Source organism: Geotrypetes seraphini, chromosome 16 (assembly GCF_902459505.1).
Source record: "Geotrypetes seraphini chromosome 16, aGeoSer1.1, whole genome shotgun sequence".
NCBI lineage: Eukaryota > Metazoa > Chordata > Amphibia > Gymnophiona > Dermophiidae > Geotrypetes > Geotrypetes seraphini.
In genome coordinates, this window is record NC_047099.1 from 3924213 (window position 1) to 4055540 (window position 131328).

General features: G+C 42.4%; 7 protein-coding genes across 12 annotated transcripts; 5 read left to right on the forward strand and 2 right to left on the reverse strand.

Annotated features, from left to right (window-relative positions):
* Nucleotides 1–3102: 3102 nt before the first annotated feature.
* On the reverse strand, nt 3103–33948 carry LOC117350033 (C-type lectin domain family 2 member D-like). Of its 3 annotated transcripts, none has more exons than XM_033923923.1 (6): nt 33502–33948; nt 20921–20953; nt 18567–18671; nt 14751–14908; nt 9773–9876; nt 3103–3485 (listed from the first exon to the last, which is right to left on the reverse strand). In XM_033923923.1, the coding sequence occupies exons 1-6, from the start codon at nt 33581–33583 to the stop codon at nt 3368–3370; spliced, it is 600 nt and encodes a 199-aa protein (XP_033779814.1). In that variant the 5' UTR covers nt 33584–33948; the 3' UTR covers nt 3103–3367. The 3 variants fall into 3 exon arrangements, with proteins under 3 accessions (XP_033779814.1, XP_033779815.1, XP_033779813.1); XM_033923924.1 differs by lacking the exon at nt 33502–33948 and adding an exon at nt 25651–26038 and having other exon boundaries at nt 14751–14827; XM_033923922.1 differs by lacking the exon at nt 33502–33948 and adding an exon at nt 25651–26038.
* A 16506-nt stretch (nt 33949–50454) lies between these two features.
* LOC117350032 (killer cell lectin-like receptor subfamily B member 1B allele C) lies at nt 50455–71428 on the forward strand. 4 transcript variants are annotated; one of them, XM_033923918.1, is made up of 7 exons: nt 50455–50573; nt 59813–61476; nt 62302–62427; nt 62704–62772; nt 63866–64059; nt 67672–67784; nt 70746–71428. In XM_033923918.1, exons 2-7 carry the CDS (start codon nt 61374–61376, stop codon nt 70891–70893), a joined length of 753 nt encoding a protein of 250 aa, XP_033779809.1. In that variant the 5' UTR covers nt 50455–50573; nt 59813–61373; the 3' UTR covers nt 70894–71428. The 4 variants fall into 4 exon arrangements, with proteins under 4 accessions (XP_033779809.1, XP_033779808.1, XP_033779810.1 ...); XM_033923917.1 differs by lacking the exon at nt 50455–50573 and having other exon boundaries at nt 58184–61476; XM_033923919.1 differs by lacking the exon at nt 50455–50573 and having other exon boundaries at nt 58184–61476; nt 63905–64059.
* Nucleotides 71429–72223: 795 nt separating this feature from the next.
* On the reverse strand, nt 72224–73336 carry LOC117350365 (olfactory receptor 5F1-like). Its single transcript, XM_033924635.1, has one exon. It carries the CDS (start codon nt 73187–73189, stop codon nt 72224–72226), a length of 966 nt encoding a protein of 321 aa, XP_033780526.1. The 5' UTR covers nt 73190–73336.
* A 10031-nt stretch (nt 73337–83367) lies between these two features.
* LOC117350366 (olfactory receptor 1019-like) lies at nt 83368–86057 on the forward strand. The gene is made up of 2 exons (XM_033924636.1): nt 83368–83426; nt 85089–86057. Exons 1-2 carry the CDS (start codon nt 83406–83408, stop codon nt 86055–86057), a joined length of 990 nt encoding a protein of 329 aa, XP_033780527.1. The 5' UTR covers nt 83368–83405.
* A 9764-nt stretch (nt 86058–95821) lies between these two features.
* LOC117350367 (olfactory receptor 1019-like) lies at nt 95822–96769 on the forward strand. Its single transcript, XM_033924637.1, has one exon. It carries the CDS (start codon nt 95822–95824, stop codon nt 96767–96769), a length of 948 nt encoding a protein of 315 aa, XP_033780528.1.
* Nucleotides 96770–110108: 13339 nt separating this feature from the next.
* LOC117350368 (olfactory receptor 1G1-like) lies at nt 110109–111068 on the forward strand. The gene has a single exon (XM_033924638.1). The coding sequence runs from the start codon at nt 110109–110111 to the stop codon at nt 111066–111068; it is 960 nt and encodes a 319-aa protein (XP_033780529.1).
* A 10007-nt stretch (nt 111069–121075) lies between these two features.
* Nucleotides 121076–122071, forward strand: LOC117350371 (olfactory receptor 1009-like). Its single transcript, XM_033924641.1, has one exon. It carries the CDS (start codon nt 121076–121078, stop codon nt 122069–122071), a length of 996 nt encoding a protein of 331 aa, XP_033780532.1.
* Nucleotides 122072–131328: the final 9257 nt, after the last annotated feature.

Genomic DNA, 131328 nt, shown 5'->3' on the forward strand with positions numbered 1-131328 from the left:
TCAAACCAGCAAAACGTCCATCTTTGTGGTTCAAAAATGGCCCTGTTTTAGATATTTTTGTGCTCTGTGAATCCTTCAAACAATAAATATCTAAGGGAAAAATGCACAAATAAGCCATTGGGAAATCGGGGGTCCAGCAGTCTTACTAGAGCAGTGGAACAGCCTAGGAAGCCCTGCAGTGAACTTCCCATAAATGGTTCCAGGTACACATCACATCGTAGCCCCCAGTGTTATATGGCAAGCCCTCCAGAAATAGCAACAAATGTACCGTACCCAACTGTTTACACTAGAACCGCCCTTATGCCTGTAGTTGTGGCATGTGGGTTCAATAGGTATTTTGTGGTTTTTGGTGCACTCACATTTTCTACCATTAAGGGCCTTAACATGCAGAATAGCGCACCTCTTGAGCAGGTGGTAGTGCGTGTGCTAAAAACGCTAGCACACATTTGTAAAGAGTCCTAAGTGTTCTAGTCAGAGTGGGATATGGGCTTAGGTCTCCTGTACAGCCCACTACACTGACCAACAAGGTCAGCGGCATAGTAAGGGGGGGGAGACCGATCTTGACCCCTCCCCCCGCTCCTTCCCACCTCTTCCCTATTGCACATGCACCTTCACTTCCCTGCGCCTACCTGGAATTTTTAGGAAATTATGCAAAACAATTACTGAAATATGTTTAAGTGCTCCGATAATAGTTTTTATGTGTTCCCTTTGCATGGTGTACTTCCTTACAGCAGTTAAAAATGTGTTTTATAAACGCTTTCCCATATTCACGATGTTAGGAATTTTTATCTGCATTTTGGATTGAGCTGGGTGTTTAGAGAGTGACTATTTAATAGAATCTATGAGCTCCTTTTATCAAGCCGCGTTAATGGGGTTAGCGCGTCGGACATTTCATCACGCTAACCCCCGCGGCCGGCTAAAAAACTAATGCCTGCTCAATGCAGGCGTTAGCGGCTAGCGCGACAGGCGGTTTAATGCGCAGTATTACGCGCGTTAAACCCCTACCGCAGCTTGATAAAAGGACCCCTATGTGAGGTTGTATGATATCTTTGTAAAAGGTTAACATGTTTGCTTGTGCTATGATTATATATGTTTTATTGTGAGCTCTTTAGTCTAAGTATTGCCTTTTGTGCCTCAATTATCAATATATTTATTTACCTATATGAGAAAAGCATAAAAGAGACTTTGCAAATAACCAAGTTCTAGATATGACTATGTCCCTGATTGCACATCTCAGCAACTTCAAGTTCCCCAAATTTCTCAAAAATAACCCAGTTCCATTTTATACACATCCCCCAACCCTACCCCACTCCCAGTACCTCTCGATGGGGAAAGAGTGATGCCCGCTTGCCTCAGGCAGTGTCATTTTCAAAATGGCAGGGCCCTGCCCCACTTGGTGCATTCTGGGATACACTGGGCAGGGTCAGGTCTGCCATATAAGGGATGGTAGACCTGGTCCCACCCAGTGCCCCACCATTTTGAAAATTATGGTGGCCTGAGGTAAGAGTGGGAATTGCTCTTGCCCCAAGAGATACCAGTTTGGGGGGGTGCCACTAGACACCAGGGAAAGTTTGGATGGATGGGAGGGCTAGTCATGTTGGGGGGGGGCGCCATGGGTAATTTTTATATATCTTGGGGCAGGGGGGGTAGGTGGGAATGGGGGTGATTGATTTGGGGGTCACGATAGGTCAGACAAAATGCCAAAATGTCACCCTTTCTGACAGTGCCCGAGCCAGTTGTCACTCAGGCACTGACATGAAAGGTGACATTAATCAATAGCTGTCCATTACTGTTGCAATTTTAACGCAGCGGTAATTTGCACGCTAAATGATTATTGGGTTTTTTCTGGTAAACTGCAGTAGAACTGTTGCGTCTGCCCCCAACTGAGCACAAGATGAAATTTTCTCTCTTCAGGTCATTCTGAGAGGAGGCAAAATCAGGATCATGAATTTGCCTGAACTCATTTACAACTGCAGGTACTGGAGCTATTCCATCTGGGTCAACTGAAACAGATCAGTTCTGGTTCTCCACCATTATATGCATGCAAGCTGTGGCTCCATTTCCCCTAAGAGAATTCAGAACTACATTTCCCTGCATGCAACAGGATAAAACCAAGATTGGATCATTTTTGGTGAGCAGGTAAAGGTAAAAGCTTTAAAATTGACAATTTTGGCTCTTGTGTGCTAGCTTTGTGCTACATTTTCCGTGTAACTGATTGACTGTCAATTTGGGGGTAATAATTTTCTGGTATATTTTGTTGTTTGTTTTATATTCCAGTCAGTTAAAAGACTGTATTAAAGCAAAGGAAAAATTAAGACTGTTTATTTCTTTAATATGTTTTTGATTGTAGGCCCTGGTTTTTCTTATTTCTGGAAGAATGTGTAAAATAACATTTCCTTTACTGATTTATCCTTTTCCTTTATTTCTACTTTTTCTGATGTTAATTGATATTTTATGTATGCATTTTTGTAAGATGCCTAGTTAATAGGCTGGATATAAATTTTAAAAGAAATAAAGAAATAGTATAAAGCACAATAAAGTCTGGTGTTTGCATATACACATTTTGTCCTTTTTGGGATTCATCAGAGCAGCGTAACTCTAGAGTTACAAAGAAACATGATGGCAGATATCCAGTCTGCCCATCCACAGTAACGATTATCTTTTCCTCTCTCTAAGAGATCCCATGTGCCTATCTCAGGCTTTCTTGAATTCAGACACAGTCTCTGTTTCCACCACCTCTTCCAGAAGACCGTTCCACGCATCTACCACCCTTTCTGGAAAAAAAGTATTTCCTCAGATTACTCCGGAGCCTATCACCTCTTAACTTCATCCTATGCCTCTCATTGGAGAGTTTCCTTTCAAATGAAAGAGACTCAACTCATGCGCATTTACAATACGTAGATATTTAAACGCCTCCATCATATCTCCCCTCTCCTGCCCTTCCTTCAAAGTATACAGATTGAGATCTTTAAGTCTGTCCCCATATGTCTTATCACGAAGACCACACACCATTTTAGTAGCCTTCCTCTGGAACGACTCCATCCTTTTTATATCTTTTTGAAGGTGCGGCCTCCAGAATTGTACACAATATTCTAAATGAGGTCTCACCAGAGTCTTATAAAGGGACATCACTACCTCCTTTTTCCCACTGGCTATACCTCTCCTTATGCACCCTAGTATCCTTCTAACTTTCGCTGTCACTTTTTCAAGCTGTTTGGCCACCTTAAGAGCTTTCGCTTGTTGCTCTGTACCTGTGATGGAAAGCAGATTACAACTGTGAGAATCAGTATGGGGGCAGCACAGATGCCTGACAGAGAACTTAAGGTAGCTGCAGATGTGTGTCTGCAAAGCCTCTTCCATGCTCCTCCTAAAAAGGTGATCCCACTATCTTGCTACAGATCCATTTACGGCTTGTGGTACATCCAGCGCTCTTGCCAGCATCATGATTCAGGCACACACAATCTGAATCCTGCGAAATCTCAAACCTGCAACAAATGCAGAGAAAAATCATTGCAAGGAAGCATTAAACACAATTCAAAGACAAATAAATGAGATATGCTGTATACTCATCACTTGAAAAGGGAGTCTAAGATGGTTGAAACGTGAAAACATGAAAAAGGAAGGAGCTGTTTGACTTTTCTTCTCAGGGAAAAAATGGTTGCAGTTTTTAAGAATATAAAAATATGGGGGCATGGTCTAGCAAGGCATGTGAAAGGACGTGTTCGGGTGAGCTCCCGCAGGGCCTACTAGAATCTTACTGATTATTTTTACTTCAAGGTATCTATTTATGATACTAGTTGATATATAAGCAAGACATAGTCCAAAACACAATGAATCGATGCAGCTTTTGCGGCACTACAATCTGCTAAAAGGTCTAAGCCAGAACCACCCTCGCATGCAAAGTTGCACTCCACCAAGAATTCTGTGAATTCAGTGCTGGGGCATCGGAGATGATAAACGAATTTGCTAAAATCAAGGAAATGCTCCTTGCAAATCGCCAGGCGCTTCAGGATCTGCAGATGGGAGATGAATTGCAAACTGAGCAGATTCAATCCCTCTGCCAGAAAATGGAAAGTCTTGACTCCCAAACGTCGATGCTTGAGAGCAAGACCGTGCTTACTCATGTAAATATGAAAATGATTTCTCGTCTTCAGCGAGAGGTTGAAGATTTAGCCAACTGCAGCAGGAGAAACATCCTACACATTCTCGGAATCCCAGAAGCAGCTGAAGCAGATGACCTGATCAGATTCTGTGTTAAATTTATACCAGAGTCGCTTAATCTTCATTTTGATCCACCGATGAAAACTGAGTGGGTTCATCGCGTTCCTTCGAACCGACTGCGCAATGCCAAATAGCCACGACCCATGGTCCTCAAGTTGTTCCGCTATCAACAAGTGCTGGCAGGTTCACACCATCCTTATTCTTCCTGACCTGGCAAAATCTACAGCTTTTTGATGCAAGCAATTTTTGACTATGAAAGTACAAGTTTCATCTCCACCTTGAGGGTCTAAGAGATGTTTTTCATTTTCTCTATTTCTGCATACGCATGATGGCATAGGATGAACAGCTGATGTGGACAATATGTCTTTGGATCCTATCATTTACTATTTTTGATTTTGGACCATTTTCTTTATTGCTTAGTTGGTTTTCATGCAGATTCCGATACACTGAGGCAAGAGCAAGCTCTACAGGAAAGACGGACTGCACCTGAGCGCAGCAGGAACTAGACTCCTAGCAAACAACGTCAAGAGAGGAATAGAACAGGCTTTAAACTAAGAAGAAGGGGAAAGCCGACAGTTGACAAAGGGTCGACGATTCGGAAGACGGTATCCTGTGAAGATACCGAGGGGAAATATGGCTGGGAAGGAACAAGGGACAAACTGCAGGAGGCGACTAACCCAGAAGAAGTGGTTACAATGTCTGCAGAAAAAGAGAAGAAAATATGGACCCAAGCACAGGGAAAAGAAAGGAGGGCAGCAAAATACCAGGATCTAAAGTGCATATATGCTAATGCAAGGAGCCTAAGAAACAAAATGGGGGAACTAGAAGCCTTGGCCAACGCAGAAGACATCGACATCATTGGAATCTCTGAAACATGGTGGAATGAGGAAAGCAAATGGGATATAGCACTACCGGGATACAAGCTCTATCGCCAGGACAGAACAGGACAAAAAGGAGGTGGAATAGCCCTATACATAAAAGAAGGCATACAATCCACACAAATGGACACAGCAGAGACGGCCAGCAAGCCGGAATCTCTATGGGTTAAAATACCGGGAAGGAAAGGGCCTGAAATAAAGATGGGCCTATTTTATCGCCCACCAGGGCAAACCAGAGATATCGATGAGGAAATGGAAGCCGAGATGAAGCGTGAATGCAAAAGCGGCAACACGGTTATTATGGGAGACTTCAACTACCCTGGGATAGACTGGAGGCTTGGAAGCTCGAAATGCGCTAGGGAGACAAAATTCCTGGAAGCTACACAGGATTGTTTCATGGAACAGCTAGTTAGAGAACCGACGAGAGGAAATGCCACTCTGGATCTAATCCTAAATGGGTTAAGGGGACCTGCAAAGGAAGTAGAAGTAGTGGGACCGTTGGGAAACAGCGATCATAATATGATCAAGTTCAAGGTTGAGGTAGGAGTGTCAAAAGGCAAGAGATCCATTGCGACAACTTTTAACTTCAGGAAAGGAAACTACGAAGCAATGAGGGAATTGGTAAGGAAGAAACTTAGGAACACTTCCAAAACATGGCTAACGGTAAATCATGCCTGGTCCTTCTTCAGGGACATGGTGAGCGAGGCACAAAATCTGTATATCCCCAGATTCAGGAAGGGATGTAAAAAGAATCGAACAAAAGACCCGGCGTGGATAACCAAAACAGTGAAGGAAGCGATAGGCAATAAGAAAAAATCATTCAAGAAATGGAAAAAGGACAAAACTGAGGGGAACTGGAAAGAGCACAAGAATCATCAAAAAGAATGTCACCGTGAGGTTCGGAAAGCCAAAAGAGAGTATGAAGAGAGGCTAGCCAGGGAAGCAAGAAATTTCAAACCATTCTTCAGATATGTTAAAGGGAAGCAGCCGGCTAGAGAGGAAGTGGGACCGCTGGACGACGGAGACAGGAAGGGAGTGCTGAAGGAGGAGAAGGTAGTGGCAGAAAGGCTTAACATGTTCTTCTCGTCTGTATTTACAAACGAAAACACGTCCAACATACCGGAACCTGAGCAATTCTTCAACGGAAGTCAGGCAGAAAAATTAACATCCATAGAAGTGAGCCTTGAGGACGTTCGTAGGCAGATAGAAAAACTAAAAACTGACAAATCCCCGGGTCCGGATGGCATACATCCAAGGGTTCTGAAGGAATTAAAGGAGGAGATAGCGGAACTACTGCAGCAAATTTGCAACTTATCCCTGAAAACAGGAGAGATCCCGGAAGATTGGAAGATAGCCAACGTTACGCCCATCTTTAAAAAGGGATCAAGAGGTGACCCGGGAAACTACAGGCCGGTGAGCTTGACTTCGGTTCCGGGGAAAATGGCAGAAGCACTGATAAAAGAAAACATCGATCAACATTTTGAAAAACATGAACTTCTGATAACCAGCCAGCATGGTTTCTGCAAGGGAAGATCGTGCCTAACAAACTTATTGCACTTCTTCGAAGGGATCAACAAACGGATGGACAAAGGAGACCCCATAGACATCATATATCTAGATTTCCAAAAAGCCTTTGACAAGGTGCCCCATGAACGTCTACTCCGGAAACTGAAGAACCATGGGGTGGAAGGAGACGTACATAGATGGATCAGAAACTGGTTGGAGGGTAGAAAACATAGGGTAGGAGTGAAGGGTCACTACTCCGACTGGAGGAGTGTCACGAGTGGTGTCCCGCAGGGCTCGGTGCTCGGGCCGCTGCTATTTAATATCTACATAAATGATCTAGAAACAGGAACGAAGTGCGAGATAATAAAATTTGCAGACGACACCAAACTATTTAATGGAGCTCGGACTACAGAGGACTGCGAAAAGTTGCAAAGGGACTTGAACAAATTAGAAGAATGGGCGGCGAAATGGCAGATGAAGTTCAACATTGAAAAATGTAAAGTATTACATGTGGGGAGCAGAAACTCGAGGTACAACTATACAATGGGAGGGATGTTATTGAATAAGAGTACCCAGGAAAGGGACTTAGGGGTAATGGTGGACATGACAATGAAGCCGTCGGCACAGTGTGCAGCGGCCGCTAAGAGAGCGAATAGAATGCTTGGTATAATCAAAAAGGGTATTACAGCCAGAACGAAAGAAGTTATCCTGCCGTTGTATCGGGTGATGGTGCGCCCGCATTTGGAGTACTGCGTCCAATATTGGTCGCCGTATCTTAAGAAGGATATGGCGTTAGTCGAGAGGGTTCAAAGGAGAGCAACACGTCTGATAATAGGTATGGAAAACCTGACATATTCTGAGAGATTGGAGAAGCTGGGTCTCTTTTCCCTGGAGAAGAGGAGACTTAGAGGGGATATGATAGAGACTTACAAGATCATGAAAGGCATAGAGAGAGTAGAGAGGGACAGATTCTTCGAACTTTCGAAAAATAAGAGAACAAGAGGGCATTCGGAAAAGTTGAAAGGGGACAGATTCAAAACTAATGCTAGGAAGTTCTTCTTTACCCAACGTGTGGTGGACACCTGGAATGCGCTTCCAGAGGACGTTATAAGGCAGAGTACGGTACTGGGGTTCAAGAAAGGATTGGACAAATTCCTACTGGAAATGGGGATAGAGGGGTATAGATAGAAGATTAATGCACAGGTCCTGGACCTGTTGGGCCGTCGCGTGAGCGGACTGCTGGGCACGATGGACCTCGGGTCTGACCCAGCAGAGGCATTTCTTATGTTCTTATGTTATGTTCACTACAGTGCCCTGTGGGGGATCCCTGGATCTCTTATGTCTGCTTTACAACCCGCACAAGTTATCTTGTTTATGGTTTACCTTTTCCTTGTTGCAAACCAGGGTTTTTACAGTACTTGGATTTTTGTTTGTATTGATTTTCTATTTCCTAGACAGTGGTATCTCTCCTATATTCTGTCCATCTCTCATTTATATTTGATGTATGATAATGGCTAATGAGTTTCATTTCAATGTCCACAGCAGAAGGAATGCCCAGTCCATCCTGCCGGAACCCCCCCCCCCCCCCCCCCAGATATCCCCCAGCAGGAGGTGAAGGGACACGTATCATGTAACTTGTAGTTTTCCTTATGCTGTGTTTGAAGCTGTAAATCCAGACACTGTTTGCCTTCTTTGCTAAAATACTACAAGGCCATTTTATGTTTGAGAGATGTGTGTTATCTTGTTGTGAAGCGAATTCAATTGTTTTCATAGCTGTATTTGTAAGAAGCCTTAGATAACAAAAAGTGTCTGCAATGCAGAGCACCCTTTGGACTTCAGCCTTTAGATAGTAAGATGTTTGTTATTTCTTTAAAGTTTCATGTGACCTGTGTCCATATATGGTTTGTATTTACGTCACATGCTGACTACATTGACTCATGTAAAATGATATAAAAAGAGTTGCAGAACATTCAATAAACTGGACATGTTTGGGAGATTTCTTGTCTCTAAGATATTGTCCCCAGATGCATCTGTCTTGCTAATGACAGAGAGAGAGTGTGGGGCAGTAATTGGGACCTATTCTTTTCAGGAGGGATGCTCAGTCCCTCCCAAGTACTTTATTTAGTTGGACGGCTGGATGGATGCTTACTCCCTCCAGCCAGCAGGCCCACCTCCAATGAATGGTGGGCTTTCCTGGTGCATCGTGAGATGCCCTGGGGAGGGGACTAAGGCCCTGATTGGCCCAGGTGCTTAAGGTCCCTCCCTGGACTAACTGCAATCTTAGGCCTCTCGCAGTACATTCTGGGATGCACTGGGAGTGGCCTAACATTCCAATTGGTTAGATCCCTTAGGCCACTCCCAGTGCATCCCAGAATGCACTGCGAAAGATGCCTAAGATTCCAGTTGGCCCAGGTGGAGTAAGCATCCCTCAGGCCGGCCCATTCAATGATACTTTGGGAGGGTCGAGTGGGCTGGGGGGGGGGGGGGGTTCAGCAGGAGGGATTGGGCATCCCTCCTGCCAGGGATATCACAGGGTTGAGGGTTTCTGGGAGGAGGGACTGGGCATCTCTCCTGCCAAGGGATGTCTTGGGGTGGTGGCGGCAGGAATTGGGCACTCCTCCTGCCATGGACTTTCAGGGGTGGGGCAGCTTCAGGGGTTCCCGCAGGAGGGACTGGGCATCCCTCCTGCCGGTAGTCTTTGTGGGGGGTGGAGTGGTGGATGAGTTCCCTGCCGTGGCCGCTAATCTGATTGCGGCAGGGAGATTCCCTGCCACGATCAGATTAGCGGCTGTGTCTATCTGAAATGTAGACCAGTATTTTGCTAGCTACATTTCAGGTGCCTATTGTGGCCCTAGGGAGACGCCTAGGGCTGCTTAAGCTCGCCTAAGGCAACTTCTGGGCGAACCCATGCCCAGTCTTAGGTGAGCATAGGCAGCCCTACGTGTCTCTTTAGGCTCACAAAAACACCTACAAGTAGGCAACCCTCTTTGGTGCCTTTTTTTTTTTTAAACTTGTGTCCCGATTGGCTGGCTAGACAGAAGGATGCCTACCACCGCCTACAATCGGGATGCTGTTTATAGAATTTGCCCCTTTGTGCTTACAGCAAAGCCTGAGGATGAAAAGCACCTATGGACTTTATCCCATTGTCTGAGAACAGTTTGTCTTACGTGTCATTGAATTGTGTTCCATCTGTCCATTTCCATGGTTTCTCTTGCTCTCTTCTCAGACCTATCCAGTGATCACTGGGGCCTTTATAGCGAATCACGAAATCCTTAGGAAAATAAAATTGAGTTTAATTTCTTAGTAAACCACCTTTCAGTAATATACCAACGCTAGAGAGAGAAAGCACAGTTACTTACCGTAACAGATGTTATCCAGGGACAGCAGGCAGCATATTCTCACACATGGGTGACGTCGCCAACGGAGCCCCGGTACGGACCACTTCAAAAGTGCATCGCCACTTTAAGTCTTTAGAAAGTTTGCGATAGCCCGCACCGCGCATGCACGAGTGCCTTCCCACCCGACGTAGGCGCGTGGTCCCTCAGTTAAGATAAGCCAGCTCAGAAGCCAACCAGGGGAGGTGGGTGGGTTATGAAAATATCTGCCTGTTATGGTAAGCAACTGAGCTTTATCCCAGGACAAGCAGGCAGCATATTCTCACACATGGGTGACCTGCAAGCTAACCAGAATGGGATGGTGGGAGAGTTGGCCTTTGAGAAAATAAATTTTGCAATACTGACTGGCCAAAGTGTCCATCCCTTCTGGAGAAAGTTTCCAGACAATAATGAGAAGTGAAGGTATGAACTGAGGACCAGGTGGCAGCTTTACATATTTCCACAATAGGTGTAGAACTGAGGAAGGCTACAGAAGCTGCCATATCCTTATGAGCTGTGACACAACTCTCCAGGTGCAGACCAGTCTGAGAATAGCAGAATGATATACAGGCAGCAATCCAATTGGAAATCGTTCTCTTGGAAACAGGATGCCCCAAACTTGTTAGGATCAAATGAGATGAAGAGTTGAGGAGATGTTCTATAAGGCTTTGTCCTGTCAATGTAATAGGCCAAAGCACATTTAAAGTCCACAATGTGCAATGACGTTTCTCCTGCATGAGTATGAGGCTTAGGGAAAAAAAATTGGAAGAACAATTGACTGATTGAGATGAAACGCCATCACAACTTTCAGAAGAAACTTGGGATGGGTGCGCAGAACCACTTCATGAATCTGGAGACCAGAGGATGAGCAGTAAGAGGTTTTCCCTCAACTGGCATGTGAAAAGCTGTGATAGCACTGAGATGGACTGTGACAGACGTAGATTTAAGACCAGAGTCAGACAGATGAAGAAGGTAATCTAACACAAAGTCCACTGACAAGAAAGTTGGATCGTGATAATGACAAAGACACCAGGAAGAAAACCTAGTCCACTTTTGTTGATAACATTGTTGAGTGGCTGGTTTCCTGCAGGTGTCAATAATATGTCTAACAGAGTGAGAAAGATGTAATACAAGAGCTACCTCGACAGAACACTATCATTACAAGCAGGCAAATGGAACAAATGTTTAACCAACTTCATGTCAAACGCACTCTCGTAGCAAAAGTTTAGAAAGTCAATAAAAACCTATCTCTTTTACAAATTTCTCTGACCCCACCTCAACCAGATGTACTTTCAATACACTTTCAGATAAACCTGACTAAACTTAACAAGCCAATGTAAATTCGAAAGTTCGCTGTAATGTTGCTGTCTGTATACAATCTCTTCCCTTGAAAACCACTTAGAACTGTTTGTGGTATGGCGGTATATAAAAATAAAGTTATTATTATTAATAATAATTCAGAAGGATTCAGCCCGAGAGAAACCAAGCTGTCAAGTATAATGATTGCAGGTTGGGATGTAGAAGAGATCCTTGATTCTGAGTAAGCAGAGTAGGAAAACTTGGTAGAAGTATTGGCTCTCTGGTGCTGAGTTGAAGTAGAAGGAAGAACCAATGTTGCCTGGGCCACTGAGGAGCCATGAGAATCATGGTGGGCAACTCCCTTTTGAGTTTGAATAGTTTTCAACATGAGAGGAGTTGGAGGGAATGCATAGAGAAACAGTCCCGTCCAATCCAGCAGAAACACATCGGCTTCCAGACGGTGAGGGGAGTAAAGTTTGGAGCAAAACTGGGGCAACTTGTGATTGTGGGGAGCCGCAAATAAGTCCACTTGTGGAGTTCCCCATTGAGCAAAGATTGGATGAAGAACTGCAGAGTTAAGAGTCCATTCGTGAGGTTGAAGAATTCTGCTGAGGTTGTCTGCTAGGTAATTCTTCTCCCCTTGAATGTAGACAGCCTTCAAGAAAAGGTTGCGAGCAGTTGTCCAAAGCCATATTTTCTGGGCTTCCTGAAATAACAGGAGAGACCCTGTCCCTCCTTGCTTGTTTATGTAGTACATTTCTACCTGATTGTTTGTGCGACGGAGGATTTGAGGCCGCAAAAAATGTTGAAAAGTCTTGAGGGCATAATACATCGCTCTGACCTCTAGGAGATTGATGTGAAATTTCCATTCTTTGGTGGACCAATGACCTTGTGTCTGAAGACCGTCCATATGCGCTCCCCAAACATAAGGAGATGTATCCGTCGTGATTATCTTTTGATGAGGAGGTAAGTGAAAAAGGAGACCTCTGGAAAGATTGGAGGTCATCCACCATTGCAGCGACTGCAGAAGAGATAATGTTACATAGATATGCTGTGAAAGACGATCTTTCGCTTGAGACCACTGAGAAGCAAGGGCCCACTGAGGAGTGCGAAGATGTAACCCTGCTAGAGGCGTCACATGCACAGTGGAAGTTATGTGTCCTAGTAGAACCATCATGCGCCTGGCAGAGATAGTTTGAAGATTCAAGATCTGCTGACAGAGGCAATAGAGAGCCTGTAGACGATCTAGAGGGAGAAATGCTCTCATGAGAATTGTGTCTAGGACAGCCCCAATGAACTGAAGATGTTGAGATGGACTGAGGTGAGACTTGAGGAAACTAACTTCGAATCCCAAAATTTGGAGAAAGGATATGGTTTGAGATATTGCCAGAGCCACATCCTGAGCCAAAGAAGCTTTGATCAACCATCGTCCAGATAAGGAAAGATTTGAAGACAGTGAGATCGAAGCGATGCAGCCACCACTATAAGGTACTTCATGAAGACTCCGGCAGTAGGTGCCAGGCCAAAAGGAAGGACCTTGCACTGATAGTGACGCTGATTCACCTGAAAGTTTCCCGCAAAATGTCATGAAGTGGAAGTTTTAGTAGGTCCTTTGGCAGTTGTTCATATTCCAAAGCCTCCAAGAACTCTTTATCGCTGTCTGTATACAGTCTCTTCCTCTGTAAACCGCTTTGAACTGCTTGTGGTATTGCGGTATACAAAAATAAAGTTATTATTATTACTATGTTTAGAGTCTGCTTCAAGGGGAATAGAAAGCTCTGAGGACATATGACAAAGAAATTTTGAAAAAGAAGAGCGCTCAGAAAGAAACTCTCTACTTGAAGGAGAACGCTGAGGTGAAGGTAAATCTGAAGAATCTTCTTCATCTGATGAGAGTGGTTCCTGCTCCAAATCTCCAAATAAGTCTGAGTCCTGTACAGAGTGAGGGTGTCGAAGCCTCGAGATGTTTGGTCTTCTGAGAGGACTTGCGGTGCCGCACCGGAGTCACCTCCCTCGATGTCTGCGTCGAGGACGACTGGTGCCGTGGAGAAGGATCGATCGACTCTCATGTCGATGTTCTCCGCACTAGAGGAGCAGCAGATATAGGTGCAGTCAGTGTCGCTATCTGCTCAGACTGAACTGGCACCTGGATAGTCGGTGTCGACATGAACATAAGTTGGTTCGGCAACAACATGTGAAAATGCTCACCCAACTCCTCCTGAAGCAAATCGTCAATCTTTTGCTTAAGGGAGAGCACCGGTACCGCTGGCTTTTTCACTGGTACCACTAGTGCAGTGCTCCGGTCCGGTGATGAGGAAGCCGATGTTGAGACCGGGCGCTTACAGGACTTTTTCAAGGTCGGCATGACTTGGCTCAATGCCATTTTGACCTGAGTCTCAGATAGAGTAGGGGAAGGCTTCTTAGCTGGCTTACTCACTATGGAGGCATAGCGACACCGAACAGTCGTTGTTGTTGAAGAAGGCAGTTTTTCAAAGTCCTCTTCTGAAGCGATGAAGAACACGTACAGGTTTCTGGACGGTGCTCGGGCCCAAGACACTGGAGACACCAGTGATGCAGATCAGTCACAAACCCTTCTGCGGGCAGGACATTGACGGAAAGACCACCTCAGCTAAATTAAAAACGGTTGCCAAGGTGGTCAAACAGGCCCCACCGGGCCAAAACCTGCACGGGAGAAAAAAGAAAGATTTTTATCTTTTTTTGCTGAAAGCAAGGTAAATAAAAGAAAAGAAAAAATAAGACAAAAGTGACTAGAAAATCACAAACGTGAGAGCGGGAAGGCAAGAAAGTTTTCAACGGCAATTGAATTGCGTCTTCTTAGCTCCGCAGAAACTAAGGGACCACGTGCTTACGTCAGGTGGGAAGACACTCGCGCATGCACGGTGCGGGCTATCGCAAACTTTCTAAAGACTTAAAGTGGTGATGCACTTTTCAAGTGGTCTGAACCGGGGCTGTGTCGGTAACGTCACCCATGTGTGAGAATATGCTGCCTGCTTGTCCTGGGATAAACCATTGTCACTCAGAGCTTTTCTTCCCTGTGGGGTTTATTACCCTGTGATGCTGACAGGACTCCGATGTCAAGGCTCAGCTAAGCCTCCTCAAAGGATTGTGGAAGTAACATAAGAAACTATTTAGAGCTGAATGAGTGGCCTGTCTTACTCACTGCCTTCCTCTGGCCATGAAGATGATTCTCTGACAGAACACCAACTCCATTCCTACCTGGCTTCCATCAGGACATCATGACAGCCTCTCTTCTCTCATTTCACATAGCCTATCTCATTACTTCTGCCCTATCTGGTTCTCATCAGGGAGTCATCCAAAGAAGTTATGTACAGGCATTAACAGCAGCAATGATGAATGCTGAACACACGCTTCCTCTCCTCAAGAAATTCTCTATCGTCCTGAGCATAAATACATCTCCTTGCCAGGTTGGAGTGGGATCTGTCACACTTACCAGTTCCTGCTTGCTCTTGATGTGCGCAAGGGAGCTGTTTTGAGAGGTGCAAAATTCCTGGGCCTTGTCCCAATGTTCTGTTTCATCAGAAAAAAAATAACATTGCTTTTTATACCAGATCCAGCCATCTGCACAGGGATCAGGGCAGTGTCTAGAATCTAGGAATAAGAAAAGAATTTTAGTTTAGCATCACCATCCTTGTCTTGGGCATTTAGAAATGTCTCTTTCTATAGTATGAGGGAAAATCAGTGTGCAAGTTAATTAAACTAAGATTCGGCCTCCCCTTTCTGATTTGTTTAGTTATGCATTTAACTTATTACCTTCACGGATTTACATCTAGGAATGGGAAAAAAAACTAGTCTTAAGTTACTTATTTAAGACCAAATATAAATATCCACTCACAGTTAATTTGCACAAAGATTATAATTCAACGCATCAACTGAAATACTATTAACAGCATCAGTTCTCTACCTCAGGTACCTCACTGCATTCTCCTCAAAAAGCAAATAAACCAGGATTATTAAAACATCATCTGCTTTGAGATTCACTTGGGAATGGGATTTGATATACTGCGGCTAGGTTATCTTCGCAAAAAGCAAATTTGACCATGTTTCCCCGCTTCTGTCAAAACTTCACTGGCTTCCGGTGATTTCTAGGATTCACTTTAAATGTACCTGCCTAATTTTCAAGATCCTCCCCTAATCCCACTATCCAGGAATTCTTCGAGAACACAAACTCAAACTATCTTTCCCCTCATTAAAAGGCATCATGTATGCAGGTAAATTAGGGAAATCCCTTTTCTTCAAATTCACTGAGCTTTGGAACAACCTCCCTGCCCCGCTGCAGAACCTAGGCTCATTCCAGTTATTCCGAAAGCATCTGAAAACTTGGCTTTTCTCCGAAAAGTAAAGCTATCTATTTAAAATGTAAAGCTAGCTCTCCTCTTCATAACCTCTAATTCCTTATTATGTGCTTCCCTCATTGAATTTACCTGTAAACTGTGCCGAGCTCTATTTTTATGGAGATGATGCGGTATACAAAGTTAAGGTTTTGTTTAGTTTACTGCTTGGACAAGGTGTATTAAGTGGTTTACAATCAGGCACTCAAGCATTTTTCCCATCTGTCTTGGTGGCCTTACAGTCTATCTAATGTACCTGGGGACAGTGGAGGATTACACCCCCCCCCTCTACACACTGAGGAGTAGTGGCTCGTGGCCAGCAGGGGGTGATGGTTATGGGACGGTAATGGAATGGATGTCAGAACATGATTGTGCAGTATTTTTTGTGGAGTTTTTCTACAAAAGTGCCTGTTTGAATATTACTAAATTTATGAAGTAATATTCAACACACATACACATCCTATCATCGGAGCTTTTACCACAACGGCTGGCGATTAAAAAAAACCCCTAAAGCGGCTTGACAAAAGTGGGGAGTAAGTGATTTGCCCAGGGTCACAAGGAGCAGCATGGCATTTGAACCCACAACCTCAGGATACTGAGGCTATAGCTCCAACTACTCTCTACAGGAGACCTGCAGTGCTTCTCTCTTTCCCAGAGATGACAGTCTCTGGTATTTTTTTGCACAACCTCTAAGGCCTCCCCGTCTCCTGCTTAATTTTTATAATATGGTATTTTGCAAGTGTCCACTTTATACATTCCTGCACTTTTCAGAAAACCTTTATGCCAAATGCTGGACATTAGTTAGCAAGTATAATTTGAAATGGGCAAAAACAGCCCCCAAAATCTTTTTTTTTTCACTTCTGGAATTGACCATCAGTATGTACTCCCCACCCCCCCCCCCCACCCCCTCCTACTGAACAGTGAATGAGGATGTTACCCCAGGCCTTCCTTTGGGAAGAGAGCCTCATAGGTATTAGCTGGGAATTTGATTCATTTCTGGCCATAACATCACACCAATGAACTCCACCCAGAAGCCAGGGTATATTGTATATATGATTTCAGCTGTAGAGTTAAGTTTTCATTTTTTTAATGCTTGCACTATGAAAATATTACAATGTTTTAGTTGTGGGATTGTCTACAGCTGCCACTAGGTGGCAATGTTCTTCAATGTAACCTGCTCAAACTTCAGGCTCAGAGTCAGACTAGGACTTTTTCATTTTTGATTTACAAACTGGCCCTAAGTGCAGTAATATCCACCCAGTGGTGTAGTAAGGAGGGGGCAGATCGCAGCACCCTCCTCCTCTCCTTGCCATGTACGCACACTCCTTGCCTTCCCCTGTACCTTTGTTATTTCCCCAGTGAGAGGTTGCTGCCCGCGTCGGCTTCAGCGTTCTCTCTGACATCATTCCCAGGACATGCTGCTTACGCCGGAGAAGTTAAAAAAACATGGAGAAAGGGAAGGGGGGCGCGTGAGTGGCATGGGGAAGGGGTGCAGGGAAGAAGGCGGGGGAGGGACGCCACTTGGTGTCGCTCACCCATACTATGCCACTGTCTGCACCACAATCCACTTATAGAGGGACAGAAGGAGTTAATGGTTCATTCTCTATAAGAGGACAAATAAAACAGACATTCAAATATCTAGCAGACATCAGGGTAACATTTTCCGCAACAGGGAAGGGAGGTCACCAAGTGAAATTGAAAAAAAAGGAGGTTCAGGGAGAAAATCAGAAATACTTTGCTACTGAGGGTCACCTGGGATGGACTTCTAGATGAAGTAAAAAGAGCTGAAATGACGACCTTGGTGGTGGGGTGGGGGAAGAACCGTGACAAACAGAGTGGATGGAGCTTCTGATGTCTATTTTAGGTTCTTGAAATTATGGAGGCTGGTGAGGCCTTCTTTGCCATGTGTAACTGCATGATAGTATTCTCATTATCAATGTAAATTTGATGCCTTTTCATTCAATTTTCTCTACTGTTCTCCCACGGAAGCTCAGAACAGTTTACATGGATTTATTCAGGTACTGAAGCATTTTTTCCTGTCTGTCCCAGTGGGATCACAATCTATGTAATGTACCTGGGGCAATGGGAGGATTAAGTGACTTGCCCAAGGTCACAAGGAGCAGCTGTAGCTTTTACCACTGTACCACACTCTCCCCCAGTGGTGTACCAGGCATGAGTGAGCTTTCTGTGCTCCTGCCTGGTGCTGAGCTACTTGCTGAATGGCTCACAGGACTTGTGAGAACTCATGGCAGCCATTAAGGATCACCGTGCAGGAGCATGGAAAGCACACTCCTGTTCGGTACACCGCTGGACCACCAGGGATTCAAAAAGGTACTGGGGGAAGCGGAAGGAAGGCAAAAAAATTGTCAGAGTCAGGACCACCAGGTCATACGGCAGGCCCAGTGGAGGCCTATAAAGACACTGGGAGAGAGATGAGGCAGGGTACAAGACAAGGAGGTGGGACAGGGTGCAGAGTCTAGCAGGGCAGATGAAGATGAACCCCCCACCCTGGCTAATAATTGAGTGTACTTTTTTTCTTCTTCCTTTTTTGAGAGAAAAGGGGTACCTCGGCTTGTATTTGGGTCATCTTATATTCAAGTATATACGGTAATACCCAACTTAAATGAAAACTCTGAGCCACTGTCACATTTCTGAAATTCTGAGACAGCAGAAGGTAGAATCCTCTTAGTCTTCTGGTACAGACCCTCCTCCTAGCTCACCACATTCCCTATGAAGGGAGAATTTCAAAGCAGGACAGAAGTGTAATTGATGAGATCTGGCCTAAAATCCATTGTCCTGGGAATACGTTCTATCATTTCCCTTGTTACCCAGGGGGTAAATCCATTATCCAATTCTGTATTTCTACCCCTCCTGACACAAAGTGAAGAAGAGAAAATGTTCCAGTATGTTTGACCCACCTAAGACTTTTATAAGGATTACCAAAGATGAAATGAATAGCACCAGATTGAGTACAGCCAGAGTCACAGCCACATAAAACCCTCTGCGGTAGAAGTTTGATTTACCTGAAATATAGGAAGGAGGAAGAGAAAGTTTCACTGGCTGAAGAATCTCAATATATATATATATATACTTTGGAAAAAAAATGCAAGAAGGGACAATATAACAGAGAAGTTTGCAAATAAGGTGAGTCTCTTTCAGTTGAATGAGGAGGCATAGGATGAAGTAAGCTGAGGAAATACTTCTTCAAGGAAAGGGTAGTGAAATCATAGAATGGCCTCCCAGTGGAGGTAGTGGAGATGAAAACTATGTGAATTCAGGAAAGCTTGGGACAACTACAGAGGATCTCAGAGAGAAAGAAAGAGATAAAGAGATTAGTAGTTAGTGTGGATGGACAGACTGGATAAGTTGTATGGTCTGTCACATTTTCTAAGTTTCTAAGTACAGAGGATTTTTGAGAGAGATGTATAGTTGAAAGAATCTTAAAGTGAACCCTTTGCTACATGGGTAACCTATGGAATTGTTTGAACACTGGGGTTATGTGAGTCATTCTTGAGACACTAGTAAGTAGTGCTGCACGATTCGCGATTTGAATCGATTCACCGATTCACTTTGGGTGAATCGATTCGAATAGATTTGTTTTTGAAAAAAATTGAACTTACCGATTCATCGGCCCCCTTTGTAGAGACCCGTTCGGGCTTTCCCTCTGCCACCGGAGTCCTTGCTGCTGATGTAACTTCTGGTTTTGCAAAATTGGAAGTTACATCGAAGCAAGAAAGAGAGAGCTGGTGGGGAAGGAGGGAGAGATACTGGATAAAAGGGTAGTTGGAGAGATGGTGGATCTGGGGATGCCAGGGTCCATCGCTACAGCTATGGGAAAAGAGATGAAAAAAAGGAAAGATGCCAGACCTATGGGGGAGGGGAGGGAAATGGAAGGGGAGGGCAGAGATGGAAGATGGATGGTTAGCAAGGAGAAAGAAGAAAACGATAAATGGGCAAGAGACCCTGGCAAGCAAATTATCAAGTTTATCAAGTTTCAAGTTTATTTAACTCTTGATATATCGCCTATTTTGAATATTCTAAGCGATGTACATAATATAATAAAGCATAGAAACATTAATATAATTCATATTAATATCAGAAGATGTTTGTTGCAGAGCCTGGGGGACCAACATAATTTGAAAAATGACCAGACAACAAAAGGAAGAAAAAATAATTTTATTTTCTGTTTTGTGATTACAATGTGTCAGATTTGAAATTTGTATCTTGCCAAAGCTGGTATTAGACCACGAACATGAGCTAAACAGAGAGAGGAAAAGTCTTTTTTGTTTATTTTATTTACACCACAGTGCCAGTGTGGGTAAGAGAGGGCAAAGGGGGTGGACAGGCTATAAAATAAACCCACCAGGATGTTTGGAAAAAAACACCCAATTGGGCAGGAAAGCGAATCGAATCGAAATATTTTTTTTCCTGAATCAGGCAGCACTACTAGTAAGAAGTCAAGTCATTAATCTTCTTAGGTCCATCTGCTCAATTAAAAGTTCATCTCTGCAGCTGCTTCTGCTTAGTGAGAGATAACACTTGGCCTGAGCATGGGGAGGGTAATTTTCAAAGCTATTTCCTTAGATCAAACAGTACTCTACATGCAAATTCGGGAGTAAAGGGGGGGGGGTGATTCTATAAACTGGCCCCTCAAAGGGGCATGTTTACCACCAATTCTATAACACTTTCGGTGCCGACCTGGCATATATTGGAGTTATAGTATGCTATGGACGCCTGTGAAACTGCACAGGATTTCCTTGCAACACTAACTTGTGTTGATCTTGTGCCAATGATATGGGCACTAATTTGAATGCTAGTTTCTGGTGTTTATTCTACAAGTATTTTCTAGTTGAAAGGACGGGTCAAGTTGACTCATTTCTGAGAACTTGGTTTCCTGTTAAAGACTAACTTGGCAACATGATCTAAGTTTTCCTGTAAGGGTTGAACTATTGGACTTTTTACAATGAGTTTGTTCTATGGCGGGGAGGGAAAAGGGGTTTGGGGCTACACATTGTCTTGGATGAAACCTGAGTTTGAGTTTCTGTTGGTTTGTAGTTAATTATTTGTAACCCACCTTTACCCAGAGCAGAGAACAACTGAGCATACTTAATAAAAATATATCATACTGGTTTTCTGTTGGTTATTATGTGAAAAACCTCAATAAAAATTCACTGAACTTCAAATCATTATAGTAAATAATGTAATATGATAGCTCTAAGTATCAAAAAAGAAAAAAAAATAGTTTCTTACAGATAACTAGGAAGAAACTTACCAAGATAATATGGTCTTTCAGTGACTGAAGGATCTGAAGGAGAATTAAATAAACAGAGCATGTTAAGATTTTTCAGTAGAGAACAAAATACAACATTTAAGAGAGGCAATCACAGAACTAGAGTAAAGGCCCTTAAAAGTGAATCTAGGGCATTACAGTCTGTAAAACTAAAGTCAACACACTAACATGGAATAGCTGAATGCCATAAGCCAAAATAATTTCAGTGATCTTTAATACGATGCTAGAGGAAAACATTGATAATTCTAAGCAAATCACATTCACGAAAAGGATTATATAAAAACATAAACATTGCCATACTGAGAATGCTTGCTGAAGGTCTATCAAGCCCAGCATCCTGTTTCCAGCAGTGGTCAAACTATGTTCTCTTAGGCTTCCACGGCTGGCGTCATGATTGTAGCAGGTTTCCGGGTCTCGCTGCGTCTGAGTAGAAAGAACTGACGTTTCAGCCATCATGCTGTGGCTTTCTTCAGGGTATGCTGAGGTTTGTAGTGTGCCTTTATATATAGTGAGTTCATGGACCTGATTGAGAACAGGACAGTCTGTGGGTCAAGAAATTTGAATTTTGGCGGGAAAGTTTGTGGGCTGACCTGATTGAGAACAGGGAAGTCTGTTGGTCATGAATTTGAATTTTGGCGGGAAAGTTCATTGGAGGTCTAAGTTTGAATTTTGACGGGAAAGTTCTTTGGAAATCCAAGGTTTGAATGTTGGATATTGGCGGGAGCGTTCGGGACCCAATTTTTAATGTCTGGAGAGTCCCAGCCTCTTTTCTGACAGAATTTAAAAGTGGGACCTCAATTTCCAATATCAGCTCCCACAGATATCCAATCCTGCCCTGTGTCTTATATATATATATATATATATAAAGACACACTGCAAACCTCAGCATACCCTGAAGAAAGCCACAGCATGATGGCTGAAATGGTTCTTTCTATATAGACAAGGCAAGACCCAGAAACCTGCGACAATAATGGCCAACCTAGGTCACAAATATCTAACTAAATCCCAAGTAGTAAAACAGATTTTATGCTGCTTATCCTAGGAATAAGCAGTGGAATCCCCCAAGTCCATTTTAATAATGACTTATGGACTTCTCTTTTAGGCATAGGTGTTGGAGCAGGGTGGAGGAGGGGCTTGTAGGCTTGTACACGTTTTTTGGTGTTATTTGCTTACGTTTGTGGATTTGTTGATCCCTTTCTTTGTGTTGTCATTGACTATTCACAATAAGGGAAGGCCTTTAAGAATTGGGACAATATTTTGAGGTATAACTTCCTACAACCTTCTGTGTAGTGGCTGCTCACCTCCTGAACCTCATTGCCGTTGCCTCTGCCACCAGACTGCCCGCAGGTCCAGGATCCTCTTCAGTACTGCTGTGATTATTACCGCCAGACTGTGCTGTCCCACAGCTGCTGTCGTTGTACCGCCGAAACTGCTACTGCTACCGCGGGACGGGGATCTGTTGAGCTCCAGCCCGATTAAGGTTAGTTGGGCTGCGGCCTGGCCTGGGAAGGACTACAGAACATGAGGGCTGTAGAGAACAGCATTGGAGAGGGAGCCTGGAGATCATGGGGGGGGGATTGGGGCTGTAGAGGAGAGCGTCGGGAAGGAGGGCTGAAGAACATGGGGGGTTTTAGAGAAGAATGAACACAGAAAAACAAATCAAGGAACCAAATCCCCGTGTTTTCAAGCAAAAACAGTTGCTCCTATGAGTCTTTATTAATTTAAAACAACTGAACCCATTAATAAAGCAACTCACATTTCCCGGTTTTTCTATAGTTCCATCTCCACTTTTTTTTAGGGGGGGCTGTAGAGAAAGCATTTGGGAGGGGGAATGTCATAAACATTGTTTATAGTCTATCATCAGTAGTAAAAGAAATATTTTAGTGGCTTGACAATTTTGGGGTGTCACAGGCACATTTTTTAGTTAATTAGAAATGGAATGGTAAAGCTGAATGAAACATTGTAAGCTAATAGATTGAATTCCTATTAAAGCAGCACCAACCTCCTTTCAGAACACGGCATTAAGGAATGCAGATGGTTCAGTATGCTTTGTATAGTTTAATGTTGTTGCTATCATTATATATTATTAATAAGATTATAATACATGTATATGAAGAATGAATATAAGAAATGGCATTACAATTACTACTATTATTATGGGGCGGAACTTGGGAAGGTCTTGGGCAGAGATTGGATGGGGACTAGGGTGCAGCTTTTGGGCACAAAACAAATGGCCAATCAGAGACTTCCCTAGGCTCCTTCCTAAGGAAGTACCTGATTGGCTCAGACGCCTCAGGCCCCTCCCACAGGAGGAGCCTGAGGCATCTGAACCAATCAGGGCCTAAGGCACTCCTGTGAATCACATGATGCAATGAGGAGGGACCTAAGGCCCAGCTGCTGGAGGAGCAGATGTTTTCAGTACTTCCTACTCCCAACTTTATCATAATTCTTCCTGCTCTCATCTTTATCATAACTCCTTACATTTTCCCTCTGAACAAATAATATACTGAGCCGATGATGGGCATATCATAACTATACAGACTCAGTACATTATTTGTTCAGAGGGAAAATGTGAGGAGTTATGATAAAGATGAGCAGTTAGGAATGAATTATGAGTTTGAAAGTAGAGATGACAATTAATATTTGATTGTAAATTCAACATAAAAAGATTCATTTTGATCATCTTGGTGACCCATTTTTTTTGCTATAAAAGATTTAGATACGGGTCTGATGTTTTGGAGGCTTAAATCTTTAGTATCTCGATGGTAATAATAATAAACTTTATTTTTCTATACCGCCATAGTCGAAAGACTTCTAGGCGGTTCACACTGAAGAAGGCTGGACAATCAGCGAATTACAGAATGCAAGTGTAAAATGACATGAGAAATAGGTAAAGGACAGCAGATTACATCGAGGTTGGCCAAGGGGAAATATCATTGTGAGTGAAGGGCATCTGTTTAGGAGATAAATTTGTCAATAGAACACAGTTACCGGCAGCAATCGGGTTTTAGGATCAGCTAAATAGCCAAGTAATGTAAGTGAATCAATCGCTTGGTTATTTTGTATGGGGTTTTACTAATTTGCATGAGCAGATCGGAACATGGGCGCTCGAGGGGAAAAACGCGCGATAGGCTGTTCAGTGAATCGGGTCGGTTAGTAGTGATTGTCACGAAACCTGTGAAAACAGGTTTAGCGACGATGGCCGACTTTAGTGAACCATTCATACACCCTGTTTCCTCCTCCTCCCCAGGCACCCAGCTGAAAAACAGGACGTGTCTGTTTTTACCAGTTAATGGATTTACATAAATTAAATACAAGCAAAACAAGCTAGAGGGAAATTAAACATGGGTGACACTAGCAAGAAAAAGTAGTGGCCGTGGTTCGAGGCATCCGGAATTGCACGGACGGCATGGTGATGATGTCATGCGCATGCATGATGACATCATGCCCACATCTGCAGATGGGCCCTGAGATACCAGTGGGGGGTGCCAGCAGGGAAGAGGGCCGGAGAGAAGGAGAGGGGCTGTCGTCGGATGATTGCCTACAGGACATGCCTCTCACCGCGAGAGGCACGTCCTCTAGTCAGCCGGCGCGTCTCCTCCACCCCGGTGTGCCGCGGCACCCCTGAAATCTCAGAAAGCACACAGTTTGAGATACCCTGGTTTAGAGAATGCAGTTACAGCTGAAACACAGCATCCATCCTATTTAATAATTGTTTTGAAGGATTATAAGAACATCTCTCATATAGATTCATGATTATGGAATTAAATATATCATTTGGGAGGGAGCAGCTACACTGATCAATGATCATAGTAAACATAGTAACATAGTAGATGACAGCAGATAAAGACCCAAATGATCCATCCAGTCTGTCCAACCTGATTCAATTTGAATTTTTTCTTCTTAGCTATTTCTGGGCAAGAGTCCAGTACTGTACTTGGGTTCCAACTGTTGAAATCTCCGTCAAAACCTTCCTCCCGCCCATCTACACCCTCCCAGCCACTGAAGCTCTTCCCAGCCCATCCTCCCCCGACCGTGCGAGTCTGCCCAGTACTGGCCTCAGTTCAATATTTGATATTGTTTTCTGATTCTAGATCCTCTGTGTTCATCCCAAGCTTCTTTATGTCAAATATATATATGGAACTATCCAAGTTACTCAAGCCAAAAATATGTAGGTGAAGCAGGAAAACAACAGAAAGCAGAAATGGTTAAAAGGCTGAAAATAAAAGAAAGGCTCTTAGTACATAGCTAGTCCAATAAAAAGGTTATCAATTGGATTTTTTCTGTTTTATTTCTACATGTTATCGAATGTGAAAGAGAAATTAATTGGATAACTCAGGGATGCGTTCCGTAAACCTGAAAATATAAATTAGATGGGAAGGGGTAAAACACGGATCTTAACTGCACATCTTAAAAAAATCTGAGGTCCATGCCACTTATGCTTCCCCCCCCCCCCCCCACCCCCATGCTGAGCCTAAAAGTAGCCCTGAGGTCTGTGCCACTTTTCGTGTCAGCATAGGTTATGGCTCCCCTCCCTAGGCTGAGCCTACAAGTGGATCCGTGTTTTACCGCTTCCAGATTCGATTCTTCGTCTTTAAGCACTTGGGGACGTGGCTTCTCTTTGGTTTTCTATCGAGACGGTTGAAAGATTTTGCTGCCTTGGGTGAAGGGGAGGAGAGGGTTGGGGTTGGCCACTAGCCAAGTGTTCTTACCACCGACGCTTTTGCAGCTCTCTATACCGCCGTTGCTCTGGGGCTCCGGCACCAGCGCTATCAGCTTTGTTCCTTGCCCCATCATGCTCGGCTGAGCTCCGACCTTGCACCAAGGTTGAACGATCGTCTGCACCAGTCTGTCCCTCCCTCCCTCGAGCAGCTTCACTTCCTAGCATCAGCCTCGACGAAGGCGTTGCTGTGGGGCTGAGCCGACGGTTGCAGTTTCGTTTGCCTGCCCAAAATGGCTGGAGCTGCCAAACACAATGCGATTATCCCTCCCTGGAGGGAAGGAAGAGAGAATTGCACTGGGGGGTACTCAGGCCAGTGGCAAAGTAAGGGCGAGGGGGCAGACTGCCCTGGGCTCCGTCTCAATGGGGGCACAGGCACCTCCTCGTCCCCCTCCCAGTTACCAGTCCCACTGCCAATCGCTCCATGCCTTACTAGAGTTAGAACCACCCACACCTTTGGTAATCATTGTTGTTATTACATGCCATTCAGTGGCATACCCCCGGGAGGGGGGAGGTCCGCCCTGGGTGCACATTCCATGGGGGTGTGCAGCCGGCCACCCTCCCTATTCAGCCACTGCCACTTTCCTTAACCAGCAGCGGCGGCAGTAAACTGTAAACAGGGGTGTCCGCAGCCCAGCTAGAGCTCCCTCCGGCGGTTGTTTCGCTTCTGGACGGCTCCCCTGCTCAAAGCCGCGGGCGTCGGCTCCTCACGCGATCTGCGTCAGAAGCGGTCCCTCTGACGTCAGAGAAAAGGCTTCTGACGCAGCCGCGGATTGCGCGAGGTGTCGACGTTCACGGTTTTGAATAGAATACCATCTGCAGCAAGGAACCGGCCAGAAATGCTGGGCAGGGAAGAGAAATGTTGCTGCTGCACAGGGAAGGAGGGTAGAAATGCTGCTGCTGCAGTACCCAATTGGGGAGAGAGAGGGAAGGAGGAAGAAGGAAGACAAGGGAGAGGAACCAGAGATGCCAAGTGCATGGGAGTGGGAAGGGAAGGGAAGTAGATAGAGATAGAGATACCAGACCTTGGTGTGGAGTGGGAAGGAAGGAAGGAAAGGAGAAGAGAAAGAGAGAGATGCCAAAGCATAGGGGAGGGGGTGGACACAGAAAAATGGAGAGGGGGTGAAACCGAAATGAATCATGTGCAAAGGAGAGAAGGGACACAGGATATACAGTTTATTGAAGGGACATAGAAAGAGGGAAGATGCCATATGGAAGAGACAGGGTGGATAGTGGATGGAAGGGGTAGAGAGAGAGAGGGCAGAAGCTGGGTGAAAGGGGCAAAGAGAGGGCAGATGTTGCAAGGAAGGGAGAGAGGACAAACGCTGTATAGAAAGAAGAGAGCGAAGAGAAGATGATTAAAGCAGAAACGACAAAAGGTAGAAAGATTTTTTTGTTGCTTTACTTAGAATCAAGTAGTTTTGTAACTGTATTGATAAACGTTTATAAATAGGAAATGGAAATAAGACAATTTTGGGGGGACTAAACCCCTTTCCTCAGGACAGGATACCATAACAGCAGTATACTGTACTGTTCTGAAGAAATATTTGGCCTCTGAAAGCTAATTGAAAAATGGATTAGTCCAATAAAATTGTATTTTCTTATTTCTCATTATTTGTTTTATTTTTATTTGTTAATTTGTAAAGTGGTGATTGTTATGTATCAGTTTTTTCAAATTGACATCTACTGTCTTTATATTTTGCACAGTATTAGGGGACATGTGTCACTGTTTCTGTGGTGTTGTGGTTTTGCATTGTATGCAGAGTCTGGTTTCTTGGCGGTTCAGTTTAACTTTTGTCTACATATTTCTATTTTTAGTTTGTAATTATTCCATATTGGGTGAGGGTGTATCTCTGTTCTGTGTGTATGAAAAGGACATAGTTTTCAATTGACATTGACTGTGCAGGATCAATTGACTGTGCGGGATCTGGCTTGTTTAGTTTTACAATGTTGGTTTTCTAGTGCTCACTGCAGTGTTTAAGGTACACTGTTGTGCGATATGTGGATTGTTACTAAAAATCATATTTTTCATATAGATGAGGGGGGGTGTCAAAAAAATGATGGGCCCCGGGTGTCACATATGCTAAGTACGCCACTGATGCCATTAACTCGAGTTTGAGTCCTAGCGACTTGATGATGGTTTTGTGCTACGCTGGCAAGGTCCTCCAGTGTCATCTCCATGGTTGTCTTCAACGTGTCCAGCCATCTGATTGCAGGTCGCCCTCTTCTGGTTCCTTCAGTCTTTCTCCATTGATCTCTCTTCTGATGATGTGGCCAAAATAAGACAGTTGTAACTTCATCATTTGGGTTCAAGTGACAAAGCCGGAATCGATTTGTTAGTTCTTCTGGCAGTCCATGCCACCCATAAAATCCTTCTCCAGCACTAAAGTTCAAATGAGTCAATCTTCTTTCTGACTTGTTTCCTAAATGTCCAGCTTTCGCATCTGTAATTGACAAGTCTGATCTTCCTTTGGAGTGTTATTTCCTTGCCTTTGAATACTTTGTTGAGAGTCTTCATTGTAGAGTGGCCAAGTGCTACATGTCTGTCACCATTATATGCAAATCTCTATCTCATGCATATTCATTAGGGTTATCCTAAAAACCCAACTGGCAGATGGTTCTCCAGGACAGGGTTGGGAACCACTGCTTTAGAACTTCTATAGCCATCAAGCTCAAAATCTTTGTCTTCTTTATGTTCAGTTATGACTTTCAGCTTCAACTTTTCTTGGTAAATATAGCATATCTTCTTTGCTGCTGGTGTCATCTACATAGTGCAGGTTGTTTATATTTCAGCTGCCAACTCTGAAACAGAGGGTTATCATATGGCTCCAGAGAAAAGAGGACAGGTTCCATGAAAGCAATCCATTCTCCTTTTTCTGGAGCTATATGCAACCATAACTCATTGCTGCCCCCCATCCTAAGTTTCACTATAGATAGCACTGTTGCAACTTTTCCACAAGTTGGTATTGGAGACTGCCTCTCTACTCCTCCAAAGAGCCCCAACCTCTTACAGATTTTAGCACTAGACCTTGCCACTAGGAATTTGTCTTGTTGGGCAGACTGGATAGACCTTGCAGGTCTTTATTTGTCATCATCTACTGTGTTATTAATCACTCTGATTCATCAAATGTATTCCCAGAGCCTCTCCACTCCACTTGGTCCATTCCTAGGATCTCTCCCATGAAATCCCAAATTTTTGCAAAAGATTTTAGCTGTACTCTCATTAGAAACATCTGTAGTAATCACAGACCAGGAGAGGAAGTTCCGGGCCAGCCCGGAACTTCCTCTCTGATGTCAGAATTGATGGGGGAAAGGCTTGTAGGCCCGGCGCTTGTGCAGTGGCTTTATACACCTGGATTTTGCGGCGTCGGGGAAGCAGGGAGAATGCAAAGGCAACATGAGTCTGTTGCGGAGCCCAGAATGGGATCTGTGATCGACTCATGTTGCTCTTGCGATCGACCTTTTGGGCACTCCTACTCTAAATAATCTGTGAGTAGAGACCCCAATTAGGTTGAGGCTTGGAGTACATATTTTTAAAGAAATAATGAGTGCGAGAAGCTATATCCTGAGGTTTGTGATGCAAACTGCCATTATTATCTCTCAAAGACGCAATATAAGTAGAACCCTGCCAGGATTTTACAATCGGGGCCAGAAATTCCCCAGGTTTGTTGCCAAAACAATAAAAGTTATATTTTCTATGCAGAAGTTGTTTCTTGGTGCGTTCATAAGGCAAGGCATTGAATGCTACCTGAATGGCTAAGTATGTCTCCTGGGCAGAGACAGTTGGACTGCGGATATATTGATATTTCGCTTTCCAAAGTTGTTTTTCTAGATGTATGATACCCTGATTTATCTGCTGGGCTCTAGTAATCATATATTGGATGATATCCCACCTTAAGACTACCTTAAGGGTGTCTCAGAATAAGGCAGGATTATCCTTATGCTGATCGTTATTAAGGGCTTATTCCTCATAGCACAATTGCAAATAAACATTTTCAAACCTATCTTGCGCCAAGAAGGAAGGGAACCGCCACCTAGCTGTACCCTCATGTGTCAATGATATGTCGAGTTCAACCAAGTAGATAGCATGGTCAGAGACCACAAAGGGGCCAATGGTAGCAGTTAGAAGATGTGAAAACAAAGGTTGTGAGGTCAAGATGTAGTCTTATCTGAGACATCGAACCATGGGCCTTTGACATGTGAGTGTAATCTTTGACAAATAGATTAAGAAGATGCCAGAGGTCCACCAGCTCCAAAGTGTCACACAGGAAAGGGAGTCCTTTATGAGAACTCAATGTAGTTCCCTGTTGCGGTGAGGTTCTATCCAACATAGGTTCGAGTACTTGATTAAAGTCACCAGCCACTATGAGCGGGTGGTCATACCTCTCCCTATGCACCCTACCATCCTTCTAGCTTTTGCCGTCACCTTTTCAACCTCTTTGGCCATCTTAAGATCACATTCAATTACACCCAAGTCCCGCTCTTCTGTCATGCAAATAAGTTCTTCACCCCCTAAACTGTACCGTTCCCTCTTGTTTTTGCAGCCCAAATGCATGACCTTGCATTTCTTAGCATTAAATTTTAGCTGCCAAATTTCAGACCATTCTTCAAGCTTCACCAGGTGTTTCTTCATGTTATTCACTCCATTGGCATCATCTGCAAAGAGGCAAATGTTACCCGACAGCCCTGAAGCAATATTGTTTATAAATATCATTTATAAACAGGCCCAAGAACAGAATCTTGAGGCACACCACTGGTAACATCCCTTTCCTCAGGGCAATTTCCAATTATCACTACCCTCTGTTGCCTTCCACTTAACCAGTTACTGACCCAGCACGTCACTTTGGGACCCATCCTGAGGGCATTCAGTTTATTTATTAGTCATCTGTATGGAACACTGCCAAAGGCTTTGCTAAAATCGAAATACACCACATTTAGCGCACTTCCTCTATTCAGCTGTCTGGTTACCCAGTCAAAGAAATTGATCTGATTTGTCAGACAAGACCTGCCTCCAATGAATCAATGTTGCATTGGGTCCTGTAATCCACTGGATTCCAGAAACTTCACTATTCTTTGTTTTAAAAGTGTTTCCATTAATTTACTTACCACACAAGAGACTTACTGGCCTTCCCTACCTGTTCCTTACTTCCACTTTTCAGGAGAGGGACCACTTCTGCCCTTCTCCAGTCCTCCGGTACCACTGCCAGTTCTAGAGAAGCATTGAAAAGGTCAGCCAGCAGAGCCGCCAGTCCTTCCCTAAGTTCCTTTTGTGCCCTTAGATCAAGTTTCAAGTTTAAGTTTCAAGTTTATTTGGTTATTTGATTAAACGCCTATCAAAATACTAAGCGTTGTACAATAATAATTAAAACATTGACAAAAGTACACAAAGACTAACATCTTAACATACTTCTTAGGGGTTTTTTTTTTTTATTAATTTATAAGGATACAATAGGAAAAGGGGGGGAGAACTACAATATTTATTAAGAAAAGATACAGTAAAGGAAAGAACAATGGGAGGGGAAATCAAGAGTTGCTGGACTTGAAACGAATAGTCAATTGTATAGTCAATTGTAGGCATCTTTAAAAAAGAAGCATTTTAAACTATTTTTAAATTTCTGTAGATTGTTTTCAGATCGTATATATATAGGTAGGGAATTCCAAATCGTGGGGGCAGTTACTGAAAAGATTGTATTGCGTCGAGTACCTATTATTCTTAAGGATGGGATATTAAGAGTATGCTGTGAGGTGGATCTTAGAGTTCTCGGAGGATCGTATGGAATAAGAAGTCTGTCAATAAATGCTGGGGCATGTGTTTGTATTGTTTTGAAAGTTAGAAGTGCTATTTTAAATGTTATTCTATATATGATGGGTAACCAGTGGGCTTCTCGCAAAAGAGGAGTGACATGATCATATTTCTTTGAACCTGATATAAGTTTGATAGCCGTATTTTGAATCAATTGTAAACGTTTTATATCCTTTAGGTTTATCCCTTTCAGTAGAGAATTACAGTAGTCCAGTTTGGATATCACAAGGGAATGAATTAGTGTATAAGGATTTGGCATCGAGAAGGGGGGCCAAAGATCTAATCATCCTTAATTTATAAAAACAGTTTCTGACTAGAGCACTAATTTGTGAGTGAAATGTGAGTTTATGGTCAATTATCACACCTAAGATTTTTATAGTAGTGGTTGGTTTAAGTGGAGTGTTATTGATTGAGATAGGAGTAGTTAATTGTAACCCTTCTTTCCATGAGAATAACATGATGTTAGTTTTAGAAATGCTTAGGGAGAGCATATTTGTATTTGTATAGATGTATGCCATCTGCCCACATGCAATTACAGAATACTGCCTAACTGCACCTAACTAGAGCACCTGCAGCTTTCAGCAGGCGTAAATCTAGTGCCCAGTTAGCCATGAGATCTATGCTCCCTTTTCAGAATTGTGCTTAGTACTGATTTTTCCACACCCATTGCTGAGTACCATTTATAGAATCCAACCCTGTATGTGCACGTTTTCTCAAGAGATGAATTGTGATAACTACAATTCTCTCCAGGGAAGTACAGTATGCTTTTGTAATATGATTCTTCATCCTGAATATTGAATGTCTTAATCTCTATTGATGGTGACTTTGTTTTTCTGCTTCAAAGGACTGGCGTCATGGAACTGCTGTGGACAATAATGAGCTCACTAGGGAATTTGATTTAATGCATTAAGGAAAGAATAATGCATCTGGCTTCTCACCTTAGAAACATGATGGCAGATAAAGGCCAAATGGCCCATCTAATCTGCCCATCCGCAGTAACCATTATCTCTTTCTCTCTCCGAGAGATTTCATGTGCCTATCCCATGCCTTCTTGAATTCAGACACAGTCTCTGTTTCTACCACCTCTTCCGGGAGACTGTTCCATGCATCTACCACCCTTTCCGTAAAAAAGTATTTCCTTAGATTACTCCAGAGCCTATCACCTCTTAACTTCATCCTATGCCCTCTCATTGCAAAGTTTCCTTTCAAATGAAAGAGACTCGACTCATGCACATTTATATTACATAGGTATTTAAACGTCTCTATCATATCTCCCCTTTCCAGACTTTCCTCCAAAATATACAGATTGAGATCTTTAAGTCTGTCCCCATACGCCTTATGATGAAGACCACATACCATTTTAGTAGCCTTCCTCTGGACTGACTCCATCCTTTTTAGATCTTTTTGAAGGTGCGGTCGAATTGTACACAATATTCTAAATGAGGTCTCACCAAAGTCTTATACAGGGGCATCAATACCTCCATTTTCCTACTGGCCTTACCTCTCCCTTTGCCACCTAGCATCCTTCTAGCTTTCACCGTAACTTTTTCAACTTGTTTGGCCACCTTAAGATCATCACATACAATCACACCCAAGTCCCGTTCTTCACCCCCTAAACTGTACCTTTCCCTCGGGTTTTTACAGCCCAAATGCATGACTTTGCATTTCTTAGCATTAAATTTTAGCTGCCAAATTGCAGAACATTCCTCAAGTTTTGCCAGGTCTTTCTTCATATTATTCACACCATCCGGCGTTATAAAAATGTTAAAAAGAACAGGCCCAAGAACAGAACCTTGAGACACCCCACTAGTAACATCCCTTTCCTCAGAGCGATCTCCATTGATCACTTTCTTCTGTCGCTTTCCACTCAACCAGTTCTTGACCCATCCCGAAGGCACTGTTTATTTATTAAAAGTCTGTGTGGAACACTGTCAAAGGTTTTGCTAAAATCTAAATACACCACATCTAGTGTACATCCTCTATCCAATTCTCTGGTCACCCAGTCAAAGAAATTGATCAGATTTGTCTGATAAGACCTACCTCTAGTGAATCCATGTTGCCTCTGGTCCTGTAATCCAGTTCCAGAAACTTGACCGTTCTCTGCAGACTTCTTCTGTAACATTATCAGGCTGAGAAGTATAGAAACCTTACAATAGTTTTAAGTGGAATTGGAAAGCCAGGACTGGTTTAGTTTGACTTGATATTTGACTTATCTTACAAGCTGGTTCTTCACTTTCAGTGGGACATCAACAGAATACTTAGCTTCAGTAAAGTAGAATAAATAGAACTGATTTTCTAGTTGCTCAGTAAGCATATGCAATTTTAAGAACTACAACTATAACTCTGTCTATTCCTGTCTGTAACCTCCTATCGTTATTATACACTGTGAATGTCTTATTGTAACCCGTTCTGAGCTTTTGGGAGGATGGGATAAAAATCTAAAGAAGTCAAACTATGTTTTGTTTTCCAGATGAAATGTTGTTGGTGATTGAAGAATCTTGCTGGTAGGTACCAGAAACACTAAGTTACATATTACTACTGTTTTTCTTAAATCATTTCTGGCTTTGTTTAATCATTCATCCCAGAGGGCAGCATCTCAGTAACCAAGCCATGTAAGGATCAGGGATCAGTGTAATGGATATCTATGATACAGCTAAAAAGTCCAAAAGGTGAATGAGCACAAACAAGAAAAACCAAAAATCTTCACAGTGAATATAACTAGAAGCACAAAGAGTCTTTTTAACCGTGGTAGTCAAAAGTACTAAATGTATAAGAAGAGTCTCTGTCTCAAAGTCTTTAATCTTGCAAATCAAACTTTATTCGTGACCCGACACAGGCTGTGTTTTGGCTACGCAAAGCCTTCCTCAGGGGTCGTATGGTCAACAAACCAGGAACTGTTGGGTCATCAAGGAAATATGCAGAAAACTGTTGAAGATATATTGCCCAATTTATGAGCAAAAGAATAAATTTCTTGCTTTTTGTGTCCAACGGCTGGTTTAACGCAGAAATTTATTCTTTTGCTCATAAATTGGTTTGGTTTATTTATAATCTGCCTTATACAAGGCGAAGTACTTCAACACATTCATAAAATATACATAAAATAACATTTCAATTACAGTAAAACCTTGGATTGCAATAACTTGGTATGCATATGTTTTGCAAGCAAAACACTTTATTACATTTTAACTTGATATGCAAGCAATACAAGTACATACAGTATACACACATCCCAACAGAGCTGATGGTACTTCTCTCTCTGATGCCGCGGGAGTGTAGTGACTGTTCTAAATGAGCGAGGTCTTGCAATACAAGTATATACATTGCTCCCTCCGTATTCGCGGTTTCAGCATTCATGGTTTTGATTATTCACAGTTTATAGCTTGCTGGCTCCCCCTCCCTCCAATTATGTCAGCTTGAATAGAGAAATTGCTGATTCCAAGCGTTTACAGAGAAAATCGCTGATTCCCAGCACTTTCTTCACCGTGTTTTGCCTCTCCTTCAGGAACAGGGCAGGTCTCCCACCATGTTATTTGCGTTTTCACCATATTCACGGTGGTTTTTAATAGAAAACAGCGAATAACATGGTGGGAGACCTGTCCTGTTCCTGAAGGAGAGGAAAGCACCCCCTTGTATCAAGTCCTGCCCTCTTTATCCTTTACTTGCAATATAAGATGAACTATCTAAAACGAATTATCATTAACATTGTTGTTCTATGGGGTAAACATTTATTAAAATAGAATTATAAGATTAAATCAAGACAGTGTCCTAATTAAGCTTCTGGGATCTTCAGGCACTTACAAGAGAATGAGATGGTGGTGAGAGGAGAATATCTGTGGTCCTACTCACATAGCAAATAGAAAATTAAGAGCCTGTTTCTACATATCTTTAGGTAATACACTTCTCCTTCCGTATTCGCGGTTTCAGCATTCATGGTTTTGATTATTCACAGTTTATAGCTTGCTGGCTCCCCCTTCCTCCAATTATGTCAACTTGAATAGAGAAATTGCTGATTCCAAGCGTTTACAGAGAAAATCGCCGATTCCCGACACCTTCTTCACCGTGTTTTGCCTCTCCTTCAGGAACAGGCCAGGTCTTCCACCGTGTTATTCGTGGTTTCATCATATTCGCGATGGTTTTTAATAGAAAACAGCGAATAATGTATGAAAAAGTTATTTGTGGGTTTTCTGTATTTGCGGTTCTGTTAATCCCCTATCACAGCCAATACGGAGGGAGAAGTGTATACAGAAAAAAAGCAAAGGAAATAATTAGTTCTGTAAAGGAGGATATTGTATCCGGCCAACCAGCTTTCTCTCTCTCCCTCTCTTTTGTTCCATGCCAGCATTATCTCTGCTGGTTCTCACACTCCCTCCTAAACTAAACCTTAAGTTTATATAACGCATCATCTCCTGTGGAGCTCGGCACGGTTTATAAGAACTTAAAATATAGGAAAAGAAGGGAAAAAAAGGTTTACATGAACTTATATATAGAAGAGAAGAGTAAGGGGGATAGAATTACATTTTGGTGAAAAGCCAGGTTTTCAGTTGCTTGTGGAATAATTGGAGGGAGTCCTGTCCTTTTACTACAAATTTCTCAAATCTGGTAGGGTTCTCTACCTAAATTTCTTGTAATTGAGAGAGACCAGATTCCTCCAGGCTCTATAACTCTTGATCATCATGCCACACTGGCAGATCATCATTACCTTCCAATTTAATAAGCCGTTACGTTTGCTGTGTAAAACAAGTAGTTATTTTCTTTTTCACAACTTGTTTAGGACTAAGAGACTGATTCACCATGGGATTTCCCATTCTCTGTTTACTGAAAAATGAAGTAGTGGTTAGTACGGCAGCCTGAAACCAGGGAAACTGGGTTCAGTTCCCTTTCTGGCTCCTCGTGATTCTGGGCAAGTCACTTAACCCTCCATTGCCCCTGTATATAATAAGTAAACCACTTTGATTGTAACCTTAGAAAGGCGATATATCAGGCCCTTTATTGAAAAATCCTTTAAAAATCAGGCCTGAGGCCTCTCTTTTCCCTCTTTCAAAAACTCTTCATTTTTCAACAGAAAAAATAAATCCAGCTGTGAGGCAAGAACATAATTTTTGAGTGCACAAACCTCCCTAATGTCCTGGAGGATTATGATTTCAAAACGCAAAAGCCCCATCTGCCTCAATTAAATGAAATGTGTAAAATATGAATATAAAAACACTCATTAAAAAGCTAATTGCTTTAATGTTATAGTCCAGTCTTTTTCATCCTATATATTCAAGCAGATACAGCCTAGGTCTTCAGTATATTAACGCCCATGTTCCAACCAATTAGAAGACCAGGGATCCAATAAAACTGATATTTATTCACTAGTTGCCTAGCAATCCTCCTTTCAGGTTACTTGTGTACAATAAATCTGCAATTTTCTGTTTCACAACTTGTTTGGGACTTAGAGACTGATTCACTATGGGATGAGGCATTGGCCTGTCCCCAAAAGTCTGCAGGGGGAGCCCCTGTTCAGCCCTCTTTTCTTGCTGTGTTATTTCTAGGCTATGAGATGGAAAATGTGGTTTACATTGTGAAATTACAGACCCATGAAAAGTATGAAGACAGTCACAGTTTCTCCTAATGACTTATGGGGGAGGGAGGGAGCCACCCCCAGAGACACTAGCTAAAGCTAATTAGAATAAAGAGGGATCTCAGCTTGCTATTCCTTCCCCAACACAGGTTGCATTGGATTTTTACTGGAGAAGGGATCATTAGCTAGGAGTGTGAGCCCACCAGGACATATAGGCCATGGTTAAGAACATAAGAAGTTGCCTCCACTGGGTCAGACCAGAGGTCCATTGCGCCCAGCGGTCCGCTCCCGCGGCGGCCCATCAGGTCCATGACCTGTGAAGTAGTTCCTGACCATTTTTATAACCTACCTCTACTTCTATCTGTACCCCTCAATCCCCTTAACCTTTAGGAACCTATCCAAACCTTCCTTGAACTCCTGTACTGTGTTCTGGCCTATCACAACCTCCGGAAGCACGTTCCATGTGTCCACCACTCTCTGGGTAAAAAAGAACTTCCTGGCATTTGTTAGCCTATATCTGTGTGGCTGTCGGCTCCACTGGCCCTGCCCCTGCTGATTTTCTGTGGATCGTAGCCCCGCGACCGCTCCATGACTGCCTGGAGGAGAGAATGCTTGGTCCTAGGTGGCCGCCAATCCAGGTACTCCACTAGGGGAGAGAAAAGTGAATAATTGGCCAGATAGCTCCATTTTCAGGAGGATAAACTAATCCAGTCCTGGATTTATCCCAGTGCATGCAGGGAGATGTATTCCTACTTTTCCTAAAATAGTGAAAGTTATGCTAGTCCTTCAGCCTGGTTTCCAGGTCACACTGAATATGCAAGCGATAACAGTGGAGGAAATGCATATAACTATCTCATTCGTGTTGATTGCAGTTATCCAGAAAACCAGGTGGTGGGGGGGAAAGGGAGCTCCTGGACTGGCTTGCAATCCACTGCCTTGAAAAACTAATTTGGAAAATCAGAACAGCTCCATGCATGTAATACTCTACAGGAAAAACTGGTTCCGCTTATCGCTCTAGACATGGATCTGTATGAAAGGTAGGTTAAGGAGGAGACAATGAGACGTGAAGGACAGAGCGGTCCTTGAGTGAGGGGCAGAGTGATATTATAGAGGGAGAGAAGAAGAGAGAAAGAGCTCTCTGTAGGGAAGGGTGAGAGCTGTAAAGAAGGAAGAGAAGAGTTTTCTTCAGTGAAGCAACAAGGAAGTGATGGCTGAGAACAGAGGCAAAGAGGAAGAAAATAACAGGAAGTCAGACATTCATTTAAAAGAGGCTGTAAAATAGGAGAAGTAGAGATGGGCGAGTTTCTCTGGAAAATATGTGCGAGAAAACTCATAGGGTTGGCTGATACCAAAACTTAAATGCAAATCAATAAAGAAATTTAAACAGAAAAAACCTAGATGCAAATAATAAATCTATTTCTGTACAATAATTTTACTAGGGAAATTCTACAAGAACGAATGAAAGTGAAAGAAACAGTTTCATTAACACCTAAACATGCAATTGTATTGTTGTATAAAATGTTATTGGAGAAGAATGTAATTGTTGCCAAGAGATTTCACAAATTGATAAAATTAAATTTGCTCGATGAAAGGTATTTCCCCAATGCCTTGAGATATTTATGGCCTGCGTCGCATTCATTGGAAGTGTCTTGCCGAACCAAGGGGGGCCTGTAAGAGGTTCCTCTCTTTTTTTGCTCCAAACTGCTGTAATTCATCAACTCTCCATCCTGCTTGGAATTGCTCTGCCCGACAGAGGAAAGGCCCATTTTGCTATGGACTTCTCTGTGGCTGGCTGCCATCTTGATTCCTGGGTAGTGCTTGCCCTTGAGTTCTGTGACCTACATTCATCACTTGCTCTATAAAGAGTCTCTTCATCTCCCTCCCTGGGCAGTCCAACAATATTCCATTAGCCTAAGGCCCACACATTTTCCTGCAGTCTCCAATTCTGTCCTAATAGTTCTTGAGACCTTTCTGACATTTTCTATTAGACTTTCTCTCCTGACTCTCAGATACATTTATGGGAAAGGTTAAGCAATACAGCTCAGAATGAAGCCTACACCAGTGAAGGTAGCGTGATCAGTGTGATATCTCAGGGTTCAGTACTAGGAAGGTCCAGAGGAAAATATGAGAAAACACAAAGAGGTGTTAGAAGCATGAAATATCTATTAACAGAAGTGGTGAAAACCACATGTGACCTTTTACTTGCAACAGTAGTCGTGAGCAGAGAGGATGGGTAAAGCAAACTGATAATAGGTTAAAACCCTCTTCTCAGTGTGCAACAGTGGCTAAGAAAGCAAATAGAAAGTTAGGAATTATTAGGAAAGAAACAGAGAATAAAACTGAGAATATAATGCAACTACACCTAGAATACTGTGTGCAATTTTGGTTACTGTATATAAAAAAAAATATAGCAAATTAGAAAAGGTACAGAGAAGAGTGAGAATAATAACATGGACAGGATAAGGAAAGGCTAAAAATGGCTGACGGAAGAAATGAACAGGTAGATGTGAATCATTTGTTTACTTTTTCCAAAAATACTAGGACTAGGAGGCATGCAATAAAGTTACTAAGTAGTACATTTAAAACAAATTGGAGAATATATTTTTACTTAACATGCAATTAAACTCTGGAATTCATTGCCGGATAATGTAGCAAAAAGCAATTAGGTTCTTATCTTGTTAATATCTTTTCTAGTAAATAGGTGTGTCATTCTGGACAGTAGGGTATTCTCCCCATGCTCACGAGCTGTGCAGAAGGAATCCATTCCAGGTTCTCAACTCCTCCTCCTTCTCCAGAAGGTTCTTCTGCCCCCTTCAGTTTGTACCGAAGCAAGTGATAGCCCTATATAGGAACACATAAGGAGGGGTATGTAGAGACTCCCTGAACTACAAATCTGTTATACTTTCAGAGCACAAAAACTTGGAAAGCTCAAAAAAGACTTTGGTGAGTGGTTCTGATAAATTGGCCGGTAAAATGCTGGAACCGGAAATCCGGCCCTTAATCAGTAGTCTGGCAGTCCTTTTGACTACTCATTAACTTGCTGCAGATTTCTAATTGAAAACTGAAGTCTAATTTCCAACCCCGTCTAGCTTGATTTGTTCACAAAGTAAATACCATCCCCCAAAGCAGGCAGCTGCTGAAACATGGCCGCGTTTTTTTTCTGAACCTGTTGCACCAGTTTTTTTGTTTACCTGCATATAATGGGCCAGCTTATTATTTCAGTTACAGGCAATGTGGTGTGTGGTGTACAGTGGGTGGGAATGGTTTATTCACTTTATGAAAGACCTATTGAAAAACACACATGAATATAATAAGAAGCCAGATGAGCTATTGTTTCTGAACATGCTGAAAAAACAAACTCTCTACTGCCCAGATCAATTCTATGACGTATTCCGTTCATGTGGGAAAACGAAACAATCGGCTTCAGAGAACTAAAAGCTTTGCAGTTAAAAGAAGTACTGCTGCAATAAAGATAATCTGACTGCATAGGTTATGATGATAACAGAAGTAGCGGGGGAGCAGGCCTTTTGTAAACTATGCGCCGGTGTAAGGCTGAAGGGCTGATCTGCAAAAGGCCCCATTTCATTCAAAATCCATTTGGGAGAGTGGCCATTAACTGTGCCTCTGGATAATCTCAGGCTATTTATGAAGTAAAAAAAAGTGTTTTACTTTTGAGAAGCAAGAAAATCCTCTAGCCACAATCCTATCCGTCCCTCACTAAAACCAGGTATGCAGGTGGAGTACTTCTACCCGCCCACCCAGCAGCCACAGGCCCTGGCAGTGGTTCCTACATGTTGCTAGCAGTGGACCCATTTGTATGTTCTCTCAGACGGAAGGCTTCCAGATCAGCCACTAGCACTGCCAGCGACTTGAAGAGAAACATAAATGTTGCACAGGCTGAGCAGTGGGAAGGGAGTGAAAAATAAACCTGTCCACTTTGGGCTGTCTGGCTATAACACTGGGCAGTGATGGGGGGAAATATTTTGAAAACTTAGGCACCTTAATGCAGTTGAATGCAAGTTAACCCAAGGCAAGTGAACCAAGGCTTATTGAATTCTTTCCATGTGTGTGTCTCAGATCGAGAAGGGAGAGGTGAGGGGTTGGGCTGAAGAGCAGTACCCAAAACATTCCATTGATTTGAAAACAAAATAATGAAACCAAGTATCAATTATATATCTAATTATAAATTGACAGGGTCATTGAGAGGACTTAAAACTACCCTGTTTCTGGAGGTGTTTAAATGAATGAATTTAATTGTATGGAGACTGCCACTATTGTATGTTATGTATGTCTTATTAAGAGGGAACGGACAATGAGCACTCCAGTGGAGATCACTTGATGTAAAACAAACTTGTTTATTTTTATAAAGGACAGATATATAAGCTGTGGATCCGACAGCACAGTGAAGAGGAAGGGAGATTGAGTCGTCCCCCTTCACTGCACCGGAGGGCAGATCATGTTTGGCGGTTAGCCCCACCCCCAGCAGCCATTTCTTCACCTGGCCTGCCTTCTAGCCCTCATAAGGGCTCAGCGAACCAGGCCACCTCCCTCATTACCCGGTCCGCCTTTCCAGCCCTCTTAAGGGCTCAGCGGTCCAGGCCACCCCTAAAAAAATAAAAAATAAAAATTAGACGCTTCCTCCTAATGGGCCCCTTAGCTGGCACCCTTATTCCACTTCTTACCGGTCTATCTACTGTCTAGCAGCCTCAGATCAGCCCCTGTGGTTTCCACTAACTTTCATCATGAAGCCACCTCCTTGGTTCCTTCTTCTCCTACTCTGCTCATTTCTCAATACTACTCACTGCTCGAAACCTCTCTCCCCAGGGCAGGATTAATTCATCGAGGGCCCCTAGGCACACAAGTACACTGGGCCCCCTGCCCCGCCCCACCCCACCATGCGCCCAGTGACATCTACCCTGGCCTTAGAATCCCAGTGCAGGTGTGCACCAGAAACTACCCCTTAAAAAAAAAAAAACAACTTGAGGTATTAACTATGCTTCTTTAAAGCCTGTACCTACTGCCAACTTGTCCAACCTTGCCTCTGACTCTCTCACTCCAGTTCCAGAAAGTAAACAGCTGGTACTTCAGTTTATAGGAGCCAGCTTGTGGGTGTTGAACTCTCCCACTATTGAGCAAATTCCTTCACTGTGTCCAGAGAGTTAGATTTGACCTCGTTACACCCCTGACGCTTTTGAAATGTTGGTGAAGGGAAAGGAAACACGCATACTTTAAAATTAGATTCCCCCCCCCACCCCTACTTTCTCAAAGACAGACTTATCTCTGCCTGTTTTTTTTTTGCCTTCTCAAGTTCAGCGTTAGGTTTCATTTTCTCTGAAATCAGAAGCTTTCTGGGAAAACGAAACTTATCAGCTCATAACAACATGCAGTTAACAAGATTGCAATCTCACAGCTCTAAAATTACTGTTCTAAGTTAAGTTAGCCCTTTACTAGTTCCAAAAGTTACCTGCTAAATTAAAACGTTCTGTCTTGGTTAATTTACTGCCCTGAAAAGGCATATCTTCAACCAATGCTAATTTGACCAACTGTTACAGCTTAAGCCTGAAATCTTCCACAGATCAGATGGGTACATAGAGGGGCATAATCAAAAGAAATGTCTAAGTCCAATTCGGACGTATTCAGTTAGTTATTTTATTTCATATAACGCCAGTATTAACAAAAAAAAAAAGTAAAAAAAATGAAAGGGAAATAATAAAAAACCACCACAACAGGAAAATGTATACTGTACAAATAACAATACTAGACACAAAATGACAAAGGCAGGAAAGCTTTACAATATCAAAAGGTAAAACAGGAGGATATGGGGGAAAAGAAAGCAAAGGAAGAACTAAACAAGAATTAGGTCAAATGCCATTTTGAAATAGGCTTTATGTGATTTAAATGATTTAAGAGATTTTTCTGTGCGCAGATATACCGGAAGGGAGTTCCAGAGCAAATGTCTAGAAAAAGCTGCCTAATTGAAGGGATGGTCAGTAAGGATTGATAGGAGGAACGCAGCTCCCTTCTAGGAGAGGATGGAATCAGATGAGAAAATAGAGGAACCAGACACCCAAAGTCAGCAGTGGAAAAATGGCCACTCTTGAAATACATCTAAAATACATATATTTTTTCAAAAGGTCCACGCCATTGATCGACCAGGCCGCCAGTATATAGTAAATGGCTCGAGTGGTCCATCCAGTCTTTATACCACATCCACATTTTCAACCAAAAATTGGTGTAAGTCCCAAACGCTCAGAACAAGACCATTTGGACGTGGGAGGGGCCAGCATTGTGATGGACTAGCCACCCTCCATCGGGCCCAAGACAGCATTCTTCAGCCACCGGTCCACGGTGCGATCAATGCAGCGTCTTGGGGCCGGCTCCGAGTACTACAGTTCACAAAGCCGTGGGAAAAGGCTCCTACGCGTGGCCTGCGCCTGAACTGGAAGCCTTCTCTCTGACATCGCAACATCAGAGGGAAGGCTTCCAGATGTGGCACGGGTCACGTGCGAGGAGTCGCTGCCCACAGCTTTGTGCAATGCAGCACTCAGAGAGCCGGTCCGAAGACACTGCATTGAGCACACAGTGGACCGGCTCAAAGATAACACTGGGGAGGGGGGTGCAGGCCAGAAGGCAAGGCACATGGAGAGAGAGAGACACCAACGGTAGGGGAAATGCTTTTATTTTTTTAGTTAGTGATTTTACATCTGCCCTGATTGTCCTGTCTGTTCAGGAACAAATGTATTTGTTTCTTTTCCTCTGAGATTGTGAGTCTTGCATCTTAGGGTTTGTTTGTAAATATTAGTACTTTTAGTTTTTGGTCCTGCATTTGCATGGGGTTATCTGTTTTCTGGTAGGAATGAGTGTTGAAAAGCATACAGTGTGCTCTGTGTATTTTAATTGTGTGGTTAACCATTATGTGTTGTTAATAAGATTATATTGTGTGTATATATGAAAAATGAATGGAATAAATGGTGTTACAATTAGTACTATTATGGGGGCGGGGTCTGGGGGCGGAGATTGAGTGGAGATGGGCACGACTTAGCCCAGTGTTCTTCAACTTTTGGTCCACAAAATAATTATTTTATTTCCGCCGGTCCATAGGTATCAAAAGGTTGAAGAACACTACACTAGACGACCAGGAATGGTTTTAGCTTTTTGGGGGGAGGGGGAGGGGAAGGTAGGGAGGTGATATATATTGGCTCCCCATCTACTTGGAGCAGAAAAGCCAATGCCACTTCAGACTTGATGGTAATTTTCGCACATTCTGTTCCCTTCCTAATTTCTCTTCATTGAGCAGAAAGCAGTTACTCACCTGTAGCAGGTGTTCTCCAAGAACGGCAAGCATATATATTCATCCATGGAACCCGGCATGAACTGTCAAATCTTTAAATCTTTTGGACCACTTGTACCATGCGCATGCTGGTGCTTTCCCACACCAACGTCAGATCATGGGACTTTCAGTTTAATAAAATATCTAAGAAGTCAACCAAAGGAAGTGGGAGGGTTGCAAGAATATATGCTTGCTGTTCTCGAAGAACACCTGCTACAGGTGAGTAACTGCTTTCTCCGAGAACAAGCAGGCATCTCATTCTCATATCTGGGACTCCCAAGCTTCCAAGATCATGCCTCTTAAGAAGAGGATTACTGGCAAAACTAAAAGGGTTGGAAGGTAAATTGTCATTCAAGTAGAAAATAAATTTTGTAGAACTGCTTGGCCAAACCAACCTTCCCGCCTGGAATGATTCTCCAAACAGAAATGAGAAATGAAGGTATGAACTGAAGACCACGTTGCTGCTTTATAGAGGTCCTCAATAGGTGCAAAATGTTGATGGGCTACTGAAGTCACCGTGGGATGACTTCCCTATGAGGAAAGGCTAAAGCGGCTAGGGTTCTTCAGCCTGGAGAAGATGCGGCTCAGGGTTGATATGACAGTATTTTATACACCTCTATCGCCTCTAAGTGGAGCAGAACAGGTAGATGTAAGTCGCTCATTTACTCTTTCCAAAAATACTAGGACTAGAAGGCAAGCAATGAAGCTACTAAAGTAGAAGATTCAAAGCAAAGGAAATATTTCTTCACTCAACGTGTAATTAAACTCTGGAATTTGTTGCCATATTTTGGATTGATGGTATATCAAGAACTAAAACTTGCCAGAGAATGTTGTGAAAGCAGTTAGCTTAGCAGGATTTAAAAAAAAAGAAAAAAAAAAGGTTTGACTAATTTCCTAAAAGAAAAGTCCATAAGTCACTATTAAGATAGGAAAACCCACTGCTTATTTCTAGGATAAGCAGCAATCTGTTTTAGTCTTTGGGATCTTTCCAGGTACTCATGGCCTGGGTTGGTCACTGTTGAAAACAGGATCCTGGACTTGATGAACTTTGGTCTGTTCCAGTATGGCAATATGTTCTAACACTGTTTTAACGAACAGCTACACAAACAGGAAAACCACAACGAAGACAGGAAGAAGGGGCTGTGACTTCCTACAGCTTTTTTTTAACCCATTAGTGCAACTGGCTTTTTCTAATCTAATACAAGATTTCTGAATCACTATTCCACCATTTAGTTCAAGTTTTATTTAAAATTTGATGTACACGCATTGTCATAATTTCAAAGCATATTACAAATCTAACATCGAGGGAACAGTACTACATGGACGAAATTTGGACAAACTTATAAATAGCAGGACTGGTGCAAAAGGAGGAGGGGAGGAACTACAACTGTTATAGTAAAGAAAGAACAAATAAGGATAAGCACAACAGGGCAGGTTGGAAAGGAAAAGAATAAAAAAGAAAAGAAAATTAAAGAGCTTCTGAAAAGGAGCTTGATCAATGAGGCTAAAAATGAGATGAGCGAAAAAATGCTCATGTTCAACGAAGTTAAGGGGTCCTTTAACAAAGCCGCACTAGTGGTTTTTATCACACGCACGCTAGCCGGAAATCTACCGCCTGCTTAAAAGGAGGCGGCAGTGGCTAGCGCGTGCAGCAATTTAGTGCGTGCTATTCCGCACGTTAAGGCCCTAACCTTAATTGTTTGATCGTCAATTTCCGTTTTCAAATCAGACAATTAATTGGCCCCACAGCAACCCCCAGGATTTTGTGCATCTGGCCCTTAGTGTGGAATTGGGAGGGGGGGGCAGTTCAAAGGCAGCTTTAAAGACACAGCACATAAGCATTTCAGCCCCCAAGATTCAAAGATTACTGGTGGCCTTGCACCAACCCAAATTCCCCCAAAGCTATTCCAAAACGCTCCTTGGGATCTTGCCCTAAAAAAGACACGAACACCTGGCACCAACCGGCGCGCTAGCGCCCACGCGCAACTTATACCGGCACGAGAGAGGACACGCCCCCTCACGAGAGCCCCACATGATCTACGCCGACCAATCAAAGACAGAGAGCCTCTCTCATTGGCTGCCTCCCTCCCTTCCAGCGCTGCTGGGCGACGCCAACGACTTCGCCCCACAGCATTTAAAGAACCGTCAGAACCTGGAGGATGGGTTGGGGGGGGGGGTAGAGATGAGCGCTAAGTCTCAAAGGCGATTTACATCAAAAATAAGTCATAATAATTCTATGGAAAAATAAAATTCCTTGGATAAAAGATGTCCTTATAATTCTTTAACTACAAGTACTGACTTTACAATCTATCATATAAAAATGATTTTCAACATTCTATGAAATTTCTAGCAACTAAACATCTGTCCTTGTTTGTATAGGTAAGTCATTGCAAACATAGCAGCAGAATTAAATTAAGTTTAAAATACTTTTCGCTCTGTAAGATGTACTTTTTCCACACACCCTGGTACCTTTTTAAAGTGGCGATGGTCCAGCGCACTCTCCTGCTGGACGACTGCCTTTTGTAGCAGAGCAGCGCACGACGCCGGAGCGCAACCTTTGCGCATCCTGCCTGGTCCCGCGACACTCCGTGATTGGCTGAGGTCAGTTCTCGATGACCTGTAGAAGAGGAAATTGAAAAATACAGTATACCTGTATACCTCTAAAAGGGGGAGACTGCAATAAAAATGTGGATTGAGCATTGTCTCTAATCTTACTATGGATGTCCATTTAATAACATAAGATACTGGGACAGAGTGAAGGTCCATCAAGCCCAGTATCCTCTTTGCAACAGTGGCCAACCCAGGTTCCAAGCACCTTGCAAGATCCCAAGTGTAAATCAGATTTTATGCTGCCTCTCCTTGGAATAAGCAGTGGATTTCCCCAAGCCATTTCAATATTGGCCTATTGACTTCTCTTTTAAGAAATTATCCAAGCCTTTATTAAACCCCGCTAAGCTGATTCACTACTTTCTTTGGCAATGAATTCCAGAGTTTAATTATACATTGTATGAAGAAATATTTTCTCCAGTTTGTTTTAAATCTTCTTCTTAGTAGCTTCATCACATGTCCCCTAGTTATAGTATTTTGGGACAGAGTATTTTATAGACCCCCTAGAAGCAGGACCAGATGAGCACGCAGAAGTCTGTTTCTACTACCAAAAGTAGTTTCTGTTCTTTTAATTGTACTGCCACCACTTAAAGCACACCATGCCCTGGACTACAAGACCTTTTCATTGCATGCCCCTGGCAACTTGTGGAAGAGAGATATCCCTGGGCCTTTCCTCAGCCCCATTAAGGCCTCTGCTCTGTAGGATCACCACACCACAGACTCTGGACAGTAGGATTAAGTTGATAAAACACAACCTTTGCTTGAATATGTTTAACATAGGGTTTGAAAATATTTAATGTGAAGTGAGAATATGGCACAAGCAGCAGAGGACCAGATGTGGCCTCCATAGAAGAGATGCATGTAATCTAAAATGAGTAGACAGCCCATCGCTAAATGGTGGGAAATAATGAACTAAAGTTCATGTACTTTGGCTTATACTGCTGCCGTTTGGGGTTTGTTAATAGTAAAACCCGATTCGAAATAGCCAAGCAATTGTTAGTGAATCAATCGTGTGGCTATTTTGCATGAGGTTTTTGCTAATTTGCATGGGAGGGTAGGGATCGGATCGCTACAGGCGTTAGTGAATGGGGTTGGAGGGAAATTTGATTACAAAGGGCTCGCATGAATCTAGCCTTAAGTGTTCTAAATATGGTTTTGAAAAAATAGATATTTTTAGCAGGGCTGTGGACAGGGCCGGATTTAGATGAAAAGAGGCCCTAGGCTATTCCACTTATGAGGCCCTTTCACCTCCCATTTTTAAGTTTGTAAATTACATGAGAGATAATAAAATACATCACCCGGGGCTGAGACCGATTCCCCTCCGGAGCCGGGAAAGGGGTGGGGGGGGGAGAGAGAGGAGCAGCGGGATCCGATCTGGAGCTGGAGCACGTGTGCAATTCGGATTCCCCATCCCCGACTGAATTTTGATGAGTCACTGGCGCAGGCGCCGTGAGGAGTGACACAGAAGCACACCTCATGCCACCAGGACTCACAATATTTCAACAGCGCATGCACGCTCTAGGATTTTATTATTTATGATATAATCATGAAAATATAAAATAAAGCACGTAATATACATTTTAAAATATGCAAATTAAAACATATGTTAAGAACTTACTTAGAATTCCACGAAATGAAGATATTGTCACATAAAAAATTTTCACTAAAGTATTGAACCTACTGAACTCAAAAGGCGAGAATCAAATGATCGTGTACGCAATCCTAAAATAAGAATCTTTTCTAATAACATTAACACGTGTTTCATATTATCGAAGTAACATGAATATAACCGAACGTCAGGATATCAATAGGTCTGTTCGTTTGTCTGTTCCAATCTACACCAATCTGCACTTTATTGATGCAAGAACAAACCAGAGCTTAGTAGTATAAGGCATGTCAATATTTGCCATAGCAATCAGTGAACGTATGAACTATACTTTGGTGCAATCTAGTATATACAAACGAACAGACCCAATGAGACGAACGCGTTGATCTTAACCAATACATTTTTATGTTTGTTTATTAGTCATATGCGTAGAATTTCTCCTTATTTTCGGTTCAGTGTTTTAGTGTTCATTGTTTTTAGAATAGTGTAATTTTAATTTTGCTAACAATTTGAATGTAGGCCCCTCTTGATCTTGAGGCCCTAGGCTGAAGCCTAGTTAGCCTATAGGAAATTCTGGCCCTGGCTTTGGAGTCAGAGACAATTTTGAATACCTGGAGTCAGAGTCATGGGTACCAGAAACTGAAGAGTTGAAGGATTTATCTACCGACTCCACAGCCCTGAATTTTAGGAGTGACATTTATCAGTTTTGATTAAATACTTTTGAGTGTCATTGAAGTTTGAATGTACATTTTGATAATATGCACATATATATATTTTATGTTATGCATTTGTTATTTTATATGTTTTTACACCAGTGGCCCAGGCTACTTAGCCAGATCAGGTCTTTCCTCATGATCTCTGGTGACTCCTCCTTCATTCCTCTGCTTGCAAGAACACCACTCTCTTGGATTCTGATCTGTACAGGATCAAACAGGCCTGACATTTTTCATATTATTAAATTACTATGAAATGAGAAACAGCATCAGCAACAGCCTGGACAGAATTTGGCTGTGCATTAATCCACTTTAAAAGGTTAGATGTCAACAAACGAATACAGAGCAACAGATAATAAAATGGTTTAAAACAATACATTTTTCAATAGCTTTGGTTCCAGAAAGCTACCCAATAAAGGGTGCACCTTGTGTTTTATTTTGGTTGACTTAAAGCTGAACCCAGAGAGAGCAGAACTGGGGCAGGGCTAACATTGCAAGTCAAAACAATTTAAGTCTGCCAGGGTGCTGCCAAATGCATTCTCTTCCTTTTTTGGTAGAGGAGAATCAGAATCTCCATTGCGGAAAATAACATTTTAAAGAAATGCTCCATTCCTGTCTATGCCCACCATTCAAGTCTGCAAGTGCATTCTTCTGCCAGGAAATCGTGGAATGCATAGCTTTCAGGAAGTCTAAGTCACATAGGGCTTAATTTTCTATGCCTCTCTCACAAGGACCATGAGACAAGGGGACACTGGTACCCCGCAGACCCAGGGAAAAGATAAGACAGCGACTGCTGAAAGAAACCAATTATTCTGCAGGACCTAAGTCCAGTAAACAAGCTTGCTCCAGTGCCCCAAGTCAACACAACAGCTCCCCCTGCAGACAGTTGGGGAAAAGACTTCACACAAAGCAGTTAAGTGTCTTCTAGACCAGTGTTCTTCAACCACCGGCACGTCCATCAGGCCCAAGACAGTGTTCTTCAGCCGCTGGTCCATGGTGCGATCAATGCGGCGTCTTCAGGCCGGCTCCCAGAGTGCTGCAGTGCACAAAGCCGTGGAAAAAGGTTCTTACATGCATCCCGCACCTCATCTGGAATCATTCTCTCTGATGTCGCAACGTCAGAGGGAAGGCTTCCAGATGATGCGCGGTACACGCACGAGGAGCCACTGCCCACAGCAGCACTCAGGAAGCCATCCCGAAGACGCCGCGTTGATCGCACCGTGGACTGGCCCGAACATAACATCGGGGAGCAGACCAGAAAGCAAGGCACAGCATGGAGGAAGAGAGACAATGGTAGGAGGAATGCTTTTATTTTTTTATTTAGTGATTGATATACATCTGCTGTCTGTTCAGGAAGAAATGCATTTGTTTATTTTCCTCTGGGGTTGTACTGCTTGCATCTTAGGATTTTTTTGTAAATATTATTACTTTTAGTTTTTGGTTCTGCATTTGCATGGGATTATCTGTTTTCTGGTAGGAATGAATGTTGAAAAGCATACAGTGTGATTTGTGTATTTTAATTTTGTGGTTAACCATTATGTGTTGTCTGGGGCAGAGATGGGCATGACTTAGCCCAGTGTTCGTCAACTGCCGGTCCACAAAATAATTATTTTATTTCCACCGGTCCAGAAGTGTCAAAGGGTTGAAGAACACTGTTCTAGACCAGTGCGTCTCAACCCTCTTCGGGAAGCAACTTAACAGCGTTTTCAGGATCATCACAATGAATATGCGTGAGAATCATCTGCATTTAGATGGAAGCTAGTTGCATGCAGATGTTTCAATGCGATTTACAAATATAAAAAAAGGGTTTTAGTTAAAAAAATACATACTTTAAGACTGCCAATACACAAAACAAGAGAGAAACAGGTTGAACTACAATGTTTAGGAGAAAAGAAGTTTCAAGTTTATTAATTTTTAATATACCGACCATCTAGGGGAATCTAGCCGGTTTACAATAAAATGTTAAAAGAAGAATAAAAATAATACTAGTAAGGAATAAAGTTTAAAGAAGGGAAGGGAAGTGTACATTGAAGACATTGACAAGACGAACTGGAAAGTGATGATAAAGAAAAGAAAGGGAGGGGGGTAAGTTACATTATTAAAGGTTTAAAAACTTCAAAAAAAAAAAAAAAAAGGTTGAAAGGAAATGGAAGGGAAAGGGATAAAACATTGGGGATGGGATCGCTTCTTAAAAGCAGTTGGCTGATTTGAAGATGAGAAGGATCAAGAGCAGTAGAATGCATCTTGAAATAGGAATGTTTTTAAATTTATCTTGAATTTATTGATTAATTTTTTGTGGCGAAGTTGAGATGGCAGAGCATTCCATAAGGTTGGAGCTACTACTGAGAAATTAGATTTTCTGGTATAGAAAAATTCCTTTATAGAAGGAATAGAAAGTAAGTTCTGATCAGCTGATCTGAGAGTCCGTGAAGGGCGACAAGGGGTGAGAAGCTTATCGAGAAAAGGTTGATGGGAATGTTTGATTTTGAAGACTAGCATAACGGTTTTGTAGGTAATGTGATGTGTAATGGGTAACCAGTGAGCTTCTTTCAGAAGACGGGTGACATGATTATATTTCCCTAACTTATATATAAGTTTTATTACCGTGTTTTGAATAAGCTGTAGACGTCGTAATTCTTTTTGAGGAATTCCGTTATAGAGGGAATTACAATAGTCAAGATGAGAAATAACTAGAGAGTGAACTAGGGTTGTGATTGCTACAGTGTCAAGAATGGACGTTAGAGAACGAATAAGCCGAAGCTTATAAAAGCAGGTTTTTACCACTGCACTGATTTGATCATGAAATGTTAAATCTGTATCTATGATTACCCCGAGTAATTTTATTTTTGTTTCTATTTTTATGGGGTGAGATTTGATGGAGATTTTTCCTATTATCGTTTCGTTCTTTTTGGTTGGAAAAAGTAGGCCTCATGACTTATTGAAGTTAAGAGAAAGTTTATTTACTTGAAGCCAATCACTTATTTTATCTAATTTATTATTGATTTCTTGTATTTCCGGGATATTTTGAAGTATCAACAGGGTGAAGTAATTGAATGTCATCCGCGTAAGCAAAGATTGTGAAACTGATTGACTGGGCTAGAGTGAGGCGACATAAAGATGTTAAATAATAAGGGAGATAGTATGGAACCTTGAGGGACGCCGTAAGTTTGAGTTATGGGCGGAGAGGTTTCCTCCTTCGAGTGTACTTTGAAACTACGTTCAGTAAAGTATGAAATAAACCATAAAAGAGCTGAACCTGTAAGACCGCAGTCTTAGAGTCGGTCGATAAGGAGAGGGTGGTCTATTGTATCGAATGCTGTGGACAGGTCTAGAGAAATAAGAAGAACAGATTTTTTGGTGGTCAAGAAAATAATATATAGTTGAAATAAGACCTAGCAATGATAATTCGTTGGAATAAGAAGAACGGAAGCCAGTTTGATGTGGATGTAGGGCATGAGTTTTGTCGATGAATTCAGCAAGTTGGTTATGGATGATTTTCTCTGTAAGTTTGGAAAGAAGAGGGAGATTGGCGATAGGATGGAAATTTGCTGGCAAAGTTGAATCGAAGTTCAGATTTTTTAATTTTGAGAAAACAAGAGCTGATTTCCAAGCTTTAGGGACAAAACTATCGGAAAGACTTTTAGTTATCATTTCCAGGAGAAATGGTCCAAAAAAAGGAAATAATTTTTTGAGAATCAAGGGGGGAATACTCTCTGTTGGATTGTTAGGTGTGTTTATAGATTGAAAGGCTTTGAGAAGGTTAGCTAGAGATGGAGGCTTGAAGTTGGAACATGTGCTAAATGGTAGATGGGTGGTATCATCGGAGGCATCTTGAGATGATGCATGAGTAGGTGGTCCAAAGTGATTAGAACATTAGGATAGGGAATTGTTACCCATTAATTTTTTTTTTAGAGGGATAATAGCTCTCTGAGGAATATTTGAAGAGCTTTTTAAAAGACCTTTAAACTTGTTAAGCAACTTTTCTTCCCTGATATATATCAGCAGTGAATTCCATGTTTGCGGTGCCGTAATGGAGAAAATCGTGTCCCTCTGCGTGTAAATGAATCTTAGGGAAGGGATTGAAAGGAGGGATTTCTCCTAAGATCTTAAGGATCTAGTTGGAACATATGGAATCAGGAGTCTAAGAATGCGGGAGTTTGGTTCATTAATGTTTTATTCATCAATAGTGCTAATTTATAAGTAATTATGTGGTTTATGGGTAACCAATGAGCTTTCTGTAAAACGGAAGTTAACATGATCAAATTTTTCTTTTCATATGCATATCCATTGTGGTGATCCTAAAAACCCAACTGACTAGGTGTACCTCCAGCAAAGGGTTGAGATTTGTCCCTGTCACTGAAGGAATTCAATTTCCCCGTCTCATTCCTGCAAACTTTGCCTTTTAACTGCACAAGCCTCGAACACTTATGATTTTAAAGTGTTCAAGGCTCATGCAGATAAGGACAGAGTTTGCAGGAATGGGGAAGGGACAAATTTGTCCCCATGCCATTCTCTATGCAGCACTACTATGGATACATTTTACACCCCTACTAATGAGATCAAGGATGCTCAAGTCCTTTTCCGATCTTTAAGGAATATTTTGAGAGTAATATTTTATAAAGTGGGGCACTATATAAAGCAATTATGCCCATGCTTGTTTTTTAATGTTTAGACACTTAACACATTTACTACCTTCAGTCTTTAATGTTTACAAAGAACACAGGTCCATATGCACAAAAATCACCATGCGTTTAATAATCATCACTACAATAATTTTAACAGGTTTAGCGACGAAGTATTGCATCTATTGATAAAACAGCATAGTTTGTAGCAGCCTCTGATATGTAAAAGACTTCACACAAAGCAGTTAAGTGTCTTCTAGACCAGTGTTCTTCAACCACAGGTCCGTGGACCGGTGTCAGTCCACAGAAATTTTCTGCCGGTTCAGAGGTGCCGACACGTCCATCGGGCCCAAGACAGTGTTCTTCAGCCACATGGTTATAGTCACATGTTTACCCCTAACTTCTCAAGGGACAAATGTGCGTGACTTTTAGTTTATTTGCATAAGTCTGCTATGTTATTGTAGGGTCATGAAATGGTTAACTGTTGTTTAAAATATTGCTCTGGCCTACATAGCTGAAAACAGTGTATAATTTATTGACTTCATCTGCCTAAAATGTATGTCCCTACCTTACCACATTGTAAGCTGAATAGATAAGAGTTTGAGCCATGATGTACCCTGCCCTTCTGTACATTTAACTGTAAGAGTTAGATAAGTGTCCTGCTAGTGACCTGCTAGTGTGAGCTTAGAACCAATGAGTGTTAAGAAAAGTAACACGTGAAAAGCTTTTTCTAGAATTCAGTTGTATAACCAGAAAAATGAATAAATATCTCTGTAACTTCCTGGTTTCGGCACTTCTGAGCCAGCTTGGAGCTCAGGGGTCCAGCATGCATGCTGTGAATAAATCTCTTGTATTTTCTTCACGCCTCTGACTTTGTGTGTCCAAGTGACCTTTCATTATGGCTCCAGCATCTTGTTTTAGACATTAAACCATAATATTTTGTTCTATGAAGGAAAAATATGGACTCTGTGAATTCGGTTGTTTATATTTTGCTGCGTGTGAAGGATTTCTATTATTCAGCTATAATATTACACTTCCCCCCCTCCGTATTCGTGGGGGTTCGAGGCAGGGCCGGTTCTGCCCTGTGCAGATCACTCACAGAAAATGGCTGCCTTGAGCTCCCGTAGTTTCTTGAGCCATTTCCTGTGAGCGATCTGCATGGGGCAGGAGCGTGGGAAGATTGCTCCTGCCCTGAAAACCCGCTAGACCACCAGGTAAGGCTTAAGGGGGTGGGGGGGGGGGGCTTATAGGGCTTAAAATAGCCTGAAAAATGAAAATGCATTTTTTTAACTAAAACTGCAAATAAGCAAATCCGTAGATACGGAATTTGCGAATACGGAGGGGGAAGTGTAGTGTCTTTCAGAGCCCTAACTAAAAGTGTATCTAATGCATATTAGTTATGGGGGCCATATTAGTTCTGCCCTCCCCCCCCCTTATATTCTGCACAATTCTCCTCATCAAAACTACTCTTCCTTGTCCTGAATAACTAAGTGGCAAGGAGGCTGCTTCAGGGCTTCTTCTCCTGCCAGCTCTGCACATGTGGGCATCAGGCGCTTTCTCCGCCACTAATCGGACGGTCCGCAAAATTGTCTGATCGTCAATTTCTGTTTTCAAATCAGACAATTAATTGGCCCCACAGCAACCCCCAGGATTTTGTGCATCTGGCCCTTAGTGTGGAATTGGGAGGGGGGGGGCAGTTCAAAGCCAGCTTAAAGACACAGCACATAAGCATTTCAGCCCCCAAGATTCAAAGATTACTGGTGGCCAGGCACCAGCACATTTTCCCCCCAAAGCTATTCTAAAATGCTCCTTGGGAGCTTGCCCAAAAAAAAATGGCGCGAACACCTGGCACCAACCGGCGCGCTAGCGCCCACGCGCAACTTATACCGGCACGCGAGAGGACAAGCCCCCTCACGAGAGCGCCACATGATCTACGCCGACCAATGAAAGACAGAAAGCCTCTCTCATTGGCTGCCTCCCTCTCTTCCAGCGCTGCCTGGCGACTTCGCCCCAAAACATTCAAAGAACCGTCAGAACCTGGAGGACGGGGTGGGGGGGGGGGTAGAGATGAGACCTGCGGTGAAAGACTCCCTTTGCCGGTGCCTTAAAGACCAGCGGCAGACAGAGTGCTTCCTGCCTTAAAAGGCTGAAACGTTCAACCAGGAAGAGGCTTGGAACGCACGAGAATGACGCAGAGACGTCCCACCCCCCCCCCCCACTTCCTGAAAGGGCGGTGACTTTGGAACCACAAAGAGGCTTGGAACGTGGAGGGAAAAATTTGGCGCCTGCCAATTGCCCTCACGCTTTATATACTTGTTCTAGTTAAGCTTCTTTCCATGTCTGCCGTGCAAAAGGCAGTTTATACGTTTAAAAGAGCAAAACATAACCTCCTATGAGTCTCGCCTTTTCCATCTTGTATTTGCTAATCTACCCATCCAGGTTCATGTAGGACTCATCACAGTTTCCCCATACATAACTTGACCATACGTCCCGTTTTGGACCGGACCATCCTGTTTTTAGGTTGCCTGTCCCGTTGTCCCCAGCTTTTGGATGTCGAAATGGCCCTTCAGAAAGAGCAGCCCCCTACCATGTTTACCCTAAAATAAGGCCTACCCCCCAAAATAAGCCCTAGTCTTCGGCAACGGTGCTTCTCCCCCCCCCCAAACCCCGTCCCCCTCCGCTGACCCTTCCATCTCTCCCTCGCCAACCGCGAGACCAAAATACCTTGTAACGGCAACGTCGGCAGCAATCTAGACAGGCATGCTGCCTTCTCTCACCGGGGTGTTCCGTATGCCGCATTGCTGATGACATCATCAATGATGTGGTAGAGGTACACCCGGGCGGGAGGATCGAAGCAGCCTGTCTAGATTGCTGCCTACGTTGCCGTTTGTTACGAGGTATTTCAGTCTCACGATTAGCGGGAGAGAGATGGGTCAGCAAGGGGGGAGATGCGCAGGGGTGGGGGTTGTCCCGTTTTGAGGAAAAAAATTAATGGTCACGTTACCCATACAGCTTAGGGTGGATCTGCTCCTTAACTTTAACCATTCTCTTAACTATGTTTTGCCATCCCTGTCAATGTTTGTCATGCTATCTCATAGAAACATAGAAAATGACGGCAGAAAAAGGCCATGGGCCATCAAGTCTGCCCACTCTAATGACCCACCCCCCTAATTTCTTCCATGAAGAGATCCCACATGCTTATCCCATTTTTTCTTAAAATCTGGCACGCTGTTGGCCTCAATTACCTGCAGTGGAAGATCTTTCCAATGATCAACCACCCTTTCGGTGAAGAAATACTTCCTGGTGTCACCATGAAGTTTCCCACCCCTGATTTTCAACAGATGCCCTCTTGTTGCCATTGGTCCTTTAAGAAAAAAGATATCTTCTTCCACCTCGATAAGGCCTGTGACATATTTGAACGTCTCAATCATGTCTCCCCTCTCTCTGTGCTCCTCGAGTGAGTATAGCTGCAACTTACCCAGCCGTTCCTCATACGGGAGATCCTCGAGTCCCGAGACCATCCTGTTGGCCATTCACTGAACCGACTCAACTCTCAGCACATCTTTTTGGTAATGTGGCCTCCAGAATTGTACACAATATTCCAGATGAGGTCTCACCATGGATCTGTACAACGGCATTATGACTTCGGGCTTTCGGCTGACGAAACTTCTACGGATACAACCCATCATTTGTCTAGCCTTGGATGAAGCTTTCTCCACTTGATTGGCAGTTTTCATGTCATCACTAATGACTATGTCTGAGAGTGTGGCGCAGGAGTTGGAACTGCAACCTCAGCACATGTGGTTGTGGGTTTTGATACACGCTGTTCCTTATGACCTTGGACAGGTCACTTAGTCCCTCTATACCCCAGGTATATCAGATAGATTGTAAGCCCACCTGGACAGACAGGGGAAAATGCTTAAATACCTGAATTAATTCATGTGGACCATTCTGAGCTCCCCTGGGAGAATAGTATAGAAAATCGAATGAATAAATAAATAAATTATAAACAGTCTGTTCTTTACTGATCTCTGCCCAATTACTGAGTGAATACACTGACGGTGGACAAAGACTTGATGAACATATAATGGGTAGGGGGAAGAAATGGGTATGAAAATATAGGGCCCCTTTTACCAAGCCACAGTAGGAAGTTAACCGCCTAGAGTTTTTGGTGGCATAGGTGTTAAATCAATAATAAGTGTGCAGCAAACAGGAATTGAGGGCCCCTTTTACAAAGCTGCAGTAGTGATTCCCATGCAACAAATATAATAAAAACACCAATAATCGACAGGAAAGATGCATTCAACTAGGGTTACCAGAAGTCCGGATTTACCCAGACATGTCCTCTTTTTAGAGGGCATGTCCGGATAGCTTCTCAAAACCCGGCACTTTGGGTTTTGAAAAGCAGATCACATCAGGAGGGGCATCTGAGCATCCACGGATGCCTTCTCGATGAACGAGCAGGCTGAGGGGGGAAGAGCTAGGGGCGAAGCTGGAGATGGCATGGGCGTAACGGGGAGGGGATGGCTGGAACTGGGTAGGCCTGGGGGCAGGTCTATGGATCTGGATTTTACGTAAGTAAAATCTGGTAACCCTACATTTAGCCACACATACAACAAGCAAAAAAGGCTAAAGTCTGCAATGTGCTATCCCAGCAAATCTGGATGCGTATATCAATCTCTGGGATCAGATGAAAAATTGATTTTTTTTTTGTAAGTTCTTGAAGCGGGGGAATGACTGGTTCTTACTAAATCAGAGAAGGAATTCCAGAAGCGTGGTGGAAGAAAATAAAAAACAGAGTGATGTGTTGATTCCAGATGAGTCTGTTGAGGGTTAGGGAGAACCAATCTGTTTTGAGTCTAGAGAGGGGTATAAGATATGGTAGATGAAGAAAGATAGCTGGGTACACCAGTACAGAAACTGGTGAGAATCTTATTTTGAAGCTTTATCAAGAGTGAAAATCTTACATTTTATTCTGAAATGGGCTGTCTCGCATTTGCCACATGGAAATCTGTACCACGGCTTTCTAAATGGGGCCCATATTTAGGGATTAGGCTTCCTATTCTGCATACTGTTTTAGCTCGTTTAATGTGTAATTTCTCAATCTGCATTTTGTATTTCTTTTCATTAATTTTTATTCTTTAATATTTTTTTAGGGCTGCATTTCAATTTAATTTGTAAGCACACAATAAAAGGTATATTATTATTGTTTTCTCTACTGTAGTTCCTTGTGACTCTCCACAATGGAGGGTTAAGTGACTTGCCCAGAATCACAAGGAGCTGCAGTGGAGGGAAAATAACATGCAAAGAAGTCCAGAGTTGAATTACACATTTTGAGTGAAGCATTTTTTTCTCTGGTTTGTTTTAATTCTAATACTTAGTAGCTTCATTGCATGCTCAGACCTGGGGACAGAATTTGTTCCCATTCCCGTGGTTAGCCAAAGGAAATGAGCCCCATATCATCCTTTAAGGAGAGAGGGAAGAATCAGAGTATGAAAGGGCACAACCACTGACCGTCCAACCTTGCGTTGAAGAATACTGGTGTAGAAGGACTGAGGTTGAGATAGACACTAAAGAATGACACAGAATGACTTCCCGCAGTTATCCACAGGGACAGGGACAAATAGTCCTAGTATTTTTGGAAAGTGAAAACAAGCGATTTCCTTGGAAATATTGTGGTAGTAACAGTTTCTTGCTGGTGGTGAGTTGTTTGGAAGTTGTACCCTCTGACCTTTCATCCAATGTTAGGAATTCCAAAAACTCATTTCACCTTCGTAATATTTTCCAGTTAGATGTGAGGCCGCTGGGACAGATAGGGAGAAATACTAGAGTACCTGAATGTAAACTGCTCCAAATACAAGTGATATAAATAAATACATCCTGATTAATTTGGTGTATCTTTATTTTAAGCGCATGGGGAGTGTTGGCATCGCGCCAATGGGAATCTTAACTTTAAGTGAGTGTGTAATACATATTTTCATCAGAGACATGGGGGATTCATGGCCAAACTCACAGCCCACCATGTCTTCAGCTTCAACCATTTCTCTGTGAGCTTGGACAGTTGGGAGAATCTCCATACTTCAGAACAAATTACACAGCGTAAGTAACAGACCACAGTTTAACTGAGAAACATCAAAAAACTTTAACTCTTCCAAGTCTTTGAATATGTTTTAGTTAATGCTGTACCCTGTTTCTATTTATGTTATTTGAAATCTGTTCAGAACGTGACAGAAGCAGAGACCTGGCATAGAAAATATTCCTCTTCACAACCGAAATGGAGGAACCTCCCCTCTGCCAAAAATCAATCTAAAATCAATCTGTTAGATTGATAAATTGTCTGTGTCCCTAGATAATGTGCTAATGTATATTCATGAGCAGACATGAATCATTTGGATGCCTAGGGGGTCCTTTTATCAAGCTGTGGTAGGGGTTTAATGCGCGAAATACCGCGTGATGAAATGTCTGACGCACTAACCCCACTAGCGCAGCTTGATAAAAGGACCCCTAAAACTTTTAGGAGCAGAAAATTTGATCTTATACACAATTACTTACAAATTAAAGTGCGTTCAATCAATTTGCCTGAGCAAAAAAGCTTACAAGACATGTTTGAAATCAATGTGTGAGAAAACATGACCCCCCCCTCGCAAAAATTGGTAAAATTAATTTTAAATCATCACAAACCCACTTTTTTGGGTCATATAGTAAAACATAAATTCAAAAATATCTCTAGACTGCTGAGTTAAAATCAAGCTAATAATTTCTTCCTGCATTTTTTTCATCATAGAAACACTAGGCAGAGGTGATATTTTTTGGTTTGTAGAAGCTGAGAGAGCTCAGGCCTTCGTGCACCAGCTGTCCAATGTTCTGCAGAGACAGGAAAACAGAGTGGCTAACACATTTCTCAAATACTCCCTTGACCACTACTTCCTATCTCCTTTGCTCCAGCTATCTATCGTGTGTTTGTTGTCAGTGAGGTCCCAAAGGGATGTATACAGCAAGATCTTTATGACCTTTTCATTTGGGTTAGTGAAGTCCCACCAGGTTTGTTTCCACCCTGGTCACCATTAGAATCAGTCACTTGCCCACTACAGGAAGCCAGGCTTCAGCATGCCCACACAGCCATAATGGCCACCAGAGTGAGAGTAGATGCACAGGATCTCCAAAAGGGGGGAAGGAATGGAGAAAAGTTGTTGGAAGGCACGAATTTCTGCCTGTTATAGTCTACAGTTACAGATATTCTGCTTGAGAGGATATCAGAACCTGAGTTTGTCAATTACATACCTCTCATGCTACTTCCTGGCTCTGCCAAAGGGTGTTCTCTGTTGGGACATGGCTGGAGAGGAGGGTCTGTGTGTCAGATGCTTCAGCTTTTCCTTTCCTCTCTACCTAAAAGGAAGGGTCTGTTTAGCTGCCTCTGTGGGTGATGCTGAAACTCCTCCTGTTCCTGAGGTATTAAATTGATACTCAGAGGATGCAGAAACCAGCAGAGCCCTCATCGTTGTCTCCTGCACTGTGTGGGATCCCTCTGATGGAGGTCACTGCAGCACTGGAGAAGGAAGGGACTCAGGAAGAAGGTACATTACTCCACAGGTCAGAACCAGGATGCTTCGGGGAATGGAGGTCATGGATGATCACTTGGGTCTTTTCAGAGGCTGGTACAATCCTGGAAATTAGAATTACATTCCAGTAGGCAGAACAGATCTGAAATACAGAGAGCGGTGGGGACCATAGTGATTGAAACAACTTTGTTTTCTAATCAAGGGAATCAGTTTTTACAGTCCAGGAGTTCAGGCAGTGGAATAGGTAACATTCTTGGGTCAATGATTCTTGGCGTGTACCACATGTTTGTGTTATCTCTCCTTTTCATACACATATGTTTTTAATATGCTCTGACATGCAAACGGATCAGAGTTTCATTCCTAAGCTTGGCTTCTGCTCTCAAGGCTGGCTGGGGTGGCTGCAGAGGTACTGCCCAAAGACCCATCACAGGGAGGGAGGTTCAGACAAAACAACACCTTACGACCAGAACCAGGGTGCAGGTTCTTTGGATTATGGAGATCCATGGTTTGGCTAGACACTGCCACTGTGGACCGAGTCAAGTGAGGGGTATGAATAAGGGAAACATCCCAGTTAATGGAGAATAAAGGATCTTGGTGCCATAACCCAATAGAAGCAAATTCTGATTGAGTTGGAAGCCCAAAGAGAAGGAAACTGTTGGATCCAAAATAAATCAGATCCAGAGCTTTATAATCAATTTCCACTTGTGAATGCAAAGTGAATGCAAAGTGTTTGAGCTGGAAGCCAAAGAGAAGGCCAGAAAGATCTCAGAGCCCTCTAGGACTTTTACCACCAGATCAATTTCCCTAAAACACTAACCCTTAACCTCTGTTTCTGTGAAGGAAGATATTGGGTCCAGTGTTTCTCCTCATCCTCCCGAGAGCTCCTAGTTTGGAGGACCCTGGCTATAGTTCTGGGCTTATCACAAGCTGTTCTGGTACTGATGATGGTTCTGCAGCTCCGTCTCTGTAAGTATAAGCCCAACAGAAATGGGTCTGATTGGATTTAGGGTTTGAGTAACAGCAGAAAGACAGACTGTGGAACAGAGGGAGAGAAAGAAGTGAAAATAGATCATTTAATATTATAGAAATATTTACAGAGAGGAAAGAGACAGATGGAGAAATAAGGAAAGAGGGAAAGAGTAGAGGAATGCATAGAAATAAAGAGAAAGAGTGAGAATCGAGGTTTTCCTTCTAGGTTTCACATTCTGCTCTGTGACTCCCTTGTGCTTTCTCTTGTCACAGGTTCCCAGTGCTCCCAGCAGGAAGGACAGACTGGATTGGCCCCAACCAGTAGTATGAAGGACACTGCAGGTATTTCTGCTCAGGGGTTACACCTGGGGAAGTAGCTAACACCGAGTTGAGAGACTCAACGATTCTTTTGAGAGAGAGTTTGTTGCTCATTACTGGAGAATCTCTGGGCATCCCATCTTCTGTCTCTTAGCTACACTTATAACATCCCTGAAACACAGAGCTGGGGCTGTTACGGGGCTTCTCTGATCCTGGTATATCTGCAGAGCTGGTCCATTGGTATCTAATGCCCTGGGTGAAATTTCAGCTATATTGATTCCCTTTCCCCACTGAAGTGACTCAAGGCCCTCTTCTCCCTGTAGTCCAGCACTTCATTCCCTTCTCTAGACCACCTACCCCCTTCCCTTACTTCTCTACTCTTAAGGTGTCCAGCATCTCATGGAAAGGGGGAAGAAATGGGGAAGGATGGAAGGGATGGTAATGAAAACTGTCATGACTTTCACCCTACTCCATACAACCTTTCTCACTCTCTTAACCTTACAATGGAGCTTTGTAAACCACTGAGATGGTTCCTTGATGGGCTTAATAAACTTGAACTCCAAGCTTCAAATGGAAGAGGACAGTGATGGGAAGAAAGAGGATAAATATGTGGAGAGAATTGAGGTGGGGGTTGGAAATAATGAAAGGTGAAAGGAAGGAAAGAGTGAAGCAAGAAGGATAGAGGGAAATGAAGGGACATTGAAGATTGAAGGAAAGTGACAGATGGGGAAAGGGAGGGTGGAACATGAGATGAAGAAGGGAAGGTTGAGGAAGAGGAGCAGGGGCAAAGAAAGATGTAGGAAAGGTAAAAGAGGGGGAATGGAGAAGGATGAGTTGAAGAACTGTGCGAAAGAGGTTTGGGAAGTGAGATGAGGGGATTGGGAAGTAATTGGATGAAGAGGAGTTGGGGAGGAACAAGAGAAGAGCAAAATAAAACAGAAAAAAGGGTAGGGTGAAGGAGAGAAGATGTGCTGCCCTAAAACCACCAAACCTCATTAATAGTGGAGGTTTACTGCCACTGTGGGGTTAGTCTGTAGAACTGCAGTTCTGTGTTTATATAATTTGTGACTTATGTAAGAGATTGTACTTTTTATTTGATGCATTTATTGTCTTCTAGAACCATCCATCAACCCCCAATGGGCTAATCTTTCTGGAGAAGGAAATGGGACTGAGTGGTGCCCCCTGAACTGGGTCTTGCACAGGGGAAAGTGTTATTACTTCTCTAAAGAGGAAAGGAACTGGAACCGCAGCCGTGAGGACTGCAGAGAGAAGGACTCTGACCTCCTAGTGATAAAGGACCAGGAGGAGAGGGTGAGTTCTCATATCTACCACAGTAACAGCCTCCCTGAGTGTCTTTGTCATTTCTGACGGAGTGAAAAATCGATCCACTTGTACCCGTTCTACTTCAATCCTATCTCCCCTCAGCCGTCTCTTTTCCAAGCTGAAGAGCCCTAACCGTTTTAGTCTTTCCTCATACGAGAGGAATTCCGTCCCCTTATCATCTTGATCTGAAAATTATCATACTCATCAAATACAAAATATTGAAATTCAGATTATTGTTTATAGAAGTCTACATCAGTAAACTTCAAATAATGATAACTTTATTTAAACATGTGAAAATCGCTTGGTGGTCTGCACTGAAAAGTCTGTAACTTTGCCATGTTTAAAGATAATCTCATTGCACTCAGCACATGGTAACATAGATACTAACATGAAATAAAGCTTAAAATTTCCCACTGAAATTTCAAGTGGTTGCTGAGAAAATGGCAAAAAAAATCCTCTATGGGGTTATATTTTTCCTTCATCCTGTATATCTATATTTCTTTCTTTTACATTGGCCAGTCACATTAAAAAAATGCATCAAAGTAGTTAGTGAGAAGTGCCATCAAAAGGAAGTGAAAGTAGAAATAGCTGGCAAGGAGAGTTCAGCTGCCAAGAGAAAGACAGTGAGCTTTTTTGTCTAGAAAGGTTCCTCTTCAGGGCTGAATGCGATTGATGTAAACAAGAGGAATGGGATGAACGTAGAGTTAGATATTTAACACTTCTCGGCATGCTCAGTGTTTCCTTAAGTAACTCCTGTCACTGTCTTCCATCTCCATTTACACCCTATGCCGCCTATCAAAATGTTTTCTCGTGTACTGTGTTAACTTTGTTTACAATACTAGATATATGTATCGTCATTTGAATATTTTACTGCTATAATTATTTCTTATGCCTAGATTTTTCTTGCCTGATATACTACAATAGCCCAATATTGTTCTTGATGCTGTCAATATAATATATATTGCAAATCCCACAGCGGCATTAAATAATTGTTGGAATTTAATGAGTTAATTGTTTATCATTTGCTTATTTTTTCTCTTTTTTCTACAGTCTTCAGATTGTGCCAACCACCAGCCAAATTATTCATAGGCTTATTTTATTTTATGGCTTTAATTCATCATCAGATCTTAATTAGTATTTTTTTCTAAAGTGCTTTGTGCTTCATGCAATTCATATGTGCATATAATTATCATTTTTCAAAAACATTTTCTATAAAAATTAACAAGCTCTTGTACTTAGCTTTAGATTTGGTTATATCTCTACTAGTTGTATGTATGAACCTCGGGTGGGACCTAAGGGTTCAACAAGTTTCGCCCAAAGGCTTTTTCAAGAACAGGATGTTGGGCATGATAAAGAAGGGCATCACGAGTAGATCGGCGGATGTCATAATGCCGCTTTATAGAGCAATGGTCAGACCACACTTGGAGTATTGTGTCCAACACTGGTCTCCATACCTTAAGAAAGATATAACCCTGCTGGAGAAGGTGCAGAGGCGAGCCACGAAACTAATCGAAGGTATGGAGAATTTGAGCTATAAAAAACGCCTCGGAAAACTGGGACTGTTCACCTTGAAAAGAGGAGACTGCGAGGAGATATGATAAAGACTTTTAAAATATTAAAAGGATTTGACAAAATAGACCAAGAAACAGCATTATTCACTTTTTCAGATGTGACACGGACAAGAGGTCATAGACTGAAACTGAGAGGTAGCAGGTCCAGGACAAATGTCATGAAGTTCTGTTTCGCACAGAGAGTGGTGGACGCTTGGAATGCTCTCCCGGAGGAGGTTGTGATGGAGACTACCGTTCTGGGATTCAAACGCAAGTTGGATGCACACCTTCTTGCAAATCACATCGAGGGATACGGGAAATCAGGGTCTCCAACAGGGAGCACCTAGCTTGGCCTCCGCATGTGCGGGTCACCGGACTAGATGGACCTGAGTAATGTAGTGGGCAAATGCACAACAGATGAAGATTCAGTGCCCGACAACATGATGCACGACCTACTCCTACTGGAGCGATGGTCTAGGACATGGCAACTCAACTTCAATGCCAAAAAATGCAAAGTTATGCACCTGGGCAGCCAGAATCCATGCAAGTCTTATACCCTTAATGGCGAGATCCTAGCAAAAACGGTAGCAGAACGAGACTTGGGGGTAATCGTCAGTGAGGACATGAAGTCTGCCAATCAAGTGGAGCAGGCTTCGTCCAAGGCAAGACAAATCATGGGCTGCATACGAAGGGGTTTCGTCAGTCGTAAGGCGGAAGTCATTATGCCATTGTATAGATCCATGGTGAGGCCCCACCTGGAATACTGTGTGCAATTCTGGAGGCTGCATTATCGCAAGGATGTGCTGAGACTGGAGTCGGTGCAAAGAATGGCCACCCGGATGGTCTCGGGACTCAAGGATCTTCCATACGAAGAACGGCTTGACAAATTACAGCTATACTCGCTCGAGGAGCGCAGAGAGAGGGGGGACATGATCGAGACGTTCAAGTATCTTACGGGCCGCATCGAGGCGGAGGAAGATATCTTCTTTTTCAAGGGTCCCACGACAACAAGAGGGCATCCGTTGAAAATCAGGGGCGGGAAACTACGAGGTGACACCAGGAAATTCTTTTTCACTGAAAGAGTGGTTGATCGCTGGAATAGTCTTCCACTACAGGTGATTGAGGCCAGCAGCGTGCCTGATTTTAAGGCCAAATGGGATCGGCACATGGGATCTATTCACAGGGCAAAGGTAGGGGAGGGACATTAAGGTGGGCAGACTTGATGAGCCGTGGGCCCTTATCTGCCGTCTATTTCTATGTTTCTATGACCTAGAGTCTGATCCAGTGAAGGCGTTTCTTATGTTCTTATAAGTCCCCCCTTTTACTTTGCTCCGCAACATCCCGATACTCAGGGGTCCTTTAACAAAGCCGCGCTAGTGGGGTTAGCGCGTCGGACATTTAATTATGTGCTAACCCCCGTGGCAAGCAGAAAACCTAACACCTCGTCAATGGAGGCGTTAGGGACTAGCGCGGCAGGTGGTTTAACAGGCGGTATTCCGCACGTTAAACCCCTACCGCGGCTTTGTAAAAGGACCCCTCAGTCTTCTATGCAAATGATAAACAATTAACTCATTATTTATAAATTCCAACGATTATTTAATGCCGCTGTGGGATTTGCAATATAGATTTTTCTTGCTGCACACTTAGGGCTCCTTTTAGAAAGGTGCGCTAGGGCCTTAGCGCGCGTTAAATTCCCAAGCACGCTAGCCACTACTGCATCCTTTTTAGGAGGCGGTAGATTTTTGGATACCGCACGCAATAGCACGCGGTAATTTTGTGCGTGCTCTAAAAACCCTTGCACACCTTTGAAAGGAGCCCTTAGATGAATTTATTTCAAAAAGGCAGCAAATAAATAAATACTACTGCTTCTTTGATTGTAGATCCAGGGGATGGGAGAGGCCGAGGATGTTTTGGGTTTACGAAATAATTCGTAATATTATAACTTTCATGATGAGTTCAGGTGCCACTTAACCTCTCCTCTATTTAGCCTTTTTCTTGTTTGAGTGTTTGTTACACTGAGACATACGGTGTCTGCTTTCTGTTTGCACAGGATTTTATAAAGAACAGGAAACAGAACAATCACCACTGGATTGGACTTCACATCCCGGCACTGGGGAATTCTTCAAAATGGGTGGATGGCTCCTCATTCATCAATGGAACACTGTAAGTTTCTCCTCAGCATGTTTTTCTAATTTTAAACCCTCAATCTGCAAATCTTATGTAGCATCATGAGATAATCCTTCCTTCCTTTATCTTTGGGCTGGGTTTGGAGCTTTCTGTTGTATTTGGGCAGGAAGCTGGAAGCTTAGGGCAATTATCCAGATTGCACCCCCTAATGTTACTTCTACCCTTTCCATTCCACTCAGTATTTTATAGACTTCTATCATATCACCCCTGAGCCATCTTCTCCAAGCTGAAGAGCTCTAGCTGCTTTACTCTTTCCTCATAGGGAAGTCGTCCCATTCCTTTTAGCATTTTTGTCGCCCTTCTCTCTACCTTTTTTAATTCCGCTATATCTTTTTTGAGATCCAGCCGTACCATAGAGCGATACAAGGGCATTATAACATTTTCATCTTTGTTTTCCATTCAGACACAGTCTCTGTCTCCACCACCTCTTCCAGAAGACTGTTCACGCATCTACCACCCTTTCTATAAAAAAGTATTTCCTCAGATTACTTAACTTCATCCTATGCCCTCTCATTGCAGAGTTTCCTTTCAAATGAAAGAGACTCGACTCATGCACATTTATATTAGGTAGGTATTTAAACAGTTCTATCATATCTCCCCTCTCCCGTCTTTCCTCCAAGTATACAGATTGTCTGTCCCCATACGCCTTATCACAAAGACCACACACCATTTTAGTAGCCTTCCTCTGGACCGACTGCATCCTTTTTATATCTTTTTGAAGGTGCGGCCTCCACAATTGTACACAATATTCTAAAAGAAGTCTCACCAGAGTCTTATACAGGGGCATCAATACCTCCTTTTTCCTACTGGCTATTCCTCTCCCTATGCATCCAAGCATCCTTATAGCTTTTGCCGTCATCTATTTAACCTGTTTGGCAACCTTAAGATCATCACATACTATCACACCCAAGTCCCACTCCTCTTTCATTTACAAAAACTCTTCACCCCCTAAATTGTACCGTTCCCTCAGGTTTTAGCAGCCCAAATGAATGAAAATTAAATATATCTGTGTGTTTCACCTCTTCTAACCCAACCTAAAAAAAACCAGCAGTTTCTTGAAAGTGAAAAAAAAAGCTCCATCCTCACTAGCTTTCTAAACTGTATTAAATAAAAAGTAAAAATCAGAATATAAGATAACAGCTTTTTATTGGACTAAGGATACTGAGGGAGGAGCCTAAGGCCCTGATTGGCTTGACCAATTGGTTTGACTAATTAGGACTTTAGGCTCTTCCCTCAGTATCCTGGATTAACTCAGACGCCTATGACCCTAGCCCTTGGGAGGATCTTTAGGTGTCTGAACCAATCAGGGCCTTTGGCCTCACTCCATGCATCACATGATGCACTGGCGAGGGGAAGGCCCATCATTTAGACAGGTGGGCCCAAAGCAGGAGCCTGAGAGCGGGCTTCCTTCTTCCAACATTTTAAAAAGGTATGGGGGAGGTTCGGGGAGGTGGGGGGGGGGCGTCTGGTGGCAGGAGTAAGTGGGCATCCCTCCTGCCATTTTGGAGGGGGGTTGGGGGTGGGCATCTCTCCTGCTGTTTTTTTAGGTTAGAGGTGAAGTGTCTCCGGGGTGCCTAGCACAGGAGAAGCCATGGTGGGGGTGTTCTGCATAGCAGGAGGAATTGGGCATCCTTACTACCATTTATTTTGGGTTTGGGGGGACGGGACAGTGGCTCGGGGATGCCTGGCTTAGTGGGGGGCCTTGTTTGTCAGGGGTGGTTGGGGAGGGCCGTCATCGGCGGTGGGGGACTTTTTTTCTTTTTATGGGACAGATATTTTGCATGTGTAATGCATGCAAAATATGTGCCATTAAAAAAAAAAAAAAGGCTCCCAACAGCTCTTCACCGACGATTGAGTCGGGGAGTTTGTGTGCAAATGATTTGCACCTCCGTGTAAATCATTTCCATGCCAACTTGATAGTGAATCAATCGCTGTTTAAAATTCAGCCAGAGAATCAACTAACAGCAATTGAGTTGCCATCTTTAGTGAATCTGGGCCTTAGCTGGTTAAATTCATGCTGCCAAAAAACTCAGATATTCAATGCAGAAGCGTAGTAATGGGTGGGGGGGGGATTGACCCGGGCACTGGCATCTCTCTGCTACCCCTACTTGTCATGCTCATCCCCTTCCTTCCCCCCGGTACCTCTTTAAATCTTCGCCAGCATGAGCAACTTCTTGAGCCTGCTGCTCATACCAGCCTGGCTCCCCTCTGAAATCACTTCCTGGTCACAGGGCCAGGAAGTGACGTCAGAGGAAAAGCCAGCGCTGGCCTGAGCAGTAAGCCTGAGAAGCTTCTCATACTGGCAAAGATTTAAAGAGGTACGGGGGAAAGGGAGGGTACAAGTGTGGCGCGGGGAGGCACGGGAGAAGCAGAGAGGAGGGAGCATGGAGGCGCTACTGCCCTGGGTGCCTCCTACTCTCGCTATGCCAGAGATTCAGTACTGTCACCAGAAACAACCCAGAACTGAATATCCATGGTCAGTACTCAAAATCTTAAAAGGTTATTCTATGCAAAATTTCCTTTCTTTGCATTATTCCTAAGTTCCGTTTCTTTTTACATTGCAGATATTAGTATAATTTCTATTTTCATGTAGAGTTGCTGAGTACAGGGGCGGCAGGTCCATATAGTGACATGTTCCTGCAGGTTTCATGTCACAGTAAGTGAAGAATCTCTCCTGCCAGGACAGGGTCTTTATGTCAATGGAACAGGATGCTTGAATCAGTAATGTCATGTCCTGAAATTATATGTCTGTTGCTCATCTTTTGCCCCCCCCCCCCCCCCCCCGCTCCTCTTCACTGTTTCTCCCTCTCTTTAATCTGCTTCCTCACAGCTCCCACCTAATTTTGATTCCGCTCAAGAGTCACCGTTTTCTGACGCCCTGCTGTTTTCAGTGCTCTGCGTTCTGTAATAAATCCAAGCTCTTCTTTTCTGTTGCAGGTTCTCTGTATCCACGGGAATGGGCAGGTGTGTGTCAGTAGCTAATGGTCACTATGATTCCGACTCCTGCAACAATGTCGCTAACTGGATTTGCCAGAAGAAAGCTGGGAAGGGTGGAAAGAGCCTCTCTGCTGAAGGAAAGTGTTAGGAAAAAAGACAAGAAGACATTCAGACACAGATCATTTATCTCACAGAGACCAAGTGACCCAGACATTAATAACAGTTTGATTACAACAGACCCTTACATGTGGATTCTAAAGGAACATTAACAAACAGAAGATAAAAAAGATGGATTTTAAATCCCATTTATTGATCCTTTAGCTGTTGTGAATGAAAACACTTCACCTGTTGCCTGACACCTCGCATGCTGGGGTGCAAACTTGGCTTTTCAAATCATTGCAACAACAATATATAAATCCCCAGACATTAATAACAAATTTTATTACAACAGATCCTAAAAGAACATTTTCAAATAAAAGAAAAAGAATCACCTACTACCTAGCATTTCACATTTGAGGTGAATCCTAATTTTTTCCAAATTTGAAAGCAATATAATCTAATAGATGATGATGGCGGCAGATAAAGGCCCGAATGGTCCATCCAGTCTGCCCAACCCTACCCACTCCTTAAATTACTGATTTAATTTAAATTTCCCTTCTTCTTAGCTATTTCTGGGCCACAACCCAAAGCTCTGCCCGATACTGTGCTTAGGTTCCATCTACTGAAGTCTCCGTCAAACTCATTCTAGCCCATCTAAACCATCCCAGCCATCAAAGCCCTCCCCAGCCCGTCCTCAACCAAACGGCCATATACAGACAAAGACCGTGCAAGTTTGCCCAGTACTGGCCTTAGCTCTTCAATATTTGCTATTATTTTCTGATTAGAGATCCTCTGTGTTCATCCCATGCTTGTTTGAACTCTGTCACCATTTTCCTCTCCACTACCTCCCTTAGGAGGGCATTCCAGGCATCAACCACCCTCTTTGTAAATTCTCACAAGAATTTGCGGGAGCCAGTAAGAAAGCCGCTGAGCGCCGAGAAGCAGTGCCAAATCGTGCTGCTGCTCGTGCCGCTCAGATGAGGAAATTCGATCGCACAGCCGGTTAGCAGCGGGTCAGGAGTTTGAAAAGCTTGCTCCTGCCCGCTACACCTCCACCATGGATTGGCAGAGGACCCGCTGCACCTGCACCTCCACTACGATATCAGCAGAGGTATGATAGGGCAGGGAGGAGAAGGGGAGCAGAGCCTTGCAGCAGTGGACTTAAAAAAAATTCTGGGAGGGGCATTGACCCAAATATAAACCAGGACCCCCATTTTTGGGCCAATTTTTTGGCCCAAAAATCCAGGTTTATATTCGAGTATATATGATATCTAATTTGTATTCATGCAAAAATGCAGGAAAATTCAAGGTTGGGCAGATGCAATGCATAGCATTTGAAACCTTTTAATAACATAGCACTAAACCCAATTTCTAATATATCACTCTTTTGGCATCGCAGACGAAAATATTTTTCCATATACCACTTTCTTTAATGCATCTTTGACTTGCTTATTCTTCAAGCTGTAGATAACAGGGTTTAAAGCTGGGATTACGGCTGTGTACAAGAGAACAAAGACTTTATCTCGATTCAGGGAATACATCGAGGCTGGCCTCAGGTATGTGCACATGACAGTCCCATAGAAGAGAATAACAGCAGTAAGGTGGGTGGAGCAGGTGGAAAAGGCCTTGCGCCTTCCCTCCGTGGATCGGATCCTCAGGATGGTGGAGATGATGTAGACGTAGGAAGTAAGGGTTAAGATAAACGGGCTCATCCCGAAGACCCCACTTTCTATTAAAACTGTGAGCTCCACGGGGAGGGTCTCGCTGCAAGAAAGCTTCAACAGTGCTGTGAGGTCGCAGAAGAAATGATTGATTTCATTGGACTTGCAGAAAGATAACTGAGAGACCATCAGGGGATACGGCACTGACCCCGAAAAACTAATTGCCCAGGACACAGCAGCTAGCAGCATGCAGACTCTCTTGTTCATGATGACTGAGTAGCGCAAGGGATTGCATATGGCTACGTAACGGTCATAGGCCATGACCGAGAGAAGGTAGAACTCGGAGCACGCAAAAGTCGTAAAAAAGTACATCTGCACCATGCACGCAACGAAAGGACTAAACTTGCTGCCGGTGAAGAAGCTGTCCAGAATCTTATGGAGTGTGTCTGTCGCATAGCAAATGTCCAAGATGGACAAGTTGCCGAGAAAAAAGTACATCGGGGTGTGTAGGCGAGAGTCTAGGTTGATTGCAACTAAAATGGTGAGGTTCCCCAGTAGGTTCAACACATAGACAACTAAAACCAGAAAGCTAATGAAAGATTGCAGTTCATGGACATCGGAAAATCCTAGAATGATGAATCCCGTGACAGCTGTGTGGTTTCTGCTTGTCCACTTGATGACCATATTTCCTGCTCAGAAGAGTCGTTCAGGATCTTTCCGAGGACATCACACCTAACAAAACAAAGAATATAGGCTAAGTTTGCCACCGTTTTCCCACGGGAATCACTGATCACATCTTCTTCATATTGTATTTGAATAAGTAAATTTTGCATCCATAGAATTAGCTCTTCTTGTTAGATTTGGATTTCAGATTTGAGATTTGACTTCCTAAATCCAAACTCAGGGTGTGTTACATTCAAGTGCACAGGTTATTTATAAAACAGACTTTTCTCAGTGAGACATTAATGAATCAGGTAAAATCATATATATACCCATTAAGCTATCCAAATTTCCTTTCAAGAGACCTTTTCATCACATGATGCCTTTATAGTGTTAAACCATATGCTTCTGACAGTCAAATTCCCCTCTCTGTTTTGTCTACAAATTTTGTCTTCCATAAACACAAGAATATCATCCAGGGTGGGATTCATGGGATTTCTTTCACTTCTAAAATGTAACTGTTGAAGTGATCTCCACTCTTCTCTCCACACCCTACCTTGTAAGCAGCATCCATGTCATTGCTTTAGCATCCCAACTCTTCTTCTTCTTCATCATTTGCAGAGCTAGCTTCGGATAGACCAGGGTTAACCATTTCCTCTGGCTCTTTCCCATAGTCCTATGTCCTGAGATCCTTACTGCTCAGAAAAATACCTGGTTTTCATTGGCCAGCTCTTCCAACTTTGGACAGAGCAGCAGAATTGTTGGCAAGGTCTTCTAGCCCCCTTTCCTTCTCATTTATGCCATGACAATGGTGTCAATCGTACCCAGTTTTCCTTCTCTTACCACTTCAACCGCATGTCTAGAAATTCTAGGGTCATTCCTTATTCCACCTCCCCACCATCACCACCACCACCACATTTCGTGCACTAAGAGGGAACCTCAGTTGTATGGTTTCTCTTATTTCCTTTGCCTATATATGTTTAAGCGTCTTAACTTTCTTAAAATATAAAGGCTCTCGTATTCTAAAAGACCCTAGATCTTAGGTTACGCTTCTAAATCTGTGTCCTATTTTCAGAGAAACGTAAGAGCCTCAGGGCCGATATTTAAAGTAATTTTAGCTGCCTGCTGACTGGATAAATTGCTTGGTTGGGACTACCTGCTAATATTTTGCAGCACTTTAAGAATAAATGGGATACCCATGTGGGATCCCTATGAGGGTCAAGATAAGGAAATTGGGTCATTAGGGCATAGACAGGGGGTGGGTAAGCAGAGTGGGCAGACTTGATGGGCTGTAGCCCTTTTCTGCCGTCATCTTCTATGTTCTATGTTTCTATGTTTCACTTAACTGGCAAAGTGCCACTGAATATCGTGGTTAGCTCCAAACTCAAAGCCGAAAATGTTGGGAGCATTCTGGGGGGTGGAGTCAGCATTCGTCCACTTAAGTGCTGAAATTCAACAACAATTTATTATTTCTATAGCGCTACCAGACGCAGCCCTGTACATTAAATAGAGTTTATAATCTAATTATGATAGACAACCCTAAAGTGGCCAGGCTTACTGCATAAATGGGATTACATAAAAGTCTGCTTAAATGATGAAAATCGACTTAAGCAGCATGTTTTAACCATCTTAAAAATAAATCGGATATTTAAAGCCAAAGCCTGCGCAGAGCCCGACAGAATATTTGGGAATAACTCAGTTGGTGAATATCAGGCCTTAAATTTTCAGATGAAACTTCATCTTCTAATCTAATCTAATCTTCCATTTGTGAGTCGCACAAACCTCAACAAGCTCAAAGTGACTGAACAGAGATCAGGAGGGGAAAGGAGACGGGAGGAAAAAAGGGGCGAAGAGAGACAAGTGGAGGGACCTAGGTGGAGGTGGAGGGGGTGGCGACAGGCAGAAGCTGAAACATTTATTAGTTGTCAAAGAGGTGAGTCTTCTGTTTTTTTCTGAATGAGGTTTGATTTGACTTCTCATGTGCAACTTCATCCCACATAGTCATGGGATAATTCTTACAAAAGTGATCACAGCCTGCAGTCTTAAAACAAGCACTCTCTTCTTCCTTGGTCCTCAGTTTCTTTTTACGTTTTTGAATTAAAAAGAATTTTTTGTAACGAAGTTTACAACTAGTAAATATAACATTAATACAGTTGGTAGGGACTAATATCACTACATTATACAACATTTTCTCTCGTCATACAACTAAAACCCACTACAATAGCTTCATATCAATTCATCATATCTCACCAAATAATATACGTATATATTTCTAGGCAGAAACTCTCCTTCCAGTCAATAAAGATACATTTTTTCAATGACATAAAGAGAACACATCTATTTCTTATTACAGAAAGAAATATTTTCCAGAATTGTTAACAATTTCCAAAAAATAATTAGGCAACAATTAATTATCTGGCATATCCTCGACTCTTCACGAAAACCCCATGTTGCAGAGACATACGTGAGAGTTTCCTACATCTCTGTGGCAAAACCAACATTTCTTATCTTCCTGCATGAAGAGTTTGTGAATTTTTACCATTATCCCAACTGCCTTATGAGCAATAAAATATTGCGGTGACTTGTTCCAAAGAATCTCCGATTGCACTGGTTCCACTTGGGTCTCTTTGTCCTCTTCCTACACCTTTTCTTCGATTTGATTACCATCAGGAAGTTCATTCTGCAAACACTTAAAACAATTTCAAAGCCATTTTGGAAGATACAGTGCCCCAAATGAAGACACTAAAATCTTCGAGAACTTGCTAAGTTACATTTTATTCTTGACTCTTGGAAGGTCATAAACTATTTCGCCCGCTTATTTCCTAACTCAGAGTAGACCAGCTGATGCCCAATATCTATCCAAGTAAATCCCATACAGTAAAAATCATCGTATTAAGGACGTTTCAATGATAGTAATTCCAATATAAAGAAAAAGAGAAGTACATTGATTTACCTTACCAGCAAAGACAGCCTTTACCAACATAAGAGACAGATGGTTTAAATGTCTTCTGTGGGGATCCAAGATGGCGTCGGGCTGGACGCGCTGAGATGCCGCTCTGAGGATTTTCCTTCAACAATTTTCAAACAATTTGTAAGCGGATTAATTACTTACCCGATGCCTAAACGGAGGGGCCGTAGCACCGCTGGTGCCTCGCGGCCCACGGCCACCCCCGCGGCTGGAGACATCGGGGAACTCATCAGGCGGATGCAGGGTATTTTTTCGGCGTCGGAGGGAGGCCCGCAGAGGAGTAGCGGCGTCAGTGAGGACGTGGAGATTCCTCCGGGATTGGAGACATCGTTGAGCCCCGACGTTAGGGCGCCGCCCCCGCAACCTCAGCTAAGCAGCTCTCCAAGGGGTAAGGTAACCCCGGAGGTCGGGGTCTTGTCTTCCCCTGAGGCAAGTAGTCCATCACAGAGCCTGCTGACAGGAGCTCCTATGGATATGAGCTCCTTTGAAGAAGCTGAGGGGGAATCATCTGAGAGGCGAGTTAACCTTCAGGGACAGCGTAATATTCAACTGGACGGTGAGCACTATGACATTTCTTTACCTGTATTTTCTTTGGAAAAACCCTCAGAAGTAACTCTGGACTCACTATGGGATCTTATGGCCGGACTAGTGAAGACCATAAGTCCCAAACTTCAGTTAATTGAGGGGAAACTATCTCAACATTCTATTGAACTTAAAGATTTGAAAAAGGATATGACTGCCTCTAATTTCTCGGTTCAAAAGCTTGAACAGGACATTAAATCATCCAAACAATTACAGGAATCTTTAATGAAAGATAATATCAATCTTAGAAGAAAAATGGAGAACTTAGAAAATAACTCGAGATACAATAATTTAAGAATTATTAATTTTCCTAAGCTTCCACTGACACCTCCTAGAGAAATGTTTAAAAGATATTTTCTTGAAGTTTTGGGGGCCTCAGAAGATTCATTACCTCCTTTATCACGAGTCTATTATTTACCTAATAAGACTAAATTACCAAAGAAGCCGTTGGATCAAGGACTATTGGATGTATCAGAGTTATTGGAAAAATCAGATAAAGAGGTTGTAGAACCGAGTACTTTGATTATAACAGTAGCTCTCTCTATTGATAAAGTATGGTTGTTAAAACTGTTCTTTAAAAATAGACAGAAAGAATTTATGGGTTGTAAAGTCCAGGTATTTCCTGATTTATCACGAGAGACGCAAAGGCGTCGTCGTGAATTTCTTTTGTTGAAGCCAGGTGTTATATCTTTGGGTGCTACTTTTTATTTGCGACACCCTTGTAAATGTATAGTCCATCACCGATCAGTTAAATATGTTTTCTTTGAGCCTAATCAGTTGACTTCTTTTTTAGCGCTCTCCCGATTGGAGGTAGAAAAATCATAAGCTCTATGACTATAGGTTAATCCCAGCAATCAGCCCTCCAGCTAACTTTATGAAAGAATGTACATTAAGTTCAATTCTTTAATTTAGGCTTTATTTTATAAGAAATCTTGGATCCAATTTAGAGGACTTGAGCATTTTAGTTAATATATGATTTAATGTTATTGGAATGTTTCTTGCTTTATCTAGAATTGCTAATTTGCTTTCTGTACAAGGTATTCTTGATTATATGATTTGAAAATCAATAAATATATTTAAATATAAATGTCTTCTGTGGGAATCTGAGGCCTAATCTCTGGAGCACTGGAAAGTTTGCAATTATTGTTCTGATTCACAAATATTCAGGACAATGGCATTCATGGTTCTCCATGCTTCTAGGACAACAAATACTTGAGGGACAATTGTCCGTGCTGGTAATTAAACTCAACCCTCCGCTAGTCCCTTCCTGACATAATCCACCGTGAGTGCTCAGAAAGCCTTTTCCTTGGCCTATGTTGATTATATTGCTTTTTAGGGTGTGGTTCACTTTTCTTTCATTCCGCTTCTCTGGGAAAAGATCTCAATGGATTACATCCTTGGTTTGGTCGTTCTATTATATTTTCTACCACAGAATGTCACAACACAGAAATAGAAACCAACAGATTGATAGTCAGATGGCAGGGGTCAGAGTTGGGTTTTTGGTGGGGGGTTTTTTAATGCTGACCACCACTTCTGAAATTAGACCTAGATATATAATGCCAGGTCATGCACAGGCACTGCATTGAATATATGGGCACTCAGCACCCGCATGAAGTTATCTGTGTATTCCTAATATTAAATGCTGTATCTGGTCAGCTTAATTGGGCTATGACTGCATATTATGTGGTCCTATTTGCCTGGTTAAAGTTTCAGTACAGCACTGAAAATTGGCTGTACCCGGATAATTACTTGCTCTGCCCCCGCTTGACCCCCGGACTGCTCAAGCACTACCTGACAACTTAACCAGATATAAGCTTCTCCCTTCTGGCTAGCTTGTTCTCAGAATTGACCCCATAGAAAGCAATGGCAGATGAAAACCATATGATCTATATGGTCTGTCCATTCATACCAAAAGCTATGACCTACAGACCCTATCATAACCCGATCACTTTGCTCTAACCAACAAAATCTCCTCTCCATCCCATCAATTTGTCACATTGTTCATGATACCACGCGTAAAACTATTTTCTCAGTTGTGACCCCAACCTTATGGAATGCCCTTCCATATCATTGTAGGCAAGAAGAATGTGTCCTAAAATATAGATCTCTTCTTAAAACATTTCTGTTTAAAGACGCATTCAATATATAATTGGGCTTATTCTCAGGAATTTAAGAATAAAGAACACATTTTTTTCTCTTCCCATATTTTTTTTTCATAAATATTGTAATTTCATTCCTACCACCCTTATGTCTCATGTTTATGTCTTTGTTGTTTATATTTACTTCTGTTTTTATCCTCCTTTGTTTTTTAATAGATATTTTTAACCATGTGTTGTAAACCGCTTAGACTTTACGATTCGCAATATATCAAATCAATAATAAACTTGAAACATGAACTCTTACTCTGTTTTTAAGGTTCTTTGCAATGAGTGAGTCCCAACGTTCGAGAAGCTTCATTATTTCACCCAAGACACCCAAGACGTTTTTGTTCAGTTGCCGAATGGCTCGGGTAACGGCGGAAGAAAGCTCTTCCATAGATGCAAAACGATGTCCACGCATAGGTTGTTTCAACTTTGGAAAAGGTCAAAGTCTGGTGGATGCATTGTTGCTATTGATGAAACGTGGGTCAGAGACTTTGAGCCGGAGCTGAAACCACAGTCCAACGAGTGGAGAGCTCCATCTTCCCCACGACCAAAAAGATTTCAACGAGCTCAATCAAAAGTCAAATAAATGATGATTTTTGCTTATGATCTTGAAGGTATCATCATCACAGAAGTGGCATAGCAGTGTATTATCATGATATTTTGCAAAAAATATGCAGAAAAATGAACAAAACCTAACTTCAGTTGCTCTTCGCTGGGCCACTCATTCTTCATGACAACGCTCGTCATTGAAAAACTATGCAAATACTGCTGGGAGCTGTTACCTTATGCTCCCTATAGTCCAGACATGAGTCCACCAGACTTCAACCTTTTTCCAAAGTTGAAACAATTTTTGCATGGACATCGTTATGCATCTCTGGAAGAGATTTCTTCTGCCATTAACTGAGCCATTCGGTAATTGAACAAAAACGGTGTCATGGATGGAATAATGAAGCTTCCCGAACGTTGGGAAGCTTCATTATTAAGCTCAGTCATTGCAAAGCAGGGAGACTATATTGAAGGATTGTAAAGAAATACAGTGCTCCCCCAGTCATTCGTGGTCGGTGATTTGCGGTCCCGGTCATTCGCGGTATTTTCTGACCGCGAATGACCAGGCAGGAGAGAGCAGCCGGAGCACCGGCGAGTGAAGGAAATCACTTGCGGTATGCTCCGACCGCCTCTTCCTGCACTAAAGTCGGGCCTCACCAATCAGGAGCTGCTTTGACATGCGGAATTAGGATGTTCAGGTAGCTCTGAAGGACAGAGCTACTTCCTATCATGCTTATGCTTAACTAGTGTGCTTAGTTGTAGAAACTCCATGCTGTGAAGGAAAGAATTTTTTAAATATAAGTTTATGTTAAATAAAGTCATTATTTAGAAACTGTTTGTGCTGGCTTTAGTTTGTGAGGTCTTGCTGTAGGGAAAGTGAAAGGTTCTCTATTTTGTGATATACCACAGATCAATATAAAAATACATCGAAGCAGTTTTATAAGTGAAAAACAAAAGCTTGGGCAACCCTGTCTTCACAGCCAATGGGATATGCCAGGGCCACGTCTCCATTACGAGGGGGTGTTGAAAAGTTCTAAGCTCAACCAACCAACTTCCTAAATTCTGAGCGTTATTTTGTCACTGTAGCTGAAAAGAGGGTTATCTCATTTCATTACGTGCCAATTTGCATGTGTTGACATTGTTTCAGATCATTGAATGAACCATATCCACGTCATTCTCTTCTTGGTTGGGCACTATATAGCTTTGCATTCAGAGAGCCCCCCCAAATTCAGCCAGCATACTCTACAGAGCAAATGGATAACAGCTACTGTAGACTGGATTCTAAAATTCATCTCCCACTTAGGGGTTTTCTCCACTCCTCTGTCCACTTCCACACATCATCGAGGTACTTTAGCTGGCAAGGGGAAAGTGGTTTGGTCCAAGCTGGTTTTCAGCCCAGTGATTTCAACGATAATTATTTTTTGAATCTTAAAAGTAGCTCAGGTAAGCAGAAAGGGTTAACGTAGGTTGATGCTGGCAATGCTTCAGTCGCAAACTCTTTTTAATAGGCCTCTCGAGTGTTCCCTCTATGCGAGGTCTAATTACCAAAGTTTGAAAGCAAACACTGGCAGTGTAATGAAGCCCAAAGCAGTGCCTGCAAATTAAATGTCATTAGCTGCATGGTTACTACTCCTGAAACAAACTACAAAACTTAAAATACGTCAGGGGAAAAAGCAGTTCAGCTGCAAAATGCCTAGACAGCCCTCTCAAATGCTTCCTCGGAGAGGCTCGGAAAAAAGTCTTGGCTAAGTTATTTCTTTCACCAATACACTGAAACTTGTCGCCTAATGCTGACTCTTAAACACAATTTTGTGCATTCCCTGTACACAGAATTACCGTAGCAAGGCAGCCAACTGCAGGAATGACCAACCGACCCCATACAGGCCCCCCAGTCACTATTTGCTACAACATGCCCATAGCCTTCACCACCCAAAAGCCTTATTCCGCCCCGTAATTGCTTTAAGGTCTTACACTGCACAATGATCTCTTTCCCTTGGATATTTTCTTCTTCTCAGAATTTGTCAAAACTGAAATCCTTGGCGGAAAGGAGGCAGCGAGGAGGAATAGCGCAATTAGGTTACCAGATGTCCAGATTTACCCAGGCCATGTCCAGACAGCTTTTCAAAACCCGGCACTTTGTCCGGGTTTTGAAAAGCACATTGCGTCAGGAGGATAAGCAGGCTGAGGGGGGCGGGGCTAGGGGTATTGCCCCAGGTACATTGTGAGCCAACCAGGGCATATACACACTATTACAATAATCTGGAAGGATTAAAATAAGTAAGTACGATCCAATCTATAGCAATCAACATAATCATACGTAAGGTGGGATAGTAGCTGTTGGGTTGTTGTTATTCTCTAATTTGTGTGCTTCTACCTCCGACGCAGTCTATGGGTAAAACATTGCCATGACGAGTTAGATTGTTTGAATTAAATTTTACTGAAAACTTTCCAGTCAATAAAGAGACAATGCTGCCAAATATCAGCACTAACCTACCCTCTCCTGCACTGTCGGGTCAATGCCAGGGCGGTCCATAGACAGAACTTGGGCGCACCCAGGGTAGATCTGGTGCTTCACTGTTTAGCATAAATATTCAGAACACTATAACCAGAAAAGCGCTGGCACTGGATATTGAGCGGTGTCCAGTTAACTTCCAGGTATAGCTTAAGGGATTATTTGACTTTCCTCCCGACTGCCTCCTGATTCTAAATCACCCTTCCTCCTCCCTTCACCCTGAGGAGATTGTGATTTCCAACCTTCCTCCACACCCCATCTGGGCTTAACTTTAATATCATTGGTGGAATAGGGGTCCAATGGGCAGGTCAGTGCCCAATTGCTCCTTCCCTTTGGGGTTATGGCCTGAAAATGACTGCAGTGAGCCCTAGAGGCAGTCTCACAGTACTACTGCTAGTATCTTGAGACTGCCACTAGTATCTTGAGACTGCTTGCTTTAATTGATTATGAATGTATGAATGTAAACTGTCTAGGTTTTAGGCAGCTAACAAATATTTTAAATAAATCAATAAATAGATGTGGCAGCCATTTTCAGGCTGAAATGCAAGGTACTGCAGGGGTATCACTGCTGCTTGTTCACCCCTGCACAGTCAACAATATTAAAAAAAATTAGGTCCAAAGAGGGGGGCCTATAGATGTTGAAGCCTATAGATGTCATGGTCTAATTCAGCCAGCAGTGATCTGCATTTAAAAATAATGCTGGCTGCTACTGGCTGAATATTGACTGGTTTGCTACTTTTTCTCTGTGACACGTTGCCTGCCTCTCTTCTTGTCTGTTAATGTCCCTGTTTGGACATCCCATTTCTTATGTATACAGAATATGGATTCCGCTTCTGAAAGCTTCAGGGCAGGGCCATAGCAAACTAGGTGCAGGCAGTGGGGCTGCATAGGACACAAAGGCCCCCAAATTGTGTCCTGTCCTATTGCCTTGGCAGTGGCGTAGTGGGCAGGATAGGAGCTCTAGGGAGCGTGTTGCACAGACCGTGTTTCTGGCTTGGGATAGGTCTGCTTCAGGGCCACCTGATCTATGTGTGCATGCAAATATCGTCCCAAGTGATCAGAACTTCACCCGGAATGGTTTATAAACAGATGACACAGTGCAATGGACTTCCAGGTCCCAATGTAAAGAAGTCGTGTTCCCACTTATTATTCAGATCAATGTCGTTAGGACTTTGTTACATAAGAACATTAGAATATCCAAACTGGGTCAGACCAATGATTCATCTAGCCCAGTATCCTGCTTCCAACTGCAGCCAATTCAGATCCAATAAATGACTATTTTTCATCCCATAGTGATCCTCTGCATGTAATCTGGAAATCCTCCTACTGCCCTTGATTTGAAAGATTCATCCTGAGGGATTGTTACCCAAAGGGAGGTACAGTGAGTGTAAATACTCCAATCTGCTGAAGATTCAGCTGGTACAGATCTCTTGTAACTAACTGTGAGAAGGTTCATGGTACAAATGGTCACCACTTATCGAAGCTGGAATGATGGAGATGACCCTAAAGGTGAGGTCTTTGAGTGGAACATTTGTATTCGTATTGAAGAGTAGATGGAATGAAATGGATGAATTGATGATCCTGAAGGTGAGGACTGTGTGCGGGATGTTTGTTATTAGCACTTGAAAGTAGTTGGACTGATGGCAATGAAGTGATGATGCTCTGAAAGTGAGGACTCTATGTGGGATGCTTGTTATTAATATTGAAGGATAGCTGGAACCCTTAGGAAAGAGGTCACATTAAGAGCCACTGAGGGCAGTTTGGGAAGAAATGAGATGTGATCCCTGTAAGAGTCTAGGGGAAAGTCCAGGCAAAGAGCCAGGTGTTGATGTTTTGCTGAATTTATGAGAAAATTGTTACTCTGATAATGTGCCATCAATTTCAGCCCTCAACACAAATAAGAAGCAAGGATGTGCTACAAATCAAATGCAAAACCTAAAAGCAGATCATTCCAAATAAAAGAAGTAAACCTTCTTCCGAGGTCCTGTGCAGATATATGAATATGAAGTGAAAAATGAAAACGTGTGAGGACAAGGATGAAATTGTTACATAACAATTTCATTCTGGTCCTCACACATGTTTTCATTTTTTGTTTCATATTCATATATCTGCACAGGACCCTGGAAGAAGGTCTTTTGTAACCAAAGCATGGGCCTTGTTGGGTCCATACCACGATTCTTTTACTGTGTTGCTTTTGTACTACATTGGTTGAATAAAAGACTGTATCAAGAACATCGGTTCCACAGTTGTTCTCCTTGGGCCTGACCTGCCCAGACCCTCCCAGGTTTTCACCCCTCCTAAGCAATTGTATGCAGTTGGTCTTAAGAATGTGAACGTAAGGTAATTTATTCAGATGGACCCAAAATGGCCATGTTTCGGCTACATGCCTGTGTCAGGGGTCCAAGATGAAATGCATCTTCACCCTACTCCAACATACAGAAACGACAAAGTCTCATAGGAAATACCATGTATTTGTGTCAAGCAATAGAAAATCCACTTGGTGTATGAATGCAGTATCATCTATGTGATAGATTAGGACTTCCGCCACAACCTGCAGCTCCTTGTTGCACCAATTCAGAGTCGCAGGAACCATGTTGTGCCAATCAGAATAAAGCACCTTACATCCTCCATTCTTGTATGTCTTTTGAGGAATCAATATTCAGCCATCAGTGGCGAACATTTTGCCTGTTACAAAAAATTGAAGATTTTGTTGATGTCATACTTCTTCAAACTGGCCTTTGGACTCTGATTCATGGGTGCTGTGCTGTTCCCATACCCACCCCCCTGAAAAGAGTTTTATATACTGTATAGCTAGGTATGGTGAATAGTGTTTCTGGGATGAATGAGTAGAGTCTTTCCTATTAATATAAGGTGTTCTTTTCAACTTTGATTCTTTTTAATTATAATTTATTCAAAGCTTGGACCTGTGTAGGCTTCAGCTTGAATAGCCGGTTGTTTTTAAGCCAGTTAAGACATAGCCACTTTAGTCAATATTCATCACTTAAGCAGCCATTGGTTACCACATAAAACCCTGGCCGCTTAAGTTCTGAATATCAGCATTTAAGCAGATTTTAAATCTGTGCCTCTCGGCCAAATCTTCCCTCCTGTGCATGCAACAAAATTATTCCTGACAACTTCACTTTTTCCAGTAATTTCTATGTTTATTTCCAGAATCCAATGGAAGAGGAAAATATCAGCGTAGTAACAGAATTTATCATTTTGGGGTTTCCTGAATTTCCAGAGCAGCAAATCCCCCTTTTCCTTCTGTTTCTTCTGATTTACCTGGTAATCCTGATGGGGAACCTCATTATTATAACCGTGACATGTCTGGATCCTCACCTGCACACCCCCATGTACTTTTTCCTTGGTAACTTATCCTTCCTTGATATCTCTTACACTTCAGTCACTCTCCCGAAACTAATGGATATTTTATTAAAGAAGAGTCAACGTGTTTCTCTATTTGTTTGCTTCACACAGATGCACTTTTTTGTATCTTTAGCTTTTACAGAATTTCTTATACTTGGTGTTATGAGTTACGATCGCTATGTTGCAATATGTCACCCCTTGCACTATGCTGTCCTTATGGATAAGAGACTCTGCATGCTGATGGCCACTGGGACCTGGATCATTGGATTTCTTGTACCACTAACATATACCATCCTTATATCTCGTTTCTTTTACTGTAGGTCCAATAAACTCAACCATTTCTTCTGTGACCTCCCAGCTTTGCTAAAACTGTCTTGTAGCAGCACCTATACCATAAAATCTATAATGTATATTATGGTTGTGTTTGTAGGATTTCCCTGCTTTATTACGACTCTTATGTCTTACATCTATATCATCTCAGCCATCCTGAAGATCCGTTCTACAGAGGGTAGATGCAAAGCCTTCTCCACCTGCTCCTCCCACCTCACGGTCGTTATTCTCTTCTATGGGACTGCGGTTGTTTCATATATGAGACCAACATCCTCAAAGTCTGATGAACAAAACAAGTTCATTGCTGTGTTGTATAATGTTTTAATCCCTATATTCAACCCCATGATTCATAGCCTAAAAAACCAAGAGGTTAAGAAAGCCCTAAGAAAAATATGTACTACAAAATTATGTAGCGATCAAAAGAACATTTCTTTGCTTAACTGACTAAGCCATAGATTGAAATACACCATGGGGAGCATTTTCAAAAGCGTAGCTGGCCATCTTTAGGAGTTAACTGGTTAAATCTCTCCTAAACTGTTTTCCGATAGCTAAATTTAACCGATAGCTAAATTTAACTGAGAAAAATGGGTGACATTTGGATTGCTCCCATGACAGACTTATGAGTTAACTTGTTGCTTCAGATACCATGTTGTTCTCTGTTTCCATCCTGTTAATTAAAGTTCAGATTGTGTTGATGTCCCTTCCTTCTCATTTTTCTGAATTCCAATTGAAGATAAAATGCAGTTACTTTGAGGAATCTACAGAGTTATTTCAATGTGTACAGAGAAAATAAACCAAATATCTCATGGCCCCTGAGAGTCTGCTTCATGGCATTGGTAGTGTTTGAGTTTTACATGGAGAGTTGGGGGTAATGGAGGAGGAGGATGGTCCTCACTTGAGTGGAAAAATAAGACACTCTTTAGTTTTGTAAGTTTATGAGACCGGTGCACAAAGACTAATGAAAAAGAGGAATGTGAGGTAAGTTTTTCATTGAAATTTTAGAATGGGAAATAATCACACACTCTAAAGAGCTCACTTTAGAAGAACTGAGTGGTTTTTTCTCCTGTAAATAGTGACATTTATACTTCGATCCCGTCCAGATCGCTCGGTGCGGCTTCGTGGGGCTCGGGGTCTGGCACGGGGAAGGAACCTCGATACTCACGCGAGGCTTCTCCTTCCTTCTTGGCGAGGCACTCGTCTCGAACTCCCTCTCCGCCTTCGAAGCCCTCCTCCTTCTCGAGGTTCATTCTGGATATGGGAAGGGCGTTGGACCTTGATCTGGGAGCAGGATCAAAGTACACGAAAGAGTTTTTGGAGGAGCAGGATTTGCCCTCCCCTCCTCGAGAGACGCCTCGACTACCTCTCAATAAGGTTCTTAACCAGACCTTTTTGAGGAACCTTGACTCCCCTCTTACAGTCACAGCGGTGCCTTCTAAGATGGAGTCTAAATATCGCACGGTTCCGTGCAAGGGCTTTGATAAGGCACAGCTGTCCCACCAGTACACAAACAACTATGAAGAATTCAGGAAACACCTAAAAACTTACCTATTCTTGAAATACCTAGGTAATGAACCGGAACATCAACCCCCCTCGTAACATCATCACATACCTGTACTTATAAACTGTTAACCTCAACCCCTAATCACTAACCATGAACACTCTATTCAATTTATGGAATATTTCTACTTCTGTATAAGCAGCTTGGCACTTCCTGGCCTGCAGCACACATACTGTCGTAAACATTATCAATGTTATCAGATGCACACTGCTATACTCTTTAATTCGTTGTATGTACAGTTTCTCTTTATTGTATTTACAGTCTCTCATTTTGTAAACCGCCTAGAAGTCGCAAGATTGCTGGCGGTATATAAGAATAAAGTTATTATTATTATTATTATATAAATTGCAATTTTCAAAAACTACTACTGTGTACATTTGTAGAAGCTACAAGGGGCTGGGTCGTGAGCGTGTCATGGTTTGAGTGGGAGTATAACTTTTGAGTGGAAGTTGGAGCCCTGAATTCTAATTAATTATAGTTTTTGGACTTTCCCTTCAGTAACTTGTCCAAACCATTTTTAAACCTAGCTACACTAGCTGTTTTTGTTTTTTTTAACACATCCTCTGTGAATGAATTCTAGAGCTTACTTACATCTCCAATTTGTTTTACATGTGTGTATTAATTAATTAATTTTTCATATATACAGTATCTCCCATTTTAACCAAAGCAGGTTACACAACAAACACACTTAATAATATCCTGGCAGGAACCTTAGTTTTTGTTCTTGTTGAATCAAAAAGCAACCAATTGTGTGTGTGTATGGGGGGGGGGGGGGAGGAGTTGACAGAGTGATGAGCAGGATCTCCCCGGTGGACCTCAGATTGAGATGGACCAAAGAGAATGCCAGTTGAAGTCCAAATCCTGTTCATTCAACCCAATGAAGGCATGGTGTCATGTATTTCTTAAGAGAAGGATTATACATAGAAAGAATATGCTGAACCATGCTCACAACTTGAGCTATAGCGCGTTGTTGTGGGCAACTATAGAAACTAGTCAATAAGAGTTTCAACGTGAATTGAGAATATTTATCCCCCCCCTTTTACAAAGGCTGACAGTGTAGACCAGCGCGGTAAATGCTCCAGTGCCCTGACTCAGGGGCTTCAAGGTAAAATAACATTCGCCGATGACGCCAAACTATGCAACATAGTAGGCAAAAGCATATTGCCCGACAGTATGACGCGGGACCTACTCTTACTGGAACGTTGGTCCTCGACTTGGCAACTAAGCTTCAATGCCAAAAAGTGTAAGGTCATGCACTTTGGCAGCAGAAATCCATGCAGAACTTACACCCTAAATGGTGAGACCTTAGCTAGGACTGCAGCAGAACGAGACTTAGTGAAGACATGAAAACTGCCAATCAAGTGGAGAAAGCTTCATCCAAGGCTAGACAAATGATGGGTTGTATCCGTAGAAGTTTCGTCAGCCGGAAGCCCGAAGTCATAATGCCGTTGTACAGATCCATGGTGAGACCTCATCTGGAATATTGTGTACAATTCTGGAAGCCACATTACCAAAAAGATGTGCTGAGAGCTGAATCGGTTCAGCGAATGGCCACCAGGATGGTCTCAGGACTCAAGGATCTCCCGTATGAGAAAAGGCTGAGTAAATTGCAGCTATACTCACTTGAGGAACGTAGAGAGAGGGGAGACATGATTGAGACGTTCAAATATATCACGGGCCGAATCGAGGTGGAAGATGATATCTTTTTTCTTAAAGGACCCACGGCCACAAGAGGGCATCCGCTGAAAATCAGGGGCGGGAAATTTCATGGCAACACCAGGAAGTATTTCTTCACCGAAAGGGTGGTTGATCATTGGAATGATCTTCCACTGCAGGAAATTGAGGCCAGCAGCATGCCAGACTTTAAGAAAAAATGGGATAGGCATGTGTGATCTCTTAGGGGAAGAAGTTAGGGGGGTGGGTCATTAGAGTGAGCAAACTTGATGGGCCGTGGCCTTTTTCTGCCATCATTTTCTATGTTTCTGTTTCTATCAGAGTATTTGTCATGTGGCATTCACCTGCGTGACTTAGTAAAAGGGGTGGGGTTAATTTGGGTGACCTTAATCAACTGGTTGAGTTGAAATGTAACCTCATCGGACTAAATCATCCATTAAATCATTTTGTACTAAATGAACTTCTTCATTAGGAATCATTTGATAGAGTTATGAACTATAAGAACTATCTATGAATATTGATGCATTAATGGGATTATTAATTCAAACCATGATAGACATTCCACTTTCTTTATTTCTTTACTTCTGTTCCTTTTTTTCTTTACATTTAATAGTTTACATCAAGAATATCTCAATGATATAACTTAGAAATTAAGTACATCAACATAGATATCATTCCATACATTAAAACATTTTAAAAAGAGAAGGCACATACCACAGTTCTATAAGGGGGTCCTGCAACCAAGGGCCACTAAGGTGCCCACCTTATAACTAATACAGTCCTCCCAGTACCCAAAGACACACACATACACCCTAACACACATGTCTGTGGATTGTGTGGTGCAGTGGTTAGAGCTATGGCCTCAGCACTCTGAGGTTGAGGGTTTTAATCCCTTGCTGTGGGTTCAAATCCCTTGCTTTGGGCAAGTCACCAAATAGTGTACCCAGTGCTTCAGGTACACTAGATAGAGTCTGAGCTTGCCAGGACAGACAAGGAAATATGATAAAGTGCCTGAATGTAAAACTACTTAGGATATAAGTGGTGTATAAATAAATAGACAACTACTACCTTTTTCTCTCTGACATCTTATTTTATTTAGAGGCCCACGCTATCACACACATACATAGATAAGTGGTTAAGACTGCAGCCTCAGCACCCCAAGGTCACAGGTTCAAGCCCAGCCTGTTTCTTGTGACTTTGGGCAAGTCACTAACACTCCATTGCTCCGGGTACATTAGTCAGACTGTGACAGATAGGGAGAAATCCTGGGGTACCTGAATGTAAATCACGTAGGCTATAAATGTGTAAATAAATAAATAAAATATGTATCAGAGAATTCCTATGACAAAAATCTATCTCACAGCAAGACACTGTTATGCTGTGCCCACTCTAAGATAGGAAAAGGAGGAGGGAGAAGACATGACCAGAAAAAGAGTACACTCTTATATTTGGTCTAAATAACTATATGAACAGGGCACACACCCCCTTAGCTCTTTCTGCTATCTCCAGAGGAGGCCAAGGAAAAAAATACCAGACACAAAAATCTAGTTTAAACATCAAGACCTTGGGAGTTCTTGGCATTCTACTAACTGGTAGGAAAACAACCAAGAATCTCCCTACATTACAAGTGACAGGCCATTTTATTGGGTTTCTGACATCATCAGTTAATTCATTATTAAACATACGTAGTTGGTACGTCTTCCAATTAAGTTACAATTGCTTCATTAAAATCCAATGATAACTTGCATACTCCAGCAATGTTCTATTGGTTAGTTTCAAGTCACATGGTTTCCCTAGCAACAATGACTCAGCCATCACATGCTATTGGCTTCACCCCTATCAGCAATAGAGGGGTAATAGCATGTTCACTTAGGGCACACTGACCTTGTTGACATGCTCTAGGACAGTGGTCTCAAACTCAAACCCTTTGCAGGGCCACATTTTAGGTACTTAGAGGGCCTCGGAAAAAAATAGTTAATGTCTTATTAAAGAAATGACAATTTTGCATAAGGTAAAACTCTTCATAGTTTATAAATCTTTCCTTTTGGCTAAGTCTTAATACTAATATTGTCATTTATCATATGATCAAGAAACTGTTTTATTTTACTTTGATTATGATAAACATACTGAGGGCCTCAAAATAGTACATGGCGGGCCGCAAGTTTGAGACCACTGCTCTAGGACATAGGCACTTCCTCTGTTCTGTTGCAAACATCCATTTAAAAAACATCTGCCAGTAATACTAACCAAGCAATTTTAGAAGAAGCTTAATCAGCAGGGAACAGTTTTCTGTAATTTATAAGTTGTATGTTATGGACTTCAGCATCTTGTTTTCTAGACATTAGACCTCGTATTTTCACTGTGCTAGTGGCCACCGTGAGAACGGGCTACTGGGCTTGATGGACCATTGGTCTGACCCAATAAAGCTATTCTTATGTTCTTATTAGTTTTGGTAGGGCAGGGTCTTGACTCTTTTCACTGTGTAATTAAACTCTGGAATTCATTGCCTGAGAATGTGGTGAAAGCAGTTAGCTTAACGGTGTTTAAAAAATGTTTGGATAATTTCTTAAAAGAGATGGCCATTATTGAGATGGCTTGTGGAAATCCACCGCTTAGTCCTAGGATAAGCAGCATAAGAACATAAAAATTGCCGTTGCTGGGTCAGACCAGTGGTCCATTGTGCCCAGCAGTCTGCTCCCACGGTGGCCCTTAGGTCAAAGACCAGTGCCCTGAGTCTAGCCTTACCTGCGTACGTTCTGATTCAACAGGAACTTGTCTAACATTGTCTTGAATCCCTGGAGGAGCGTTCCAGTTATCTACCACTCTCTGAGTGAAGAAGAACTTCCTTATGTTTGTACGGAATCTATTCCCTTTTAACTCATTCTCTCTACCTTGGTGTTTTATTAATGTTATAAAACAGTAGTTCTTAAACCTGTCCTGGGGGACCCCCCCAGCCAGTCAGGCCTTCAAGATATCCCCCTTAGAATCTGTTATAGTCCTTGGGACCTTGCCAGGTATGAGGGGCCACTGAAAAGTTCTCAGTCTAACCAAGAGTATGATACGGGGCAATGAAACTTACTTGTTTTCATGTTTTCTTCATATATATTGATATTTGTCTACATTTGCTTTTTCTGATCTGAAGAAGGATTACCTTCGATAGCTCATCATAAAATGCATTGAGTTAGTCGAGTTAAAAAAGTATCACCTTATTTCCTTTGTTTTATTTCATTATGCTTCATATCAAGTATCAAGAAAAGTGTGGAATAACTTGTATTCCTTAGAGATCGATTCTGTACAGTCTGGAAATACATTCTCTGTCATGCCTGCTAATAATTTGGCATGTTCAGCTTGAGGGATCTTTTCCCAGTGGGAGATGGCGTGAATGTAAATACTTTCAGTTGCTGAGGATGGAACTGGTAATGATATTGACTGTGCAAGAGCTCATGTTCACAAAGGGTCATCTTTGATGGAAGCCGGAATGATAGAGATGAAACGATAATGGCTTTGAAGATGACGACTCTGTTCTTGAAATTAAACCTTCATCTGTTTCTTCTCAGGCAGGCACAAGAAATAGAAGGGAAAGTTGGAAAACGAGTTACATTAGAAAACAAAGAAGAAATAGGTAGATGTCATAGGATCATTGATTTCAATCTAAGTTAAAAGCTTTTTTATTTAATGATGCTTTTTTATCGATTTCACATTCTAAGATTTATTTCAGAAGGGTTTCCACCACCTTATGTTTTGACCCTTTTTGTCTTTCTTTCCTATCTGTGATGTAGTTCCTCCCTCGTTCCCTTTCATGTACATCCACGTGTCTTGTTAAATGTTTCCCAAATTATTTTAGTAATGGATGCCGCTTAGAAAATTGATAAGCAGATTATCCAATTTTAAATAAAACTTGGAAACTTGGAATGACGTGGATATGGTTCAATCGACGATCAAAACAGAGAATTTGGCTTCTGCAGATTGCCACTTAATGAAATAAGATAACAGTCTTTTCAGCGACAGTGGCAAAATAGCGCTCAGCGTCTAGGAAGTTGGTTAGTTGGGCTGAGAACTTTTCAGCACCCCCTCGTACAAACCAACATCATCCCTCGCCCCCAACTCCCTGGTGGCTGACGAAATGTTGCTTTCCTCTTTGATTTATTCTTCTCGTGAATTTTGTACATATAAAGTAAATTCTTTTTCCCGTTTATTTTAGGTCTAGTCTTATTCATAGGAAATCATGCTTTCACTTTGTATATACAGTGGTGCCTCACACAACGAACTTAATTGGTTCCAGGAGCAAGTTTGTTATGTGAAACGTTCGTTATGTGAAACGCGTTTTCCCATAGGAATACATGTAAAAAAAAATAATTCGTTCTGCAGCATAAAATATGCTAAGATGACATAAAAAAGATAAATTTTTGGTTATTATTTTTATTTAGATACATCTAAAAACATAATTGTTTTTTAAAACAACACACATTTTTTAAATTTAAAGACAGACTAAGTAGAGTCTAATTTTACAGTGAGAGGGCAGAGTCTCAGCGGCAAAAACTGGGACTTAACTGTTCATTTTTTTTTTTTTTTTCTACCGTGTTTCCCCGATGATAAGGCAGGGCCATCAAATAAGACAGCCCCCCCTTTTTAGAAAAAAATGTAAAATAAGGCACCCCCCCGCAAATAAGCCACCCACCGATACCTGCGCTTACCCGAATCGGGTGGTACGGTGGGTGACTCCGTGTAGTCCCTGGCACCCCCCGACACGATCGGGGCAAGAGGGAGCTCAAGCCCTCTTGCCCCCCCGACTCCCCGACACGATCGGGGCAAGAGGGAGCTCAAGCCCTCTTGCCCCCCCGACTCCCCGACACGATCGGGGCAAGAGGGAGCTCAAGCCCTCTTGCCCCCCCCCGACTCCCCGACACGATCGGGGCAAGAGGGAGCTCAAGCCCTCTTGCCCCCCCGACTCCCCGACACGATCGGGGCAAGAGGGAGCTCAAGCCCTCTTGCCACCCCGACTCCCCGACACGATCGGGGCAAAAGGGAGCCCAAGCCCTCTTGCCCCGCCGATTCCCCAACTCCCCGTCAATATCGGGCCAGGAGGGAGCCCAAGTCCTCCTGGCCACGGCGACCCCCTAACCCCACCCTGCACTACATTACGGGCAGGAGGGATCCCAGGCCCTCCTGCCCTCGACGCAAACCCCCCCTCCCCCCAACGACCGCCCCCCCCCAAGAACCTCCGACCGACCCCCAGCCGACCCGCGACCCCCCTGGCCGACCCCCACGACACCCCCAACCCCCTTCCCCGTACCTTTCTGTAGTTGGCCGGACAGACGGGAGCCAAACCCGCCTGTCCGGCAGGCAGCCATCGACGGAATGAGGCCGGATTGGCCCATCCGTCCCAAAGCTCCGCCTACTGGTGGGGCCTAAGGCGCCTGGGCCAATCAGAATAGGCCCGGGAGCCTTAGGTCCCTCCTGGGGGCAGGGCCTGAGGCACATGGTCGGGTTGGGCCCATGTGCCTCAGGCCCCGCCCCCAGGAGGGACCTAAGGCTCCCGGGCCTATTCTGATTGGCCCAGGCGCCTTAGGCCCCACCAGTAGGCGGAGCTTTGGGACGGATGGGCCAATCCGGCCTCATTCCGTCGATGGCTGCCTGCCGGACAGGCGGGTTTGGCTCCCGTCTGTCCGGCCAACTACAGAAAGGTACGGGGAAGGGGGTTGGGGGTGTCGTGGGGGTCGGCCAGGGGGGTCGCGGGTCGGCTGGGGGTCGGTCGGAGGTTCTTGGGGGGGGGCGGTCGTTGGGGGGAGGGGGGGTTTGCGTCGAGGGCAGGAGGGCCTGGGATCCCTCCTGCCCGTAATGTAGTGCAGGGTGGGGTTAGGGGGTCGCCGTGGCCAGGAGGACTTGGGCTCCCTCCTGGCCCGATATTGTCGGGGAGTTGGGGAATCGGCGGGGCAAGAGGGCTTGGGCTCCCTTTTGCCCCGATCGTGTCGGGGAATCGGCGGGGCAAGAGGGCTTGGGCTCCCTTTTGCCCCGATCGTGTCGGGGAGTCGGGGGGGGCAAGAGGGCTTGAGCTCCCTCTTGCCCCGATCGTGTCGGGGAGTCGGGGGGGCAAGAGGGCTTGAGCTCCCTCTTGCCCCGATCGTGTCGGGGAGTCGGGGGGGCAAGAGGGAACCAGGCGGAGAGAGGGCAGTTAAGCGCAGTGCCTGCGCGGAAGGATGCAGCTCGGGCGACTTCGTTGTGTGAAACGAAGTTCGTTGTACGGATCAAGACATAAAGTTCGTTGTGCGCAGCGTTCGCTGTGCGAGGCGTCCGTTATGCGAGGCACCACTGTATACACTGTCCTCTGAAGGAGCTCTGCTGAGTGAAACACGGCTGGTGTAAGGGTTGCATTATTATTAATGCGTTGGGATAGAACATTCATGTGGCCTCTAAACCAGTTACTTGATTGCAAAGCATCCCTTGTTTAATGTTGCATATAAGTTCAGAATTTACAGTAAAAACAGCCCACATGTATTATGAGTAAAATTATCATCTTTGATGCTATAAAAATGTGACTTGTTTCTAAGGTTGTGATGACATATTAGGAGTGAAAATTCTGTACTGAAACTATCTGCTTAAGATGCTTTTAGCTGATTAGAGCTCTCTGGTTCTCTTTACTTTGTGAAGGTGAAATGTGCCTGGAAGACTCTTGAAACTTCTGCCGCTGATTCCCTTTCTTGGTTTTCCTTTGTCTTTCCTCACGATACAGCTGTGGCCGCAGGTTCTCAGAGAAGATCAATGATCTCTTCTCAAGCTCTGGAACATCCCCTTCAGATACAAATACACCAATCTGGTCAACTGGATGAAGGCAGAATTGTCTGGATTGTGTAATTTCAAGTAATATCAGTGCATGTGTCCCTGGGTACACACCTCATAATTTTGTTCCTCAAGTGGATGCAATGAAATTATTTCTAATTATCCCTACTTGCTTCATTTTGACTTAATTTTTTGCAGCATGCATGGGAAAGAAAACATCACCAGAGGGACAGAATTCATCATTCTGGGGTTTCCAGAATTTCCAGAGCTGCAAATCCCTCTTTTCCTTCTGTTTTTAGTGATTTACCTGATCATCCTGATGGGGAACCTCACTATTATAACCGTGACATGCCTAGACCCTCATCTGCACACCCCCATGTACTTTTTCCTCTGTAACTTGTCCTTCCTCGATATCTCCTACACCTCAGTCACTGTGCCCAAATTGCTAGACATTTTCTTAAGAAAGAGGCGACATATTTCTGCCGCTGGTTGTTTCACACAAATGCACTTTTTCACTTCTTCATTGTGTATAGAATATGTTCTCCTTACAGTCATGGCTTATGACCGTTACGTGGCCATCTGTCACCCTCTCCGGTACACTCTGATTATGAATGAAAGGATCTGTGTACTGATGGCCGTTAATACCTGGATCTTTGGGTGTCTGGCAGCAGCGACACACACGGTCCTTGTGTCAGGTTTATTTTATTGTGGGTCCAATGAAATTAACCATTTCTTCTGTGACCTCTCAGCTCTGTTAAAGCTCTCCTGCACCAGCACATCCACCATTGAAAATTTAACTTACCTTATTGGGGTCTTTATCACAATGCCCTGCCTCATCTCAACCCTTGTGTCCTATGTCTATATCATCTCCGCCATCCTGAGGATCCGATCTTCAGAGGGGAGACGCAAAGCCTTCTCCACCTGCTCCTCCCACCTCTCGGTCGTTATTCTCTATTATGGGACTCTGCTTTTCTCATATGTGAGACCGACATCCACACAGTCCCTCAATCAAAACAAGACAATTGCTCTGCTATATAATGTTTTAGTTCCCATGTTCAATCCTCTCATTTACAGTCTCAATAACAAAGCAGTTAAAAACACCCTTAGAAAAGTATTGATTATAAACAAAGATCACAAGAACATTTGACTTTGTGATTGCCAGATGTTACCACTGATAAGAGACATCACATAAATTGTGTCCAGGAGACTGTGGCTCAGTGTTTAGAGCTACAGCCTCAGTACCCTGAGGTCATGGATTAAAACTCCAAACTGCTACCTGTGACCTTGGGCAAGTCACTTAATCCTCCACTGCCCCAAGTACATTAAGATAGATTGTGAGCCCATAGGGACAGATAGAAAAAACGCTTGAAGTACCTGTATGCTTTGAGTGTGGTTGTAGATGAAAATGGTGGTATACGTCCCAATCCATTTCCCTATTATGATTGAAGTGTTGAGAGAAAATATTGATAGAACTCAAGAAGGCCTGGGACAGGTACCTAGGATCCCCAGGTTCTTAGGGTGACTGAAAATGTATATGGGATGGGGTGGTTATAAATTCTTCAATCTTGAAAACGTGCATCCAGGAATGTTGCTCTGTAAAAGTAGCGAGTTACCATGGTAGGCTACCAGACCAGTAGGTTTGTTCATGGTTAAAATGGCCCTGGAAACCTAGTCCCAGATGTCTTCACCAATAGTGAACCAACTTTGTAAAATTCAGAACTGTCATATGTATTTCTTTCGACAGATTGTGTGAATGTATCACCTGAGATGTTTCTTCAATGGCAGTAAAAATCTACTAACAAAGCAAATTCATTGCAATAGACACTTTTATTCCAGTCTTTATTTCCTGGAATATTCTTCTGAGTCATTGCACTCCTGTGTCATAGAAACATAGAGTATGACGGCAGAAGAGGGCCGGTGGCCCAACAAGTCTGCCCACTCAAGAACCCTCCCTTCCTGGAGTACCCATCTTTTATGCATAACTCTGTAGCACCCCCACCTGTTTGTCCCATCGCCTTTGAAGTCGAGCACGCTATTAGCCTCGACCACCTGGCGTGGAAGTTTATTCCATCGATCAATCACCCGTTCGGTGAAGAAGTATTTCCTGGTGTCACCATGAAATCTTCCCCCTTAAGTTTTAGCAAATGCCCTCTTGTTGCCGTGGGACTCGTAAGAAAAAGAGATTTCTTCCTCCACTTCAATGCGACCCGTGATGTATTTAAATGTTTCTATCATGTCCCCCCTTTCTCTGCGCTCCTGGAAAGAATATAAGTGCAGTCTGATCAGACGTTCCTCATATGGAATGTCTTTAAGTCCTGAGATCATCCTAGTGGCCATTCTCTGGATCGACTCCATTCTCTTCACATCCTTTTGATAATGTGGCCTCCAAAACTGGACACAGTACTCCAGGTGAGGTCTCACCATGGATCTGTATAACGGTAGTATGACTTCAGGCTTTCGGCTGATAAAGCTCCTTAATTGTCTTAATTGTAGACTCCTCCATGTATTCTGTGACAGTGGCTGCTGACCCAGTCATGAAGAATGTGCTACCTCAAAACACAAAGGATAAAATTAATTTATGTCTTACTGAGATATAGGGAATGGTCGATGCCCTAAAAATAGGCAGGGCCATGTTTTCATCTTCTCCAAGAGACAAGAGATGATTCCAAGAGCCTCATGTGTACGGATCCCTGGTTCTTCCTGGCTGATCTTTGTACTTTGAGGGAGAGAGCTAGAAAGAGAAATACTTTCAAAAGGAGAAAAGAAAAGCCAAATGTAGAACAGGCGGAAGATCCGGCCACGTGGCCAGAAAGGTTGAACAGACTGAGTTGAAGAGGGAGGACATAATAACGGGGGTTAATGGTACATGTTCAGGAAGGCTTTTGGAGAGCTAATCCATCCATGGTGCCAACTCCCCCACCATTGTGTGGCTGGCTTTTCATGCTTGTCCATGGAGAAATAGGCATGCCTGCAGTAAATCGATTCTTATGTTCTTATATGTTCTGTCCCTGAATCACAGTTACCGGATGCGAGAGTCCACCTTGGGGTTTAGCGCCCGAGAATAGAATCTCAGTATTATCGTAGACAATACGATGAAATCTTCCGCCCAATGTGCGGTGGCGGGGGCCAAGAAAGCAAACAGGATGCTGGGAATGATTTTAAAAAGGGATGGTATCTAAGAATGTTATAATGCCTCTGTATCGCTCCATGGTGTGACCTCGTCTGGAGTATTGTGGCACTAGAAAAAGTTCAAAGAAGAGCGACCAAGATGATAAAGGGGATGATGGAACTCTTCTCGTATGAGGAAAGTTAGGGCTCTTCAGCTTGGAAAAGAGACGGCAGAGGGGGGGAGATATGATTGAAGTCTACAAAATCCTGAGTGTAGAATGGGTACAAGTGGATCGATTTTTCCCTCTGTCAAAAATTACAAAGACTAGGGGACGCTCGATGAAGTTACAGGGAAATACTTTTAAAACCAATTGGAGGAATTTTTTTTCACTCAGAGAATAGTTAAGCTCTGGAACGCATTGCCAGAGGTTGTGGTAGCGTAGCTGGTTTTAAGAAAGGTTTGGACAAGTTTCTGGAGGAAATGTCCATAGCCTGCTATTGAGAAAGATATGGGGGAAGCCACTGCTTGCCCTGGATTGGTAGCATGGAATATTGCTACACCTTGGGTTTTGGCCAGATACTAGTGACCTGGATTGGCCACCGTGAGAACGGGCTACCGGGCTTGATGAACCATTGGTCTGACCCAGTAAGGCTATTCTTATGTTCTTAAGTCTTTTTGGCCAATATTAACATAATATAAGAACATAAGCAGTGTCTCTGCTGGGTCAGACCAGAGGTCCATCATGCCCAGCAGCCTGCTCACGCGGCGGCCCATCAGGTCCAGGACCTACATATTAATCCTCTATCTATACCCTTCAATCCCCTTTTCCTTCAGGAAAACATCTAATCCTTTCTTGAAACCAATACCGTACTCTGTCCTACCACACCCTCTGGAAGCGCATTCCAGGTGTCCACCACCCTTTGGGTGAAGAAGAACTTCCTAGCATTGGTTCTGAATCTATCTCCTCTTAATTTATCCAAATGCCCTCTCGTTCTTGTAGTCTTCGAAAGTTTGAAGAATCTGTCCCTCTCCACTTTCTCTATGCCCTGTCTGCATCACTGGCTGAGGGTTAAGAGGGACTAGACCCAACATTAACAAGACATTGGTTAGAAAATGCTTCTCAGTATTGTGGAAACTATCAGAAAATATTTTGATGCTGTATCATTCCATTTATTGGTTCAATCTTCTATTCTAAGTATGCCTGACTATTGTAATATCATTTACTTGGGAACTTTTAAGAAAACCCTTCAACAACTTCAAGTTATTCAAAATTCGGCTGTTAGACGGGAACTCACAGCACGGCTCTGAACGGGGCAGGAGTGTAGGAAAATCGCTCCTGCTCCGTGTCACAGCTAGACCACCAGGTAAGGTCCAGGGGTGGGTCAGAGCCGGCCCAAAAGTTATTCGCAAATTTTCCCTATTCATGGGCCGGCTCTGCCTCTAACCCCCACGAATAGGGAGGGAGAAGTGTATAAGCATTTCATTTACGCATAAGCTTAACAGCATAGTCACCTAACTGCTGTTCAAAATCTTGTCAAACCTTCCTGGCTGCCAGTTTCTTCAAGTCCAGAAAGGCTCATAACTGTTCTGGTGTAAAAAAAAAAAAAAAGACATATTTCACTTCTAGATACTTCACCAAACATTTACATGGATATGCCAAAAGAAATGTTGCTCCGAGAGTTATTGTTCAGTTCTCATAGCTAGAAACAACTTTCCCGCTCCTGTGTTTTCTTTGTGACATCAGAGAATGTCCAAACGTTTTCCCCATTATCTATTTCTCTCTCTGAGAGATCCCAAGTGCCTTTCCCAGGCCTTTTTTAATTCCGACACAGTCTCTGTCACCACCACCTCTTCTGGGAGACTGTTCCATGCATCTACCACCCTTTCTGTAAAAAAGTATTTCCTTAGATTAACATTTAATGGATCACCCATATTTAGATTCAATTCTTCTACTTCTGGGATAGCACCTACCACTTTCTTAGGGTGACGGGATAATCGCGCGCCAGACGCCAGTGCGCCGACAATTCGGCGGAAGACAGAAGCGCACGGGGGAAAAAATAATTTTTAAAGAGCTCCGACTGGGGGTTTGGGGTGGCAACCCCTCCACACTTTATTGGTTAGTGTTCGCGCTGCCGTTGCGGGGAGGTGTGGGGGGTGAAACCCCCCACATTATAGAGAAAACAGAACTTTTCCCAAAAAAAATCAGAAAAGTTCAGTTTTCGCTATAATGAAGGTTTCCAACCCCCCGAACTCCCCTCCAACAGCAGCGCGATCACTAACCAATAAATGGTTAGTTGCCACCCCAAACCCCCCATTTGAGCTCTTTAAAAATTACTTTTTCCCCCGCGCGCTTCTGTCTTGTGCCGAATTGTCGCGCTGGATTGTCAGCGCGCTGACATCTTGTGCTCCACTGTCTACGAACCCTTTCTTAGTAGGCAAATAATATATACGGTTCAAAGGCGGAATATGTTCAGGGGAAATTTAGAGACGGATTTTGGATATGGATTGAATTAGGCGCTGGTAGGCATCTACTTCAGGTGGGGGTATATTAGGTCAAGAAAATCCTGGCTTAATAAACTGGTGTCTAATATCATGATGCCTCCTGAAGACTAAGTCAATTTAGACAACCCAGAGCCTGGGACAACAACACGATTTGAATAATGACCAGACAACAAAAGTGAAAATTTGTGATTGTCTGGCGGGCCAAATTTTATTATCAAAATACCAGCATATATCTTTAAATATTCAATAATGTCCATAAATATAACATTAAAAAGTTTTTTTTAAAGAAATAAAGTGAAAAACGCTGTGTCCTTTGTCTCTTGCACAAACGGTGCCGCTACGAGAACAAGTTTGGGACCATCATAGCACTTATCTTATATTGGAGGTAACTGTATTGGAGGTATCCTTCATCATAACCAAATAGTGGCCCGGCAGGAATTTTTCTTTGCTATTGGGCTTTAAAATGACTGGCGCTTGCTCATAAGATTGTGCATACGACTTCTCCTCTACTCAGGCCTGAGTTTCACCCAAAAGGGCTTCCTCAGGAGGAGACTAATCTGAAATGCACATGTGGAAAAATATATGAATTAAAACAAACATCCCGCCACAAAACACTAAACAACCACTCTACCGTAGTTTTATTACAGCGTGGGCCAGATTTGGCCAGAGTTTGACATGTCTGCCTTAGGCAAACTGGTAGCAAGGGATGTTCTCCAACCAGCAGATGAAAGAACTGAGGAGTTTTGCAGCCAGTGCTGATACAGGAACCTCAGCAGTTTGTGCAGGCCGTTGCTTCCCAAACAGATCGTCTGGATATGCTACATTCATGCATCAGCTTGCCACTATGGCTGATCCATTTGTTCTCCCAAACTTTGATTGCAAGACCTAAATCCTGGCTGAATTTGCTTCAGTCAGCCCACCTTCCGGCATGGATAATGAAGGTGTGGCCCCCAATCCATCATAACCATCATCACCCATTGTATTCGTTGAGTTGGACAGAAGAGGTTCCATCATTCGGGTATTTATGTGACTGAAGAGCACATCATCCTATGTACTAACCCCCATTCTATAAAGTCCACCTAAAGTCTGGTGCCTACCTCAGCATGCCCAGCTGATGCAGGCATCTAACTTAATTGATTACTTTATATACTCAAATATAAGCCAACCCGAATTCTAGAACCCCCAAAGAATATCAAGATTCTATGCAGAATCTCAAAGACTAGAAAAATTCCAGAATCCCAAATAGTAGCAACATTCTACGTGGAATCCCCAGCATAGCAGCATTCTATGCTACCGATCCAGGGCAAGCAGTGGCTTTCCCCGTGTCTTTCTCAATAACAGACTATGGACTTTTCCTCCAGGAACTTGTCCAAACCTTTCTTAAAACCAGCTACACTATCTGCTCTTACAACAACCTCTGGCAACACGTTCCAGAGCTGAGTGAAAAAATATTTCCTCCCCAAGAAAACTTTTACATTGAATGATATCCTTCTGCTCTGAGGCAGACATGTGAAGTCATGGAGCACAGAAATAATTATATTCCATTGTCACGCATCTAATAAAAATGTGTGGCCAATATTGATCCAAGCTGAAATAAGTGAAGATATGAAGACTACCAATCAGGTGGAGAAAGCTTCAACCAAGGCTAGACAGATGCTGGGTTGCATCCGAAGACGTTTTGTCAGCCGAAAGCCTGAAGTTATAATGTCGTTGTACAGGTCCATGGTGAGACCTCATCTGGAGTACTGTGTTCAGTATCGGAGGCAACATTATCAAAAGGATGTGAAGAGAATGGAATTGGTTCAGCGAATGGCCACTAAGATGGTCTCAGGACTCAAGGATCTCCCATATGAAGAACGTCTAAGCAGGCTGCAGTTATATTCTCTCGAGGAACGCAGAGAGAGGGGAGACATGATAGAGACGTTCAAATATCATACAGGCCGTGCTGAGATGGAGGAAGATATCTTTTTCCTTACAGGTCCCACGGCAACAAGAGGAAATCCACTCAAACTCAAGGGTGGGAGACTTCATGGCGACATCAGGAAGTACTTCTTCACCGAAAGGTCGGTTGATCGATGGAATGGTCTTCCACGTCAGGTAGTTGAAGCCAGCAACGTGCTCGACTTCAAGAAACGATGGGATAAACATGTGGGTTCACTCCGGGGAAATGCTTAGGGGAGGGTTCTTTTAGGGGAAAGGTTCTTTGAGTGGGCAGACTTGGGCCATCGGCCCTTTTCTGCCGTCATGCTCTATGTATTCTATGTAAGTCCACATTTGACATTTTCTGGTACAAGTTCTCTAAATGAGGGGGAGAGGAACAAATGAGGCCAGGAGGGATCCTGAACTTGCTGAGTGAGAACACATATTTTAGTCATGTACACTTCTATTCCAAGGGCTACATGGTTGGTATCTTATATGTATGAGCAGCATTTAATTGCAACATTGAAATTTTACTTTAGACATTCTCAAGAACAGTTTCTTGGACAGAAATTATGAATCTTCCCAGATGTGACTAAAGGCACTCAAGAGAGGAGAAAGCTTTTTTTTTCGATGAGATGTGGGTAGCACATTTCTTTTCTCTTATCCCTGTAAATGTATGGTTAGATGTGAAGGAACCAAATATGTATTTTTCCCCCTGATCAGCTGCGCTCATTTCTAGATTTGAAGAAGATCATTAGGGGTTAGTATTGAGGGAAAATTTATGTAGATGGAGGTAATATTCCTCTTAATAATAATAATAATAACTTTATCAAAACAGTTCTAACAAGTTGCAAGTGTGAAGGACTGATTAGGTGTCATTTTCAGTTGCAATTTTATATGAAGGTTAGAAATTGAAAATGAAGATTTAAACAGAGTACAAATTTACTCGTTTATATACGTGGGCTCTTCAAAATGTTTGCACACATTAATTTTTTTTTAAACACTATTTATTAAATGCCTGTTATTATTAATATTGTGTTTCTTTAGTTTTCCCAGACTTTTGCCTCTCTCTTTTCTAATGATTGTGTTCTAAGGAAGATTATTGCTGTTTCTTCCTTTTATCATTGAAATTGTAAAATATCTGTTTTGCTTTTTCAAGAGGAATCTCGTAATATGAAATGTGAAAAATGTATAAATAAATAAACCACACACACAGCGCAGGGCTCCCCTACAGACTTTCTATCGTGCATTGTAAGATGGACATTTTCAGCCTGGGGGATCCTGTCCCAAAGGGGCACATGGTGAATGTCATTACTTAATCCTGCTGAGGTTGGAACTGGGGCAGATCCGAATGGGCGAGGGCTCATGCCCACTGAGTCATCGTTCCTTGCAGCTGAAGTGCTGGTTACCCTGAAGCTGAGGACTGTTGGCATGTTTTCTCAGTGACTTCCCATTTAATTACAATACTAAACAAAGACGTGAAAAAATCCTTTTAGACCTCAATTCTGAAGCAAAAGGTAAGAAAAAGAAAACTCGAGAAGAAACGGGGGGAACTTTTTGATTAGCTCTTGAAGGAGGGTCTTCCTCTTAAAGCTGCGTCTGTTTCTGCATGTCAGGCACCAGAAAGATACAGGAAAAATGGAGAAAAGAGTTGGTAAAACTAGAGAAAGATGTGTTACAAAGGGAGGGGAATGCAGTGATGGGGGGTGGGGGGGAAGAGCAGTGTGTGATGGACACAGAGAGGAGAGGGCTCTACCTGTAGCAGATTTTTTTTGTTGTTTAATTTTGTCATATAACAAAAAAGATAAAATGATACAATATAATACAAATTATACAGATCATACTTATCCTATATTAAAACAAAAGCCTAACTTGACCCTGGGTATTGCAATCATCTCTACTCTATATTACAGTCTTAACTATAAATCATGACCAATCATCACCAATATTCATCCTACGTTAGATTATACTTAAAGTTCACAAAGTTACATAAAGGTTCCCAAATTTTTTCAAACTTAACATATAAGCATAAGATATTCCACCAGTTATTATAATCTAATTTTGAAAAATCTTTCCAATTAGAAAGTATTATTTTACTAGCAATCATTATTAGAGTTTTTTTTAACAAGTGCACCTTATAAATGTCTAACTCCATTTTCAATCCCATCTCGCCTATTTGATAAGGGGTCCATTATATCAAGAAGTTCAGATATAGTTATCCAAATCTTCCACTCAAAAGATTGTCTAAATGGGCATTTGTAGATCATATGCTCTAAAGTTCCAATCTCAAACTTTTTTTTAAACATAAATTGGTCAGGAGGCAGGATTCAGAGAGAGAAATAAAACACAGGTTGAGATAATGTATGGTTCCCATGATGTTAGTCCACTTTAACAGTAAAATTAATAAATAAAACAAGAAACATAAGATAATAGCTCAGGGCAAGATGAGACAAGAGACAAGGAACGAGGGAAGAGAGGTATAAAGTCTGTGTGGTGGGCAATGGAAGCTGAAAAGGATAAGAGGGCTGTAGGACAGTGGTGTGCAGGTTTTGAAAGGATCTAATCTAATCTAATGCTTGACTTTATATATCGAGTCATCATTCAAGGAAAGCTCAACTCGGTTTACAATAGTTAAGTTATCGAATGAGAAACCAGAAAAGAATAAGACTAAGTTTGATAAAGTTAATTTTCAAAGTGTTTAGCAAATAAAGTAGTTTTTAAGAATTTGCGAAAAGGTTCAAGTGAGCCGGAACTCCTTCAAAGAAGTAGAAGGTCATTCCGCAGTTGAGATAGCTTAAAAATCAGAGAGCGACTGAAAAACTGAACTCCCTTAACTTTTGGGGGGAAGGAAGAGATCATTTGAATTGTCGATCACCTCTTGCAAAAGAAAACCTATAAACATTCCAGGATAGAGGAAGGAGAGGAGTAAAAATACCATGTCAAATTTTAAAAACAATACAGTCACACTTAAATATATATATATATTTAATTCTTTATTCATTTTCAAATTTACAGTAAGTGTAACAATATATCCAAACAAATTAACAATAAATATAACACTTAATAATCATCAATGGTACACTTAAATTGAATTCTAAAACAAACTGGGAGCCAATGAAGACTCTGAAGCAAATTTACGTTTGCCAAAAATCTATTTCGCAGGATCGTTTAGGAGTGGGCTGTGAATTCTGAGATAGACTGGGGAACAATGGATGGAGGAGGTAGTCAGTCTCGGACCTTGAAGAAGTTTGCACAGAAGAATCTAGAAAAATGATAGACATCTGCACACATGGTGATGCCCTTAATAAGATGGATGATATTTAGAGGGTATTTACTCAACTCAAGCTAATTTGGTTAAAGGAGGTAAAGAACGGGCTAATTGGATCTTGGTGGAGGTAGAAAGGGTCAGTTTTTGTTACAGTACGAAATGTGTTTTCTTAATATTGGTACATACAAGGCAGTTTTCAAACCACTCATGGAGTTTTTCCCATGAAAATGGAGGCATCACATATGAGGAGGTGTTGACAAGTTCTCAGGCCAACCAACCAGCTTCCTAAATTCTGAGTGTTATTTTGCCACTGTAGCTGAAAAGAGTGTTATCTTATTTTGTTACGTGCCAATTTGCAGAAACAAAATTCTGTTTTTTGACATGGTTTCAGATCATTGATTGAACCATATCCATGTCATTCTCTTCTTGACTGGGTTGAGAACTTTTCACCAGGTACGTTTCACTTTCCTATTTTCCACCTGCACCTACTTTCCATTCTTAGATCTAAATCTGTCTCTCTTGTGCAGCTAAAGTAAGTGGCTCTAATATACTTTTCTTTGTATGCAGAGGCAGGAAGTGAATCATCACATTGCATTTTTATGTGGGTAAACATCTAAAAACGTTTTGCTAATTAGCGCTGCATGCATATTAGTTATTGTGCCTTGTTCCTTTGTTCTGTGGTCTCAGAATTAGCCCTTGCATGTGATACTGAGTTCATTTGCATGAATATTTCAGGAACCAGTTTACCGAACAAATTGTGGCTTTTCAAATTTTAGCCCTGCAGAGTTTCCTTTTGGTCATGGTCTTGCCAGTAATAAGTTGCAAGTACAAAGAGCTGAATAGGTGACATTTTTCAGTTGCAATTTAATATGAAGATTACAAATTGAAAATGAAGATTTAAATGATTAGAGCACAAATTCACTGGTTTATATATATACATAAAATAGTAAGATGTTTTTTAAGGACCGATGAATCAAATTTGTACCTGTATTAAGTTGAGATAATTCAAAATCGCACTTTGAAGTGTCTGGAAAAAAGATGTGCTAAAAAGACTTAGACTAGAATTAAGATTGGGTCAATATAAATACCTCCATCGAGGGCTATACACGGAGTCCAACGATTTTTCACTTTTTTCATTCCATATTTTTCCAACGGAATGAAAAAGTGGAAAAACACTGGTCTATGCATAGCCCTTGAAGGAGACTGTCCCAACTTTGTTGGTTGGGCTGAGAACTTTTCAACAGCCCCTCGTAACTAGGTAAAGATCTCCAGTTAAATTCAAACATGTATATTATACACCAGTTAAATTTCGCCAGATTGGTTCTCATGGTATTGCAACTGCCCGCAGAGTTTTGCAAATGGCCCCCTCCTAAAACCAGCTCAACCGACAAACCAATGACCAATGTCAATGACTTTGCAAACTAACTCCTCCAATCTTGCACTACTGGACCAACCTAATGGTCTTCCATTTCAACTTTCTAAAGCTGGGTGTCCAGAAGACTCTCAGAGAACATGAAGACTGTCTTCTCAATGAAGATCCTTCTTATCTATGTAATAAATTAAGACTTCTACAGTAGAAATCTGGACAGTTTGAAGAAGGCTGAAGTTCATGGACTGTGCCTCCTCTAGCTCAGGTCGATTTCCCTCAAATTCTATTAATGGTGCTCAAAACTGTGCATGCAAACTTGTACACACACATTGTAACAAGCCAACTAACAATTCTGATTTATACACCCGTCTTCCAAGTCAGAATTTTACCAAGATGCATGCATAAATTTTAAGCGTGCATCTATAAAAGACGCATAGTTGTGGGAGCGGCATGGGCGGGTCAGGGGTGCTGGATTCAGATATGCGCAGTATTATAGAAAATAGGAGACCCATGCCTAATTTAGATGCAAGGATTAACACTAGGTTTCTGTCGGTATACTACCTCTCACCAAAATTGGGCACAGATCTCAGCGCTAAGCCCTCAACTTGAACTCAGGCTGGGCAACCCTCCTGCAAATCGCCTGCACCTGGAAATGGCCCGGAAGTGATCATACTCCTATAGCAAACCTAAACTATGGAGCCATTATATTCTGCAAAAAAAGAAAGTTCCATCTGAATTGGGAGTAGATCAACTTGCCCCTACTGAATTTGATCTTACAGGCTTTTTGGAAGTCTCCCAAGATACTATTCGAACGAGGGCTACTGTATTGGCATTGTATTGGTAAAGTGTTCTAATGAGTCAGACAGAATGTTAATTTAAAAAAATGTATTTTCAGAATAAAAATAAGAAATTATGTGGGGACAATGTCCTAGAATTTCCTGATGTGGCCAAGGCTAAGGCCTATTGTTCTTCTCCCTTACATGTTCTCTTTTTCTTTACATATTGTAGTTCCAGCCCTCCTTTCCCGCTAATTTTTTTGTTAGTTTATTAGTCCTTAAAAGCTAGTATTTGCCCTAGTGTTATTGTGAGTTTTTTTTAACTGTATTTTAGTCAGTAGATGGTTTTAACATTTTTGTACACCGCCTAGAAGGTTTGATTAGGCAGTATAAGAAATTTTAAATAAACTTGAAACTTAAAACTTTTGTTAAAATCTCAAGTTCTGGCATTGGAAGCCACATTCTTCTTAAAATTCCCTTGTAAATGTCTACTAAAATATCAAGAAAAGAAATTTGTGTTCTGGGACCCTTTACACCTTGAACAATTCTTGTTAGTTCATGAATCTCATAAGAAATGGTGAAATGACTAGGTTTTTTTTTGGAGTAAGAATTAATACCAGTTAAATTATAGAAATCTAAGTGATTTCCTGTTTTATTAAGATATCAGATTTTTTCTTTATTAATCTGTTTTCCTAAAAGTTTAAATGAAAGTCTCCCTAAACGTGGGCTTGATGGAAACTGATGATATATATTGTTTAACAGTGTCTTCATTTTGATTATTACTTTTTATATTCCATTCCTGTATAAGAATTATTTGAAAATCGCAATGAAAAAAACCCCAAACAAAAAAACTTTGGAACCAACTCCCCCCCTGCCATCAGGGCAATTGACAATCTACTACCCTTCTGGAAGGCCGTGAAGACACTCCCGGTCTCCAACTTTAACCGACCAAGACATGGTGCACCTGAGACTTTCTGTCAACCAATACTTGTTCTCTTATGTAGCGCAGTCATGCGGGTACCATTTTTAGATTCAATATAGCATGTGTGTTTTTGGATTCACTGTAGCATGTGCGTTATTGATACCCATCTTAAATTCCCTGTAGCATGTATGTTATTGATCCTGAAGACTTCTGTGTACATATCTTTGTAACCCGTTCTGGGATCCTGGGGAGGACAGGCTATAAAACGAATTAACTAACTAACCCCCTCTTTTACGAACGCATAGTGCGGGTTTTAGCGCCGGCAGCGGCGGTAATTGCTCTGATGCTCATAGGAATTCTATGAGAGTTGGAGCTTTTACTGCCGTGACCTTCAATAGAAAACCCTAACATGGCTTGATAAAAGGGGGAGGATAATGTCCATAAGATGTGATTGAGCCTTGGTAAGACGCCAGACGGTATAAGCTGAGCGTAGAATTACAATTGAATAACTGAAGGATGTAGGTGTAGGTAGAAAAGAGCTGATTAAGCTTTGGCTTTATCTTTCATTTGCGTTCAATGAACTCCCTTTTAATGGCTCCACTTTTTCTTCATTTCCCAGAATGCACGAAGGAGGAAATACCACCACAGTGACAGAATTCATGATTCTGGGGTTTCCTGAATTTCCAGACCTGCAAATCCCCCTTTTCCTCCTGTTTCTATTGATGTATCTGACTGTACTGATCGGGAACCTCACTATAATAACCGTGACATGTCTGAACCCTCGTCTGCACACCCCCATGTACTTTTTCCTCTGTAACCTGTCCGTTCTCGATATCGCTTCCACCTCAGTCACCGTCCCAAAGTTGCTGGACATCTTCTTAAGTAAAAGTCAGCATATGTCTATAAATGGGTGCTTTACTCAGGCGTATTTTTTCATACTCTCGCTAAGTGTCGAATCTTTCCTGCTTGCGGCCATGGCTTTCGATCGCTATGTCGCAATATGTCACCCCCTGCACTATACTACGATTATGAACTGGAATGTCTGTGTCCTGATGGCTTCAGGGTCCTGGATCTTTGGGTTCCTGGAGCCAGTGACGTACACTGTTCTTCTATCAAGAATCTCCTACTGTAGATCCAACAGGATCAACCATTTTTTCTGCGATCTCTCAGCGCTGCTAAAACTCTCCTGCACCAGCACCTCTACCATCGAGTACATGACTCACATTTTAGGGACTTTAGCAGGGATGCCGTGTGTTATCACAACCTTAATTTCTTACAGCTACATCATCTGCACCATCCTGAAGATCCGTTCGGCGAAGGGCAGGTGCAAGGCCTTCTCCACCTGCTCCTCCCACATCACGGTCGTTATTCTCTTCCACGGCGCCCTGCTGTTTTCATACATGAAACCAACGTCCAAGCAATCCCTGAATCAGAATAAACTCTGTGCTGTGTTGTATAATGTTTTAATTCCTATGCTCAATCCCATGATTTATAGCCTTAGAAACCAAGAGGTCAAAAAAGCCCTAAGAAAATTATTTAGTAGAAAAGTATTTTCTAGAGATCAGAACGTCCACCAGTGATCGTCCAACCTCAAGTCTGAGGAGCACCCTGTACAAACAGGACATCGCCTTCCTAACAACATATTACAAAGGCACCCAAAACCTTAGGGCCAAAATGGTTTGCAATCTCCCCAGTTTACAAGTTTCATTCAAATACTATTATATATAAAGTGCCATAGGAGACATTCATGTTGTCCATTTGTCTTTCTGCCTCTTTTTAATTGTGTTTTATAATAATTTTGCTTAAATTAAGCACGTTAATATTTTTCATGTTTGTTTTATCTCTCACAATGTTGTGGTTGATTTTGCAATTAGCCAGGTGAGAATTTATTTGTATCTTCTGTATGAAGGGACTCGGCTTTGGTTTTAATGAATTCATTGATCAAATTGTGTTTTTGTTGTTTTTTTTAAATCCCCCCAAACTGTTTTTTCCTTGCAAGCTGCATGTTTCATGGGGTTGAGAACCACCTCATAGAAACATAGAGTATGATGGCAGAAAAGGGCCTTTGGCCCAACAAGTCTGCCCACTCGAATAACCCCCCCCCCCCTAAGCACTTCCTCGAAGTGAACCCACATGTTTTTCCCATTTATTCTTAAAATCAAGCACATTGTTGGCCTCTACTTCCTGAAGTAGATTAGATTATATATCTGTATATATCTCTGAGAACAAGCTCCAAGGATCAACCACCCTTTCGGTGAAGAAATACTTCCTAATGTCACCATGAAATCTCCCACCCCTGATTTTTAGCAGATGCCCTCTTGTCATCGTAGGTCCTGTAAGAAAAAGGATGTCTTCTTCCACCTCCATACGGCCAGTAACATATTTAAACGTCTCTATCATGTCTCCCCTCTCTCTGCGTTCCTCGAGAGAGTATAGCTGTAACTTACCTAGACGTTCTTCATATGGGAGATCCTTGAGTCCTGAGACCATCCTAGTGGCCAACCTCGGTTCCTTTGTGATGTATTCGCCAGGTAGTGCGTGGTTAATTGAAGCCACGTACCACTGATTCCTGATATAAATCTTGACATGCACATTGGATGCCAATCCTCACTGTTGTGTACCGCTGGGCACATCTTTTGTGGATGCCCCTGAACTGTCCGTGTCTTCCCATGTCCGCACCCTTTTTGAGTTGTGCATAATCCAATTTAGAGTCACGATGTCACACAGTGTCGCACAGCCAGATCAGCACTCACATCATAATTAGTGTCAATTAAGTTCTTGCAAGCTTCTAATCGAATCATTAGAGCCCATTAACTATTTTGGTCACCTTTTATAGAATTTGGGAGGCACACATGCCCATGTTTGGAATAATGGTCCATATACACATACAGGCCTGATTCTATAAGATGCCTAAAGTTAGGCACCTAGATTGGCAAGCCATACCTAGTAGTTTTAGGGTGGTTTGAAATGGGTAATTGATCTTATCTTATCTCCGCGAAGATTCCTGTCTTTCTAAATTCAAATCAAAGCTAAAAACATTTTTATTCAAGGATGCCTTTGACTGCTAATATCGCCTTAAGCAGATAGGATACTAACTCCCTTCCTTTCCTATCGAACACTGTATTTCTTCCCTCATCTCTCCTGTAATCATGTTTGTATGTCTTAGTCAATTATGATTATGCGTGAAATTATATATTTTTAGCCTTTTAATTATGTATACCGCTTAGACAATTATCCTTTCCCCATCCCTTTTACTAAACTGCAATAGCGGTTATTAGTGCAGGGAGCTGCACTGAATGCTCTGCGTTGCTCCCGACCCTCATAGGAACTCTATGAGCATCGGAAGCAGTGCGGAGCATCCAGCAAGGCTCCCTGCGCTAATAACCGCTATCGCAGTTTAGTAAAAGGGGTGGGGGATGGGGAGAGACTAAGCGGTATATCAAAGTTAGTAAAACTTGAAACTTACAAAGCCGTGGTATTGGCTGTTGCGTGGCAAACGCTCTGACTCCCATTAAATCCCATTGGGCGTTAGAGCGATTAGTGCAGCATCAGCCAGTTCTGCGGCTTTGTAAAAGGAACCCTATGTTAGGCGCATATGCTTAGCTGCCTTTTATAGAATTTCCCTACCAAATGTCCGGATTTCCCCACACATGTCCTTCTTTTCGAGGACATGTCCGGGGGGGGGGGTCTAAATCGCGTCAGGCGGGAGGAAATCGGTGCAAAGCTATAAGCACTAATTAATCCCCAAAATAAAAGAATGCCTCAGTTCCTCTCCAAGACTCTAGGAAAGCTCCAGAGTCCAATGGCCTCTTAATGTTTACACCTAAATGCTCAAAAACTCAACTGAGTCAATTTTTAAACACCATGGTGAGTGGCATTTTATTTTTTTAAAAAATCATATATATTCAGAGCAATATTCGGCTTCTTAATAGAAGAGGGACCGCTAAGGTGTTGGCATAGATTTTTCAAGCAATTCACTGAGGGCTACCGTGGGATCTTTCACATGCAGCCCCGTCGATCCTTAAGGTCAGAGAGCACCACGTGTTTATCTGTGAGGTAGACTAGTACCAGAGCTCTGGCTATTTCGATGGCAGGGGTGAAGCTTTGGAATAATCTGAGAATGAATAATAACTTTCAGAGTTTTAAAAAATTATTAAAAACTTCGCCTTTTATGGAAGCTTTTTAAGTGGTTAAGAAGCAGTAACTGAAGGAATGAAGTGATTCATGGAAATGTTATCTGAATATTGTTTTATTTTATTGTATTTTATACTGGGGTTTTTTTTGGGGGGGTTATCTTATGATTATGTGTTTGTTTGTGTTTAGGTATAAGCAGAATATAAGTTTTTTAAATAAAAATAACTAAATCCTCTGACAGGGTTGACTCGAGAAGACTTTGTCAGAGGGGTCACAGGGGTCTACCTAGCCCATGATACACCAGGCTAGGGTTACCAAATTTTCCGGTTGGAAAATTTGGACCCCTAGACCTGCTCCCTAGGCCTGCCCAATTCCACCCAATCCCAATCCGTCACGTCCCAGTCCCACCCCAATCCCGCCCTAGCCCCGCCCCCTCATCGGGCAGGACTGCATCCGCACATGCGCAGATGTGACGCGGTAACATCACACCGTGTGACGTGGTAAACATCACACATGCACATGACTTCATTGCGTGGTATCCGATGGCGCAGATGCCCTCCTGCCTGAGGGCGATTTGATAGAAGATTTTCAAACCTGGACAAAGTGTCGGGTTTTGAAAAGCCATCCGGACCCCCGGACATGTCCTTAAAAGGGCCCCACATCAGGCTGACCTAAAGTCCTCCCAGTCCAGTCAGCCATTTTTGCAAACAAACACTTCTTTTACGTAGTGTACAAGAGCACCTTTCTTGCAGTGTCAGCTATTCCATCCTTGCCAGGCTAGAAGGCTACTAGGAGCTTCCTGCACACACTCAGTGCCAGTCTAAGTCTTTTGCAACCATTAAAGGGCAAAAGTGTTAGATTGCATCACATAGTCTTGTAGCCTTTTACGACAGTGGATTATGAAAACATTCATGTCTCCGTCTTCTTTCCATACATCTGTGTTATATTATACCAATGATAATTTCCTCGAATTGTCAATGCAGCCAAAGAGATTAGAAGACCGCTGTATAAACCCCGATCTTAAAAAAGGTAAGATTTTCATATAACAACAAGAGTAAACTTAGAACCAGTGAAAACCAAACCTTTTGATAACATCTAAACCAAATCTACATACACACCCTTGCCTAGAGTGACTCCAATTTTAATGTGGACCCTTTTAAAGCAGCTGATAGAACAGGAGTTCTTAATCCAGCCCTTGGGTCACGCTCAAACAGTCAGGATTCAGGATATCCATAGTGAATAATCATGAGGCAGATTTGCATGCATTACCTCCATTGAATGCAAATCTCTCAAATGCATATTCATGGTGGGTATCCTGAAAACCTATCTGGCTGGGATATACCACTGTGATAGTAAGGAGAGGGGTTTGGCAGCTCCCTATGAAACGTCTGGATAGAGTTGAGAAAAGGAAACATGGACCCAAAGATTAGACCATTAACTGTACAGAGCACTATTATTGTTAATTGGGATTTATTAATTGCCTTTTCAGGAAGAAATTCACCCAAAGTGGTTTGCAATACATTGAATAGTCCTCAGGGAGACTCACAATCGGACTTCTCAAAATGCATTACAAGAGCACAAGAACTTCCGCTGTTTCCATCATGGGAGTAACGCTGTGGAACAAATTAACTGAACCACTGAGGGCTTTATCTGATATTCAGATGTTTAAAAAAATACTTAAACGGCATTATTTCTGGAAGCATTTCAATAAAAGATATGTTGTTTACTGCTGGTTTTTAAGACGAATAGTACTGTGAGGATTTAGGAAATCTTGGTTTTAAGATGTAACTAGTCATTTGTAAGTCAGGATATTTGTATGAGTCTTGTGCATTTTATGTTACATATGTTACTTTTGTAATGCCACTTAGGAATAGGCGGTTGATACATTTTTTAAAATAAATAATTAAATCTAGCTGGGCAATGGAGGGTTAAGTAACATGCCCAGGGTCAAAGGAAGTAGACTGGGATCAAAATCATAACCTCAGGGTGCCGAGGCAGCAGCTCTAACCACTAGGCTATGCCTCTCCTCAATATACTTGGATGATCCCCAAGCCTTATGAGATTATGTTCTATGGCTAGGTGAACCAAAGTTGAACCCTTTGGACAATACAGGTCCAATTATGTCTGGTGTAAAGCAAATACAGCATTCCATAGAGGTGTTATAATATTCTTCATCTTATTTTCCATCTGTTTGCTTTGTTTTGGACCCTGCTACATATTGGGCAGAAGATTTCAACATACTACTTAATGTTTGTCTCTCTTATGTATCTGTACAGTAGTGGGTATACTGAGGAGAGGTAGTCATACTGGCATTGTGCATATTTACTTCAAAATGACTTTGCTCATTTTTCATACGCTATCGTTTCCAATTCATTAATGATCCATTTTTGGAACACACCTGTCCTTGATCACAAGTGCATCACATCTTGGAATCATGTAGACAAAGCAGGGCTCCCTTGCTAGTTCCCTCCCACATGAGCTAATGATTTGCCATTTTCAACCTAAGGGATCATCTCCTAAAGGGATGTACATTGAGTATAAATACTTCTAGCTGCTGAGAATGGAGCTGATACTCATCTCTTGGCTACAGACAGTGCAATAATTTGTGTCTTGACTGAAGGAAGCTGTAATGATGGAGAAGACGTGATGAAGACCCTAAAGGTAAAGATGTTTGTTATTAGTATTGAAGGGTTCTAGGAAAGATGATGACCCTGAAGGTGAGGGATGTGGGATGTTTGTTGTTAGCTATTTGAGCTCCATCAATTCCTACTCTGCCAGTGACGAAAAGAATGCACAATAAATGGTAAGAGACATATTAGGATTCGCATGAACTGAAGAAGAAATGGATCTGAGGCTGTCCCAAAGATCTTATAATGTAATGGAAGGTAGTAATTACAGAAACATTGCATAAGACATGGGATGCAATACTGAAGAGAACACCATGAGATGGGGAGAAAGGTCCTGGTAAAGAGAGCGAGAAGGATCCGCGAGAGAGACAGACGAACAGAAGAGAGGCAAACTGCTATGAAGTCTGGGCTCTCGCAGTGGGAGATGGAGAAGACAGTGGAGCATAGCACGAATCAGGATAATTTTAGGAGATTTTTCTGAGCTAAAGAAGAGATACCTTTGAAAGCTAATCAAAAACTGCATTAAATTAGTCCAGTTTAGCACCTTATTTCCTTTGTGTTTTGTTGTATTTCTTCATATTACCTTTAAAAGTGGACTAACACAGCTATAACACCATTTGACTCAGGAGTCTCTTGTGAATTCAAGACAAGTTGGAAGACAATGAATGACTTGAAGAAACTTCACTGAGCTCTGTCGAACTTTGGTGTGGAAGACCAAGAGACATCCGTATGTAAATTTCCTTTCATTAAAGTAGATGAGAGTGGGATGTGAGTGGTTCATGTAAAAAGCATAAAACTAGGTGTTATGGTTTGTCAATGTTGTTAAACGTGGAATTATACTGTCCCTTTAGACTTACGCTGCTCTTCCATTCTGCGGTCCATCCGCTCTTTTGAAGATACATCATGTTTTAATGTTGCTCAGTGAATCCTGGGATAAAATCCTTTCCTTGGAAATACAGGTAGCCCAGGAATAGCAGAATGCAGTTTTGAAACTATGATTGGCTCAGGGATTTCACCTTCCTGGATCAGAGTTTATTTCGGACTGTGGTGCAAAATATTACAAAGTAACAAATAGCGGATAAAAACCAACATGGCCAGCTGCTCCATCCAGTAAAGTGGTTCACTCTGTGAATAAGGTGCAGATTATCCCCCCTCTATGCCTTTGGTAAAGTGTAATTGTCATTTAAGTTTTGCTTTGATCCATTTTCTTGGGGACAATGTTTCCAAATGGGTTAGTATTGCAGAAAATATGACAGTAATAGAAACATGGAAACATGATGGCAGATAAAGGCCAAATGGCCCATCCAGTCTGCACATCCGCAACAACCATTATCTCTTCCTCTCTCTATGAGATCCCACGTGCCTATCCCACACCTTTTTGAATACAAACACAGACTCTGTCCTTTTCCATGCATCTACCACCCTTTCTGTAAAAAAGTATTTCCTTAGATTTCTCCTGAGCCTATCACTTCTTAACTTCATCCTATGCCCTGTCGTTCCAGAGCTTCCTGTCAAATGAAAGAGACTCAACTCATGCGCATTTATGCCACGTAGGTATTTAAACGTCTCTATCATATCTCCCCTCTCCCGCCTATCCTCCAAAGTATATAGATTGAGAAGTCTGTCCCCATATGCCTTAAGTCTGTCCCCATGCACCATTTTAGTAGTCTTCCTCTGGACCGAATCCATCCTTTTTATATCTTTTTGAAGGTGCGGCCTCCAGAATCTTCTATGTTTATACCACACATTTTTTAATTCCATCACTGTTTGTGTCCCCACTTGGGAGGGTATTCAGGCATCCACCACCTTCACTGTGAAAAAGTATTCCATGATATTACTGCTTCCGCTTTGTTACCTCAATTCATGTCCTCTAGTTCTATAACTTCCCTGTCTCTGGAAAAGATAAGTTTGTGTATTAATATCTTTCAAGAATTTAAATGTCTAGATTATATCTCCTCTATCCCTTCTTTCCTCTAGGATATACATATTCAGGCCTTCAAGATTCTTGTGATATGTCTTTTGGTTCATGCTCCATATCATTGTGGTTGCCTTCTTCTGAACCAATTCAAATTTTTCTACATCCTTAGTTAGATAACATCTGATATGCGTAAGATCCAGTTACTAGTCACGAATAACTTCCATTACATATCTTTGAGGTAACCTCAATTCATTTCTTCTTCAGTTTATGCTTTCCTAATGCATTTCTTTTCATTCCAAAAATGATGTTGGAGAACTCTACTGGAGATTCTGTTGATGATGGGAGCAGGGGAACATGAATATCAGCCTGGGACTATTTAGTGATTGCCAGAGCCATCCTAGCCATGAGATAAGACTAGATGCTTACTCAGATCCCTAAAAGCAGACCAGGTTTCTCACAGTTCATTTCAAGGGAGATGTGATGGGTTTCCCAAGTTCACTTGGCCAATAATTTTAATAACCGTTGTTGAATTTTTCATCCAGGTTCTTGTCACCTTCATGGGGGAGAGTGTGGCGCAGTGGTTAAATTTGTGACCCTGGGCAAGTCACTTAATCCTCCCCCCCCCCCCATTGCCCCAGATACATTCAATAAATTGGAGCCCACTGGCAGAGATAGGGAAAATGCTTGAGTACCTGAATAAATTCATGTAAACCATTCTGAGCTCCCCTGGGGAGAACAGTCTAGAAAACTGAATGAATAAACAAATAAATGTGCTTTGGCAAAAGTTGTGTGTTTCATTGGCCTGATGAACAAAGAACTTGAAGATACATTAACTTGGTTCAACAAAAAGGTGTCACCTACGTCTAGGTTGTTGACCCTGATTTCTACATATCCAAGTGGACTGACAGAGCCATCACAATTCTCGGCTCAAGAAATTTAAGTTTATCTGTTTCAGGTTTCATTATACAGTGGGCTAGAATTACTGAAATGAAGAATCACATTGGTGCACTCTAATGCCATTGGCATTTGTTATTAAATTGGTCTTACTGCATAAATGGGACCTGCAATAAATAACGTGTGTGAACACATGCAAATGTAACAGTAAACCAAGCCCAGATTGTTAGTGTATGCATTATTTTCAGGTTTCAGGTTTATTATGTTTGCATCAAGCATCGTACTCACAGAGGCACTTGATTTGTTTTTTTGCATTTTATTGCTGTTTGTTCCAACACCTTATCCACCATGGACCCCTGAAGAAGGTGTGTTGTCCGAAACAAGGACCGTGTCGGGTCCCTTGGTTGGTTATAAGGTTGTATATTTCCTTTTTTTACTTATATTGCAATAAACAGTACCTGTATCTTGTACGTGGTCTGCAGTTTTCGTTTTGGTTTTTGCTCGCTGCTTTCTGTTCTTTCTGCTTAACCACTTCGGAACACAAAGTCAATTCAAGGAGGGTACAATCAATCAAAAGTCCAAGTTAGAAAGGAACTCCATCAATTAAAGGAGAGAAAAATAAAGACAGTTAAAAGCAATTAGTCCCACCAAAACTCCCATAGCCCAAGGGTCAAATAAGCCTTCACTGTCCCTTACTCCGGCCTTCATCTTGATGCCTGACTGGTCAATGGCTTTCAAAGCGGACTCCTTCACTGCTGGATCATCCCTAATGGTGTTCCGCAGGGGTCAGTGTTTGGACCGCTACTATTCAATGTATTCATAAATGATCTAGAAACAGGGACGAAGTACGAAATAATAAAATTCGCAGACGACACTAAACTATTTAATGGGGCTAGGACTAAAGAGGAATGCGAAGATTTACAAAGGGACCTGAACAAATTAGGGGAGTGGGTGACGAGATGGCAGATGAAGTTCAATGTAGAGAAATATAAGGTCTTGCACATGGGAAACAGAAACCCGAGGTACAGCTACACGATGGGAGGGCTGTTATTGAATGAGAGTACCCAAGAAAGGGACTTGGGGGTATTAGTGGACAAGACAATGAAGCTATCGGCACAGTGCGCAGTGGGCGCTAAGAAAGCAAATAGAATGCTAGGTATAATCAACAAGGGTATTACAACCAGAATGAAAGAAGTTATCCTGCCGTTGTATCGGGCGATGGTGCGCCCGCATCTGTAGTACTGCGTCCAATATTGGTCGCCGTACCTAAAGAAGGATATGGCGATACTTGAGAGGGTTCAGAAGCGACACGTTTGATTAAAGGTATGGAAAACCTTTCATACGCTGAAAGACTGGAGAAACTGGGACTCTTTTCCCTGGAGAAGCGGAGACTTAGACGGGATATGATTGAGACTTATAAGATCATGAAGGGCGTAGAGAAAGTGGCAAGGGACAGATTCTTCAAACTTTCGAAAACTACAAGAACAAGAGGGCATTCGGAAAAATTAAAAGGGGACAGATTCAGAACCAATGCTAGGAAGTCCTTCTTCACCCAATGGGTGGTGGACACCTGGAATGCGCTTCCAGAGGGTGTGATAGGACAGGAGTTCAAGAAGGGATTGGACAACTTTCTGAAGGAAAAGGGGATAGAAGGGTATAGATAGAGGGTTACGTACAGGTCTGGACCTGATGGGCCGCCGCGTGAGCGGACTGTTGGACATGATGGACCTCTGGTCTGACCCAGCAGAGGCACTGCTTATGTTCTTATATTATGTTCTCTGGGACTATAAACAGCCTCTTTCCAAGTTCCTTTCTATCCACATTATAAATGAGTGAACACCCAGATGTGGGTAGAGTGAAGAAGGCTGAACTTTGGGACTGATTTCTCCTTTCAACTGAGCTCATGGTTTCTGTGTCTGGGCAGGACCTGATAGCTTCCCCCTTCTGGGCATGCAATGACCTATTTTCAAATTCACTTTTTCCAATAATTTTTCTTTTTTATTTCCAGAATCCAATGGAAGAGGAAAATATCACTGAAGTGACCGAATTCATCATTCTGGGGTTTCCTGAATTTCCAGAGCTGCAAATCCCCCTTTTCCTTCTGTTTTTACTGATTTACCTGATCATCTTGATGGGGAACCTCACTATTATAACCATGACGTGTCTGGACTCTCGTCTGCACACCCCCATGTACTTCTTCCTCTGTAACTTGTCCTTCCTTGATATCTCTTACACTTCAGTCACTCTCCCCAAACTGCTGGATATCTTCTTAAGGAAGAGTCAGCATATTTCTAAAAACGGGTGCTTTGCACAGATGTATTTTTTCTTATTTTCAGTCTGTGTTGAATATGTTCTGCTTACAGTTATGAGTTACGACCGCTATGTTGCAATATGTCACCCACTGCGTTATGCTACGATTATGGATCCGAGACTCTGCGTATTGATGGCAGCAGGGACTTGGATCTTTGGCTTTTTCGTACCAATGACACACACTGTCCTTGTATCAGGGTTATCCTATTGTGGGTCTAACGAGATTAACCATTTCTTCTGCGATCCCTCAGCTCTCCTACAGCTCTCCTGTACCAGTACTTCTACCGTTGAAAGTGTGACATACATTATAGGAAGTTTTGTAACCCTGCCCTGCCTCATTTCAACTCTTGTATCATATATCTACATCATCTCCACCATCCTGAGGATTCGTTCTTCAGAAGGGAGACGCAAAGCCTTCTCCACCTGCTCCTCCCATCTCACAGTCGTTATTCTTTTCTACGGAACTCTGATCTTTTCGTATGAAAGGCCAACTTCCACACAGTCACTCAGTCAAAACAAGCTCTCTGCAATGTTCTTTAATGGTTTAATACCTATGTTCAACCCCATGATTTACAGCCTAAAAAATCAAGAGGTCAAAAAGGCCCTAAGAAAAGCCTTTACTAGAAAATTATTGTCAAGGCGACAGAAGAACATGTTGTCTCCCTCTGATTGTAAAACGATGTGGTTGTCCCAGAGATAGAGTGACATACAGCTTGTACATGGAAGCCATCTTATTGAGTGAGACACTTCTTCCCGATAATATATTTGTGGTTTGCTATTAAAGAAAATCAAACTCCAGACCAAAATGGCATATATAATCCATGCTCCTACTATACAAGGTTCATTGTCATATGTGATTTATGTTTATTATGGTGGCTCAATCAGGACAAACAATATGTAAAAGCAAATAAATCCATCCATCCATTCTTCTGTCAGGGTGTGATACCGGCCTTGAAATTTCGTTGATTGTCTTGAGGGAAAGGTGGAACAGTGTTTAAAGTGTTGGTCATGACATTAAAAAAAAAAAAAAAAATGCATACATTTTCAGAACTACAATAGGAACGGCACTTCACATAGGTGGACAGCGCTTGCCCAGGCCCTATAATACTCACTGTAGTCCTTTAAGAGGATAATTTATAACATGGTGCCTAAGTTAATTGGGAAGGAAGACGTCTGTGTTCTTTATTTAAAAAAAAAAAAAAAAAAAAGCATAACAAAATCTTTCAGAATTTGCACCTATATCAAAGGCCAAGAGATTAAGGGTCATGGGTCAAGGCAATGGTGTAGTAAGGGGAGGACTGGAGGGCGGTCCGCCCCGGGTGTCATCTTGGTGAGGGCATAGGCACCCGTCCTCTCCTCTGCACCCCTCCCACTGCTGCGCGTGCGCATCACTTCCCTACCCATACCTCTGTAACGTTCCTTGCCCGAGCAGCAACTCCCAACCTGCTGTTGCACCAACGTCAGTTCTTCCTCTGATGTCACTTCCTGAAGCCGCGCCTAGGAAGTGATGTGAGCGGAAGAGCTGACGCTGGTACGACAGCAGGTTGGGGGTTACTGCTCACGCCAGGAACGTTACAGAGGTACGGTGGAAGGGATGTGGCAGGAGGAGGCGGGGAAGGAACGAGTTCAGGCTTACTTTTTTCAAGAAGCTTTTAGTAATACTTGAGGAGAGTTGATGGTTGGCTTGGAATTATATTTTGTTTTGACTTTTGAAAAGTACATTGTAATTGCGTCAGTTTTAACTTTGGATTGTTTGACGATGCTCTTGGTTGTTTGTCTATTCATTTACTTGTGTGCGTATCCCACTTAGATTGTTACATATGAATTGCCGCTGTTGGGTCATACCGGTGGTCCATCTTGCCCAGCAGTCCGCTCACGTGGTGGCCCTCTGGTCAAAGACCAGCACCCTAACTGAGTATGTTCCGGTTCAGCAGGAACTTATCTAACTTTGTCTTGAATCCCTGGAGGGTGTTTTCCCCCATGACAGACTCCGGAAGAGAGTTCCAGTTTTCTACCCTCTCTGGGTGAAGAAGAACTTCCTTACGTTCGTACGGAATCTATCCCCTTTCAATTTTAGAGAGTGCCCTCTCGTTCTCCCTACCTTGGAGAGGGTGAACAACCTGTCCTTATCTACTAAGTCTATTCCCTTCAGTACCTTGAATGTTTTGATCATGTCCCCTCTCAATCTCCTCTGTTCGAGGGAGAAGAGGCCCAGTTTCTCTAGTCTTTCGCTGTATGGCAACTCCTCCAGCCCCTTAACCAACTTAGTCGCTCTTCTCTTGTTGTGATATGCAGGATATAAGTGTTTTAAATAAAAATAAATTTAGATCTACTGCCTGAGTCTAGCAGTGGAGTAATGGATAATTTAATTATATTTATGAAGCAGAACTTAGTTGTTTCTTTGTCTTGAGCATTGTGAGATATTCAGCCTCAGTGATGCTTCTCCAAAGGGACTTAACAGTGCATATAAATACTTCTGGGTCCTTTGGATTGCAAGATCGGGGCTACGCAGTTCATCTGTTATTTTGAAGTTTATTCATAGTCGCAAAGATTCCAGCTTGTAAAAACATCACACATTATACAGTAAGGAGCTCTGACAGAGAACAGAACGGACTAAATTCTTCCAGTCTTCTATGGTCAACTAGGGTAATGCTTCTTCTAAGACGCATCCTCCACAAACATAGATGTACAGTGTTTCTTCTAATGCCATCCCTCTGCATGGAGGATGCTGCAGTGCAATAGATTCATATTTTCACATGTGGTGACCAATGTTCCCTCTAAGGATTGATGAGGTGTGTGCAAAAAAAAATATGCATGAGCGACAAGTTACATACTCCACAAATTTATGAGCAGGCGCAGAGGACGAGTGCCCGTGAGATTGTGGGAGGGTTAAATACTCAAAACTTAGAAGAATAACAATTTACTTAAAGTTTTTGTTTCGCCAGCTTTCTGGTATCTTTACATACAGTGGCGTACCTAGCATATGTAACACCCGGGGGCCCATCATTTTTTGCCACCCCCCCCCATCAATATGAAAAACATGATTTTTAGTAACAAGCCACATGTCACACATGAGTACCTAGGAAAAGGCAGCATCTTACATATTGCAGTGAGCAGTACATCAATACACCCATTGTAAAACTAAACAAGCCAGACCAGCACAGATCAATCCTACACCGTCAATCCTAACAGAAAACTATGTCTTTCGAACACACAGAACACAGAAAACACCTTCGCCTAGTATGAAATATGTCATCACAAACTAACCCCTCCCCTTTTACAAAACTGTAGTGTGGATTTTAACCACGGTGGTAACAGCTCTGTCGCTCATAGAATTCTGAGCATCAGAGCTGCTACCACCACGGCTGGCGCTAAAAAATGCTCCAGTTTTGTAAAAGGGGGGATAAAATAGAAATACACAGCTTCAACGCTCTAGCTCAGGGATGCCCAAACTTTTTGGGCTTGCGAGCTGAGCTACTTTAAAATGACCAAGTCAAAATGATCTACCAACAATAAAATTAAAAAACACAAAGCACACTATACGCTGAAAAAATGTTAATTATCATTCCCATTCTGGTTTTTTTCAAAGAGGTCAAGGCAGATGACTCTATGCATTGTCACCTCAGTAACAACCATACAAAAATAGACAAATATACCCCCCTTCCTTTTTATTAAACCACAATAGCAGTTTTTAGCGTAGGGAACTGCGCTAAATGCCCAGCGCTGCTCTCGACGCTCATAGGCTCCCTGCGCTAAAAAACACTATTGCGGTTTAGTAAAAGGGGGCCATAGTGCAAAATATAGACAGCATATATAAATTCAGACACATTTTGATCACTAAATTTAAAATAAAATCATTTTTCCTACCTTGTCTGGTGATTTCATGAGTCTCTGGTTGCACTTTCATCTTCTGACTGTGCATCCAATCTTTCTTCCCTTCTTTCAGCCTGTATGCTTCCTCTCCTCCAGACCTCATTCCCTCCCTTAACTTTTTCTTCCTCTCTCCCTGCCCTTTCTTTTTTCTCTCTTGATGCCCCCTTTCTTTTGCTGGGAGTTCCTGTAGTCTCTAGTCTCTCGAGACTACGTCGGGAACTCCCTACAGCCATTTCCTAATGGCGATCTGCACGGAGCAGGAGCGTAGGAAGATCGCTCCTGCCCCGAAAACCCTCTAGACCACCAGGTAAGGCCGGGAAGGCGGCAGGGAGGTGGGGGTGGGTCAGAGCCAGATAATCATGGTTTTTTAGCATTCGCGGTCCGGCTCTGCCCTTATCCCCCGCGAATGAAGAGGGAGAAGTGTATTACTTTTAAAATTCTATATGGTATTTTCATTCCTCTTGTCCCTTTATTATGGAATGCATATAGATTCTCCTCTGCAAGAAGCACCCAACAATTCAAACTCTCCCTTCCTTCAGCGAAAGGAATCAAGAATTTCAGTCAATCGTTGGTCTTCAAATTATCTCAATTACGGAACGCGTTTCCTCTTAACTTAAGAGGTCCTGGTCCTTTTCAACTTTTTTGCAAATCTTTAAAAACTATTTTATTTGCTAATCATTTCGGAAATCAGCCATACTAATATTTCTCTCTGTTATTTTCTTATTCTTTGTACTTTTTTTGTTTCTGTTAACTGAGTCGCGCTCCACTTTGGTTGAAGACCCGGTATACAAAGCTAAGGCCTTCTTCTATCAAACTGCGATAACAGTTTTTAGCATAGGGAGCCGCGCTGAATGGTCCGCACTGCTCCCAACGCTCATTCCTATGAGCATCGGAAACAGCGCGGTCCATTCAGTGTGGCTCCCAGCGCTAAAACCTGCAATCGAAGTTTGAAAGAAGAGGGGCTAAATTTTAGTTTAACAGACTATGGACTTTTCCTCTAGGAAATTGTCCAAACCTTTCTTAAAACCAGCTGAGCGCAAGAGCAAATCGCTCATGCGTTTAATAATAATAATAACAACTTTATTTTTGTATACCGCAATACCATAAAACAGTTCAGAGCGGTTTACAGGAGAAGAGACTGTACAGAGTCAGATTAACCAGGGTAAAGTAACCAGTAACAGTAACAATTAAAATTAAAAAGTAAGATAGGTACTTAGAAATTCCCTTACTGTCCCGAAGGCTCACAATCTAACTAAAGTACCTGGAGAATAACAAAGAAGTGAAAATAGAGTTAGAGGAAAAATAAGAAATAAACATTCCAACAAGACTACATTGATCTAAAATACTTTGGAAGGATGAAGAGAGGAGAGAAAGGAATATATATAGTTACAAGGGAGTGCAGGATGAGGATAGTAAGGTCCGGGGAAGAAGAGGTATATAGGTGAGGAAATTTTACTTGGCCGCTCATAAAAATATTTCCAAATCTAGAAAATTGTTGGTTTGAAGAACTTGTTGCTCACATGAAAAAAAATATTTTTTTGCACACACCCAGCCAATCCTTACAATTACTTTATGCAACTGGCTTTGCTATGGCTAAATCACACCATCAACAATAGCTCTTCTGACAAGTTCATGCTGAACCAGAACGTTCGCATGTAGGACTAGTCTCAGTTAGGACACTGGTCTTTGACCAGAGGGCCACCCTGTGAGCAGACTGCTGGGCACGATGGACCACTGGTCTGACCCTGCAGCGGCAATTATGTTCTTATTGAATTGTATAATGCATCTGATGCTCGGAGTCCAAAGTCAAGACACTGCTTTGGTCAAATGAGTTACATTTTCTTTATAAACAGACCTGTAGTTTTAATTAAACTTTGGAATTAATTGCCAGAGAATGTGGTGAAAGCACTTAGATTAGCAGGGTTTGAAAAAGGTTTGGATCATTTCCTAAAACAAAAGTCCTCAAGCCATTATTAAGATGGATTGGGGAAATCCACAGCTTATTCCTAAAATAAGCAGCATAAAATCTGTTTTACAGCTTGGGACCTGTGCCCTGCGATGACCATTGTTGGAAACAGGATACTGGGTTTAATGGACCTTCGCTCTGTCCCAGTAAGGCAACTCTTATGTTCTTATAGTTGAAGCTCTAAGCCCAAACTATTTCTGTATGTTGGTTCCTTCATCTCCATAAACTAATCAGTTACGTCTTCCATTTCAAAGGAGTAATTCAGATACATGTAATTAACTGGATGGGTTGGTGGATGAATTCTTCTGACTGATAAATTAGACATATATTTCATGAGTAGAGACCTTTGGTGATTGAAGTACACAATGTTTTTGATTGATGACTACTATTACTATGAATTATTTCTATAGCACTACCAGACGCACACAGCACTGCACAGAGAAGAAAACAGTCCCTGCTTGAAAGAGCTTAGAATCTAAACAGGATGTCAAGGATACAGTTAAGGGGAACAGATGGAGGGCAGAGGAGCAGGGTTAAGGATTGAAAGCTATAAGAAAAAGGTGGGTTTTCACTCTGCTTTTAAACAAGGGAAGGGGCTTGACGGACAAAATTTGGGTAATTTATTCCAGACATAGGGGGCAGCTAGATGAAAGGAACGAAGTCTGGAATTGGCAGTGGAAGATAAGGGTAACACTAAGAGTGACTTATCTGAGGAATGGGAGGTGTATAAGGAGAGAGAAGCGAGGAGAGAGACAGGGACAGCAGAATGAACACACTTGTAGGTCAGCATAAGAACATAAAAATTGCCGCTGCTGGGTCAGACCAGCAGTCCATCCTGCCCAGAAGTCCGTTCACACAGCGGCCCTCAGATCAATAAGCTCTTGAACTGTATGTGATGGCAGATAGGGAGCCAGTGAAGCAACTTAAGCTTTGCACAGATTGCAAGGGGCAGAGGCGACACTGAGGGATACCAGTTAGGAGTAGATTGCAGTAGTCTAAGCCTGAGGTCACAGGGGCACCTCATCCCCTTACACTGTCCTGTGAGTCACAGGAGGGCGATATGGTCCTTCTCTCCAGGACTCCCAATGCCTGTCTGCAACTGAAATCTCCCATCTGCTCAGAGCTGTGTCTAAATCTCCAGCAATCTCAGATCTCATCTAGGAATCAGTCCTGGAGGAAATGGGAACCTGCGATTCCTTTTACTGTCCTGTGGAAAGCTGGCACTGAATAGGGACCCCATGAGCCTATTCATCTTAATTTAACAGAAATCAGCCATACGCTATCACTTGCCTTTGTAATAAAAGGGGGGGGGGGTGGTACACCAGACTAGAACATATGAAGGACTTGTGATAGGCATCACTGACAAGATTAAAGAAGTTAGAATCTACTGAAACTCCGATTATAGAAAGCTTTTTACTATTTCAATAAAGTCATACAGTACATGAGAGCAACTTATGGGCTCTTGCATTCTAATATAATGTTTTTAAGAATATAAGAGTTGCCATACTAGGACAGACCAAATGTCCATCAAGCCCTGTATTCTATTTCCAACAGTGGCCAACCCAGGTCTCAAGTACCTAGCTAGATCCCAAGTAGTAAAAGAGTTTATACTGCTTATCCTAGGAATAAGCAGTGGACTTCTCCAAGCCATCTGAAAAATGGCCTATGGACTTCTCTTTTAGGAAATTATCCAAACCTTTTTTAAACCTCACTAAGCTAACTGATTTCACTCTGGCCATAGTCATTTTACTGCATGTTGGTGACTGATATCTGGGACTGTGAGATCTGAGTTCTGGCTGAAAAGCCCTCTAGAAGATCTCAAATAGTTGGACTAGGACTCTTTAGAGGTGGCCTAATGGAAGGTGTTCATGCTTTTGGAGCAAGGGGCTGACAGTTCAAATCCTTTTCTTTACAAATGTCTTATCTATTTTAAAAATCAAATGAGAGAGACAAAGGTGTAAGGGAGAGAAAAGTCACTGTGTAATTGGTGGTCTAGTGGAAGGTGTTCATGCTTTTGGAGCAAGAGGATGAAGGTTCAAATCCTTTCAGTGTATAGCTATCTTTATGTAGTTGTAAATTTCAGTTCAGGGCATAAAGGGAAGGAAAGGGAAGCAGGCCTTTTTCCCCCATGGTGGGTCAGAGGAAAGATGGGTTGCTTTCAACCAAATCATCCTCAGCTTTCTATGACCAAATAGTTTGACTTTTAAACCCAAATCAAGGAAGGAGACATAAGGAGAAAACATAAACCAACTTTTGTCAGTTCAGTGGTGGACTAGAGAATAAGTTTGTTACCTTGCACCAAGTCCTGGGTTCAACTCCCCTGACTGGATGTTTGAATTTTAAATCCAAATCAAAAGCATGAAGAAAGGTACAAAGGGAAGAAACCAAAAATACCTAAGGTCTGGCTGTCTTGTGGCTCAGTGGCTAAAGGGCTTGGATCCAATATCAAAGGTCACAGGTTCAAGTCTAGTTTTGTATGAAGCTAGATAGGTTGGAGCAGGTAAGCATGTGGATTGGAGGGGGGTTAGAGACCTGGTGGGGCTAGAGAGAAGGTTGGTGGAGGGTGTTCAAAGCAGCTGGGGATTATGCTACTTTTTACTATGAGAAATGGACTAAATTTGAGTAAAACCACCCTCTTCTCTTAGAGCAGCATCACTCCCTATTTGAGGCTTGAACCTTCAGCCTCCTGTTACTAACCCAGCACTCAACCCTTAAGCCAGCCAGGCTTTCACATCAAGAGCTTTTCAGAACTTGTATTTGTCCATCTCTGAGCTCAAGTCCTAGTAGTTGACACAAAAACAGACTTCCCTTAACTTGGAGCAGTATCAGCCCCAACTCCATAGCAGAGACTTGAACCTTCAGTCTTCTGTTACTAATGCAGCACTCAACCCTTCAGCCAGCCAAGCTTTCACAGCAAAGTGCTTTTCAGAACTTCTATTTCACCATCTCTAGGTTCAAATCACCACAGCAAATACAAGAACACTTGTAGAGTGACAACTTTCCTGCCTTTACCTTAGTCCTGAAAACAAAGGCAGCATTAAGAATTGTGGGTTCAAATCTCAAGGACCATTCATGAAAGCAATTTGGGTAAGTTGTGGTCTTGAACCTTACACTTGCCTGCTTTGAGGATGCTGGAGATTTAGTTAACTTTTTCTACCATATTCTCCAGCAATGAATTTCAGAGTTTAATTACAGTGTGAAGAAATATTTTCTCTGGATTGTTTTAAATCTACTACTTAGTTGCTTCAGCGCATACCTTGTGAATCGCTTGTTGACTCTTTCCAAAAATACATCTACCCTTTCTACTCCACTCAGTATTTTATGGACCTCCATCATATCACCCCTGAGCTGTGTGTTCTCCAAACTTGTTTAGACTGAACCATTACTCAGTAGGAGGGCCATGTCATCAAGACAGCTCTGCAGTCAGTAGTTGTGTATGGTAATAGTCTGTAAATTGTTTCTTTCCTAATCATTTTCTTTTGTGCAGTCACACTAGACCAGTCCAGAACAAATGGGTTGTGTCCACCTACTAGCAGATAGAGACAAATACTAAACGTTCCAGGCTGCATGATACCCTGAAAGAGCAAACATAATAGCTTTACTGGATCAGACTAGTGGTCCTTCTAGCCCAGTATCCCATCTTCACGGAGGTCAATCCAAGTAATAAGAACCTGGCAAAAACCCAAATAGTATCAGCATTCTGTGCTATTGACCCATGTCTGTCTTGACAGCAGACTATGGACTCTTCCTCCAAGAACTTTTCCAAATCTTTTTTTAAACCAGCTACATTAATGACTTTGCCAAAGGATGTGCTAAGAGCAAGGGAAGCTCTTGGGACTTTTCTCCATCTCCATCCACTGGAAGATGAACATAACCCATTCATTCTGAACTAGTCTGGCAGAAATGGCATGGGAATGGTTGTTAAAATACATATAAATTCAAGTTAGCAGGGATTAACTTAGTTCCTGAAGCCTCCTCTCATTTGGCGTTTCTCTAGATGCAATTCTCTATCATTAAATATGGCTAAAAGATGTAGAAGTAACCTCAGAGGATGGCTTTGTCCCAATCATTCTAGAGTATCAGCTGATATAGGAGGAAGTGAGAAGTACTCAAGATCT

Coding starts and splice junctions, on each gene's coding strand:
- LOC117350033 (XM_033923922.1), bottom strand. CDS start 25,735: ATGATGGGGCAAGGAACAAAGCTGATAGCGCTGGTGCCGGAGCCCCAG. Junction 14,909..18,566: donor AATCCTTATAAAAGTCTTAG/GTGGGTCAAACA, acceptor TCTTATTCCTAG/ATTCTAGACACTGCCCTGAT. Junction 3,486..9,772: donor GGAACACAATTCAATGACAC/GTAAGACAAACT, acceptor CATTTGTTGCAG/GTTTGAGATTTCGCAGGATT.
- LOC117350371 (XM_033924641.1), top strand. CDS start 121,076: ATGGAAGAGGAAAATATCACTGAAGTGACCGAATTCATCATTCTGGGG.
- LOC117350365 (XM_033924635.1), bottom strand. CDS start 73,189: ATGGTCATCAAGTGGACAAGCAGAAACCACACAGCTGTCACGGGATTC.
- LOC117350032 (XM_033923918.1), top strand. CDS start 61,374: ATGCAGAAACCAGCAGAGCCCTCATCGTTGTCTCCTGCACTGTGTGGG. Junction 62,428..62,703: donor GGTTCTGCAGCTCCGTCTCT/GTAAGTATAAGC, acceptor CTCTTGTCACAG/GTTCCCAGTGCTCCCAGCAG. Junction 64,060..67,671: donor TAAAGGACCAGGAGGAGAGG/GTGAGTTCTCAT, acceptor CTGTTTGCACAG/GATTTTATAAAGAACAGGAA.
- LOC117350367 (XM_033924637.1), top strand. CDS start 95,822: ATGCATGGGAAAGAAAACATCACCAGAGGGACAGAATTCATCATTCTG.
- LOC117350368 (XM_033924638.1), top strand. CDS start 110,109: ATGCACGAAGGAGGAAATACCACCACAGTGACAGAATTCATGATTCTG.
- LOC117350366 (XM_033924636.1), top strand. CDS start 83,406: ATGATGGAGATGACCCTAAAG. Junction 83,427..85,088: donor TGATGGAGATGACCCTAAAG/GTGAGGTCTTTG, acceptor GTTTATTTCCAG/AATCCAATGGAAGAGGAAAA.